This window comes from Bubalus bubalis, chromosome 20 (genome assembly GCF_019923935.1).
Source record: "Bubalus bubalis isolate 160015118507 breed Murrah chromosome 20, NDDB_SH_1, whole genome shotgun sequence".
Taxonomy (NCBI): Eukaryota; Metazoa; Chordata; class Mammalia; order Artiodactyla; family Bovidae; genus Bubalus; species Bubalus bubalis.
Window position 1 is genome coordinate 45,187,972 of NC_059176.1, and position 144,179 is coordinate 45,332,150.

The following is a 144,179-nucleotide window of genomic DNA, read 5'->3' on the forward strand; positions in this document are numbered from 1 at the left end:
ACACTTCATTCCATACGTTGTAGATAACTTCTTTCTGAAATGCCCTCTCTGGGTTAGTCCTTCAGGGGTTACTTCCTCTGAGAAGTGCTGGCTGAATTAATCATTCTCTCCCCTGGGACCCTGGTGGTGCAGTGGCTAAGATTTCACTCTTTGAATGTAAGGGGGCACACGTTCTATCTCTGGTTGGGGAACTAGCTCCCACATGCTGCAACTAAGAATTCAAAAGCCACAACTAAAGATCCTGCATACTTCAGCTAAGACTCAGTGCAGCCAAATAAATAAATATTTAAAAAAACCATTCCCTCCCTGGGTACCTTTAATCTGTATGATTATTGTCCTTCTCAAGTACACCTGTCATCTTTGTTTTTATAGATCTGAGTCCTCTGCAGATTGTGAAGGGGTTGGTCACTTTTTCACACTTTCCTTTTTTATAACCACAGTGCCTAGTTGAGCATGTGGCATATTGTGGCACACTCAATAAATAAACGTGTCGTGAATGAATGTTTTAAATGTGATTGTTTAGACAGTAATTCAGTGAGCACTCCAGCACCCAGAGGCTGGTTATAAAGTATATTGTGTACTGAGTCCTCATTCTGCATCTCCTTCCCACTTCTCCTTTCTGCTTCCTGCCTTTATGCCATTTCCCTTCTGCACCAGACATCTAGCAGGTGAGGAACCATTGAGTGAGAAGTGAATGTAGCGGTTGGGACAGACAGTTAGTTTTACCATAAACAAAATTCTTACTGTCTGAATATTTATTAGTCAAGACCCCACAGTTTGGGACTTCCCTGGTGGTCCAGGGGTTAAGATACCATGCTGCCACCACGCCAATTTGGTTGGGGAACTAAGATCCTGCATGCCTCACGACAGGGCCAAAAGATCTCTCTTGGTAAATGTCACACTGCACTTCAAAATATGTGGGTTATTTTCAAATATCTTGTGATATTGATTTCTAACACCATTCCACCATGATAAGAGAACAGACTATGTATGATTTCAGTATCTTTAGACCATGAAATTTTTGCACCTTGTTTTATTGGCTCATTGGGCTTTTCAGGTCTACTATATATCCTTCTATCTTTCTATTCATTCTATTAATTTTGGGGAGTTTGATATTGAAACTCCAGCTAAAACCCTTAATTTTTCTACTTAAAAAAATTGTAATATATAGTGGAACTATGTGTGAGCTTCCCAGGTGTCGCTTGTGGTAAAGAACCCACCTGCCAATGCAGGAGATGTTAAGAGAAGCAGGCTCTCTCTCTGGGTCAGGAAGATCCCCTGGAGGAGGGCATGTCAACCCACTCCAGTATTCTTGTCTGGAGAATCCCATGGACAAAGGAGCCTGGCAGGCTATAGTCCATGGGGTCGCAAAGAGTCAGACACAACTGAGGCAACTTAGCACGGTAGAACAATATGTATCTTTGTTCTGCATTATCCAAGTTTCCTATAAATGTTATCATACTTTCATATTTAAAAAAGAAAACAATGAAAAAAAGTTCAAAAAAAAATCCCATAATTGGAGTTTATGTAAAGTAGCAGAAGTCAACAACCCTCCAACGTGTTCAGTAACAAACCAGTCCGTTACAAAATCAGTCCCCACTGGATCAGCCACAGTTCACCTCTGCAATTGAGTAAATGACATTTTTGGATTAGTCAGTCGGTCTCTTCAGGATTGTGGAATCACAGAATTTCAACTTGAGGTTAGTTAACTTGATGTTGGAGAATGGCTTATTCAGAAATGAAAATTGATTATGAAACCAGTTCATAAATGAAGAAGATAAGCAATAGGGATTAAAATGTGATAAGTGCTTCAAAGACAGTGGTTTGTACATCAAAGGATTAAGAACTGCCTTTAAAAAACTGACTAATTGCTTGAATACTTATGCAAAGACACCTGTCTTGGATCTTGCTGCGAAACTAAAAAATGATACGAATGTTGTGTATTATGCCATCATCCTTATTTTATTAACTTATTTATTTTTATTCAAGTTATACATCTATTGGAGAAGGCAATGGCACCCCACTGCAGTACTCTTGCTTGGTAAATCCCATGGACGGAGGAGCCTGGTAGGCTACAGTCCGTGGGGTCGCGAAGAGTCAGACACGACTGAGCGACTTCACTTTCACTTTTCACTTTCATGCATTGGAGAAGGAAATGGCAACCCACTCCAGTGTTCTTGCCTGGAGAATCCCAGGGACGGGGAAGCCTGGTGGGCTGCCGTCTATAGGGTCACACAGAGTCGGACATGACTGAAGTGACTTAGCAGCAGCAGCAGCATACATCTATTTAATAAAAGAAGATTTCTATGGCTGAAATAAAAACTAGAATCCTTTGTTCTACTTTTCCCCATCCCTGAATTCTCCCCGGGAAAGAAGTGTCTCCTATTGCCTGCTTTGGCGCTGTATTTCTAAATAACATGTTTATATTGGATTTCTTGACTTTTTTCAGGATGTTATCTATTAATTTTCTACTATAGAAGAGGAGGCCATTTGCTTAGTTTCCTATTTCCTCTCACTATTTAGCCTCAGGGTCTCTGGAATTTTTCATATCTTGATACCTTCAAACATACTAGGTAACCTAGCAATTACATCTTTTTCTAGAGACAGTTCTCCTGGGGTTGCCTCTCTCTTGCCCTAAGCTGGATTTCTTGTTCTCCAGACTGGCTCCTGAAAAGCTGTCCCCTTATTCTCCTGGGGGACCTCTCAGTTGTGTTCACGGACTGGAGGTCATGTTTCCCAAATCCCACATCACCTTTGACATTGTATACTGCCTTGTTTTGGTGGAGCATGTCCTCCAGTAGCTTCCTGAGAAAAGGCTCAAGGGAGGTAGATTTTTTGAGACCGTGCATTTCTGAAAATGCCCTTTTACTTTCACCTCTCACATAGAGCTTCATTTTTTTGCGTTAAAGTCCTGAAAACCTGGACTAGATAATCTGAAAACTCTACCGCTTCAAATAACTAAATGCTGAGTACAAGATAACAGGATCACTTAAATACATAGCCTAGACTGCAATAAAGTTAAGTGAAATTCCCAGAGGCTAAAACTAAAGACTGGCGCCTGGAGTTTGTGAGCAATGCAGTGCCCACAGCTCCAGGGAGGCTGTTGTTTCAGTAAGTTGGAAACTTGGTTTTTATGTCTACATTAGGCTAGGAGAGCTGGCTTTGAGTTCGCTGGATGCAGAACATTGAAACTGACATTCTGCAGACGGTTGGGGCCTTGCAAGGAGACACACACCGGTGATAAAAGGGCAAACTAGCAAAGAAAAAAAAAATTTCCCACTGCACAAGGAGCTAAAAACAAAGATCATATGTCATGTTCTGAGCTCAGAGTAGGGGAGGAACTCTCCCTTGTAAAACTGTAGCCTGAAATCTGAATAAGGCTGAATCTGAATCTGAAAACTGTAGCCTGAAATCATTGTCTGAAATGTGAATTTCTGCTACCAGCATAACCTTCCCCATCTGATTCTTCTTAGGATCAACTGCATCTTTTCCTGATGTGTGATATAGGCTTGAAGATTATATCTGTCTCCAGCCATGGATTAGGACCGTGGTTCTCAGAAGGTAGACTGGAGACACCTTTGAGAACTTCTTGATTAAGCCGAGCTAACTGACTCTTAGGAAGGACTCTGCTTTTAAAGCTCATCAGGTGAGTGAAGAAACTTGCAGGAAGCTGGCCTGGCCTGAACAAATGTAAAGCACCAAACAACGTGCACAACTTGCCTGCTATTCTGTGTTCAGACACTGTCACCTGGAGAAACTTGTCGTGTGCACAGGAGAGAATTATAGGATGTTCACTACAACGCTGTTTATAGAAGTGAAAAGTTAAAACCAACTCTGAGATCTATTAGTAGAGGAATGAAAAATAAATCGTAGTATGGTCATATGGTAGAATGCTCTAGCAGTGAAAATGAATGAATAAGTGTATAGAAATCAGTGGATTTAAAAAAGTCCAGGTTAAGTGAAAAAATATATGAGGATATTATAATTTATGTAAATTTTATGAAATAACTACATATTGTTTCTTGTTGTTGTTGTCCAGTTGCTAAGTCGTGTCCAACTCTTTTTGCAACCCTGTGGACTATAGTCTTCCAGGCTCCTCCATCCATGGGGATTTCCAGGCAAGAATATTAGAGTGGTTGCCATTCCCAGACCAGGGGCTTGTCTCCTGCATTGGCAGGCAAATTCTTTACTGCTGAGTGACTAGGGAAGTCCCATATTTTGTTTATATGTATATAAATGTATATAAATGTGGACCGGGTATGCCCCCAATTTCAAGGTAGTGATTGCTTCTAGAGACAAAGGGAGAGGAATGGGATTGAGGAGGGGATTTCAATTTCAATTTTCTTTGAAAAAAAGAATTTGAAACACTTTCTTCTCTGTTAATACCCCTTAATTTTTGCAGTTATGATCCTTACAGGGTATGTGTTTATAATATTTACATTTTGTTTTGTAACTCTGTTTTCCACATTTTGCCTACAGTTGTCTTGAAAATAGAAAAAAAAGGTTTTTTTTTTTCACTGTGCAATTTGGCATGAGGTATCTTAGGTCCCTGACCAGGGACTGAACCCATGCCTTCTGCAATGGAAGAACAGAGTTGTAGTCACTGAACCACCAGAAAAGTCCCTATGTTAATTATTTTTATGTTAATTCTTTAGTCAGAGGATGGCAAGGTATCTTGAGAGGAAAAGTAAATGTCAAGGAAGTCCCTTAATCTTCTTTCCAATTAGCTCTTTCTGACCTACACCTGACATGTGAGGTCTTCTGTTATACCTGGGAGGCAGTCTGAACAAGGCAGCAATCTTGGGTTTGATTGTCCCATGCTCATCCTTCTCATGAAAAAATGTCAAACTACCCTCCATGTGCTTGCCTGTCAAACCATAATGCTCTGTCCTTACTAATCCACTTAGAATGCTTCCTCTCTCGCCAGTCACTATAATTTCAAACTCTCCATTAACTCATTTGTATGAAAATGTTGTTACATGGAATTAATACTCACAGAACATTGCCTGAAGGATAATCATGAATACCGTTTGATCAGAGCTGGCAGATTGATTTCAACTGGCAGGAGAGAAGAAGCCTATTGGTGATATCCAGTCTCCACAGGAGAGAGTTTCAGTGATCACTGATGATACCGGCTCTGGGCTTAAACTGGAAGGGACAGTGTGCTTGCCAGGAAGGTATTTCCACTCCTGCCCCCACATACTGTAAAATGTATCACTGAACCAAGCCAAGCCTTCTGAGAGTTGCTTATCTGCAAGGAACGATTTTTGGCTCCTTCGCAGTGAGTGGCTCTTGGCAGTATGCCAGCCACCTGCACTGAAGATGTACTGAGAGACAACTGCGTGGAATTAGATTCTATATTTATTGCAGGAATGCTGCTGAGGGCATACTATTTAACATGCTGTTTCCTTTAAGAGGAGCCATGCGAGAGTTCTTTGGAACAAGTGATCTGTTTTTACCTTATGGGCACTGTGAATGTTATAAGGTTTCTTTCTTTGCTTTGGTTGCTAGGAAACTCAGGGCAATGGTGCAGATCTCATCTAGCAGGAGACTTTTGGACAAACATTTTACATACCAACTTTACCTCTCCCTTCAGTTAGTATTTATTCAGCACCTGCTTTACGCCTGTTAGGGCCCCAAAATATCCACATAGGGACTTCTCTGGTGGTACAGTGGCTTAAGACTATGCACTCCCCATGCAGAGGTCAGGAGGTTTAACCCCTGGTTGGGGAACTAGATCCCACATGCAACTAAGAGTTTCCATGCTGCAGCTAAGACCCATGGAGTCAAATAAATAATAAATAAAAAATTTTTTAAATATATCAATGTTAATCACTGTAGCATGTTAAAGAAATCATGAGAGCACTTAAGGCTGAAGACAAACACAAGGTTTAAGGTGACTTAAGGGCTTGTTGTTGCTGTTGTTGTTTAGTCACTAAGCCATGTCCAACTCTTTGTGACCCCATGGACTGTAGCCTGCCAGGCTCCTCTGTTCATGGAATCTCCGAGGCAAGAATACTGGAGTGGGTTGCCATTTCCTCTTCCAGGGGATCTTCCTGATCCAGGGATTGAACCCATGTCTCCTGCATTGGCAGGTGGATTCTTTACCAGTGAACCACCTGGGAAGCCCATCCCAACTCAGTGTTGAGGATCATTTTAATGTTTGTTTGAGTGGACTCTCAGGTCATTTTATTCTGTCTCTATATAACCCACAGAGCAATCTGTTTGATTGCCCCTTGCACATTCATCTAGAGTGTTCAGGCTTTCCAAAGATCACAGTCATAACTTTTATCAGAAGGATAAAAAATGAAAAAAAGAAGGATAAAAAATGAAAGAAAAGGGAATAGGAAGAATGGGAGGAACAAATTAGAGGTATGGCATTAATAGATAAAACTGCCATATAAAATAGATAAGCAACAAGGGTACACTGTATAGCACAGGAAATTATACCCAGCACCTTATAATAACCTATAATGGCATATAATCTGCAGAAAGTATTGAATCCCTATGCTGTACACCTGAAAGTAACACGATGTTGTATTTAAATCAAATATACATCAATAAGAAAAAAAAAGAAAAGGAAGAAAGGAAGAAAAAAGTGGAACACTGAACAAGGGGAAGAGGCGCTGGGACTGGGAGCTAAAGCATGGACACAGGGCTGACTCTTTGCTCCCTCGGTCCCCGGCCAGCAGCTTTCTCCCTCGTTTCTCCTTATGTGACCAAGTCCTCTAATGTGCTGCTCTCACTTTCCTCCACGGCAGAAGCAGGCATGGTCAGGGGCTCTTCAGTGTCATTCCTGATTAGTCAATTATTTTGAATCAACACACAAAAAACTGTCTTTCTCATCAGGGAATGGGCAGAGGACAGACCTTAGTGTGTCTATTTTTGCTTGCAGAAAGCTTGGAGTCCAATTTCACGGCTACAATATCAGCCTTCATGGCTTGCAAGATGGATGGTCCTAAAAAAAAACCAAACAAACTGAATATCAAAAACTAAACAACTTTAATGTTTGAATGTCTTTTAAGTCATATCCAACCGTTTTTCAAGAGAAGGGCTACTTCGTGGTGGTCCAGTGGTTAAGATTCCACCTTGCTATGCAGAGAGTGTGGGCCCCATACTTGGTCTGGGAACCAAGATCCCACATGCCACAGGGCGCAGCCAACAATTTAAAAATGAATAAATAAACAAGTTGTTAAAAAAGACATCTGCATGAAAACAATATTGTATTTATTTGTATGATATTTGCTTAATTTTTAAATATTTGCTTTATTTTTAAATTTTTATTTATTTACTTTTGACTGCACTGGGTCTTTTTGCTGCTCTCTGGCTTTCTCTAGCTACAGCGAGCAGGTGCTACTCTTCGTTCTTCCCTCTCGTTGCCAACACTTTGGTTCAGATCTTCAGCATCTCTTGCTAGAATAAGCCTCTTAGGTGGACTTCCTGCCTCCTACGTCTCCTCTTTCTAAACCCTGTTCCACATCAGCTGCCAGGCAGAGCTTTAAAGATGTTACTCTGGGAGATTTCCAGGATGTCCAGTGGTTAGGACTCTGTACTTTCACTGTCTTGGCCCCAGGTGGAAAAAAAAGTAAGTTACTCTGATGAAGTCAGCCTCTCCTCCTACTCAAATCTTTTTTTTTTTTTTTTAATATTTATTTATTTGGTGGTGTTGGGTCTTTAAATTTTTTTTTTAACTTTATTTTTAATTGGAGGATAATTGCTTTACAATATTGCATTGGTTTCTGCCATATCTCTGTGCTGGGTCTGAGCTGCACATTTTTGGGATGTTTAGTTGCAGCATTCAGGACCCAGTCATAAATCTTACATGCTCCCTGTCCTTAAGGTTTTCTAAGACTGAGCCTCTGATCAGCTCTCCATCTTCACTTCCTACCAGCCCCATCTCATGCATGAGTACCTCCCACCAGAGCAAACAGCCTGAAGCTCATTGAGTGACATGGTCTCTCATACATTTCTGCCTTTAACGTGTGTTATTTTCCTTTCCTGGAAAACCCCATTATTCCTCGTCAGATTGGCCAGCTTCTACTTGTTTAGCAAGGCTGGTCTAAAGGAGGTGAGGCTTTAGAGCTTTAGAGGCTTTAGGAGCTCTGCTTAACTCCTCTAGAGAGACTGGTGATGCCTACAGCAATTTGTATATGAATCTTTTGTGTGCTACTTGTTTACATGTGCTTTTTTCACACTAGACTAAGGTCTTCTTGGGCAAGATGTATTTATAATTCATCTTTGTGTGACCATTTCTTACAATAATGCTGGAAACATGGTAGACTCTCTGAAGATGCTTGAATAAGTTTATTAGGGATTTAATTTTCATATCTATTCTTTTTTAATATAAATTTATTTATTTTAATTGGAGGCTAATTACTTTAAATATTGTATTGGTTTTGCCATACATCAACATGAATCCACCATGGGTATATACATGTTCCCCATCCTGAACCCCTCCTCCCACCTCCTTTTCATATCTATTCTTAAAGAAATAGAGAGCATAATTGAAGTCAGCTTGATCTGATAGGAGGAACAAGTCTAGAGCTATGAAGTTCAATACAGAAACACTGGCCACATGTGGCTATTGAACACTTGAAATGTGACTAGCCTGAAATGAGATATATTCTAAGTACAAAATACATACACAATTTCAAAGACTTAGTATTAAAAAAAGAATGTAGTGGTGCCCCATTGGCTAAGAATCTCCCTGCCAATGCAGGGGGCACAAGTTTGGTTCAGTCTCTGGTCTGAGAAGATCCCACATGTGGCAGGGCAACTAAACCTATGCACCACAACTACAGATCCCAAGCTCTAGAGCCTGTGCTCTGCAACAAGAGAAGCCATTGCAATGAGAAGCCTGTGTACTGTAACTAGAGAAAGCCCACAGGCAGCCAAAGATCCAACGCAGCCAAAAATAAATAAATACATAATTTTTAAGTTCTTGTTAAAAAAAAGGAATGTAAAATTTCCCATTGATATTTTTTACATTGATGACCATTTAAACAATAATCTTTTGGATGTATCATGTTAGATAAAATATGTTATTAGAACTAATTTCACCTCTGTCTTTTACTTTTCTAATGTGGCTACTAGAAAATTTAAAACTACACATAAGGTTCACATTTGTGGCTTGTGTTATAGTTCTGTCAGAAAATGATGTTCCAGAATGTTCATTCTGTGAACAAATATCTCTTGAGCACCAGCTCCAGACAGCTGTTAGTCCAAGTGATGGGAACAGAATAGTAAAGAAAGTAGATAACGTTCCTAACCACAGGGCGCTTACATCATCATGGAGAGAGGGACACAGAACAGGAGGCAGATGTGTAAACAAGATGGTTTTGGATGGCATAAATAAAGCACTATGAAGAAAGCAAAGAGGGTGGGAGGGCGGTCTTTCAGAGCAGGTAAGGACAGAGGAGGGAGATGAGGCAGGAGGCTGGAACCTGGATGATGGTAGAGACCTGCAATGCGACAGAAATGGCATGTATGCTAAGTCACTTCAGTCGTGTCCGACTCTGTGCGACCCCATAGACGGCAGCCCACCAGGCTCCCCCGTCCCTGGGATTCTCCAGGCAGGAACACTGGAGTACAGGGAGGTGCAAACAGACTTGAGAGATATTTGGAAAGTAACATTAGGAGGACTGCGGTAAGCATGGATATTTTGGATTGGTACTCTTGCCTGGAAACTCCCATGGATGGAGGAGCCTGGCGGGCTGCAGTCCATGGGGTAGCGAAGAGTCGGACACGACTGAGCGACTTCACTTTCACTTTTCCCTTTCATGCATTGGAGAAGGAAATGGCAACCCACTCCAGTGTTCTTGCCTGGAGAATCCCAGGGATGGTGGAGCCTGGTGGGCTGCCGTCCATGAGGTCGCACAGAGTCGGACACGACTGAAGTGACTTAGCAGCAGCAGCAGCAGCAGCAGCAGCAGAGCAGATGTGGATTCCCAGGATTCTGGATGGCCAGGTGAATGGTGGCACCACCGGATGAGATAAGGCTGGAGTGGACTTGAGGCAGATGGGGAATTCCAGTTTGGCCATGTTGAGCATGAGGTGCCTGTGGAAGGCCAGAGGGCAGTGCTGAGGGGAGATGTCAGTACTAGGAATGATCATTTAGGATCTACTACCACACAGTCGTTAAAACCCAGCACGGATGGGAAAGGAAAGAGAGAAGATGGCGAATGAAGACGACATACAGGTCCAGGTTTTACCGACCAGGGTTCTTCGCCTTGCCTATTCAATAGAAATTGACTAGAGGCCAGACATTCCAGTATTCTTGCCTGGAGAATTCCTTGGACAGAGGAGCCTGACACGCTATAGTCCACTGGGTTGCAAAGAGTCAGACACGACTGAGCGACTAACAACACACCAACAAGAGGCCAAACATTCACTGGGATCTCTCTGCAGCTAGGAGGAGTGGAAACAAACACGGGTTCCCCTTCTTGATCCCTGAGGTGGGGGGCTGAGCTTGTTTCTTCTATGGGTAAGGGTAGCAGTGTGTCCATGGCTTGGGCCAGAGCTGCGGCTTGGGTGTTTTGCCCACCCCTTAGGTGGTGTATGTGAAAGGGGCATGCACAGTATCCTATTTTGCTCCTGACACCCTGTTTTTGTTCCAGGCTCTTCAAAAGTGGCAGATGGGCTTTTCAGACTTTGTATCTTTTGGGTCCAGAATTTGCTCCAACTGCTCATGGTCACAGTTATTTTTAGTCCCATACGGTTTCCCTATATTTTGTTGCTGGAAGAGAGGTGTGTCCAGGTGCAAGCACTGTAGTAGCAGAGGGTCCCAGGTCGTAGCCTGTCACCGAGGGAGCACTTTCTAAACTGACTCATACATGAATGCAGGGGGAGGACCCAGGGTAGCTAGAGGGGTTCACGGTATAAGAGAGAAGGCAAGACTGATTCGGCAAGGTTTGGGTGGTGATGGAGGGGCTGGGCTGGCCTGGGAGACTGGCTGGAGGAAAGAAGGGGTCTCAGAGGAGATATTTGGTGTCGGGGAGGAGGAAGGAGGCTAAACAGCTGGTAAAGGAGTTATTGTGGAAGATGGTGATGTCCAGGTCACAGGTAAGGACATCGCTTGGGGAAGCTCTGGATATGTTACAGTTTGGGCCAAGGCTTTATCACGATGACCTCAGAGTTTGAGGAGGCCTCCAAGAAGCAGTGGACGAGGGGATAGGGAGAGGTGGCTTTTGGAAAGTTGAGTGGCCCTGGCTCTGAGCCTCTTTGCCACTCTCTTCTCTCCTCTTTAAAGTGAGCCTCTTCCACACACTGCGGTTGTTATAAGGTCACTAAGTACAGGTGCCTCCCTTGGCTGCCTGAGCTGTTCTCTGAACCACACTTACCTTCCATTTCCGGTAGCAGAGGAATCCAGGCTCCGTCCCAGGGGGTGCTTTCTGAGGCCGTCCCCTAACACAGTCAAGCAGCCAGGGCAGACTAGGCACAAGGTATTCTCTATGGTGGGCGTCTGTGCGGAAGCCAGTTGTGCACGCTGGCTGGTGGTAAGCTGGCTTCCAGGAACGCGACCTGGAATAGAAATAAATAGGCCTTCTAGTCTCTTCAATCATCGTATTCCTCTGAGTCTCAGTTCCAATTTAAAAATGGGCATTGCAGGTGATAGCAGTGGACTGAGGGGTACTGGGCAAGCACTTTGTGTCCATTAACTCCGTGAATCCCACAATCACATTGACGCGGGTGACCTCCGTTTGGTAGAGAAGGGGAAAGACAGAGGTTAAGTTACTTGATCAAGGTCAACAGCCAGGGAGTGCGTAGCCGGGGTTTAAACCTGGATTCAGACTGGGGGTTCAAATGGGACTCGCTGCCGGGTGCCGGTGGAGAGGTTCCAAGGTTTCGGGATCATTTATCCCTTCCTATCCCGGCCCGAGGGTTCTCCACGTGGACGATCTCGCGGGCTCTTCCAGCTCCGACACCCCCGGGTGTGGCTCCACCCTACGCTGGCCCACAGCTCGGCCCAGAACCGCTCCGGGTCGTCGATGACAAGCTCCCGGCGGCGCCCCGAGCCCGCCTCCCGGGCCGCCACCTTCCCGCGGAGCGCGCGCCTCGGGGGACACCTGTCCCCGGGCAGGGGGCTTTGGCCACTGCTCGGCGCCGCCCCGCGCTCGCGGTGGAGCCCCAGCGCCGCTGGGCGGGAGGACGGCAGGGCGCCTCCCGGGATTGCGCCTCGGCCCTGAGCACCGGGCGGCTGCGGGCGGGCGCGCAGAGGGGGCGCTGCTGAGGGCGCGGCACGGGGGGGGCGCGCGGGCGGGGCGGGCGCGGCGCGGCGCGGCGCGGGGCGCCTGGAAGGGCACCCGCGAGGGGCGCGGGCGCAGCCGGAAGCTGGGGCGGGGCGCCCGCGCGGGATGCGGTGAAGGGCGAGCGGCGCTGCAGCGGCGATGAGTGCCTCGGCGGCCACGGGGGTCTTCGTGCTGTCCCTCTCGGCCATCCCAGTTACCTACGTCTTCAACCACCTGGCTGCCCAACACGAGTGAGTGGGCGCGCGCAAGCGGCGGGGGTCGGCGCGGCGGGCGCCCTAGCAACTTTTCGGAGGGGGCTGAACCGCCGGGCAGGGCAGAGGCTCGCCGGCCGCCAGGGCTCCCCGCGGCCGGCCGGAGGAGGGGAGGCTCCCGGAGTCCCGCGGGCTGGGGTCCTCGCTCGGGCTGGCATCTTTGACACTCGGGCGCAGTTCTGGGGTCGAGTGCTGGGTGTCATTCCAGGTATCGCGCTGCTGGTATCCCAGCCAGGTGTCCAGGGTTACAGGGGTCATTAAGGCAATGCCCCTGCCCTTGAAGAGCCCAGGGACAGGGGTGGGGCTGTCCACACACCAACAGCTAGGAGCCAGGCCGCGCCTCGTTCCTTTCGCATTTCACAGGAACGTTTCCATGTATGGACACACACACACTTTTCATATTAATTTTAGAAACTGTTGTGAATGACTAGCAGAAATAGCGCGGAATGAACAGGCAAAGGCCTGGGTTCTAGGCCTGGTTTTGGCACTAGGCCTGGCCTCAGTTTTCCGGTCTGTCAAATGGCCTGTATTTGCATCCTATTGTCAGGATGCAATAAGGGCGCCCGTGGAGTATAGGATGGGGAGCCGGGCGAGCAGCAGGGCAGTTCCATGCTAGAGAAATGGGTGGGGCTGAAGGAGGCCACAGATGGACTTGGTTCAAAGCCCTGTCTCTCCTGTGAGGGCTCTCTGGCCAAGTAGCCGGCAGCCGCCGGCCTGCTCCAGCGGCGGGAAAGGCGCCAGGCCTCTGAGCCTGCCGATGTTCCTGTTGTCAGCCGAGAGGAGGAAGTAACCTGCGCTGTTTCCCACAGTAGCTGGTGCTAAGGAAATTGCATCAGTGTGTATGCTGCACCCCCTCTCCAGACCTTCAAGCTGCGGAGAAGTGTCTGCCCACGGGGCGGTGACTTCCTCCTCACTCGTTCCGGGGGCTGAGGGCCTTATCCAGACTGCACCCATCTACGGGGGTGCTCTCTGGGCATGGGGAGTGACTGCCTTTGGTCTGACCCAGTCTTGGGGCACGACTCCTGGAAGAAGCATCTCTGGGCAGGGGATGTCACAGATCTGTCAATACAGTGCATGGGGGACTCTGCCCTCCTGAAATGGCATTATGGGCAGCTCAACAAAAATTTATTGAGGACACACTGTATGCTTGGCACAGTTCCAGGTGCTGGGGAACTAGCTATCAAGAAACCACAAGACATCTGGGAGGTTGTTGTTGAGACAGGAATCAACACATAAAATGGGGCGATTTGAGAGAGTGACTGGGGAGACTGGGGATCAGGGAAGCCTTCTTGGAGGAGGTGACATGAGCTGCAGGAGATGGCTCCAGGAAGATCTAGGGACAGAGCCTTCCAGGTAGGGGACCAGGGAGCAGTATAGGGAGAGGGACGTGGCTTGGGGAGGGGATCTTTGGGAGGGAGGGTCATGCAGTTTATGGAAGGATCATGTGGCATGGAGAGGATCTGAGGGTGACTCTGAGATTTTGATCTAAGCTCCTGGGAAGGGGGTGATTGCGTTTACTGGGCACATCCTGAACTATGTGCTGCTGTGTGTTGTTGAGCACATTGCTGAGCCCTGTGGGGGTTCTGAAAAACTGGTTCCAGCAGATTAAAATTCTTCCTGTCCTGCAGATTAAAATCCCAGTAGCCTTTGACTCCTCCCTCTTCTTCCTCCACTCCTTCCGTCCCACCCTCCCACCCTCCTTCCCCATCAGTCCTGAGGCTGGGCTACCATCTGTTTCCTCTTTCCTGTTCCCCCCACCCCACCAGCGGTACTGGCCCTCTCTCGCAAAGCCTCCCAGGGAGTTTCCTTCTCCACTGCCCTGTGCGTGTCCGCCTCAGCCCTCCAGCCCAGCCCAGCCCAGTCAGCCGTGCTGGTTCTTCAGCCGCACTGGACTGTTCTGTGCCCCTGCGCTAAGTCCCTTCAGTCGTGTCTGACTCTTTGAGACCCCATGGACTGTAGCCAGCCAGGGTCCTCTGTCCATGGGATATTCCAGGCAAGAATACTGCAGTGGGTTGCTGTGCCCTCCTCCAGGTGATCTTCCTGACCCAGAGATCAAACGGAGTCTCACTGCATTGGCAGGTGGGTTCTTTACCACTAGCGCCACCTGGTTCTGTGCCCCGGATACTCCTTAATCCCCCACCTCCTTGCTGCTGCTCACACTGTTCACTGGGACTGGGACGCCTTCCTTCCTGTCGCTGATGGTTGAAGCCACTCCTGGACTTTATAACCTGGAGTAAAATGCCACCTCCACCTCTTCCAGACTCCCCCGCAAGCAAGGGAGTCTCTGTTCCGTCTTTCCCTCCTCTGAACCCCTGTTGGGTTGGTTGTGCTTTTTCCACAAGAGGTACTTCTCTGTGGTCAGAATTTACCTTCTCAGGCCATGGCTCCCCTTAGCATTGTCCTGCCCAGTGCAGGGCAGAGAGGGGTGGGGGTGGGGGGCTTGTGCCTAGCAGGCATCCCATTCAGTTTGCATTAGTTGAATTAGCTGAAGCTTCTTTCCCACCAGACCTTTTACAAAAGCCTGAAGAATAGAAAAAGCCACTTAAGTCGAGGCATCAGAAAAAGAGTTGAGTTTTCTCTCTGTATCTCATAGACACATACATACATACACAACTCATACTCACCCACACATGATCCCTTTCAGTAGCCATCTATTCATGTAAGGGCATCAGAAACTCCCCTTGCTCCCTAGCCTCATCCCCAAACACACACATTACAATACTAACAGCTTTTCCACCCTCATATTAGTGGCAGCCCTTACCCCTCCCCCCACCTCCAGGTCCCTGCTGGACCCATTTCTCCCTGTTCTGAGCAGGTCCTGCACTTGGCTGTCACTGGGAGATGCAGATGCTCTGTTGCCCCAGTTACTTTTCATCCTTTGCTCCTCCCCTAGAGGTGGAGAGTGGGAGCAGACACCATGAAGCAGTTTATACTGTTCTCTAGTCCAGAAGAGCACTAGCTGTGTGATGGTGCTGGTTGTGAGCCGGGTCCTTGATGGGAACAGGGATGGGAGTTGTCTCCTGGCCCCTGCCACAGTCAGGCTGTGATGAAAACTTCTGTTAGCCTACACGTGCGGGTGTGCGTGTGTGCTAAGTTGCTTCACTAGTGTTCGACTCTTTGTGACCCCATGGATTGTAGCCTGTCAGGGCCTCTGTCCAAGGAATTCTCAGGCAAGAATACTGCAATGAGTAGCCATTCCCTTTTCCAGGGGATCTTCCTGACCCTTCAGCCTACACAGCACCTTAACCTCTTCTCTGTTCACAGGATGCTTCTGCCCAGCAGTGTGTTCCTGACTCATATTAGTTCCCTCTTTCATCGTCTCCTCCTTTGGCTTATCCTACAGGAGGAGCCTGCAGCATCCACTGATGTGTGGCACTAGAAACCTCCTATTTCAGTCTCTGAAATAGGAGGACACCGACATGGTCATCTTCATTTTTATCATAGAACTATGTCCTCCTCCATTCACCATGCATCCTTCTATTCATCTACCCACAATCCATGTATTCACTATCCACTATCCATTATCTAACCATCCATCTGTCATCCATTCATCTGTCATTCTTCATCCATCCGTTAATTCACCATCCACCACCAATCATCTGTCATGCATGCATCTATCCATCCAAACATCCATTCATTCCTCCACCCATCCATCCATCATTCACCATCCATCCATCCATAATCCATTCATTCATCTTCCACTATCCATTACCTAACCATCCATCTGTCATCCATCCATTCATCCACCATCAATCATCTGTCATCCATCCATCTATCCATCCATCATTCATCATCCATCATCTATCCATTCATCTGTCCATTCATCCACTATCCATCATGTCATCCATCCATCTGTCCATCCATCTATCCATCCAAACATCCGTTCATCCATCATCCATGCATTTCTCCTTCCTTTCTTTCTCTCCCTTTCCTTCCCTCCCTCACTCATCCATCAGTTCCTGAAAATCTTAAAAGAGGTCTCCAGGCAGACTTTCTGTGCATACTCACCCAGGCATCTTGAAAAAATTAACCTATTCCCATACCCCACACCTGAAGTATTCTGAATCTGTAGGTCTGAGGTGGCATTTGAAAGTCTGGGTGCTGCTGATTCCCAGAAACCACTCCTCAACTCTTAAGTGGGGCCTGGGGCCAGGTGCACAGGATACAGCCTGGGGCCACTCTCCTTGGGGTTCGTCTACCTGCACACAGATGGGTCACTCCCTCTCTGATATTAGGAGCAGATTTCTGACTGCTGCCTGCACCCATTCCAACTGTAGAGTGTGGAGTGAACTTCAGCATGAGTTTTTCCTTCAGCTATTAGTAGGTGTTGTTGGGCTGTGAAGGGTACATTCCAGAAGTCCCGGGGACATACAGCAAAGGTTATCCAGACATCCTCTGTGATGGTGTGGAAGGGTCTTGGCTAAGGGGTGGTTCTAGAGCAGCTCTTGAGGATTACGGAGGAGGCCCTAGTGTAAGCAGGCCCTGGGAATGGGCTGGGCAGTGCTTCGTCTAGAACTGGATGCCCTGTCGGTGTGGAGGTATGAGAGAGAAAATACCTCTTAGGACTGGATGTGACCTCTGGGTTAGAGAGCTTAGCCCACTGAGATAGGTCCTCCTGTGTAGACAGGGGTCTCTCTATTTCATCCACAGTGACTGGCTTATAGGGATATGCAATGCATTTTTCCTTAATATGTTTTCTTTTAAAGATTTTTTGATGTGGACCATTTTAAAAGACTTTATTGAATTTGTTACAATATTGCTTCTGTTTTATGTTTTGATTGTTTGGCCTCTAGGCATGTGGGAATCTTAGCTCCCCAATCAGGGATTGAACCAACACCCCTTGCATTGGAAAGCAAAGTCCCAACCACTGAACCACCAGGGAAGTCCCTCAATGTGTCTTAATTAACTAAAAAACAGATGATGCAATGACATGACTTTCCTAAGGCCCACAGGCAGGGGCAGAGTAGGTACCAGCTTCCCGGTCCCTCGACTGCTCACTGCAGCAAGCCTTGTGCCCTTGTTCTGTCCTGTCGAGGAGCGGCTTTGTTCATTCCTTGTCCCCCTGGGCCATGCCTTTTCCCAGGAGGAAGTCCAGGGCTATGCCCAGCCTAGCTCACCTTGGCTTCCTGGGTGTGGGGGTGCTGGCTTCATTCAGGCCTTGGGCCCAGCCCCAGCTCTTCTCCCCTTGGGTTGGCCTGGTCCTCTGGTCCCTTTGATTATACACACAGCCCGGGGCCCTTCTTCCTTAGAAGGTGATGTAGTTGTGACTCCTGCATGCTCCCTGGAATTCAGTGTGAAGGTTTCCAGCCAGCCCTGTGGAAGGAGGCAGATTCAGTGGTTAGGCTTGTCAGACATCAGGCACGGGGCTTGGAGGAGCAGGTGGACAATGGCAGACGAACAGTGGTAGAGGGCACTCAGACACGCCATTCGCCCAGGTGGGTGGGATGACCAGAGAGTGAGGGCCTGGTAGCTCTGGTCCTGGTCCCTGAAAGTCACAGGTGGCCCAAAGGGGCCCAAGCTCCATAGACAGACTTCATGAACACCACAGTGCCTGGGCAGTAGGCAGAAGCTGCATTGGGAGAGAATGCATTCAATAGCCAGGAAATTCCATGCACCCGTGTGTTTATATTGATAAGTGACCACCTCCCTGTTCTGGTCATTGCAGTTCCTGGACGATTGTAGGGGCTGCTGCTGTTGTCCTGCTCCTGGTGGCCCTGCTGGCTCGTGTCCTGGTCAAAAGAAAACCCCCTCGGGACCCACTGTTCTATGGTATGTCTCCGTGGGAGGGGGCCCTTTGTGTCCACCTCAGAGCACAACATGTGAGCCTCTGTCTGTTTTCCATTGTGGCTGTGAATACTCTGAGCCAACTGGTAAGGTGATGCAAAGTGCAAGAGTATTTCCATAAGACACAGCCCTGCCTCCCTCTAAGCGAAGGACTCTGACTAGCAGTGAACCCCACCCTGTCCCAGCTGGGACCCAGGCAGGACACCCCTCTGTTCCTCGCCTCTGCCTGGAGCCATGCTCTGACCTCTGACCCCGGCTCTTGTACCAGCTCCTTCGTGGCTTTCGGCCTTCAGCCAGCTATTTGCAGCCCCTTCCATTTGGCTTTGAGCTTAGCTGTCCGGTGCCTCAGTATGCACATTTGTACAATGAGGAAAATAATAGTACTTGCTGTGGAGGGTTGGTACAAACATTACATAAGATACTGTTTGTAAAGTACTTGAACCACTGGCTGGCAAATACACATGTATCTTCAATGAAAACGCCACTGATTGAGCACCTGTGGTGTGCCTAGTATGACTCTGAGCACATTAGCAGTATCATTTTAGTTAATCCTCACAACAAACAGGGCTTTCCTAGTGGCTCATATGGTAAAGAATCTGCCTGCAATGCAGGAGACCTGGGTTTGATCCCTGGATCAGGAAGATCCCCTGGAGAAAGGAATGGCTACCTACTCCAGTATGCTGGCCTGGAGAATTCCATGGACAGAGGAGCCTGGCAGATACAGTCCATGAGATCACAAAGAGTCAGACACTGAGCGACTAACACTTTCACTTTCTCTCTTTCACAACAATATCCTCCCTGCACACATGAAGAATCTGGCTCAGAGGTGCTTAGAAATGGGGTCAAGGTTACAGCCAATGAGACAGCATTGATGACCCAGATTTCTCCCAGTTTGCATATAAAAAATTCTGAAGCTTAGAGAAGTGAAACTTACCTAAGCCCTGACAGCCAGTCAGCCGATGAGCTGGGCCTGTCTGAATCCATGTCCTCTTTCTGCCTCCAGTCCCCTGCCGCTGGTCTGGCCTCTGCCCACGTTTGCAGACTGGCCTCCTGCTGCCGGCTTCCTTCCCCTTCCTCTGTGCTCCATGGAGCCCTCGCTCAGCTGCACTCGTGCTTCTCCAGGCTCCTCAGGGCTGAGTACCCTCCTTTCCCTCAGCCCTCTGTCCTCATGTCAGTCAGTGCAGCCCCGACTGGAGGGCAGGGACTATCCTTGTCATCAGTGACCCAGAGCCTGACCCTGCTGTTGGCATCAGCGATTGTTGATAGAACAGCTGAATGATCAGTCGCTGAAGGCTTCCTCTTCTGGGAGACACGCAATGGCTGATCACCTAATGGCTCATCACTGTCAGCGAGATCTGGACCAAAGGCCTACACAGAGGCATGGGGAGGCAGGGCACGTGTGGGCCTCCCGCTCTTCCAGGGAAAGTGTAGACACTGCACTCCTGGTTGCCGACTTGGGGCAAGGCCGACTTCCCTGCTCTGTGAGTTAACCTTGCCCACCTTCCTGGGCATTTTCTTGTTTCACACCTGTTTTTATATTCACCATTAAAGTTTTTTAAAAAAATTTCTTTCTTTTGGGGTGTGCCATGCAGCATGCGGGATCTTAGTTCCTCCACCAGAAATGGAACCCATGGCTCCTGCATTGGGAGCACAGAGTCTTAACCACTGGACCACCAGGGAAGTCCCACCAGCAGATTTTTTTACCATCCATGCCCATCACACAGTTTGATGCTGACTTGTTATGATTTGAACAGAGAGCTTTATTGACAAACCGCCACATGGTAAATTTGATCGCTCACTGTTTAAAAAGTATTATTCCTTAGCTGGTAGTTTTCAGCTGGTAGTTGTTGCTGGTAGTTTTCAGCCCACTGAGGAACTTCTCACAGCCTTAGTGAGATTCTCTAAGATGCTGTGGCTTTCCCTCTTTAATATTCAATGGTTCCACCTCATATCCAGTTTTCTAAAAATCACTAGCACTCCTTCCTAAAACAACCGTTACTTTCACATCAGTCACTGTTTGTCTGTAGGATCTCCAGTGTGGGGTTAGGCAAGCACGTTGGATACACTATGAGTCGGGCCACCTGGTAACCATTGATGTGAATGATCTCTTTTGAGTCAATGGTCACCTCTGTGCTCCCTGGGCCACAGGGGAATGGTTTCGTTCCTGCTGCCCAGCTGGAATGCAGATGTGGCCTTGGCAGCCACGTGTAGGAAGTGGAGGAGGGGAGTCGGGCAGCCTAGTAGAATCCCCTGGGACCTTGTTATGCGCTCTTCCCAGTGGGTGTCCTGTTGCAGGTTCATGACACTGGCGGGCGGCTCCAGCTGTGTGCACGGGAGGTACGTTCTGTGAGTCCGTGTTGACAGCATCTATAGAGTCTTCTGGAAGACATGACAAGAAATCATTACTGGGGACTTCCCCAGTGGTCCAGTGGCTAACGCTCCGAGCTCCCACTTCAGGGGTCCCGGGGTTCAATCCCTGGCTGGGGAACTAGAATCCCACATGCCTCAGCTAAGACCTAGCACAGCCGAATAAATAAAATTAAAAGTAAAAAAGAAATCATTACAGGTGGACGCCAAGCTCTTAGGCATTGTCCCCTGAGCTGCGGCTTTCTGAACTGTTGCTTTCTCTGCTCTAGTGTACGCTGTGTTCGGATTTACCAGCGTCGTAAACCTCATCATAGGACTGGAACAAGATGGGATCATCGACGGGTTCATGACGCACTACCTGAGAGAGGTAGGGGGCGCTTGGCCACCACGCGCACCGAAGGGTCGGCGACGCAACAGCATTGCTGTAGCTGGAAATCCTTTCGTGTCATGTAAGAAGGCACGACGCGTGATATTTCATTGACTGCCGTGGACGCAGGACACTCAGTTATGTGGAAAGTGAAGCGGAAAGTTAGGACTAGATTGTGGGAGGCAGCTGTCCTCAGTGTTGGGTCTTACAACTCTCTCTTCACACCTGACTCACCACCTTCCTCCTCTACTTGTGTTTAAAATAAATGGGGTACTTTGAGGCTTCTCAGGTGGCACTAGTGGTAAAAAACCCAGCTGCCAATGCAGAAGATGTAAAAGACGAGGGTTCAATGCCTGAGTGGGGAAGATCCCCTGGCAGAGTAAATGGCAACCCACTCCAGTATTCTTACCTGGAGAATCCCATGGACAGAGGAGCCTGGTGAGCTACAGTCCATGAGGTTGCAAAGAGTCGGACACGACTGAAGTGACTTAGTACCAGCAGCAGCAGAGGTCTTTAAATGAATTCAGTATCTGTGTATCTGTTGTTATCAATGCATTACTCCTTAAGAAAGCCCAAGTCAGTCAGTCTTAAATGTGTAAACTGCCAAGCACGGAGTCAGTTAATAAAGCCATTTGATTGTGATGATGAATATGTGCTCTGCCCCTCATCACAGCATTATCAATCTACCTGGCACTTGGCAGAGCTGGTCCTCTTTCCTGATTTGATGCTGTGATAAATGTAGCCCCAGAGAGGTTAAGTCACACACTCCAGGTCACACAGGAAATAAGGAGCAGTGTAGTCATCATTCATGTTTCAGGTAATGGGGAGCTCTGAGTGCAAGCCAAGGGAGTTTGGGTTTTGTCCCTTGTATGAGGGAAGATGTTAAGTAAGGGGACAATGCAATCAGCTCAGAGAAGGATGGGCCTGAAGGGAAGGGTCAGTGCTGTGAGCTAGGACACCAGCCACGAGGTGTCCTGCAGGGCCAGTGAGGGCATGAAGGTGACCCAGATAGAGGCCAAGCATGAACTACAGTAGAGAGGAGGGATGAACTTCAGAAAATTTGAGCAGCTGGAATGAGTAGGTCTCAGGGATGAGCTGGGGGCAATGGGGAAAATAAGGGCTAAGATGCCATCCTGACTCTGGGAGCACTTAAGGGGGCCCTCCGTGATGCTTCCCTAGCTTAAAAAATTTTTTTTTTAATTTAATTTTGGTTGTGCTGGGTCTTCTTTGCTGCACAGGCTTTTCTCTAGTTGCAGAGAGCCAGGGCTATTCTCTAGTTGTGGCAGTGCCTGGGCATCTCATTGTGGGGTCTTCTCTTGTTGTGGAGCATGGGCTCTAGGGCTTCAGTTGTTGCAGCTCCCGGGCTCTAGAGCACAGGCTCAGTAGTTGTGGTGCACAGGCTTAGCTGTCCCTTGGCATGTGGGATCTTCCCGGACCAGGGATGGAACCTGTGTCTCCTGCATTGGCAGGTGGCTTATTATTATTATTATTATTTTTTACTACTAAGCCACGAGGGAAGCCCTGCCCTAGTCTTTTTTAAAAATGGCAATGGCAGTGGATGACACACGTTTCCCAGATAGACTTGGGGGTGGAGGGACTCCAAGGAGAAGAGACAGTGTGGGCAGAGGCTTTGAGATGAGAAACAGTACGGGGCTCTGCATTGCCAGGCAGGGATGATGCTGAGTTCATCTGGGGATGTGAGGAGTTTCAGGCGGGTGAGGGACATCCTGGCAGGTGGCCCAGCAGGCAAGGCTTTGCAGGTGTTGGGCTCGGGGAAGAGATACAGGGACCATCTCAGGACAGTTGGCACCTGAAGGTCTGAGAAGAGAGGAGAAGGTAGAGAGGAGGGCCGAGGGTGGAACTTTGGAGACCTTGGCCAGAAGATCAGGAGCCTCTGAAGTGGCCTGGGAGGGGGCAGGCACAAACACAAGAGGGCTTCCCAGGTAGTCCAGTGGTCAAGAATCTGACTACCAATGCAGGGGATGCAGGTTTGATCCCTGGTCTGGGAAGATTCCACATGCCATGGGGCAACAAAGCCCACGCGCCACTACTGAGCCCATGCTCTAGAACCTGCAGGGTATAACTACTGACTCCTTGTGCTCGAACTACTGAGCCTGCACACCCTAGAACCTGTGCTCCACAGCAAGAGAAGCCACCACAAAGAGAAGGGGTGTGGTGAATCGCAGGAGAGGAGAAAGGTGGGACGACCACGTAGGAAAGGTCCAGTGAGGGATGCCGAGGGCGCGAATGAGGCTGTGATGAGAAGGAGTACTGCTTGGGGTTGACATCATAGAGACAGATCAATGGGACCTGCCAGCAGACTGCGTAAGAGAAGGAGGAGTGAACAACGACCCTGTGGTTCTGACCTGGGCGAGCTGAGTGGCGTCTCCATGAACATAAGCCAAGTGGGGCTTGGTTGAGGGGAGAAGGTGATGAGTTAAAGGAGGTGAGGTGGGCTTGAACAGTCCCTGGACCCATCCAGTGGAAGATGCTCAGCAAGCCAACAGGTGAGGCCAGCATGGCTCAGAGAACCAGATGTGTAGGCATGCATGATGAAAACCATGAACTTGGATGGACTTCCCTGGCGGTCCTGTGGCTAAGACTCCATGCTTTCACTGCCAGGGGCCCAGGTTCCATCCCTGGCAGGGGAACTAAGATCCCACTTGCCACGTGGGATGGCCAACACCCCCCCCCCCCCCAAAAAAACAACAACAACAACATGGCCTTGGATGGTATTATTCAATCAAAGCACGTCAGAGAGAAAAGATGTGGGCTGGGCTGAGTATTAAAGTCTGACTTGTATGTTGTTTCCTCCCTCCCCCTGCCCCACCCCCTGCCCCGTGATGATCACATGATTTGCGTGAGGCAAGATGACAGGCAGTCCTTGCCCCAGGGAAGCACAGAAACCCCCCTGCTTGGTTGGCTGATTGACGGGCTGGTTGATCTGCACTCTTCCTTGTTGTGGAAAGGTCTTAAGGCATCTTAGGAAGACATCTGAAACAAGGCAGGAGAGCACAGATGTGGGAGAAGGGAAGACAGGAGAGTGGGGAGGAGCCAGAATGACACGAAACACCCAGGCAGGTTCGACAGTGACTTTCTAGTAGTGGCCTGCAAACGTAAAGCACCTGGGACAAGGAAATGTATTAATGGCTAATTGTATAACCTGTGTTTATAAAACGAAAAATTTCTTGGAAGTATATTTCTTCTTCTTTCTGTTGTTTAGTTGCCCAGTCATATCCAACACTTTTGTGACTCCCATGGACTGTAGCCCACCAGGTTCCTCTGTCCATGAAATTCTCTAGGCAAGACTACTAAAGTGGATTTCTATTCCCTTCTCAGGGAATCTTCCTGACCCAGGGATCTAACCTGTATCTCCTGCATTGGCAGGTGGATTCTTTACCCATGAGGCACCTGGGAAGCCCACAGCTCTTTTTGGTAGTACAGTTTCTTCTAGGAATTAGCCATGTGACCTTAGGCTGGTCAGGTAACCTCTTGGAACCTCTGTTTGCTCATCTAAAAATGGGGTCACTTGTATCTATCCCGTGGTGCTGCTCAGAAGGTTGAATGAGGGGCAGGGTGTGAAGCCCGTCCATGCCTGCATAGGGGATAGTGGCGGGGGAAAGCCCTGCCTTCCTTACACACAGTCCAGCATGCCTCTGGGTCAGCATGAATTTTGAAGGTCAGCCAAGTGACTGGTCAGCAGGGTCTCCCCTGGCCACCTTTAGTCACAGACTGGACTTGGCCTCGGTGAGCTCGCCACAAGGGCAGGATTGCTTGTGATACCATTTGTTTTGCATCACTGTATGCACCTGTGTGGGCTTCCTAGCTGGCAGTAGAGAATCCACCTGTCAGTGCAGGAGATGTGGGTTCGATCGCTGGGTCAGGAACATCTAGAGAGGGGGATGGCTACCCACTCCAATATCCTTGCCTGGAGAACCCCATGGACAGAGGAGCCTGGTAGGCTACAGTCCATGGGGTCACAAAGAGTCAGACATGACTTAGTGACTGAACAACAACAATACACCTATGTAGACAGGCACAGACTCATTCCACCTGCTGTGGCAGGCCCTAGTTTCGGCGGCTCCAGGGTACTTGTATATTTTCATGGTTGTGTTCAGTCACTAAGTCATGTCCAACTCTTTGTGATCCGGTGGACTATAGCCTGCCAGGCTTCCCTGTCCTGTATATTTGTATACATATATATGTATATAAAACATGTATATTTTCATGTTCCTACCAATTTTGTAATTGTCTCGGATTCTGAATAGTTTCACTTCAGCAGACGAACATGTATGTTCTGCTGTTTTAGTTTACATGCAATACTGGTCTGGTATTTTGCTTTGAAATGTTTGAATTTTATTTACAGTGGACTTCTTATGCTTTCCTCAGGGTGAACCGTATCTGAACACGGCCTATGGACATATGATCTGCTACTGGGATGGCTCTGCTCATTATCTGATGTATCTGGTGATGGTGGCAGCCATAGCCTGGGAGTAAGTCAGCTAACCTGGTGGGTGTGCCTGGGTCACCTTAGCAACTGACAGGCGAGTGAGTAAGGAACAGGGATGTACAGAGGCAGATACATAGAGAGGGGCACATGGACATGAGTACAGGCTCTGTGGACCCAAGTGAGACACGGCTGTTTTTCTTTGTATCACTTACTCCCTTTTGAACATACGCCTTTGGACTGCCCCTCTGGCTTCCCTGGTCGCTCAAATGGTAAAGGATTTACCTGCAATGCAGGAGACCCATGTTCGATCCCTGGGTCAGGAAGATCCCCTGGAGGAGGGAATAGCTTCCCACTCCAGTATTCTTGCCTGGGAAATTCCATGGACAGAGGAGCCTGGTAGGCTACAGTCCGTGGGGTTGCAAGGAGTCGGATATGACTGAGTAACTAACACTTTTTTTGCCATGGTGGACAGCTCCACAGACCCCTTAATGTTTTCGTTTCCAGAAACAAAAGCCCATTGTAATTCAAAACTTCAGACCCCTTTCCGTTCAGATCTCTCTCTTTCCCTCCAGCTCAGGTTTAACCCTGAGACTGAGCGGTCTGCACTGAGGCTGCGGTACACGGTCAGTCCTTTTATTACTTCTCAGCTCACTCCTCTGGGAGCGTGTGTGTGTACGTGGAATTAAGGAAGAGGAGCACAGTCTTACATGACCGGTGCTATTTTCTGGGTATTGGGAGCCAGGTGGTATGCTGGCTCTGCCTTGTGCGGTGCATGTGTGGGGTCTTGGGAGACCCCTGCCATAGGAACCGGGCTTCCCAGGTGGCACTAGTGGTAAAGAACCCACCTGCCAATGCAGGAGACATAAGAGACATGGGTTCGATCCCTGGGTTAGGAAGATCCCCTAGAGGAGGGCATGGCAACCCACTCCAGTATTCTTGCCTGGGAAATCTCACGGACAGAGGAGCCTGGTGGGGTACAGTCCATAGGGTTGCAAAGAGTTGGACACGACTGAAGTGACTTAACACACACACACACACCATAGGTGCCTCTGCACTACCCTGATCCCTGACGTGAGCGATGCTCTTGTGGACTGAAATTGTGCGACTCTTCTGCCCATGGGGTACACCCACAGCTTCTTTCTGCCGGAACCCCTATAACCCAGAAGGTATACCCTTGGGGTGGAGTCCTTTAAAGATGTCTCAAGTCCACCTACCTTCCCAGGCCTCCCTCTGGCTCCAGGTTAAAGTCTCACATCCTTGCTCCTCACAAGGTTGAAATTCAGCTTGAACAACTGTCCTGTGCTCCTCCCCAGCACCCAGTTGTCCACTCCAAGACAGTTCCAGCTAATTTCTGGACTTTTCTAGGCTCTCGCCCATCTCTTCATGAATGTTCCCAAGCTCCAGGGAACACAGCAGGTGTTTCCGAGAATGCTCAGGCTCTGCCTCCTGCCAGGAGTGGGCCAGCATTTCTGTGGTCCTGTTGGGGAAGAAGATTCTGATTTTACCCCTGTTGACAGTCCCAGTCACCGTGAATGGGCCTCCTGGGATCTGATACATTGGGCTTGGGGGGTAGGGCAGGGCAGAAAGCACACAGTGTTCTTCACTTCTCTTTCCCAATACAGAATCCCTTTTTTAATTTCTCTGAGTCCCTTATGGAGGTGGGCTGTCACTTGTTATTCGGTCGCTAAGTCATGTCCGACTCTGTGACGCCACAGACTGCAGCACTCCAGGCTTCCTTGGCCTTCACCATCTCCCGGAGTTTGCTCAAACTCATGTCTATTGAGTCCGCGATGCGATTTAACCATCTTGGGTTGTCAGTTATCGGTTGCAGAAACTTTTTGCCAACATCACCTGCTAAGATTAGAGGTATGTGTCTAGCAGCTCCTTCCGAACATGGGTTATGTGTCACTTATTGTATTTATCTTTGGGACTTTGACTGAAATTCTGTGATACCTGGGAAAGTCCATTTATTAGCATCCTACTACTCATACTTAAAATGATTTTAAAAATGGATCCAATTTTCTTCTTTGAACCTTCTTTTCCCTTTCATGCTGTGAGTTTCATAAATAATAGTGAAATGCAGGCCTCCTTCAAAAGTGATGACCATAGTGTGGTTGAACAGAAGATTGGTGTAGCAATCATAATTTCCTATGCAAAAGGACATAAAGAGGATTCTATAGCTCATCACATAGGGAAATGAAATTTGATCAATCACCAGGGTTCCTTGTACTGGATTTATTACTCTTGATTCAGTATATTTTTGATTCACGTACTTTACTGGTTACAACAGAGATCAATTGTGGAGCATCTTATACTAATAGTATTCTAAAACAAGTGTGCTAAGTCAGGCTTTTTTTCATTACAGGGAAAGTTATAGAACCATTGGCCTATATTGGGTCGGATCTATTATTATGAGCATTGTTGTTTTTGTGCCGGGAAACATTGTAGGTAAGAAACTTTATCTTAAAATTCACTTTCCTTTTCTGAAACAATGGGAATAATTTTTAAATAGGGAAGCTATTTTGGTTGTGATAGAACCAAGAAATTCCAAGTTTACCAGAGAGCTGTTTTGCAGTTACTTCTTTTCCCTTCCAACTTTCCTTTTAAGAAATGCTGTTGAGCAATTTTCAAAAGTGTATACTCAACAACTAGACTAATATCAGTGGTTCATGACTTCTAGAAAGATCTAGTAGGGTAAATATTGGGTTTGTCACTACATTCAGTATGAAAATATTTCTTACATCTCTTTGTATTATATATAACTCAACACACAGTGGGCACATGATAAATATACTTGAAAATTAAGATTCTTGAAAGCTGATATATAGAAGTTATTTATGTGTGCCAGAAATCAGGATATTGTATTAAGTCTACTTTTAAAGTACTATAAATAAGGCATACCTATTAATAAATACCTAATAGTTTTAAATTAACCTATGCTTCTGGTCTCATTTAAAATACTGTCTGGTCCATATCAGGATTTTCGATGACTTGAGATGGGGAGGGAGCCTACATGTTACTTGTATGTGGATATACTTTTGGTAAACTTTTGACTTTTTCTTTTTCTTTCTTTTAAATAGGGAAGTATGGAACACGTATTTGCCCTGCCTTTTTCTTAAGCATACCATATACTTGTCTTCCTGTCTGGGCTGGTTTCAGAATCTATAATCAGCCATCAGAAAATTATACTTATCCCTCAAAGGTGATTTTATTAATTTAAATGTAAACCTGTTCTCAAACTCAGAGGTCACTTGTATCCACCAGCTATTGGACTGGACCAGGCCTCCAGGGACTGTAGCCTTTGGTGCAGTCGGTCCGCGAGACTGTGTTGATTCTGCAGCAGTGGTTCACACCTTACTATGGCAGCCAGAATGGTCTGCTTCTGTGTGACTAGATCTGCTTTGATTGGCTGGGCCATGCTTTTTGGAACTTCGGGTGTCACAGGTTACACTGGCTCTTCCCATTAGATTTCGCATTATTGCCCAGCGTGTGAGGTTTATCTGGGGGGTGCTAATGGCCTGGAGTTTGAGCACCTGGGCACCTCTTTCAGAGCAATCTATGCACTACTGCCCCAGAGGGAGGCTGGAGAGACACTGCTGTTCCAGGTAGCACACAGTCAGAGAGTCTGATTACCAGGAGATCCAGGCACATGGAGACTGGCTGCAGGACATCTTCTGAGATACCTCCCTTCCAGTCACAGCCAAGGTGGTCAAGGTGAAACAATACTGGCCCGGCAGGTACTCTGTTAAGGTCTTCAGTTCTAAGCTAGTGACATCTTTCTAAGTTCCTCTTCCTTTCATAGGTATTAGATCCTTAAGCAAAAATTGATACATGAAAATATGAGTTACTAGAGATAATCAAAACATGATTCTTCATTTTATAAAAAGACTTAACAATAGAATTCACTAAAATACATTTTAATTTACAAACACTTCATTTGTGAATGTTTGGACACATGCTATGTAAACTCAGCTTGGCACATTGGTAACTGGTGCCCCCTGTACCCTTTTGAGGAATGAGGTGGTTGTTAAAATCAAGCAGACAGTAACCATATCCTTAAGGGCTTCCCCAGTGGCTCAGTGGCAAAGACTCTGCCTACAATGCAGGAGATGTAGGTTTGATTCTTGGGCCAGGAAAATTCCCTGGAGGAGGAAATGGCAACCCACTCCAGTATTCTTGCCTGGAGAATCCCGTGGACAGAGGAGCCTGGTGGGCTACAAGTCCACGGGGTCACAAAGAGTCAGGCACGACTTAGTGACTAAACAACAACAAACCATAGCCTTCCTCCTTGCTTCACTGACTCTGATGGCTCCAGGCTAGCATATCTGTACTGTTCATGTTGTAAGACACACAGACTAGACTATTAATTTTTTTTTTTAAATATTAAAACACAGTGATGGCCAGGGAGAAATAGGCAGTCATACAGTGCTGATACGAATACAAATTCAGAGTCACTCTGCAAAGCCACTTGGCAATGTTATCAATATTAGCAAATTTAACTTTTTAACCTTAGTAATTTTACTTTGAGGCTTTGAGGGCTGTATCCTAAGAAAATCATCAGAGATTCTGTCAAAGATTTATGTACAAAGTTGCTCATCATTGCATTAAGTATAAACAGTGAAAATGCCTAAACATCCAACAATGGCACTACCATATGTTAGTAAGTTTTAGAAGAACTTTTAACAATGTGGTTAAGCACTGATAGGTTGTGAGGGGCAAAAAAACAAATGCAAAGTTGTTTATACATTAAGTCCTAACTTTGTGAAAAAATAAATGTAGATTATGTATTATACTTACACATGTAGTATTATATATACACACACACACATAAAACTATGTATTTGTGACTGGAAGTGTTAATAGTAGTATGTCAGGTTACTGGTTTAAAGATGAGTATATTTTACACTTAAGATCATAAAAATGCTATTTAAAAAAATATGGCCTCATAGAGCCAGAAGGGCCCTTCAAGATCACTAGGCCCAATCTCCTCATTTCACTGATGAGGAACTGAGGAATTATTGGGGAGAGGAATTATTTTCCTAAATTACCTTTTTAGTGGTTTTGAGTCTTGGAAATTCTCTTATCACGGTATCTTTGTTTCAGTAGATCTCAGATTATTCTTTGGCACCTCATCAGTTACCAACTCTATTTTAGGTCATTCAAGAGGTCCAAGCAAAAGACCTGCTGAGAAGACCTTTTGATTTAATGTTGGTTTTATGTCTCCTTCTGGCGACTGGATTTTGCGTGTTTAGAGGCTTGGTAAGCATAAGGGACCACAATAACATAAAAAAACTTTTTAATCAGATTTTCCACGGCACTAACAAAACATACTTCCTATTAGAGCCTAGTGGAGAAGAAAATGACAACCTAGTCCAGTATTCTTGCCTGGGAAATCCCATGGACAGAGGAGCCTGAAGGGCTACAGTCCATGGGGTTGCAAAACTGTCAGACACGACTGAGCAACTAATCAACAAATTAGCGCCTAGAGGCCTGGACCTGCTTCCTGCTACCCTTCTACCCTCACCCCAAACCTCTCTTCCCAAACGGTGGTCCCTTCTGGGCTGTTTCATGCCATCTTCTTGAGGTCCTCAGATCAAGCTCTCCACCAATTAATCTTTAAGGCTCCTGAAAAATTAGCCATTCCTCTCATTCTTTTCATTTGTTTGATGTTTCTGATTGAAATCTCTTTGTTAAGGTGGTGACTTAAGACTCTAATCAAGCTGGCACAGAGCATCCATGTGTTCTCAGGAGCAGGGAGATGGGATTGAAGACAGGGTATCAGAGTAAACTGTCAGACTCCTGGCTGTTTCCTACCTGTGTGGTCTTGGAAACATCACTTAACCTCTCTGATCCTCAGTTTCTTCCTCTATAAAATAAGAGTACCTACCTAAGAGTATTGTTTGAAGATTAAATGATAAGACACATCAGACACTTGCAGAGGGCCTTATACCTAAAAAGTACTCAGTAAGTGACTGCTCTAATTTTATTAATCAAGGGTCCTTCAGAGTATCCCAGTTTCATGGTTTATCCTCAGTAGCAATAAATTGGAGCAGCCAGAATTATATGGTTAATTATACTCAGCTGCAATGACAATTACTGTTTAAGCCTGATGGCATTGCACAGCAGTTGGGGGGCAGAATGGTAAATGTAAGCTGATGCAGCTGATTCATTGTTTTGGGGTCCTTGGGCTGTAAGGGGCCTGTATGACTGGTAGGTCAGGGTGAGTAGTCCTCAGCGCTGTCTCCCTCTGTGGATCGTCAAAAACTTCCTGGAACAGAGTCAGCTGGTAGGAGTGGCCTGGGGAAAGGATGTAAAGGAGAAAGCAGGGCAGAGGCTTTGCTCAGACCAGAGCACTGATACCATATCTGGTTGGTTGCTGTAATTCCTCAAGTCAAAAGAAGAAAAAACAGCAACAATAAAAATGAGCTGCAACTGTTTTCTTGCACAGCCATCTCCATGCCCCTGTGCACACGAGAAAAACATGGGTAAAGTGTGTACCCTTGGAAGATGGGGCTTTAAGGTTGGGATCCATTTTAATCAACTCCGCCACTGACGTGTTCACATGTGTTACTTAGGTGGGACAACACTTATGGCTAAGGACACCAGGAGTGGTGCCTCAGGGAGGTGAGTTAGAGAGGACTCAGCATAGTTAAGATGAATCTGGTATAGAAATGTACTATTCTTCCTGCAGGGACTACTTGGCTATTTATTCCCGGGAAAAGGGAAGCTGATCATTTAAAGCAAGTTGTGCTTTGGTTAGCCAAACCTAGATGTTTAAACTGAACACGAGAAAGATCCCCAGGTACAGAGAATTAGTTTCCATTTCCTTCTCCACTGTTATCCTCTACTTGATCTCTTTAATCTGTATTTATTTTCTCTCCCTTTTACTGATGAGCTTCTGAAGTAGCTTTTGTTACGTAGAAAGCAGCTTGTGACTAAACTTGGCACATTTAGCCTTATCAGCAAACCTAAGGACCAGATGTGACTGTCTCTTATAATGAACTCATTTTTGTTCTTAGATTGCCTTGGATTGCCCAGCTGAGCTCTGCCGATTATATACGCAATTTCAGGAGCCGTACCTAAAGGATCCTGCTGCTTATCCTAAAATCCAGGTCAGGTGGTTGTGAAGCCTAAGGTTTTTCTAAAACTAATTTTAAGAATAGGAAAATGTGATACCATGTAGGAAACAGGAGTTAACATTTTCTCAGCTGAAAGTGTTAATTTTGTGTGTGTGTGTGTGTGCTTTTCATTAGGCTAACTGCCATTTACTGATGGCATTATTTCTCTGTTCTGTGCAGATGCTGGCGTATCTGTTCTATTCCGTCCCTTACTTTGTGATTGCACTTTATGGCTTGGTGGTTCCTGGATGCTTCTGGATGCCTGATATAACCCTGATACATGCTGGAGGTCTAGCTCAGGTACTGAGAATATGCTGTTTACTGGAGAGTTGGCTGTCATTGTTGGGCATCTAAAAAAAAAATACCTCTGCCCTGTGTGTTAGAGAAGGAAATAGTTATTAGATATGTCGACCTCTTTGCTTGACAGTTCTTTAGAAGATGTTTCTGCATTATTTAAATCTCAAAATTAACTATCTGGTAGGTGCGCCATCCAGTCATACAGATGAGGAAACTGAGCGAGCAGGATTAAATGATTTGTTCAAGGTCACGTACCCAGCAAGTGGCACTGCCATTTTCTACTGCTGTTTCACAGTCTCTGAGCACCACAGTTACTAAAAGAGAATTGAGAGCTGTTATCTTTAAGATGTCTGTCTTAATTTAAGGTTTCGGAAGTCCACTATCTTATCCTACACAGACCCAGGGAAACTGGTTTTTAACAAAGTTCAGCTCCTGGAAAACAGGGCCTGTCATTCCACTCCTCCCTTCTGCTACTCAGCCAGGCCTCTGGCCTAGAGTAGGTGTTCAGTGAACACTCACTTCATGGAGCTGGAAGTGAAATTATTGACGGAAGCATCATACAAAGCATAGTTTTATAAGGTAACCTATTAAACCAACTGATGTTAGAAACAAGGAAGAAAATTACTTTTTTTTCCTACTATAAATAAAAAAACCGGGCTTCCCAGGTGGTGCTAGTGGTAAGGAACCTGCTTGCCAGTGCAGGAGGTATAGGAGATGCTGGTTTGATCTCTGGATTGGGAATATCCCCTGGAGGAGGGCATGGCAAACCACTCCAGTATTCTTTGCTTGGAGAATCCCATGGACAGAGGAGCCTGGAGGGCTATAGTCCATTGGGTTGCAGAGTTGGACATTACTGAAGGAACTTGGCATGAATGCATAAATAAAAAAACCCCAGATGAACTCATCTTTTAGATTCATTATCTTTGTCTTGCTCTGGTCAAGCAGGCCTAATAATGAGGTTTATCTGGAAGCTCTCAGCATATACGGTTAATGATATCCATGGTATAATAATTCTGCTGGCAAAAAGACACACTGGAATTTACAGAGTTTAAAAATGGTAATGGCATTTATAGGTTAATACATTGGGCTCAATCTTTCCAATCTGATGTGCTCCTTAATTAGAATTACAGCTTAAATAGGTTGATGCAGTATCCAGTCATGCTCCTGTCCTTTCCTTGGAGGACACAAGGAAAGAGAACTAGTATTTGCCCTCCTTGCAGACCTCTGAATTACTCTATTTCTCAGGCCTTGGTTTTTGGGTCTTTATTTCCATATCTTTTAATACGCACTATAAGGTGATGGCTTTCAAATTTCTATCTTTAGCTCAGACTGTTTTGATTCCTGTATTTAATTCTTGAGTCTCTGACATCTCAGATTTATGTCTAAGACAGGACTCCTGATCCTGCCCACCACTTTTCTTCCACTTCCCCCATCTCTGTAAATAGTCCTTCGTGGCATCTAGCAGCTCAGGTTAAACACTTGAAGTAATTCTTCACATTTCCCACTCCTTCATCCTCAATCTGTAGCCCATTACTAGGTCTAGTTAGTTCCTCGGAGAAGGCAATGGCACCCCACTCCAGTACTCTTGCCTGGAAAATCCCAGGGACAGAGGAGCCTGGTGGGCTGCAGTCCATGGGGTCGCTAAGAGTTGGGCACGACTGAGCAACTTCACTTTCACTTCTCACTTTCATGCATTGGAGAAGGCAATGGCAACCCACTCCAGCGTTCTTGCCTGGAGAATCCCAGGGACGGGGGAGCCTGGTGGGCTGCCGTCTATGGGGTCGCACAGAGTCGGACACGACTGAAGCGACTTAGCAGCAGCAGCAGCAGCAGCAGCAGCAGCAGCAGCAGCAGCAGTTAGTTCCCACTCCAGAGTAATTCTCAAACCCACCACTTTTTTTCTTTTGGCCATGCAGCATGTGGGGTCTTAGTTCCCCGATCAGGGATCAAACCTGTGCTCCCTGCATTGGAAGCATAGAGTCTTAACCATAGACTTTGACTTCTACGGAAGTCCAAAAATCTGCCACTTTTTTTTTTTTTTAACAGCTCCCTTGTAGTCTGGGCTCTCATTACCTTGCTTCATGCAAGGCAAGCCACACTAAGTGGTCTACTCACCTACTTGTGCAAAGGCAAGTTGTGTGCTCTGCTGGAGGAGAAACTACTCAAGTTTTATTTATGCTTGTGCAAAGATCATGTGGGATGTTTTCAAAAGTCAGGCCTGGCACGGACCCAGCTGCAAAAGAAGCTGATAAATGTGGTCTCCCTGTGTGCTTCAGAGGAAGAAACTGTGTACTGAACACAAAGCATTGTCTCGGCAAGTTTTTTTTTTTAAAAGCCTCACTTAAAGATAAGCAAGTGGAACTCAGGCTAGTTGTTACTTGCCTAAGGTCACAACATTACTAAGTGGCAGAGGAGGAATTCAGAATCCCATGTGGCCCCAGAGCCCATATTCTTCCCCACTGTGCTGTCCCTCTCCTCTTGCAAACAGTGAATTAAGCTCCAGTGTCCTACAGCATAGAGTAGGGCTTTGTACATGGCATGGACGAGGCAGACAACCTGCTGGGGGTAGAAGGCAGTGACACCTGAGCCCTGGGTTTTGTGGGCTGAATAGATTTGAAAAGACTGACGAAGCCTTTAAATGCTGGAGCGTGCAGCAGTTAGAGGGCACCTAGGGCCTCCCCCAGCGCTTACTGGTCCCTTGATTAGATTGTTCAGGGTGTAGCATCTACTCACTGCCTGTGTGCTTTGCCTGCTCAGGCTGGCTTCCTCTGCATGCTGTGTCCCCTGGTCTGCCCCACACCAGGCCCTGATGCAGGAACACTGAGTGTCACCAGCCAGGAGGCTGGTAGGAGTGAGGCCAAGTCCTGGACATGGTGAGGTCTCAGGAGACAACCAGAGAACTAGGCAGGAAGCCTCGGCCAAGGCCTAGTCATGCACGGGGTCAGCAGTCAGGAGGCTTAGGATGGACAGAGCTTGGGGTGAACAGGTGCTTCAATCTGTAACAGTTAAGACCAGCCCCACACTGTACCTGCTAGCTAGGCTGAACTGGCAGACATGCACCTGGGACCCTAGCACGTGGTGGTGGTGGTCTAGTCACCAAGTCATGTCGGAGTCATTGTGAACCCATGGACTGTAGCCCACCAGGTTCCTCTGTCCATGGATTTCCCAGGCAAGAATACTGGAGTGAGTTGCCATTCCCTTCTCTAGGGGATCTTCCTGACCCAGGATTAAACCCAGGTCTCCTGCACTGCAGGTGTATTCTTTACTGACTGAGCCACCAGGGAAGCCCAACTCTAGCAGAAGTCCTGGGAAAGGCAGTGTGGAGTGCAGAGCAAATGGCAGCGGCAGTGGTGGTTTCAGCCATACACCAGGCCTTGCAGAAATCTTTGGGCTCATCCCTCACCAACGGATTTGTAAAGGTAGCCTGAGGCTGTGGACTGGATCCTGTAGGTGTCAGAAGGATGTTTCTCCCAACCAGCAGAACAGGGGTAGCCTGAGAATCATGTGTCTGACATACTCGTAGCTCCTAGCTGGGCTGTAAGATCTACCTATTCAGAGCATTTGGCCTCAGGAAGAAAGACCTAGAAATCACACTGCAACAAGACAGTGCAGACAATGAGAATGCTGAATTACCATTGTGTGATTTGTTTTCTGCTTGGCAAATAATTGTTTATGAAATGAATTCTCATTGTGAGAGGACATTTGACACACTCTTCATAGAAGCACTCTCCATAGGCTTGACTGGCACCCCTAGCTTGCAAAAACTACCACTCCTGATTTAGAAGCTTTATGGATTCATGATCCCACTGAGTTTATAAAAATCTGCTTTTACTGGAAGATCTAGTGAACTCCCAAGAACCTGCAACTTAAGAAAAAAATCTTTGAAAAGCTTCTAGGTCAGTACAAGTCAACAGAAGACATGGCTAGTAGTTATGAGGGCCCTCGTTTCAGACCATTTAGGAATCTGCCAAGCCTGCTGCCTTCAGAAATCAGATAAATCAAGAGCTGAAGTAAAATACAGTAAAACCAGGACACATTTGGCACCAAAGAATCCCACTGGGGACTTATTCATAACCCAAGTCCCTTTCCATGTAAAATTAAAGTTTCAAGTCTAATTTGAAAAGTATTGAGTTGGCCAAAAAGTTCGCTTGGGTTTTCCTTTAAGATATTTTGGAAACCCATATGAACTTTATTACAGGCTGCTTAGATCTACTCATTAGCAATTTCTATCAGTGGAAGAATTTTTTTCTTCTAAAATATCACTGAAAAGATGTAGTTAATATGGTTAAGAACGTGAGCTCTGGAAGCAGACTGGTTCAGCTCTCGGTCTGTCACTGATTAGTTCAGTGACCTTGGTTACTTAACCTTTGTTTCCTCTTCTGTTAAGTAATAGTACCTTCCTCATGGAGTTGCTGCAAGGATTACTTACATGAAGTAATCTCTGCAGAGGGTGTAGAGCAGTGCCTAGCACATCAAAAGCTGTGGGCCTCTTTGTTGCAGTCATTAATGCTGCTGTTAGAAGATCCCCAGTGAAAGTTTCGAGAAATGCCTTGTGTTTCTCAGAAGATACGTGATCTGTAGCTCTGTATGTTGTGTATAGTTACCTAAACATCAGAGAAACTGGAAGCAGCTGTGGGACATATTCACAGTGGGTGTGGCTGGGAGCCTGCCGTGCCATTCAGCAAGCAGGCCGCAGCCAGAGGCAACCCATGACCCTTCCCACTGGGTTGACTCCCTCGCCCCCCAACTATTCAGGTGCCATGTACTGTCTCACAAAAGGGTCTGGAGGCTTATCTGTGGGTAACTTGGTTGTCCAGAGTCAACTCGACTGGGAGGCAAATTCTTGAAGTTTTTTTCTTTATGGAAACCTTTAAGAAACATCTGAGACTAAAGGTTTAGAAAGAACACGAGTAATTGGCATACTAATTACAAATCTCATTTTAATCATTAGCTTCTGATGTTAATTCATCTCTAAACATCTTCATTTAGTTTTAAAACTAGAGTTTGGGTTTATTGTCTTTACAAGCTTCTTATCCTTTGGTGGAGACACAGTCTTGGCATTGTCAAAAGATCAGCAAGGGAATCGAAAAACAATGTGCCTGGGTTTTCAACCAAGTAGGGTGCCAGCTCATGAACAAGCGTTTCAGCTGGGTTTTGTGTCTGTCTGTGGAAGAACTCCATGTGCTTGGCACTGTCCTAAGCACCTGACAAGAGATCAAGCCATTGAACCTGTATAACAATCCTATGAGGCGGGCTCCATTATTACCTTGCTTTTCAGGCAAGGAGCCAGAGGTAGTTACATACCTAACACAAGGTCACACTGCTGGTTTTGGGTGGAATTGGGATTTGAAGCTTTCAGTCTGTTTCCAGGTTCAGTGTTCTTAACCCAAGACTATGGTGTTCAGAAAACCCTAAGAAACAGTAACACAGTTCTCAATTAGCTACCGTATCAGCCAAATAGCCTGGCTGTTGTCCCCACGTTCACATTGGTTTTTGCCTACATTTACACGGACACACAAAACTCAGTTCTCTTTTCTGGAACTAAGATTGGGATTTTTATTCAAATTCTTTCCAGGCTGTCTCTGTAAGAAAACAAGAGCTATTAAAATTAAGCCCCCCCCCCTTTTTTTGCCTTTATTGCCTCATTTTCCATCCCAACCATTCATTCTTTAAAAATCATAATCTCTTAAGGTAAAAAATGATTAGAATGAAGTTTAGGAAAAATGATGAGGTGCTCAAACTCACATCACTGAATTCTGGAGGAATTTCTGGGACCCGTAACTTGTACCTGTGATCCTGGCCATGAGTCAGTTCAGGAGCAATAAGGTCACTGGGTCACCAGATGCTAGCAGGATGCTCGGTTGAGCTCTCCAGGCCGTTCTAAGGAGGTCTTGTGTGCTGGTGGGAACATCACCAGGAAGCTCAGTGCAGCCCCTTCTCAACTGTGTACTTCGAAGGGAACCCTTCTCAAGTGCGACTGAGGGTCTTTTGAAACTTCAGCATTCCGGAAACCAGACACCATATGCTTTGGGAGGAAGCTGTGGTTGGATTGCTCACTCAGGTATAGGTGAGGCCACTCTAAATACCCCGTCAGAACTAGGAGCAGTACCAGAAACTGCAGAAGACCGGCCTCAGGCCTTCTTTCTCAATTATATACCTCTTTTAACTTGAAATGCAATCATCTTGGGCTTTCCTGGTGGCTTAGACGGTAAAGGATCTGCCTACAGGAGACCTGGGTTCCATCACCTCTGCCCCTTATTAAATGATTCTGAAGCAAAAGGCTTACTAAAATAGGTATAAAAATAGAGTAATGCCTTGTAGAAGCTTTTTGTATTTTGACAGTCACAAGACCATTACTATTGAACGTTTATTGAGCTCTAACAATGTGAGAGGTGCCACACAAAAATTCAGACACAGTACCTGCCCGATGGGCTTACAGTCTAAAGGACATGATCATTTTTTAATGTTCCCATGAGTTTGCTGTTTGTGAAAATGAGGTATTAACTGCACTGCTCAGTGCAGGAAAAGAGCCTATGATATTAGACTTTTTAAGCAGGTTCCCTATTCAAGTAGGCGTGACTATTCATATTATTCTCTTAAACTGTGGTTTGCATTTCCCCAAATTTTATTTCTGAGATATATGTAAGTCTGAAAAGATAGATACCAAATGCACATTTCTGAAAATCAGGGGTCAAATCTGGAACCTAGTCCAGAAGAAAAGTCTGGTTATATATTCAGAAAAATATTTTTATTCAAAATTGGCCCTGGGGAAAAAAAATAGTGACCGGGCGGGGAGGGTAAGATCCTGTTGGGGGTTCTTAGAATGTACACAAGAGCAGGTCCTCAGGGCAGCCTCTCAAAGGCCCTTAACTCTTTCATAAGCATTCGGTGGGTTGTGTTTGGGCATTGGCCCTGGGGGTGGTGTGTTTGAGGATAAAGCCCTCTCAGTGGCTCCCATATCACCAGGCAGATGATTCCTGCCTTGGCACTGGCCTTTGTCCTTGGCAACACACCACTCATGCTAATTTAATGCCTATCTCCAGAGAAGAACAAGACTACCAGACACCCCCAGGATGTATCAGGAATTTTGTAAAAATGTAACCTGTTAAAATGCCCGTTGCTGATACCATCCGTATACATACTGCTTTATAAAAACTTGTCCTTTTCTTGTCATAAAGTCAAGTGTGAAGTGACACTTTTGTTCTGTTAACCACTTAGCAGGATAAACTGATTTTATATGGAAGGAAATGTAAGATAACTTATACGTATTTAAAGCAAGTTATTTCATTTTCATTCTCATGATTTCTGTCCTTTTATCTTTTGTCTCTTTGCTCTGATCCTGATAAACTAATAAATCACCACTCACTACATTTAAATTCCCAATCCTTTATTCATGTATATCTTGAGTTTCAGTTATGATATGAAATAGACTCCAGGGCTGCATTTTGTAATGATACAAGGATCCTGAGGAAATACTTTCACAGAAGCCTTTTTCTAATACAATTTTCACCTGTGCTTATGAAAAGTATTAAAAAAGGCCAACTGGCACATTCTGGAATGTATGTTCTGAGCAGGTATCTAAATACAAGTGGGAAGTGCTTGCCTTTCTGTTTTGTAAATTCAGCTTATGCCAACAAGCTGGACGTCTCAATAATTTGATGTGAAAAAGTTGCCTGTGTGTACATTTGCCATTTTATAAAAGAGCGAATAAATCCATACCCCCACTTTATCTTACAAAACAACCCTTAGTATTTTTTAAGTTGCATGAAAAACAAATATACAAGTAAAAAAAACAAGCAAAATGCATAATGAAGGGCTTTGAGCTCTTGCTCCAAGGAGAAGGTGAAAGAATTGATATAAATGAAGCTGAGGTTTTCAGAGCTTCTCTTTAAATAGCTATGCTAAAAATATTTCAGCTGTCTAATCTCTGTACTTGCTTCATTTTTACTAGAACACATTGTGTGAGCCGCAGCTGAGTTCCTATATAGGATATCTCCAGAATGCAAATCAGGACAAGGCAGATTTTATTCAGATTTTTCTTTTGTAAATTGAGCCACTACTGTTTGGTATGGAGTTGGGCCGGGTGGGCACTAGATGAGTTAAAAATCAGTTAGCCTGATAAAGACATGCTAAAGGTGGCTTACTTTATTTGAATGGTTATATCAAGACTGACCCCAAGTTCAATGAGATATTGAGGATTCTGGATTGTTTGAAAATCTGGTTTTGAGGGCACAGGTGCGTGGTCTGAATGGACCATTAGGAATGCATTTGAACACAGAATTTATGCTTACCTCACCCCTCCCCCCCCCCCTTTTTTTAACATGACAGGCTCAGTTTTCTCACATCGGTGCTTCTCTTCATGCTAGAACTGCTTATGTCTACAGAGTCCCTGAAGAAGCGAAAATCATTTTTTTAGCCTTAAACATAGCATATGGAGTTCTTCCCCAGCTCCTGGCCTATCGCTGTATCTACAGACCTGAATTCTTCATAAAAACAAAGGCAGATGAAAAAGTTGAATGAAAACATTGTTTTATGTTCTTTCTCTCCAGATGACTGACTTTTGCTATCTTGGTACCCATATCTGGCCCCATTCCACTCTCTTCTTGCACAGGAACATTTGCGAATACATCAGTTCTTGCTCTATACTCTGTATCGTAGGAATTATGTGGGTAAATCCTTTTTTGAAGGAAAGTTGAAGTTATACAGAAAGTCTGTTTAAAGAAATACATTTCAGGGTATTTGTGAATAAACAACCACCTATCTCAATATTCTGTTTGTATATATTAAGTATAAGTGTGAAAAATTACAATTTAGCTTCTATAATAATGAACATGAAAAGGAAACTATTCGAAAGTGAAAATGGCCTATGCATATTAAAAATTTCAAACTAGCAAATACAGATTGGAGGAACATTTTTGCATATAAGATGTATATGCTTTATGATCAACCTCAATATAAAAGACAAATTATCAGAACATTTAAAAATGTTGTTTGAAAAGTGTTTTCCCAAGGAAAGTAAACTATTCACTGGGGTTTCAAAAACTGCTTTCACTGAAATTTTTTATTGCGTCTAAACAGTTAAGAAGGGATCTATAACTTTATTATTACCTTTATTTTACTGGTGACTGGAAATATTTCTATTGTTTCTGTGTATATTTTTAATAAATTATTTTTGGCCTTTTATGAAGACAAATCTTATTAAATTTGAAACATTTTGTGTATTTTCTTTTTCAAAAAAGTTCTGTGGTCTTTAGCTTTTTTGTTTTAAAAATCTGTCAGTTATACGTTCCAATTCGAAGTGTCATCTACGTTCTCCTTATGTTTTAGTGTGAGCGATGAAGAGGACTTTTGATGAATTAATTAAATTTCCTTGATTTTAAATTATTCAAAATTAAAAAGTACCTTGTAAGGACAAAGAACTGGATTGGCATTCCTACTGTCTTTTAAATGAACTGTTCATCATGTGGAAGCGTGAGTCGAGTATAATAGAGGAAAATCAGTATTTGCTAAATTAGAGAAACAAACCCAAGACATAGCCGCCTCCTCAGTGCCCAGGAGTGGTAAGTGGATCTGTACTCTTATGCCCTCAGGTGCCATCATCACCACTCCCATCATCACCAGCATCATCACTAATGGCCCTACGCTTTCAGAGCTACTCACATTTTTTCCTTCATGCTATTTACTAGCTCGTCACCAAAATAAGAAAACCTAAAAGAAAATGGTGTCCAGATCAGTGCATGGATAATGTCCAGTGTGAATTTAGGGGTCCACTGAACTGGTAAGTAACACAGATATGCAAGCAGTCATGTAGCCAGTTCCTCTCCCTACCCCCCAGTGTTAAAAAAAAAAACAAAACACAAGTCCTAAAACCCAGAGTGTTTAAAAAAAGAAAAGAAAAAGCCTCACCTGCACTTGATTCTCTTATCAGCTTGCTGTTAACAATTTTTGCTTTAATATATGAATTACATTAATACCTCACATTACATATATGAAGCCAAATTACACTAACTTAGTTGTTTACAACCTCAACTCTTACTCCCAGTACACATTCCAATAAATTTATTCTGTAAAAACAATACATTTTTTTGTTTTTGATTTTTTTTTTTACAGTAAACTTTTCAACTACAAACCTCGAATACGCGAAAGATGTTCCAAGGACAAGCATAACAGGATTGATAAAACCCAAACTGACTAAATGTGTTCTCACAATATAAGTTGGCATAAAAATAAATAAAATTTTCTATTATCACAATTGCAACAATAATGTACACATAATAATGGTTTGTGGATGAGTATTAACTATTCTAATTCTAGTTCCAAAATAAAACAACAGATCGTTTAAAAGTCTATATTTAAAAGTCAATGCTTTGTCTTACTTCCCATAGGGCTACTGCTGAGTTCAGCTTTAAAATGTAAAGTATCCAGCTTGAGTGATTAGCTCAAATTGTATTGGCATTGGGAGAAAATAAATCATTGCCTTTATCTTGGAGTAACACAAAAGACTCACTTAACTTCACATATAGAAACTGAGTTTGTGTACGTAACAACATGAGTTTTGAGAAGTATAAGTTGTCAACTAGCTATTTCTAATACGGAAAAGGTATTTTACAATATGATTCAACTTTACACATGGCCTCAAAACTGAAGGACAATTTTAAGTTCACCTTCAATATGCCAACATTATGTATCTAGGAATTGGTTCCTGGGTTTTGTCACAGAGAAGAAATCCCTTAAGCATTATGTTGAGTGGTCCTTTTAAAAAAAATGCTAATTTATATTTAACTGAGTGTTTGGTGATGGTGGAGTAAAAGGCAGAAGAGTGATAAACATAACTGCCTTGATAAAGGATCCTAGACTTGTATGAGCTTGTGCAAAAATCTTGATAATCCTTAGTGGTTAAGGGCAACTTCATGCAACCAAATAACATGAAATTAAGTCAATAACCTTAAAAAAGGCTAAAATGTCTTTTTTTCCCCCAAACACATCAGAGAGGAATGTGAATAATGTACATACAAACTGGGGTTCTGTCAATGACAACAAGGACTATGTGTTGGTTCATATCAAATCCGAGAGTATTGGACAACCAAACGTATAACCTTCTTGTGGTTTTCTTAGTATGCAGCATTCATTATGGTAGTTAGGTCTGGAAAAAAAAACACAAAGAAAACAAGCCTTTAGATGATTTTGAATATTAACAATATAAGCTACCCACATCTTTATACTATATACCTGGATTTTTTGAGATTCCAATCTGCATTGCAGCATTAACAATACTCAGCAAGAACAGTCTCTGAGGGTTTGCTTTATACCAATCAGTGCAAAAAGCTAAAGGAAAAACTAGGGCATTTTTAGTGTAAACTTTGTCTATTGTCTGGCAGGACACAGTGAAGAAGCGTGCACTCTGTAAAACTCTAGGATAATGCATTGCTGGGATACATAAAGTTAAGGGGAAAACGGAGATAATCCATCTTTGTGAGGATTCTGGTATCACAAAGAAAGGTAAATTTCTTAAAATTTTAAAAGTATTTGCAGAATTGCAAATTATTCTGTATAATATTTATAATTTAATTAGTTGTGACAGTATGGCTCAATGAAATACAAGAGTTAATAATATTAAGTCAAGATACACAAAGAGAAAGGAAGCCTAGATTTTTGTAAAGTTTAGATTGCTTCCATTTGACAAAGATAAAATACTTCCATTTCCTAAAAGGATTGTGTTTTAGTTTGGGTCCCACTTTTAATTGTGTCAGGTTACATTTCCCCACCGGGATGCTATTTTTGTTTTCTTCATCATTAACCCAAATACATTAACCCCCTTAGTACTGCTCTTGTGGTATAAATTAAAGAGGGAACTCGGGCCCCCAATACTTTTTCTGAAAACAGCCTCCTTCAGCTCTTCACTTCACTAAGTGAATGAACTTGTTTGTAGGATGCATGTCATCATTCATGGGTATGGTTTTCACTTATGTAGCTAAACTCTACCCTGCACCATATATAATGTACAGCTAATTCCAGAACCTTCAAAGAGGAAAGTTTCTAAACCTACTAGCCCCTCAAGATAGCAGAAATACATTTCTTAGTCTTCTTTGTTCTTACCAAAATGAGAAAGCCAATCTTAAAAAAAAAACAAAAAACATTACATTTAAAATCGATGAACTTGCAAGATACAGTGCCTGGTGACTCCTCGTTATTTATTAACAAAGAAAAGCGCTACAAATAAGATCATACTCACAGGCTTTAGAGGATTTTCCTCCCTTGTGAAGGAGGAAAACACCCATTAAAACAACAAAAAATTGTTAATCAACCAAAGAAACTTCTTTAACAATGTCTTTTTATTAATATTAATGTGTTAGGCAATACATTCTATGCTTACATCGGTAGAAAACTCACAGTAACAACTACTCAATCCATGTTGAAGAATATTTTTAAAACACATGGTCTGATGGTAGCCTCAGAATATTATTAGTGCCCCCAGCAAAGTGAGAGTGGTAGCAGAATGTGACTATAACTTTAAGGACACGCTTTTTGGGTGGAAGTACTATTAAATGGGTGCTTATATTAATAAAGTCAAATTACAAATTAATTTTTAACTTCTCATATCATAATCACTCTATCTGCATCTGCATATGAAAAAAATACACTGCTCATTCACACTGGTGGATCTTCTGAACAGTGTTCTGTTTGCTAGACTGCAGATCTCCTCCACATAAGCAGCTAGAACTTGTGCCTTCATGCACTGGCTGCCATGCTCAGCGCCACACCAGTTTCATACTGCACAATGGCTGGCTAATCCACTGGGTTCTCTCTTGAGGCATTTCAATGTGAGGTACACTAACAGGCTGAAGGATACCCGAACATAGTAAGCAGAAGTTACAGGCTGGAGAAGTCATAGGGTCTTTTTATGGAGCACCAATTTTTCTTGGAAATATGGCAGATAAACTATGGTTATTCAGACTTGGGTATTTGGCATTTTGTCAAAAATAAATGAAACGAGCCTATTACTTCATGGAAAATGACTGACAGTATTCATTGCCAATGATAAAATTTGGGCTTTTGAGTGAAGATTAGGATTCTAGAAAACTTAAATCCTCTCTAAAAAAGCTTCCCAAAATGTAAAGCTTTTTTTTTAGGGGACAAGATAGTGATATTTAAAATGTGATTAAAAAGATCTCATAGTGAAATATTTGGAAAACTTAAGTAACTCAGGGAACAAATATTTTCCAAATGTGAAAAGAGATTCATAGTGCCAGATGGTCCAACGGATTTTAACCAGACAGAATATAAGAGGTTCAGATTCGACACTGCAACTAACCTCCAAGAAATGACCACTTACAGAATTGGTGTAATATCAAAGAATACACACAATGACCTGAATAGACTATTAAAATATTCCTATCTCCATTTTCAACTACATGTCTATGGAAGACTACATTTTCTTCTTATATTTCAACCAAAATAACATATCACAACAGTCTGAATACAGAAGCAGATTTGACAATATGGCCTGAGAGTTTCTATTAAAGCAGACATTAAAGATATGTATTTTTTTTAATGTAAAAAAGTGTATAATTTTTCTCAAGAACTTTTTTTTGGGAAAATATTTGTTTTTCACAAAAATGTGTTATTTTATGTTAAGTAATGGGTTTACTATTATTTTAAAGTAAATAAATATCCTTAAAATTTTATTTTTAATTCTAATTAAGTAAATATCAATAGCTATAACAAAAACTCTTCGGGGCCCTCAATAACTTCTAAGAGTAGTAAAGGGGTCCTGAGACTAAAAACCTTGATAAACCACTGGCTTGGAATAAATGAGAGTGAATGGTGAAAAGTGAGGCTAAAAAGATAAACTAAGGTGAGAGTGATAAGGCCATTTTATGCGGAAATCAGGAGACTGGGCCTGATGTGGAGGGCACCAGCAGCACCAGATGGTAGGAAGAACAGGTCCCGAGCCAGAAGAATAAAGGTATGAATACTGGTTAGTGGCGACAGTGAACCCTCCGGCTGTCTGCCCCACATTTATTCTGTCCTTTGCTCCTCCCCACAACTATGTGACATCCTTGTGATTTGGGGACTTGACTCCAGTGTCAGGGATGGGCAGAACCTGACTGGTCTAAGCCAGTTATCTCCTTGTTGTCAGTGTTTGGTTCAGGGTGGGGCAGCTTTCTGACATGGATCTCAGTGATACCTGCCTCCTTAAATTCATACCCTTGTGTAACACCCTACCTTTTAGAGTAGGCTAGATCTTGTGACATTCGTCTAATGAACTGAATGAGGCAAAAGTGATGGGATATCGTGTCTGAGATCGGAGAACAAAAGGTTGACTTCCATGTTGCTTCCACCCTCTCTCCTGCTAATGAAGCCAGCTGCCATGCTGAAGCCACCTTATGGAGAGACTCATGTGGCAGGGAACCAAGGGAGGCCTCTGGCCAACAGTCAGTGAAGTACTGAAGCCCTCGATCCAATAACTATGAGTGACCAAATCCTGCCAACAACTTCCTGAGTGAGCCTGGAAAAGGACCAAGCCCCAAGCCAAATCTCAACTCAAAAATGATTTGAGCTCCTGCTAATACATTAATTGCAGCTTTGGAGAGATGTGGAGATAGAGGTATCAACAAGTTACATCTATTTTGGTTCCTGACCCATAGAAAATGCTATTTTAAGCCACTGAGTCTTGGAGTTATTTGTTCACAGCAAGAGGTATTAACACAGCAGGTGTATTATCTGCATGGTGTCCTGGCCACAAAGTCACCTCCACTTCGGTGAGTTAAGAAGGGAGCTCTACGTGCTCTGCAGCCTGCCCCTTTCTGCTCGTCCTTCTGCTAGAGGAGTGAGGATGAAGGCAGAGAGCACCCAGACATAAAGGGAGTCTTGGAATTCTATGGGCTCCTTGTAAGAACCTCTTCTTCCTTCACCAATATATGTAACTTCCATCCCACCCTATGCCCTGAGACAATAATCCTTTTGGGGGCTCCCCTGGCTCAGACAGTAAAGAATCCGCTTGCAATGCAGGAGACCCAGGTTCAATCCCTGGGTCAGGAAGATCCCCCGGAGAAGGAAATGGCTCCCACTCCAATACCACCCTCTGCCCTGAGCGATCAATCCTTCTTCCTAACACAAGATGGGCTCCAGAGTATCTATCACATCCTGGACTCTCATCCCTGACACTTTGTTGTGTTCATTTACAACCTCATCTCTTAAATGCCAGCCTCCCCCCCGCCCCCCAATTCCTTAGTCTCTTCCATTGGGTCCCTTGGATATTACAGTCAGTTCAGTTCAGTCGCTCAGTTGTGTCTGATTCTTTATGCTGATGGACTGCAGCATGCCAGGCTTCCCTGTCATCACCCTCTCCCAGAGCTTGCTCAAACTCATGTCCATTGAGTTGGTGATGCCATCCAACCATCTTATCCTCTGTCATCTCCTTCTTCTCCTGCCTTCAATCTTTCCCAGAATCAGGGTCTTTCCACTCAGTTCTTTGCATCAGGTGGCCAAAGTATTGGAGTTTCAGCTTCAGCATCAGTGCTTCTAGTTAATATTCAGGACTGATTTCCTTTAGGATTGACTGGTTTGCTCTCCTTGCAGTCCAAGCAACTCTCAAGAGTCTTCTCCAACACCACAGTTCAAAAGCATCAATTCTTCAGCGCTCAGCTTTCTTTATAGTCCCAACTCACACATCCATACATGACTACCAGAAAAACCTTAGCTTTGACGAGATGGATCATTTTTGGCAAAGTAATGTCTCTGCTTTTTAATATGCTGTCTAGATTTGCCATAGCTTTTCTTCCAAGGAGTGTCTTTTATTTCATGGCTGCAGTCACCATCTGCAGTGATTCTGGAGCCTAGAAAAATAAAGTCTCTCACTGTTTCCCCATCTATTTGCCATGAAGTGATGGGACCAGATGCCATGATCTTAGTTTTCTGAATGTTGAGTTTTAAACCAGCTTTTTCACTCTCCTCTCACTTCATCAAGAGGATCTTTACTACTTCTTCGCTTTCTGCCATAAGGGTGCTGTCATCTGCATATCTGAGGTTATTGCTATTTCTCCCAGCAATCTTGATTCCAGCTTGTGGTTCATCCAGCCCAGCATTTTTCATGATGTACTCTGCATATAAATTAAATAAGCAGGGTGACAATATATAGCTTTTACGTACTCCTTTCCCTATTTGGAACCAGTCTGTTCTTCCATTTCCAGTTCCAACTGTTGCTTCTTGATCTGCATAATTTCTCAGGAGGCAAGTAAGGTCGTCTAGTATTCTCATCTCTTGAAGAATTTACCACACTTTGTTGTGATCCACACTGTCAAAGCCTTTGGCACAGTCAATAAAGCAGAAGTAGATGCTTTTCTGGAACTCTCTTGCTTTTTTGATGATCCAACGAATGTTGGCAATTTGATCTCTGGTTCCTCTGCCTCTTCTAAAACCAGCTTGAACATCTGGAATTTCACAGTTCATGTACTGTTGAAGCCTGGCTTGGAGACTTTTGAATACTTTGCTAGTGTGTGAGATGAGTGCAATTGTGCAGTAGTTTGAACATTCTTTGGCACTGCCTTCTTTTGGGATTGGAATGAAAATTGACTGTTTCCAGTCCTGTGGCTACTGCTGAGTTTTCCAGATTTGCTGACATATTGAGTGCAGCACTTTCACAGCATCATCTTTTTGGATTTGAAATAGCTCAACTGGAATTCCATCACCTCCACTAGCTTTGTTTGTAGTGATGCTTCCTAAGGCCCACTTGACTTCGCATTCCAGGATGTCTGGCTTAGGTAATGTTCACTGTTGTGGTTATCTGGGTCATGAAGATCTTTTTTGTATAGTTCTTTTGTGTATTCTTGCCATCTCTTCTTAATATGTTCTGCTTCTGTTAGTTCCATACCATTTCTGTCCTCTATTGAACCCATCTTTGCATGAAATGTTCCCTCGGTATCTCTAATTTTTTTGAAGAGATCTCTAGTCTTTTCCATTCTATTGTTTTCCTCTATTTCTTTGCATTGATTACTGAGGAAGGCTTTCTTTTCTCTCCTTGCTATTCTTTGGAACTCTGCATTCAGATGGGTATATCCTTCCTTTTCTCCTTTGCCTTTAGCTTCCCTTGGAAATTACAGTCAGCCATCAGCAAACCTTCTTCATTCCCGAGATACTTTATTCATCAATTTGTTCTAACTGCAATCTAGTTTCACCCTGGAGATCCTGCTGCTGCTTTCTCTGCAACCCCCAGGTGGTAACCTCCTCTGCCGCAGCTCTCATACTGCAAGCCCTGGAGGTGGGGAAGGTGACCTTGACCTTACTACTATTTCTAGCTATTCTTCCTCTCTCTGTACTTCCCCTCAGGAAAAAAATCCTTCTGGACTTTAGTCTCAATGCTGTAAGATGCCGGCCCTTCCCTACTGCAGTCTTCTCCAAGACTCCCCGTCACTCTCCCTGACTCCTTGAAGATGTCAGCTGTGGCTCACTGTCATTCAGCATCCTAACTGCTGGATGTCAACATGCACAGAGATTGTCTTTGCAACACTCTAACCTCTTATTTCCTGGACTTCCTCTTCCCTAAAAATATTGTCTGCTACCTTACCTTAGCTGCTCATTTCCATGGTTATTTCTTAAACAAGCAATTTTCAACCACTGACAGCATTTGCAAATACTAGGTCACTGTTTTTTTGGGGGAAATTATGCTTCTCTGATGGCTCAGAGAATAAAGCATCTGCCTGCAATGCAGGAGACCCGGGTTCGATCCCTGGGTTCGGAAGATCCCCTGGAGAAGGAAATGGCAACCCACTCCAGTATTTTTTTTTTTTTTAAACCCACTCCAGTATTCTTGCCTGGAGAATTCCATGGACAGAGGAGCCTGGCAGGCTACAGTCCACAGGGTTGCAAAGAGTTGGACATGCCCGAGTGACTTCACTTTCACTTTTCACGGGAACACTGTAGGTTGGAGTTTTCAATGGCATTTAATGAGCAGGGGCCAAGGGTACTGCGATGTTCTGTGATGTGAACAGGGCTCACACAATGAAAACCTGTCTTACTGAAGACACCAAGAGCACCTGCCCTGCCGCCTGCTTCCATAATTCCATCTAGACATCTGACTATTTCATTTCTACTTCTCTTCCTAGTCCCTTCCCTTTACCTAGTACTCCAACTCCAAGAACTCTTTGATACTCAAAATCTGTTGATCCTGTCCCTTCCTCACATCCATGTTTCCCTCTGAACATGTTTTGGATTCCATTTGTCCATCATTATAATTAATCTCTTCCTCACATACACCCTCAACTCCCTTGCCTCAAACTTCCTTTACTTTGCTCTCTGGGCAAACTCCAATTCTGGATAAACTCGGTTCTCTACTTTTCTGTGATCGCACAATTGAATATGCCTGGAGAAAAACACACAGCCATCTGAATGGTCTTAAATTAATGACCACTAACCTCGAGTGGGCCCTTCCTGCTGTTCCAAAGTCCAGTCACTTTTGTATTCTAACTATTTTATCCCTTTTCCTCCTCTTGAAATTTCAACACTTCTTCCTGCTCTTACTCTCAATTGTTGACCTTCCTTCCTAAGGAGACAGAAGCAATCAGATGAGAACTTTTACAAGCTCTCACTGTAGGTACCCACTTACCTGCCCCCGCACCCAACAGGAGGAAAACACAGAGTGTTGAGCGCAGAGGCAGGTAAGCTCCTCCTGTTTCAGTGCATGAACTAAGGCACCCCCTCCAGATGTACACTGGATTTTATGCCTGTTTGCCTTCTGAAGAGCCCTATTTTGGCAATTCTTTCCTACATTATTATTTTGTGATCATTCCACATTTGGATCATTCTTATCAGCCTGCTGCTGCTGCTGCTAAGTTGCTTCAGTCGTGTCCGACTCTGTGTGACCCCATAGATGGCAGCCCACCAGGCTCCCCCGTCCCTGGGATTCTCCAGGCAAGAACATTGGAGTGGGTTGCCATTTCCTTTTCCAGTGCATGAAAGTGAAAATGAAGTTGCTCAGTCATGTCCGACTCTTCACGACCCCATGGGCTGCAGCCTACCAGGCTCCTCCGTCCATGGGATTTTCCAGGCAAGAGTACTGGAGTGGGGTGCCATCGCCTTCTACGTCTTATCAGCCTATGTGCTGTACATTCTCCCATCAAGAAAAAAAGCCCCTCTTGACCTTCTATCCTAGACTGTGTCTAAAAAATATCTGAGGAAAAAAAATTAGGCTGCCTGTGTGTATGCTCAGTCATGTCCAACTCTTTGCAACATGGAGTGTAGCCCACCAGGCTCCTCTGTCCATGGGATTTCCCAGGCAAGGATACTGGAGTGGGTAGCCATTTCCTTCTCCAGGGGATCTTTCGACCCAGGAATTGAACCCATCTCTTGTGTCTTCTGCACTGACAGGCAGATTCTTTACTACTGTACCACCTAGAAAACCCCCCAAATCAGGCTACTTGCCCTATAAGATATCAGGACACATTATAAAGCTACTGTAATTAAGAAAGTGTAGTACTGACCAAAGGAACAGAATAGAGAACCCAGAGAGACCCAGGGCTACATAACAGATGACACTGCATATCAGAGAGGAATAGAGAGACTGTTTAATACACGGTGCTGGTTAAATGGTTATGCTGTGGGGAAAATGCAGTGGGATCCTATCTCGTACCCCACACAAAGATCAATTCTAGATGGATTAAACACTAAAATGTTAAAAACTAAAGTTTACAATTTTAAAATGAAATACAGGAGAATATCTTTCTGACTTTGGGATAGGAATGGATTTCTCAAGCAATACAGAAAAATGATAACCATAACAAGAAAATTTTGATGCATCTGACTACAATAAAATGAAGAATGTCTATTCACTAACAGGTATCATTAAGAAATTGAACAGAAAAGCCACAAACTTGGAGAAGATGTCTGTAATGCACATGACCACCCATGTTTGTTAGAATCCAGAATATGTAAAGGAGTCCTTTACATATCAGTAGGAAAATAAATTCAATAAGAAAATGGGCAAAATTCGCAAATCAAGCACTGCACAAAAGAGGAAGCACAGGTGGTCAAACAGGTAAAAAGAGGCTCAACTTTATTACTGATCAAAGAATCGCAAATTAAGACTAGAATTTTCACCCTCTATATTGGGAAGAATTTTAAAGTCTGACAATGACAAGTGAGTCACAGGGAACTCATACATGGATGGTGGAATATAAGTTGGTCCAACAACTTATAGGGATGTAATTTGGCAGTATCTTATAAACACCATAAAAATATTTGTGACTCAGCCAGTCTAGTCTGAGTTTACATACCCTTAAAGAAACCCTTGCATGCGTACACTAGGAGACAATATGGAAATATTCACAGCAACACAGTTCCTAACTGCAAAAAGCTGGAAATTACCAAAATGCCTGTCAACAGAAGGCTGGATAAAGAAGTTGTGATGTACTCATAGAATTGAGTATTATAAGGTAATGAGAAATGAGTAAACTACACATAACCCCATGAAGGAATCTTGGAAGCACAGTAGTGAGTAAATGTCATCATTTTTAAAAAAGCTCAAAAAGGAGCAAAATTTAATGATTGTTTAAGTATATACCTGTATGTTACGCATGGGCTAAGTTTTAAAAATGGAAGGAAATGGTAAATACAACACTAGTGCTTATCTCTGGGTAGGACGAAGATGGGCTGGGAAAGAACATGTACATGGATACAAGTTATTGTTATATTCTACTTTTGGGGTTGAGTGGTAGGGTCTCTGGTATTGCTTACTACTTGATATTATATATATCCTTTTGTATATAAAATTATATTATTAGACACAGGGTAGAAATAAAAAGATCTTAGGCCCTTGCTTCTATAGGCCCTGATGAGCTGTGTGACCGTGCCCATCCTTTCAGCTTCAGCTTACTCAGCTACAAAGTGCAGAGCACCTGGCACCTGCCTCCTGGGATCTACGTGAGGACTAAGTGCAGGGACAGCACTGAGCACAGTACGAGCACACAAAGTGTCAGCCGCTACCGCTGCTGCTCTTGCTACTTCCAGTGGCAACTATCTTCTGAGTGGCTTTCAAGATATTAAAGTAGAGATGGTTTCATTAACAGAAAAATGAATCTACAATGCAAGAGATACAGAATGGGAAGCCATCAGTCATATATGACAGTTGAAGCCATGAGAGTGCCTAAGATGGACAGAGGGGAAACTTTCAGACTAGAAGGGTGCCAAGACAGCCTGGAGGAAAGTGCTCTAGAAAGAGACTGAGAAGAAACTGGGAGAAGCAGAAGAGTGAACTGGAGGCACAGTCAGAAGGAGAAAGTGGTCAATGGTACTAAATGCTGCAGACTAAGACTAAAGCAGACACTGGGTTTGGCAATGGGAGGATCACTAGGGACCTTTACAAGAGCAGTTTCAATGAAATAGCAAAGGAGAAACAAGAGTGTTGGGGGTTAAGACATGAGTGGGTGAGACAATGGACACTGGGAGGAAAAAACAACTTAAGAAATTAGAGATGAAGAGAAAAGTGGAACGAGTAGGACATATAGTAGAAGGGAGGTATCTATAATGGTAAAGTGAAAGTCGCTCAGTCCTATTTGACCCTTTGCGATCTAGAATTCTCTAGGCCAGAATATTGGAGTGGGTAGCCTTTCCCTTCTCCAGGGGATCTTCCCAACCCAGTGATTGAACCCACGTCTCCTGCATTGCAGGCGGATTCTTCATCAGCTGACCCCCAAGCTGCTGCTAAGTCGCGTCAGTCATGTCCGAATCTGTGAGACCCCATAGACGGCAGCCCACCAGGCTCCCCCGTCCTTGGGATTCTCCAGGCAAGAACACTGGCGTGGGCTGCCATTTCCTTCTCCAATGCATGAAAGTGAAAAGTGAAAGTGAAGTTGCTCAGTCGTGTCCGACTCTTCGCGACCCCATGGACTGCAGCCTACCAGGCTCCTCCGTCCATGGGATTTTCCAGGCAAGAGTACTGGAGTGGGGTGCCATTGCCTTCTCCATGACCCACAAGGGAAGCTCCTATAAGGGTAAGGGAGACCTAATACCGTTTAGAGGCAGAGAGTAAGGAGCAGTGGGAAAGGAAGGAAAGGCACAGGAGAGGGGGGGACAAGTGATAGGGGTGAGGCGGTAACCTTGGAGAAGGTAGGAGGACATGATATTCTGGACTCTGATGATAGAAAGGTAGAGCTTAGTGCTTCTCAAGCTGTCATGTGTGGATGAATAACTTGGGAGTTTAGTTAACATGCAGATTCTGGTTTGGTAGGTCTAGATCTGAGCCTGGATTCTGCATTTCTAACAAGCCTCCAGATGATGTTGTTACTGGTCTGCAGGCTGCACATGGAGTAGTAAGGGTGTAGACTGCCTCCTTCTCTGTCACAGGAAGTGAAGCCAGACATGAAGTTGGTTGTAAAGGGGAGACATGTGGTGGGAGTTTTTGCTATATGCATATTAAAGACACCTAGGGTGAAGGTAGCAGGTGAGACAAAAAGAAAACCGAATCTAAGTCAGGTACTCAAGCCTTTGGTGAATGTTAGCAGTTCAGTGTCCCAGGGAGGGCTATGTGTGTAGGTAATGAGAGGGGTCTATTTACTGGAGAGGTTGAGAGAAGGCAGGCAGGCAGAGGACAGAGTGAAGCTGCGCTGTGTAAGAGGAACAATGGAGTAGTTAGAATTGTCATAACTTGGGAATAAACATGGGTTACTGGAAGCAGGAGACAGTTGAGAGGTAAACAGCTCTGACAAAAGCAGACCAGAAATGAAATCAGAACTAAAGAGTAATAACTTGTTTTATGGATACTGTTTTAAAATGATTTGCCGCTGTCCAGTTAGTCTTCATAAAGATCCATGGAAAATGACCAGGGGCAAATCTGCCTTCACTAAAACTTTTACAGATGTTGACTTGCCTGTGACCTTGAAGTTATTGACAGAGGTTAACACTAGTGAACAAGATTCAAAGTGGACAACTTTTCCCCTTGGTTACTTTAAACATTTACATTCACATATAGTTTGAATATTTAAATATTTAAAGTCCCCTCGGTATATTAAATTACATACTGCTTCTAGGAAAGAAGGAGCAGTATAAAATACCCTATTTTGAACATGCCATTCATTTTATAATAAAAGAAATACAACTGTCAAATTCTGAGGTGGCATTTCATCATTTCAGTACTTCATGCCTAACTTTTCAAAAACTCGCAAGCTGCTGAAGTTAGTTTAAAAGAGAATGAACCTGTTTAAGTTCCAAACTGATGGGCAGGTATAATTCCCACCTGGCTGTCTTTTGTTCTCAGACTGTGAGCAGCTCATCACTAATTCAGGAACAGAGAATGAATGTATAAGTCCAGCTGAGCACGTTCTCCATCACCAAGGCCACATTTACCAACACTGAGATATGAACCCTGTTCTGAGGCAGAGTGCCTTCCAGGTGAACAGGAAGGCAGGAGACGTTACAGGCATATTCTTACCCCTTCACTGGTTTTTTGCAAGTCTGAAGTTGTGTTTCTTGTGTCATTGCCGGCATCTCCACCCTCAGAGCTGCTTTTATTTTCTTCTTCTTTGCAGTCTTTGTCATCTTCGTCTCCTGGAGATTTCCGGGACTGTTTAGAGGATTTCTAAAGGTTTAGACAAGTTAAAAATTATAGTCAAAAGTAGAGCCCTGATTGCACAAATTTAAGTGAGAAATGTAGGAACAGCTGGCTTATATCCAGTTTGTGTGGCCTGATACAGGATACAGCATGATACCACATGCAGGTACTAAGACTGAGCTAGATAACCCTGGACAAGTCATCTCACCTCCCTGGGCCTCAGTTTAACCAGCTGGAAAGGAAGTAGAGGTGGACTAGATAACCTTTAAGCTCTTCCCGGCAGTGTGATATGAAGGGCAGAAAATGAAGAGTCACACACCTGGAACACTATCAATGAATAAATACAGTTGATGGAGACCACTCTAGGAAGGCTACAGAGCTAGGAGGCACCCTAAAGGTCACCTGTCCTTCCCCATCATTTCACAGCGGAGAGTAAGGTCCAGAGAAGCAAGATCAACCCTCTAGGATCATACATGGACACCCATGTCAGAACACGTATGGATGCTGTCAGGTCAATGGCATATATGGCATGATCTTGGCAAAACTTGTACATCACCATGTGATCTGAATTAACTTTAATTTTTTAAATTATGGAGAATTATTTAAGAACTGAAGGCCATACTGGTGAACTAGCTCCTTTTTTATCATCTTGCTTCTGAAACCAAGATGAACTCTGCAGTGAGGATGAAAATACAATTAGAGTTCACAGCCAGAGCTGCTTTGCAGAACAGCATTAAAATGATCAAAAGCTGGCTCCACTGTGCACTTTTAAGAAAATAAAATGTAGCATTTTACTTACACTTCCTTTCTGAAAAATTTTATGAATCTTTAAGCACATGGCAGATAACAGCTAAGAAAACTCATTAAGCCAAGTCACTTTTGGTCTTAACAAAAATGAAGTTAGGAAATTTGAGCTTCCTCAGACAATCCGTATTTTAAAATGCAACTTTTAAAGAGAAAATACCTTTTAGCTATGTGACAGAATCTATAATTACATTGCTTCTATTTTACCTAACTGAAACAACCAACCAAGCCTCAAATGTCCCTTTAAAATGACTTCATTTTCCTTCATAGAAGGAAAGCAGATTAAATAATCTGAATGTGGAGTGCCTAGAGTTTAAGTTTAAATCAAGTGTGATGATATAAAAGGTGAAATACTTTTGTTCTCCTAGTAAATACAGTATAATTATAAAAATGGAGTAACTGCTTTACATAGTAATCCTCAAGTAACAGTTCCTGACTTGCAATTCTTATGGAAAATAAGGCACAGCTCCCTAAAATTTATAGTGCCTACAAAGGATACAGACAAGTAACCCTGTAAGTGATTTTTTAAGTTTTATAGTTTTTCAAGTTTTTATAATTTTTTAAGACTAGAAATAGGGTGTTACTACAGTTTTGCTAATGAGTCATATTCAGTATTCAACTGAGAAATCTGGCTGCCAGGCTATATGTCATAACCTTAGGAAGCTCTCACTGGGTGTATGCAGATCCTCACAATCCCTGGAATTTTGGGGAAGGACCCACCCTTCACCAGTTTCATCAACGTGGCCTTAAACTGGTTGTGTATCCACCCATTGCTATCTTTGGTTTTTAACTAGGATTGCTAATGGTTTACTATCAGCATCAGTTCAGTCTGTTGTGAGGTTCTCTTGATTAGCCCTCCTTTTTACAGTAAATAACGTCTATGCAAAGTATGTTTTGCTAACAATTTTCCAGTATCTTGTTATGGCTTCAATATGAATCATACATACACTTACTGCTCAAGTGATTATATATATATATCCTCCCTCAAGTGTGCTTCTACTATGGCTTTTCGTTATGATTACTGAATTTTTTTCCCCACAAAAAACAGAATTGGGTGAGGTAGAGGGGATGTGGGACTCTTCCCTCAACCTAACTTGGATGCAGTCAGAGAAGTTTGTGAGCCACTTGTTTTCAGTGACAAAGGAAGATTATTCAACTTTAATAAAAAGATGTAGGGGGAAAAAAAAAAAGTCACCACACACAACCAAAAGGAAATATTTGGAAAGCCAAAGAGAGCACTGAGGTTACCCCAGGTATGTGGTTCCCAGACTGGCAACCTCAGCTCACGGATATTTAAGGTCCCACCCTAGACCAACTAAAATAGAAATTTTGGGGTGGGGTGGCGCTGGGCAATATATTTTAACAACCCCGTTTCCAGGTGATTCTGGTGCATGTGAAAGTTTGAGAACCATTGTGCTAGCTTATACAGCTGATACCGAAAATAAATCATGGTTCTCAAATGATTACAAACATTGTGTTCTTGAAGGAAGCAAAGGGAATGATTCTTTAATTTAAAAATAGATAAGCCTTAGTAAGTATAGTATGCCTTTCCCTCTTCATTGCTTTACACTATAAAGTCTACCCCAGGCAGAGTTCCATTACTTCTGGTTTTCACAAGAGAAATGAAATAAGGATGCTTAAAAGTCACATATACACACTATTAAATATCTCGGCTACCTTAGAAAGCTTAGGTAATTTAGGGTAGCACAACACATTTCATAGAAGCTCAGCAGACAATCATGAATTAAATAAAATAAATTCAGTTGGGTGTGTAAGTGAAGTCCAAAATGCTAAAAGAAATTCAGCTTAAAAAATAATCCCTGTGGGAGATCCAGTCTTCCACAGGGGTTATTTTTCTAACTATTTTGCTGTCATTTGCAAACTTTATCCTCATTTAAGGCAGATACCATGTTCTTCATGAGGTGTACAGGAAGTAATATGTATGCATACAATTGTACCTGTATGGCAGTTGGGTGGGTTTTATAGACTGTAAAATAAAACGCTGACAGTCTAATACACCCGTGATACTTGTTTTTAAGGAGTTTCCTAAGTATATCCAGTCACTAAATACCACAGTCTAAACGGAAGTAATTTCTCTAAGGATTCATTCACCTTTGTGACAGACCAATTACAGCAAAACTTGTACCAATCTTTATCTTCAAACATCCATTTATCCTGCTTAAAGTTTCTATAAGGTGAACAAACTTCCACAATATCAGTTTTTTCAACTGTATTTCTGAATTACTGTATGAAAAACCTAAACTTCTGATTTGTAAATCAAGGATCATGTCATGTCTCCAATAAATCATTGTTACATTTGGAATAAAATTCAAACTCCTTAACACATTATTGACCATAGGCAGAAACTATGCCTGTGGCCAGTGGTTTGTTATGTACGTGAATACTGAAACGTCTCTGGTCAATACCGTTCAGATAATCAAAGACATATTTAATACATCTCTGGTTAGTAAGCTGTCAGCATGGCATACCAGTCTCCATTGTTTAGCCTTTGCTGGTCTCTCCTTCCTGATCCTGATGCCTGCCTTGTTGCAATTCAGGAACATGTCAAACCCTCCCCACCTTCAGAGCTCGGCCACACATGGCTCTTCCTTCCAGACTCTTTCAGGTCTCAGCATAAACTTAGTCTTTTCAGGAAGGCCTGGCCACTCTATCTCAATGGATGTACTTTGTCATTCCCTGCTCCCATTCATTTCCTTCATAGCCCTTCCAGAATTTATATTCATTATTGGTTTTTACTCTGTGTTTCCACCCCCAACCCACTGGATGATAAGTTATAGGAGGGTAGGACTGGAGTTGGATTTGCTCACTAGTATCTACCTAGTACAGTGTCTGACATAGAACAGGTGATCAGGAAATAGGACTGAACAAATAAAGTGACAAAATACAGTCTTTAAAGAAAAGAGACAAGAGTCTGAGTCTATCTCTATGCTTCCATAAACAGTAACAGACATAGTCCTAAATCGTACTGAAGTCTCCTACATTCTTAAATTCTTCAGAGCTCATCTGGGGACAGTTATCAGAGGGATACCTACTCTTACACCCTTGATTGAAGAACAGTCCTCCTCCAACTGAGAAGGCGGTATTTCAGGGCCAAATAGCCCTTATGAGAGTCCACAGCAGCTACGCTCACGTCTAAGATTACCTGCCTATTCCCTTCAGATGTATTACTGTCTCTGAAGGAAGAGGCTCAAAAGAGTTGATATATTTATATATGTATTAACAAGGGGAAAGGTTTCTTAGTAACCTTTGAAGTGTATGACTTTTTCCTCTTTGAGCCTGCTTTTTCACTCTTTCTTTTGCCTTTTCCATCTTCCTCTACTCTGTCGCCTTCTTCCTCACTGCTTGCATCAGCAGTATTCCCGCCTTCTCCCTCGGTTTCTGAAGAGCTCTGCTGCTGAATTGCCTAGGAAAAAAAATAAAATATTAGCTAATTACATTTTGAAAAATAGCAAAGATTGTAGACTGCAAAAACAATCATTCTATTTTAATTAGAAAAAGTTCAGCTTACTCTAGATTTTCAAAATAAAGGGCTGTCAACTTCAATTTTCCAGTGACCACTTGACATGAACCCTCTTAGAGTAACAGAATTACAGGCATACCTGGGAGATATTTTAGGTTCAGTTCCAGACCACCACAATAAAGCAAATATCACAAAAAGGCAAGTCACATGAATTTTTTGGTTCCTCAATGCATATAAAAATTATGCTTATACCATACTGTAGTCTATTAAGTTTATAGTAGCATTATGTCTAAAAAAACTATGTATATACCTTAAAGATATTTTACTGCTAAAAAATGCTAATCATCATCTGAGCCTTCAGTGGGTCCTAACCTTTTCGCTGATGGAGGGTCAGTCACATAGATGGCTACTGACCGATCAGTGTGGTGGTTGAAGGTTGGAGTGGCTCTGGCAACTTAAAGTAAGACAACGACATCGCAGTATCAGGTGACTCTGCCTCTTACGAATGAGTTCTCTGTAGCAGGCAACGCTGTTTGACAGCATTTTAGCCACCACAGAATTTTTTTCAAAACTGGAGTCAGTCCTCTCAAACCTTGTCACTGCTCTATCAACTAAGTTTATGTAATATTCTGAATCCTTTGTTGTCACATCAACAGCCTTCACAACATCTTTACCAGGAATAGCTTTCATCTCAAGAAACGACACTCTTTGTTCATCCGTAAGAAGCAATTCCTTATCCATTCAAGTTTTAACAGCAGATTGCAACAGTGAAATTATATCTCCAGGCTCTGCTTCTAACTCTAATTCTCTTGCCATTGCCACCGCATCTGCAGTTACTTCCTCCAGTGAAGTCTTGAAGCCCTCTAAGTCATCCAGGAGGGTTGGAATCCACTTCTTTCAGATTCCTCTTAATGTTGATAGTCTGACCTCTTCCTTTGAATCATAAATGTTGTTAATGGCATTTAGAATGGTGAATCCTTTCTAGAAGGTTTTCAATCAACTTTTCCCCATGTCTGTAAGAGGAGACACCAACTATGGCCACTATAGCTTTATAAGATGTATTTCTTAGATAATAAGACTTTAAAGTCTAAATTCCTCCTTGATCCATGGACTGCAGATGGATATGGTGTTAGCAGGCAGGAAAACAACACTCATCTCATGGTACATCTCTATCAGAGCTTGTGGGTGGCCTGATGCACTGTCAATAAGCAGGAATATTTTCAAAGGAATCTTTTTTTCTGAGCAGTAGTTCTCAAGAGTGGCCTTAAAAATATTCAGTAAAGCATGTGGTTAGTACATGGTGCTGTCATCTAGGTTTTGGTGTTCCATTTATAAAACACAGGCAGAGTAGATTCAGCACGATCTTTAAAGACTCTAGGATTTCCAGAATGGTCAATGAGCCGTGGCTTCAACTTAAAGCCACCAGCTGAATTAGCCTCTAACAAGAGTTAGGCTATCTTTTGAAGCTAAGTCAGCAGAAGAAGTCTCTTCTCTAGCTATGGAAGTCCTAGGGGGCACCTTCCGATAGAAGGCTGTGTCATTTACACCAAAAAATCTGTTGTTTAGTGTAGCCACCTTCATGAAGCACCTTAGCCAGAGCTTCTGGATCACCTGCTGCAGCTTCTGTATCAGCTCTTGCTGCTTCACTTTGCACTTTTATGTTATAGAAACAGCTTTTTCCTTAAGCCTCTGGCACCAACCTCTACTAGCTTCACACTTTTCATCTACAGCCTCCTCACCCCTCTCAGCCTTCACAAAATTGAAGAGTTAGGCCTTGCTCTGGATTAGGCTCTGGCTGAAGGGAATCTTGTGACTGGTTTAATCTTCAATCCAGACCACTCAAACCTTCTCCATAGCAGCAATAAGGCTGTTTCACTTTCTTATTATTCATGCATTCACCAGAGTGGTACTCTTAATTTCTTTCAAGAACATTTTCTTTGCATTCACAACTTGGCTAACTGTTTGGCTCCAAGAGGCCTAGCTTTAGGCCCATGCCAGTTTCCCACATGACTTCCTTAGTTTCTAAGGTGAATCATTTCTAGCTTTTGATTAAAAGTGAAAGACTTGACTCTTCCTTTCACCTGAATACTTAGATGCCACTGCAGGGTCATTAACTGGCCTAACTTCAATACTGTGTCTCACAGGGTGGCTGAAGGAGAGGGAGGGAGACAGGGGAACGGCTGATCAGTGGAGCACTCAGAACACACACAACATGAACACATACACATCAATTAAGTTCATGTCTTATATGGGTGGGGTTTGTGGCATCCCAAAACAGTTATTATGGTAATATCAAAGATCATTGGATACTATTAACAAATAGAAGAATAATGAAAAAGTTTGAAATACTGAGAGAATTACCAAAACACGAAGCCAAGACACAAGGTGAGCAAGGGCTGGTGGAAAAACAAGGTCAACAGACTTGCTCAAAGCAGGGTTGCCACAAACCTTCGATTTGTAAAAAATGCACTGTCTGTGAAGTACAACATAGCAACATATGCCTGAACATTTAATCCAAAGTGCGACTGGAGCAAGACAGAATTCTGACTTCAGATTGGTGGTGGGTAATTGTTAATACAAAGTACACACAAGAAACATTGAAAAAAGAGTTAAAATTAAAAAATGAGATACAGCAAGTGATATAGCAAGTGTCACCTGGTATCCAGTAAACTTTACTCCTGGGTTATTTTCTATTTCCCACAATCCTTCATTAAATCCTTTCCGTTTGTTTGATTTTCCAAACTTGTCTTTGTATTCCTTGTAAGGGAAGAGGTCTTTGGGACCTAGAAAAGCACTGCAGAGACACATCAGAAAGAGATTTGACATCTGACCTTCAAATGTAAGGTATTTTTAATATCAACTCAGGTGTCAGAGCATATCTTAGTATATAAATTATAAGTATGTATAAACTCTCTGAGTTAGGCACATATCACAAGATGTTTTGCACACATAATTCAAGGTAGAAAAAAATGGACAGCTAGGTATACAGGCCAGCAACGCTGACTGTGTTGCTTTGATTTTAAATTACTAATTTTTTTTTTGTTTTGAAATTGATTTTTAGTTAAACAAGTAGTTTTAAGGATGTCTACTTTGACCACTTAAATCATCTTACACTAAGACTTATATATGCTAATCTTTCATAGGTAAGGGGTGTAAAAACATAAACACTGGAGTAAAAAATGATTCTAACTCTATATGCCACATTAGTATATTTATTATTTCTATAAATTAAAAAATCATTAGTGTTTAATGAGGCATTAGACAAGAAAAAAATTAGAAGTGGCAAACTAGATAGAATCGTCCAATTTAAACCTAATCTTAAATTAGTCATAATTATGAAAAGAAAATGAGAATAAATCCTGAGGCTGGCCTAGAGATCCGAGCATTTAAACTAAAGTCTTCAGCATTACTGTCTATGACATTAATCTGGCAGATGACACAGTGGGGCCCACCGCCTGGCTGAGATGCATTTCAAACCGAGACTCATTTATTCACAATTTACTGAACATCTCTAAAGTGTCAGCTGTTCTAGAGGTGCTCGGCGTTCTTCAGGGAACAAAAAGATGAACATCTCTGCCCTCATAGAGCATACATTCTAGTAGCAAGAGTAGGAATCTAGACAATAGAAAAGATAAATAAAATATAGTACCATGTGCTAAAAATAAATAAATCTATTGATGATGCAGAGAAAGGGGATAGTAAGGACTGGGGTGGATTTTAACAGTTTTAGAAATACAGATCAAGAGGGAAGGCCTCACTGAAAAGGGAACATCCAAGAACTGAAGAGGGTGAAGAAGGGACCCATGTGGTTATTTGGGGAAGAGGAGAGCAAGTTGAAGGAAGAGCAAGTATAAAAGGCCCTGAGGTGGAAGAATGCCTACTGTGTCTGGAGTGAAATGAGTGAAGAGAGAGTCGTGAGACGAGGTCAGAAAGGTACCAGTATGGGCGCACGATCGTGTTGGGGCTTTGAGGCCACTACAAAGGCTTTGAGTCAGATGGGAAGCCATTAACGGTTCTGAGTGTGACAATTTGTGTTTTAAAAGGGTCACTCTGGCTGTGCTGAAAACACACTGAAGGTCTGGGTACTAGGGCAGAAGTGGAGAGACTAATTAGAGGTTACTGAAGTAACAATGGTGACTAGGACCAGGGTGTTGGTGAGAGGTGGCTGGATTCTGAATTCACTCTCCAGGAAGAGCCAAGGTGATTTGTTGATGAGTCGCATATGGCATGTGAGAGGGTGGAACTGAGGCTATCTCCAATGATATGGGCTTCCCAGGTGGCTCAGTGGTAAGAATCCACCTGCCAATGCAGGTGATGCAGGAGATGCAGGGTCGATCTCTGGGTCGGGAAGATCTCCTGGCGAAGGAAATGGCAACCCAGTCCAGTATTCTTGCCTGGGAAATCTCAGGGACAGAGGAACATGGTGGGCTACAGTCCATGGGCTCAAAAAGAGTCGGACATGACTGAGCACGCACACACACCTGCCAAGGATACAGACTGAGAAATTAGAAGAATGGACTTAATATACTGAAACGCAAGATTTTTGAGAGAACAAGATTTGAAGGTGACACGTTCAGTTCTGGATGTTAAATCTGAAAACCTAGTTAGATATCCCAGTGAAGATGTCAAGTAGGCAACTGGGCAGGTGATCTGGAATTTAGGAAAAACGTCTGTGCTAGAGGTGTGTATTTGGAATTTATCAGCAGAAGTGATATTGAAAGCTTTGAGACAATGGGTTAACAGTTTACTGTTGATTTTATAAATTCCATTTTCTGACTGGATCTTAGTACTGGTCCCTTCCTTACACTGCCCAGCTGATCAAGAATTCAAGTTGATAAAATTACCCAAGCATGCTTTCTGACCCCAATCACCATATCTTCTTTGGTTGTTCAACTTTAACTGTTCAGCATGATTGCATTTCACTGCATCCAGAGATAGTTTATTAGGTTATTGGACATTTTAATCAAACTGAGCATGAGAAGGACATGTGACTTTGGGTCTGGTGATTTCACTTGCAGAGCAATTTGACATGAATTATTAGACTACAGCTTTTGACCTTTCTCCAGTTGTCCTTGACTCTAGGTATAGGAATTAACTGTGGGCTAAGCTGCCTGAGGTTCATGTCAGCTATTGATGCTAACCAGAGCTTGTCTGTACTTTATGCCACAGGAGCCAGGGTTAATGATTCAACTGGCCATGTGAGCTATTGCCAGAAAGAGGGACATTGATTGAACGAGCTATTCTAAAACAAATTCTTATTTTTGATAGATGATCTCGGGTTTTTCTGGTTTACAGATAATTCCGCAAATCAAATCTCCTTTCAATTGGTTAACTTTGCTGTATGTTTTATAAATTTTAAAGGGTAGACCAGAAAATAAAATTGTTCAAAGTAATATGCTCTAAGAATGTTATTTTTTTTTTCCTGGCAAAGGCTGCCTTAAGAATTATCCAGACTAAAACTACAGGGGTAGAGTTATATGTGGCAGAAGAAATTTGGGCTCCAATCTCCTGTCTGTCTGAGCAACAGATTCACAGCCATGTTCCAAGAATTCTGGCTCTGCCTGGGGGGTGCTCCTGCTGATAGTTTTCTTGTTAAATTCCTCGCTTTTCACATACTTTCCCCCCGCTGCATTTATTTCATTGAATCAATTTCAATTCATTCAATGGCTATTTTTGAAAACACCTGCCATAAGCCAGGCACTGTGCACAGCACTGTGTATACAGGGCTTAGCAACATTCACATAATCTCTGCCTTCATAGAGAGACTGAGTATTAGGCACTTGCCAGGCATATAATCTCAGGTTCAAGGACACCCAATACCTAGTAAATGATCAGCTGAAACAATCTTGTAACAATTTTTCTGAAGTTCACTGTCCTCTAGATGTTTTAAAATCTACTCCTGGATGATCAAACCAGCAGAAAATTCACAAATGGACTGTAACACACTGCTCCTTGGTAGAAATGCTTTTACTGAATTGAGACTTGGAATTATGCCACTGACTTATATTAAGGATGCTACAAGAAAGAGCTCCATAAAACCCTTCATACTGTTCCCTGGAATGATTCTGTTACATTTATTAGCAATATACCAGGTGGCAAGCTCTTAAAGGGCAATTTGTATTTCAAGTGCCTCAAAGAATACCCAGAAAATATTTACTAAGTCAATGAAAGTCATCACATAATATGAGTAAATGGGTGACTTTGGTGTATATAGTGGGAATATAACAATCTTGCTTATTAAATTGTCTTGTTCTAGATATAACAATCAGATCACTTAGAATTAAGTCCTAAAGGAAAAGCAAAATAATGTATGGACACAAAACAGAGTTAGGAATGAGGAAAATACAAAAATAGGTATCACAAAGCCCTGAGCACTTATTACTTTGGTAAAACATTTATTTCTAAGCCTCTAGCAACCTCTTCAAGGAGAAAAACGTGTTAAGTTGCATTGTCCACAAGTGTCTATTAGATAAAAACAAAACAAAGAAAAGAAAAGAAAAGAAAAGAAAACTAACCTCTTGAAAGAAAACATAAATGTTTCTCAGATGAAGACAAGCAAGAACTATGACTTAAAGGGCCCTCTCCTGGCTAACTCTCTCTCGTAGGAGAATAAGGAAGATGTAAGGGTGCTAGAGACAGCAAAGTAAGGAGAAGTTCATGCCTGGCTCTGCTAACATTCACATAAACATAGGGACGACCCTGACTTTGAAGACTTACAAGATTTCATCACAGTTTTTAGCTTTTGCTCCCATTTGCAACTCCTATTCCATCTGTGTCCTTGTTGTAAACAACCATACGTGTTCTCAGTGTGTCAAGGTTGCCTACTGTTCCCTAGTACCCATGGCCATCTTCTTCCTTTTAATGGATTACTCCTCCCAATTTGTTTCCCAACAGGGCTGCCTCGCTAGAGACCATGTTTCCAGCTTCCTTACAGCTTGATATGGCCTGATGACTGACCAAGTTCTTGCCACTGGAATAAACAAAAGTATAAGTGACATATTCAATTTCCCTGTCATTTCCTTACCTCTTCTCTCTCCGCCTTCCCTCTATCTGGAAGATGCATGGGCGCTGCTGAGCCAGTTTTTGCTTTTTTGTTCCTTTTTCAAAATAAGCAGACAAGACCAATACCCCCATGGAATGGCAGAACAACACAACAGAAGAAACCTGGGTCCCTGGAACAGAGCTGACTACCCACCTTGATGTATCTGCCTCTCTCTGGTTGTTTCAAAAAAAAAAAAATAGTAAACTCCTATATTATTTGAGACACTGTATTTTCAGTTTCCTTTATTCAACAGTTTAACCTGTACTAAGTGACCAACAGAATTATAAAAACTTACAAAGGTGGTATGTTTCCTTCAGAGACTGACAAACTGTGAAGAGGCCTGAGAAACTGTGAAATATGAATGGAAGACATATGTTTCTAGCAGGGAAACATACACGAGCTACAAGAGAAATGACTGGAAATGCTAAGGAAGCCACCCTAGGACTGAGAAGTATCCTAAAAGAAACTTCTGGGTCATGCCCAACATTTAAGCAGAAACAAATGACATTCAAAAGCAAAATAAATGAAAAATCTTGACATTAAGAAAAGATATATTAGCTTTGTAATTTTATATAAGTGGTTATAATGATTTTAAAAGCATATAAAATAATATACAGTGATTGTTTAACAACATATGTCATCTAGCAGAATCAAATCAGAACTGTTGAAAATTTATGTTGTTTTGTTGACTTACGTTTCATGGGTGCCAAAAAAGAAGATAGGGTATTTATTGGCTGGAGGCTTCACAGCTCCCTCTGGGAGTTCATCGATCTGTTAAAAATAAAATCAGGTTAAATAGCATAAACACGAACAAACACTGTCATGATAATTTATTGCTATTTTCAAAATAAAATTACTCTAATAAAAATCCCAGTCATTTTTCTTTTCCCTGAACCTTATTAAAATGATTCTAGAGGTCATATTGACACATCATATGGAGAGTAACTCTGTGAACTGATGGTAACCATTATGGCAACACATAATCAGGAGCCAAAACTACTCACTTCCTTCAGCTCAATAGAATTACACTTGGGAATCTGTCCTGGTGAAGTAATACAAGAGAATAACAAAGAAACAAAAAAGATGCACTTTGGGGGGATAGCAGCAAATTTTTACACATACACACACACTCCCTAGAAACATAAACATTACAAAATAGGAGAATTATGGAAAATTAACAAAATATTATATAGTGGCTAAAAGGTATCTCTTGCCTGGACTACTACAAGTAGTAGTAGTCTTGTAGTCTACTACAAGACTCTCCCCACAAGCTGAAGTTGGAACCATGTTTTTAAAAGCATATTCAATTGCGTCAAATCGTTTAACAGCTTCTCAGAGCTGTGCACCTGAAACCTCTGAGACTTTTTAAAAGTAAAGATCATCAGTCTTCCCCAGATCCATCAATTCTTACATAACAGCTGAGTTTGAGAACTTCCAAACTCTTTAGAATGCTACATATAGACCCATTATTTCCTAGAATGTTTCAAGAAGTGGTCCTTGACTTCTAAATCTCCATCTGCAACCCCCACCTTTCTTTTGAACTCCAGGCTTGAATTTATAAATACCTTCAAACCATTTTTATTTATAGGTCCTGCAAGCAGCTTAAAATTAAGACAAGGCTATGAATAGGAGAAGAGACATACTTGTAGTTTATAGAGCAAGGAAAAGTGTCTGGTATCCAGTGTCTTGAAGAAATCTAAGGCCTTCTTAACTAACATATGGCAACAGCCTGAAGATTACTAAATATCACAACTTCATCTCTGAACTGAATGAACCATGTGTCACAGAACAGATGTTCTGGCGTACTGAGAGAAGATGGACTTTGAGTCTGGAAATGTGTAATAAAGTCTGGCTTCTGACTTAAACTGATATAGAAAACATCACTTAATATTAGACTTTCACATCTGCAAAATGAGATGGTTGTACTAGGTAACCTCTAGGTTTCCTTCAAGTCCTGAAATCCCATGCCTTGTCTAGAACTGAACTAATTTTCTCTGAATTTGTTTTGTTTCCTGTCTCATGGATTGGCATACTCAGTTACCAAGAAAGAAACCTTTATCTTTTTATTATTTCCTCAAGCACTATGTTCAGTTTTTCATCAACTTCTCCAATTTGGCTCCTGAAATGTCTCCAAATTGCATACCATTCCCATTACTAAATTTAGTTCCCTAAAAAAGTTCTCATGATCTTTTGACAAGGCCACAGCAGCCTTTCAAATTATCTCCTTGTCTCTTAGGCTTGCCCGTTACCTACTATACAGTGTTGGTCACTAAACTGTGTCCGACTCTTTGTGACCCCATGGACTGTAGCCCGCCAGGCTCCTCTGTCTATAGAATTCTCCAGGGAAGAATACTGGAGTAGGTTGCCATTCCCTTCTCCAGGGGATTTTCCTGATCTAGGGATCGAATCTGGGTCTCCTGCATCACTGGCAGATTCTTTACCATCTGAGCCACTAAGGAAGCCGACTTACTATACAACTTCTGTGTAAACCTTGTATATGTTACATTTCAATACACTACCGTGTAAGGACAATTTAAAATGAATAATTTCATTCTGAATAAAACTCAATATATTTTCAGTTTTATATATATACACACACACATATATTATTGTGGTAAAAAAGACCTAGCATAAAATTTTCCATATTACCCATTTTTAAACTTATAGTTCAGTAACGTTAAGAATATTCACACTGCTATGATACAGATCTCCAGAAAGTGAACATATTTTAAAGAACAAAAACCAGAAATATGGAAATGCATATATTTATGTATGTGGGGGCACTGAATTGCTAGCTGACAAAACACTATCACATCAGGTTTTTTCCCACTCCTGTGAGAAAACTGAAAGTGAATCTTTTTAAAAAATCTTTTAAAACTTTTCTTTCACATAAGACATAACTTGTGATTGAACTCTTCCTCTGCTGTAATGTTATATAACTAACATCTACTGTAGAAGCTACAAACTCTTAAGCCCATGTCCAGCCTGAAGAAATGCTTTGTTTGGCTCATACAGTGTTTTAAAAATACTGAATTAGTTGTCAACACTTTAATACTGGAAGATTCATTATTAAAATCCAGACTAATAGCTTCTGTGGAAAAAATACTGAAGATAGGGCTGAATAACACTAAGCCTGATTCCCACAAGGCAACAATCAGCTGAAGATGATCGACAGCTGCCTGCAGACAAGGTCTGCTCTCTCAGGTGTAACCTGTCTACCTTTCTCCAGGTGATCCTTTAGATGCCTGCTTCCCTTACTTACATGACTTGCTTGGCCTCTGAATATCTGAGTTCATGCCTCCTGTGATAAACAGTGTCAAGACAGCGGCTTTATCATCACTCTGGTTCCCTCAAAAAGGTGTTAAAAGTTGACATGCACTCACTGTATTTTATTGAGAGTCTTTGTTCTGAAAATTACGCATTGACAGTTTTGGAATTATACTGAGCTGTTCAAGTGGATATACCTTCTTGATCTAATTAAAGAGTGCACCTCTGAGGCACTGGTTTTTGTGTTTGTTTTGGCTTCTAGAGTGAATACTCAGTGGCAACAGAACTTTATCTTCAGTTGTTCTTGTTCAGTCACTAAGTTGTGTCTGACTCTTTGCAACCCCATGGACATAGCACGCCAGGCTTCCTTGTCCTTCACCATCTCCTGGAGTTTACTCAAACTCATGTCCATTGAGTCAGTGATGCCATCCACCCATCTCGTCCTCTGTCACCCCCTTCTCCTCCTGCCCTCAGTCTTACCCAGCATCAGGGTTTTTCTCAATGAGTTGGCTCTTCACATTAGGTGGCCAAAGTACCAGAGCTTCTGTTTTTCTACTGTTTCTGCTTTCCTGAATTTTATTTTCACTTTTATTTCTGGTTCTTGGCTATGTTCAGTTCTGATTCTGGTTTGCACATAGCCAGTGTTATTCCCCCATAATAGGAGGCTGGGGATCTAGTTTCTTTTGGGTATGACAGGGCAAATAATCTGGTACAACAGTCTTCTGGTTTGTAGAAGAATAAGTCCTGCTTTGACTGGAAAGAAGAAAGCCCTTTGAGATCCAGATCAGTTAGTGTATGAATTTAGTGCATCCTTTAACCTGCAGCTGAAGCTGTAGACCTGAAGCTGAGGCCTCTGTGTGTGTCTATACTCGAAAGAGTCTTTACCCTTCCTTGCATGAGTTTGAAAGATTTTCCTTTTTCTAGGAAGGGTATTAACAAATTAGATATAAATTTCTTAAAACGAAAGAGTTTTGTTTTTATTGAGTTATAGATACTAATAAGATTACAAAAATCTAATATAAAGGAACATAACAATCCTCAAGAAATTAAAAAAGTGAACGTAGAGTACTTCTTGTTATTGTTCTTTGTTTGTCTGCTCTGCTCACTGCAGAGACACTTCGGGGAGGTCAGGCAGAAACTGAGACTGTCCCTTGGGCCCGAGGAGGTGGGGCCTGGAGGGAGGGGCCTCATGTTTCCTAGGAAACTTGTTCTCCAAGTCTCATCTCTGGGCCCTCGCCATCAATACCACCTGAGGACTCAGGAGAAATACGACTTCTCAGTCCACAACCCAGGCCAACTGACTCAGACACCTTGCGGGTTAGGCCCAAGAATCAGTGTTTTAAGAACTTCCAGCTACGCACACTTGGGTGCATGCGTTCTTTCAGACTACATTTTTCTCTGGAATATATGCCCGAGAGTGGGACTAGGGTCACATGGCAGCTCTATGTTTAGACCTTTAAGGAGCCTTCATACTGTTCTCCAGAGGGGCTGCACCAAATCATATTCCCACCAAAAGTGAAGAGGGGCTCCCTAGCTGTTTCAGATGTTAATGATAAGACATTCCACCCTCCTGCTGGGGGTCCTCAAGATGAGCCACCTTTGTTTCCTATGATTAACTAAGTCTGCTTAAATCTGCAGCAGTTTTGCACTGAGACTTCAAAATTGCATCAGTGCACATTTATTTGCCTAATACTTTAAAAAAATGTATAAAATGTACATAAAATTCTCAATCTTTTAAAGGAGTGCTGCTGCTGCTGCTGCTAAGTCACTTCAGTCATGTCCGACTCTATGCAACCCCAGAGACGACACCCCACCAGGCTCCCCCGTCCCTGGGATTCTCCAGGCAAGAACACTGGAGTGGGTTGCCATTTCCTTCTCCACTATATTAAATGTGGTGGCCTCTTAAGGGAAAACACCCTTCTCACAAGAATATTTTTATACATGAATCCAAATTTAAGTAATCAAAGTGAATCTTTGAACAAATCAGACTGGTTTACAATTCTGGTTTAAAAACAACTATTTGTCTTTATCTGGATTTAATCATTGCAGAGTGTAACATAAGTAAATAAAAAAATAATAAAATTGGGGTTTCTCATGAAGATACTAATTTACCTCTGAACTTAAAAGAGTCTACTGATAAGCTAGTATTACTTCCATATAATGTTTAGGAGTAAGGAAAATGTAAACTTAAATTACAATTCTGACAAACTTTCCTGTATCAACAGTAATTATATTCTGTGGGATGTTAAGATCAAACACAGTTTCCAATGGTAAACTTTAAGACCTTGGACTAATAACTAAATTAATTAAAGGATAATCTCTGCATCTTTGAATAATTCCTAAGATAGAATGCTGAAACGACTGGTCAGCAAGTATGACCAGCAACTGCATGCTCAGTTGCTCAGCCATGTCCAACTTTGTGACCCCATGGGCTGTGGCATACCAGGCTTCTCTGTCCATGGGGTTTTCCAATCAAGAATACTGGAGTGGGTTGCCATGCCCTCCTTCAGGGGATCTGCCCAACCCAGGGATCGAACCTATACCTCTTATGTCTCCTGAATTGGCAGGCAGGTTCTAGTGCCACGTGGGAAGCCTTCAGTAAGTGTAGTTTTAACAAATATATGACTTTTAACTTTTAAATGTACTGGAAAGGATATATGTATTATGTGTATCCATGAGCTTTTCTGGTTTGTTAAAACACGTGTATGTGACAAATTTCTCAGCTTCTCTGTGAAATAGGAGTTACTTTGGTTAAATTATAATATGGAGATTGAGACTATACTAAGAGCAACAGTGACAAGAAGTAGAACCATGTATGCAAAGGTAATGAATGGCATAAGCTCTTGTTTATTAATGGGAAAAGGTTAGTCCTGTACTTGAAGTTAAGTATCTAGGTTGTACCATACTGTGAAAGAGGACAAATCTGGATACTGAAAGCTGTAGATTTGTAAAAAGGGAAATTTACTTGCCCTGGACAACAATAACTGCAAATAATAGTATAAAAATATGCAATGAAATGTTAAAATTTTGCCAAAGCTGGCTCAGTTTTGATGGATTTACTTGTAATATTAAAAAGTAAAAGCTTATAAATCCATTAATGTCATGTACTTATTAATATAAAACCAGAATTTGGTTTTCTCTGTTAAAATAACAAATTGGTCTTGGAATACTCTATCTGTTTGTAATAACATATGGCAAAAGGTTATTCTCTACCTCCTGAATACTCTGCATAGACAGTCATATCTCACTAGAGTAACTTCCTGGACTTTGTGCTCTTTCCTACCCTTAAATTTTGCTTAAAAAAAAAAAACCAAAAAACACAATAGAAGTTCCTTGCAAAAGAGTTAAAGTTCTTAAAAAAAAAAAGGAGGGTCATAATCTTCAATGCTACTTTATTTAAAACATTATGTTGTTACTATGACTAAGTCATTATTCATTACCCTCAGATATCTAATCTCCAGTCTTAATCAAGCTATGCAGTTTGATAATTCTGTGATGCTACTGAGTTCATAGCACTCACTGGGAAACAAATAATTTAGTTCAGACTGTGGTATAAGACTGCAAATTCAATATTATGTGCTGCCTCAACATTCTGTAACACTGGGATGGTTCTGAATGGCCTACCCACAACTTCTCTTCCTCATTCTGCTCTGTGGACAAGGTCCCTTGGTCAAAAAATCCTCCTCATCTGAGGGACCAAGCACAGTTTCTTTCTATCCGTAAGTAGCAGGTTTTGGTTCCCTTCTAGCCTCCGAATTTTTCAAACAAGACAATCACACCCTCCTGTGGGAACCCCACTCTCTTGATACTACAAAACCTGCCTCCCATTGCCCCAGCTGCTTCTGAGAGCAACCTTTAGGTCGCCTTGCATGGCATGCAGTGTCTTCCTCCTCTGGGAGTGAGTTTACGGAATTAATAAATAGTTGGCTATCTTACCTGTCCAGTGTTTTGTGTGAGCCATTACCAAAAACATATGTGGGGAACTGTCTGTCATCAATAGATTGAATAGGAAGTGATCCAAATACAAATAGGCACCAACATCAGGGGAATCTCATCAGAATGCTGGAGTAAGAGGTTCCACACAGTGGTACCTTAGAGGTTTCAGGTACTATAGGAGTCCAGATGGTAGTTGGGGGTGGGGTTGAATGGAGGATGAGAAGTCTTGAAGTCCAGAGGGCTAGGCAAAGATACCAAGATCCCTCCCTTGGCAGTGTCTCTTCTCTCAGAAAAGCTCATGATGCATTCATGCATTTACTTTGTTCAAATGTCTACTCACATAGCACTGCATCAGAAGATTTCCCCCTTACAACCCAACTTAAAATAGTACCTCTTACCCTGTCATTCTCTATTCTTTTATTCTGCTTTATTTTTATTATAAGAATTCCCCTGACATCGAGTATCTGTTGTATCTTCACCTTAGAATATAATCTCTGTGAGAGGGAAACTTGGTTTTGTTCACCACAATAGCTCTACTGCCTAAAGCAGCGCCTGATGCTGGGTGGGAGCATAATAAATATTCCTCGAGGACCAAGATTTCCTTACTCACTCAGGATCTGAGGAAGCCCTACCTACACTTGCACACAGAGAGAATCAGTAACCCTGACTGTGAAGGAGAAGAGAACTGTACATCACAGAACACTTTCAATAACATTACTAAGAAAAACTATTTTAAGGTTATAGTATAAAGGAATCTCTATGCTTAAGAAAAGAAAACGAGTACAAACAACTTGTCTCCTTGAATATGTCAGTAAGAAGAACTGTGGGGGCCAGCTGACTAAGAATGTGGAGAAATAAAAAGACCATTTTACCTATCAAAGTTTATGAAGTGAGTTTAAATTACAGAGGGGAAAAAAAGCTTGTGATCTTATTATAAAATGGTTTCAGGTAAAGAGAAGTCTACAAACAAGTCAACAAATTCACTGTAGGGGAAGAAAGCACAGTATGGAAAAAGGAAATGTGTACAAGAGGACAGGAAGAGAATTTTAAAAATTTGAGTATATTAGAATTAACAAACAGGTAATTGATCATCTTAATATCTGAAAATAATACTTTCTTAGAAGGACCTCAAGCATGATAAGGAAATAACTTGCAATATAACAGTTCAAAAAATCTGTTGAAAACCAGTCCCTAATTATCTTCAAGAATATAAAACCATTACTTGTTAGTTGACAGAGTGATCTCACACTAAAAGACAATTTGCTTTTCACTCCATAAAACTTTGAAAAACCTTGCCATTTTCATCTTTTAAAAATTTCAAGTAATTTTGAGAGGTCACAATATACTTAGAACGCAGTGCTTTTACTGTAGGCTTTATGTAGGGGGCAGGCCAGATGACTTATTGAGGTGCCATGTTGGTATGTGACATTTGCGGATTCTGAAGGAGCATACATGGGGCATTAATACATTTCACAGTGCACCTGCAGAGAGCCACCTGGACAACTGGAAGAACTCAGGCTGAACAATAAAGAGCGAGGGATGTGGCTTATGATCTTCATATAAGATCTTTATCTGTAGCACCAGATCCTTTTTAAAAAAAATTATAGCAATCATATTTTAAATGAAATGTCTGGCTCATTTCCCCCAACCTACCCTCAGTTTTTTAAGCAACTGTCCACATAGGTTCAATTTTGAAGAGGTATAAAATACACTTTTAGGGTTTACTTTCACTTTTATTGAATAAAATTAATATATAGTGAAATATACTGATCCTAAATGTAAATCTAATGAGATTCTGATACATGCATATGCCCATATAAGCAGCCCCTAATCAAGTATGGAACATTTAAGTTGTCTCAGAACGTTTTCTCAGCTTCTCTACCGGTTACTTTCTGTCTACCAAGACAACTATTTTCCTGATTTCTGTCATCATAGACCAATTTCGCTTGTTTCTGAACTTATAAGTTTTAAAAAAACAATAGCAAGAAGTCTTTGGTCATTGGCTTCTTTTCTCAATGTCTTTTTGAGATAAATTCATATTATATTAGTAATATCATTCCTACATCATTCTTTTATATTGCCAAATAGTATTCTACAGCATCTGTTCTCCAATGTAATGATGGACATTTGTACTGTTTCCAGTTCTGACTACTGTGAATGAAACTGCTATAATTATTCTTGTGACTTTTTGAGGGTAATATATGCTTTTCATTTTTTTGGATCCTAGGAGAAGGATTATTGGGCAATAGTATAGGTGTATGTTTAACAACCTAAGAAACTTCCACACTGTTTCCCAAAATGGTTATATTATTTTATAACCCCTTGAACAATACATGAGTTCCAGCTGCTCTGCACCCTAACCCACATTTAGTGTGGCCAGTCCTTTTTAATTTTAGGCATTCTGATAGATATGAAGTGGTATTTATCTTTTAACACATCAAATGGTCACAGTGCTTTACACATTTACCCAAGAGAAATGAAAGTGAAATGAAAGAGAAAGAGCAATGCAAGTTCACACAAAGATTTGTATAAGGATCTATATGGCAGCTTTACTCAGAATGGTGAAAATCTGGAATAGCGCAGATATCCATCAACATGAGAATGGTTTAACAAACTGTAGTAATATTCTTACAAGCGAATATTATTCTGTAATAAAAAGTACTAATCACACAATAACATGGATGAATCTCAAAAACATTATGGTAAATGACAGAAACATACATAAAAGCATAATACTGGAATACAGCATAAATAGAATATTACATGATTCCATTTACATGAATTTTCAGAAAAGAAAAAGCTAGTTTATGATAAAAAAAACAAACCCTGAACAGTGATTACCTCTGGGGGAAGGTGGGAATGGTGTGACTGATGGAAACAGGCGTAAGATAATTTTCTGGGGGGGATGGTGTATTTCATATCTTGATAGGGGTTTGGGTTTTACAGGTGTATAAATTTGTCGTAATGCATCAAATGGAACACTTAAGATTTATGCATTTCACTGTAAGTGACTTTTTAACTCAAAAATGTAAATAAACATTAAATCCTACTTAATTACATGCATGCTAAAGTATTTAGGAATAAAACATAATAATGTACACAAATTAATTTAAAATATATAAAAGTAAGATAAACGGGTGATGGATGGATAGAAATGTTTTAGAATAAAATAAAATGTTATAAAATAAAATGTTAAATGTAGATTCCAGGTGGTGGGGGTATGATGCCCACTTTTTATATCAACTTTCTTTATATTTCAAAAATTTTGTAATATTTTGGTAAAAAGAGGCGGAGAGAGGAGAGAGGATAATGAAGGTATAACAAGTTGGTTAAAACCTTGTTTTTAAAATATGATCAACTAATATTGTTTGGACAATAAATCAGTATGAGACAGGAAACTGCTGTACTTTCTTATATGCCAAGGGTTTTAAAACTGTGTACGTACTTTAGCTAAAAACAATTGAATTTAAAGAAGAAGTTTTAATCGAATAATGCCATTTGCAGCTACAAGGATGGACCTAGAGATTATCATACTAAGTGAAATAAGTCAGGCAGAGAAAGATATCACATGGTATCTCATATATGTGGAATCTGTAAAACAAAGATAATTTGAGCTTTTTAAAAAAATTTACAAAACAGAAAAAGACTACAGACATTGAAAACAAATTTATGGTTACCTACCAAAGGGAGAAAGGTAGGGAAGAGATAAATTAGAATTAGCGATTAACAGATACGCACTACTATATAGAAAATGGATAAATAATAAGGATCTCTGGTATAGCACAGGGAATGATAGTATCCTGTAACCACCTATAATGGAAAAGAATTTGGGAAAGTATATATATCTGAATCATTTTGCTGTATACCTGAAATTAACACCATATCAACTATAATCAACTATATTCCAATTAAAATATTTTTTAAAAGTTTTAAAAACCACCAAATTGTCAATTAGAGATTGCACTTCCACCAATAATGTGTCTCTAAATCCCTGCATCTTTACTAATAATGGAGAAGATCTATTTATCTTATCTAATCTCCCGTGTGACAAATGGGGTTTTAATTTGCACTTTCTTAATTACAGATGATGCTCAGTATCTTTTCATATGCTAAAAGTTATTTGTATTATATTTCTATAAACTCCTTATTCATACCCATTTTTCTACTGGGTTGTTGTCTACTTTTGTTATTGATCATTAAAAGCTCATTTTGTCTATCTATCTGGTAGTCCTTTTCTTACCATTTGTTACATGTATTCTACCCATTTATCATATGTCTTGATTTCATCTGCAACATTTTTTTGCTAGCAGAAATTCTTAATTTTTATATAGTAAAAACTATTAATCATTTCCTTTGGCTTATGGGTTTGTATTACGCTTAAAAGGTCTTTGCTATTCCAAGATTACCCCAAAATTCTCCAATATTTCTTTTGTGACTTCACCCTTTGCAAAAGGATTCCATGAATTTTTTTTGTAAGCTAGAAATGTGCCTAACAATGAGTGTAGGGAAGTGAACACCCACCCCACATAAACAAGTACTAGGACTATAAACTGCTACAAACATTTAAGAAGCTGATATGATTGCATATGTTATAAAATGAAAACATACATACCACATGGCCTAACAATTTCACTTTTAGGAACCAATCTATCCTACAGAAATAAGAACACAAGTGAGTATACAAAGTTAAACAAACCAACATGTTCACTGAGGTTCTCCTGCCAAAGAAGAAACAATTAGCAGGACATCAATCAGTATGCTGCTGCTGCTGCTGCTAAGTCGCTTCAGTCGTGTCCGACTCTGTGCCACCCATAGACGGCAGCCCACCAGGCTTCCCCGTCCCTGGGATTCTCCTGGCAAGAACACTGGAGTGGGTTGCCATTTCCTTCTCCAATGCATGAAAGTGAAAAGTGAAAGTGAAGACGCTCAGTTGTGTCCAACTCCTAGTGACCCCATGGACTGCAGCCTACCAGGCTCCTCTGTCCATGGGATTTTCCAGGCAAGAGTACTGGAGTGGGGTGCCATTGCCTTCTCTGATCAATCAGTATAGGAATGGTTAAGTCAGTTACGGTACAGTCAGGCTCTGGCACATCCATAGCCAAGATCATATGTGTTGACTTGGAAAGCTAGCAGTATATCAAGGACAAGAGCAAGGAGCATGATGCAGAATAAAAATGGTAACTACATAAACCATGCATGCATGTGAATGCGTATACAAGTGGAGTAAAACATGAGGAAGGGTGCATACCAAACTATCAGTACTAGTTACCTCAATGGAATAGGCATGGTAGTGCTATAAAACTATATTTCTTCTGTAATTAGAAATAAACAAAAATATTATTTTTTAAGAGTAATTCAATAAAAATATTGATGCTCAGAGCATGCACGATCAAGTCTGATTTAAAAAAAATAATTGCAGAATGGAATTTCTATTAGGTAAAGAGCAAATGGATAATTAAACTTCCAGACTCTGCTGAGGACGACTTTTTCTTTAAACAGTCAGCCTCTCTGGACCAATGATAATCTTGTGTGTGTGTTCAGTTGTGTCAGACTGTTTGTGACCCCATGAACTGTAGCCCACCAGGTTCCTCTGTCCATAGGATTTCCCAGGCAAGAATACTGGGGTGGGTTGCCATTTCCTTCTCCAGGGGATCTTCCTGACCCAGGGATTAAACCTGAGTCTCTTTTGTCTCCTGCATTGGCAGGTGGGTTCTTTACCACTAGCACTGCCTGGGAAGCCCCAATGAGAACTTTCTCTCATTAGATACAGAGGCACCCTTTCCCACTGCAAAGGTGGTCTGGAGTGAGTCTCCAGTTTTAAACCTGGTCTGAATTTCAAAGGATACTATAATTGTAGAATTTCAGCCTTTCCTTTCCCATTCCCCTAGAACAGAATCTTAGCTGGTCTTCCTCTAGCTAAGTTCCCTTAATTATAAGCAAAATTTCCTACAGAACATTTTAATGGGGAGAGAATTCCCTGTTTTACTCATATCCTCCAAACCCTGTCTTCTCCATCAAAAAAATAAAAGAAAATAATTTTAAACTAAATACAGATACCTATGAATCCAATTCACAGTATCTGTACCAATTTGGGCACATCTTTTACTTTTGGTGTCAATTCACTAAGGTTTATGTTGTCAACAAAATGATATATAATATCTGCTTTTCTCCCTTAAATTTTATTTTATATGATACAAATCACTGCCACTTCTTGCTTTATTCAAATATGATTCTTCTCAATTTGGGGCTAATTATTGTCTTCTACTATTTTGTGTTAGATTGGTCTCTTATAAACATTGCATTACTTTATTGATACAAATGGAGACCATTTATGTTTGTAATATAATGTCTGGCTTTTTATGCTTCTGTTTTTTCTCTTCAAGTTTACTTTTATTACATGAATTATAACTCAAATACCTAATTTTTAATTTAAAAAGTACTTCTGATATTTCAAGAACACTATTAAAATAATATTTAACCAATAATATTAAGATGATATTTATCTATTTTAATTTGAAAAAAAAAAAAAAAAGGTATTTAGTGTTCTCTTGTCTCTTCTTCCCTTTCCCAATCTTTATTAATCTTTCCTCCGTCTTTTCTCTATTATGTTTTACTGTCTGGTCTACTAAATTAGCTGCTAATCACTTTTCTTGTTATAATGACTGTAACTGTCCAAGGCAGACACCTTCAATGAAGGAGTAGGAAGAAGGCAAATCACATATAAAACAGGATATACACTACCCGAGTGTCAGTTTCAGTTGAAGATGCAAGACATAGATAATACATTCAAAATGAGGTGAGTAATCACCATGCCAGACTCACAAAGAATGTGGGCAAAGAACCTTGTAAACTTTAGCTTCAGCACAGTAAGAAAACAAAACAAAACAAAACAAAGAAAGGCTGGAGAAGTCAAGAAAAGAGGTGGAGATTAGGAGAGGATTTTTGGAAAAAGCTTTTTTACCCCAAGTGCCTTGACCTAGGGAAAGAAGTTTCAACAAGACCCTTGGAGATCTTACGATAAATCTTCTAGAGCTTGGGTGTCACAGGAGACTGGTGTTTGACTCAAGTTTGAGAAAGACTGAGGGAGACTACAGAACTTCCTGGCGAGCCCCTCTGATGGCAGAATGAAATGGTTGATGACTGCACTGAGACTGGTGTGCACTCCAAGAGTTCCTTGTGGTAAGAATACAGGTCTTCCATGGACCATTAGGTAGAGACAGTATGAGAGATGTCTTAAATCCTATCCAAGAGGGCCATCTGGAGGTGAGGGGACCACAGCAAGAAGAAGGTGGAAATGTACCGTGACAAACCCAGGGTGGAGGAACTGGACTAAGTGACTGTTCACAGGAGATATTAATACATTTGCCTGTATCAAGAGATGTGAAGATGAGATAATCCCAGGATTACTGGTGGTAGGCTGCTTCTAAATCAGTTCCTAGTAATCCCCATTTCCTGGTATTCATGGCCCTGTATAATCCCCTTTTTGAGTGTGGACTAGATCTAGTTACTTAGTTCCAATGAATGGAACATGGCACAAGAGATGGGACGTCATTTCCAAGACCATGTTACAAAAGTCAATCACTTCCAGCTTGCTGACTCTTGCCCTCTTGGTTTCTTGCTCTGAGGAAGCTGGCTGCTGTATCTTGAGTTGCTCTCTGGAGAAGCCCATGTGGCAAGGAATCTAGGGATGGCTCTGGCCAACAGCTCATGAAGAAATAAGGCCAATAACTCACAAGGAACTGAAGCCTGCCAACAACTACTGGAATGAGCTTGGAAGCAAATCCACTCCCTAGACAAGCCTAATGACTGTGATAGATACAGAGGCAGAGGGTCCAGGTAAGTCACACCTAGATTCCTGATCCACAGAAACTTTAATGTTCACTGTTGTAAACCAGTAAGTTTTTGAGTAATTTGTTATGTAGCCAAAGGTAAAACAGAATAGCTCTGAAGAAAGCACAAAAGAATTCATGAACAAAAAGAATCAGCTCTAAAATGTTACCCAGGCCAGAAAGCACCAACACCAGCTCATAATAATAAGAACTGTCCTATCACCTTCTATCCCATTTCAATCCTAGAGGGCTGAAGAATGTTGGATAAGCAGTCAATATACTAGGTAAGGTCAACAAAATTAGTTGACCCCTCCTCTTACTAGAGTACACCAACCTTTAGGAGGCACAAGCTTCTTTGGAAGGAAGAAAATTTGGCTTTTTTTTTTTTTTTTTTATCTTTAAAAGCCCTGTTAATTTTTTTTAAATTTTATTTTATTTTTAAACTTTACAATATTGTATTGGTTTTGCCAAATTTGGCTTTAAATAACGTTTGAAGTTTCAAATAATTATATAGAATTGACCACATTAATTCTTGTATTTAGTCTGCTTCTGTACTAGGACTGCTTTGAGGACTTCTCGTTAGCAGAGAGTGATCATCTAAAGGGACAGGAGCAATGTGAGTATAACAGAATGGGTATGGACAGAGTAGAGGCAAAACAGTTTCAAAAAAGTGAAATGAGGACCAAAAGAAGAGTAGCTTAATCATAGGGAGAAATAACAAGTGGGGGCAGGTCAAGATGAGTAATAAATGTAGAAAAATGGTATAGATGATCTTATCTGCATAGCAAAAACAGACACAGACATAGAGAACAAACATGGACCAAGCAGGAAAGGGGGGAAGTGAGATGAATCGGGAGAGTGGGATTGACATATACACACTACTATGTATATAACAGATAACTAATGAGAACCTCCTGTATAGCACAGGGAACTCTACTAGTGCTCTGAGGTGACCTAAACGGGAAGGAAATGAAAAAAGCAGAGATATATGTACATATATAGCTGATTCATTTTGCTGTACAGCAGAAACTGACACTGCAGTGTCAAGCAATTATACTCCAATAAAAATAAAACAATACATTTTAAAAAGAGGAAAAAAAGATGAGAACTAAGTAATGCATGAAGACGAGACAAAAGAAAACCAGCTAGGCCAGAATCCAACATTTTGTAAATGTCAGTTTCCAAACCAACAGGTCTCCACAGTGCTCTGAGAAGTTTGCATTACTAATGAGAGTCATGATATCTGCTTCAATTTTAAAAATCAACAGATATAATAATTTAAATACTTTCTGTCTACAACTGAACAGTATGAGAGTCCCTCCATATCTACTGAGCGAGTATGTGTAGCAAAAGTAGACAAGAGTGTTCATGATTCAAACATTCAGTTAGGTTTACCCCTCAACTGAACACAGCTAGCTGCTTCTGGATTTGATCACTGACCTGTTCTAATTTTGAGTATCATATTATTTAGTTTATTCCCCAAAAATGGTTGGTTAAGACAGCAAAAGAAATATGGATGTTGAAGCAGAATTTAGTGAAGAGCACAAAGTGATAATAATCTTATGTTTATTTCAAAATTATCTTTATTCTATCTGAAAACTGAATTTATCTGATCAATATCAAGGTTCTCCATCTGAACCAGCATCGAAGAGGGAAAAAAAATGATGGCAAGTACATTCTAGTTCAGCATTTTATTTTTAAAAAATAATTACATTTTAGATGATCATTTTGGTGACTATCTTTTCATGTCTTTTATATTCATGCACATATATTTTGGGCTCCCCTGGTGGCTCAGATGGTAAAGAATCTGCCTGCAATGCAGGGCAGACCCAGGATTGATCCCTCGGTCGGGAAGATCCCCTGGAGAAGGGAATGGCTACCCATTCCAGTATTCTTGCCTGGAAAATCCCAGGAGGAGCCTGGCGGGCTACCGTCCATGTGTTCACAAATAGTTGGACATGACTGAGTGACTAACACTTTCACTTTTCACATATATTTTACATAAATGGGATATGTCACAAAAGCTGTTTTATCATGGAGATCCTTTTTTTCTTTTAAATAGAGATGTGTATGTGTATGTTAGTTTATTGAGTGGTAGGTAAGAAGAAGTTTACCTCTACAACTACCTCAGATCTATTTATCCCCAGGTCATAATTACAGTTGGAACCTCCATGTCCATGGTTCCTCATCTGCTGATTCAGTCAACCAAGGAATGAAAATTATTTGAGAAAAAAAAAAAATCCAGAAAATTCCAAAAAGTAAAACCTGAATTTGCAAAATGCTGGTAATTATACAACATTTACATTGTATCAGGTATTACTAGTAAGCTAGAGATGATTTAAAATGTATGGGAGGGTGTGTGTGGGTTTTATATAAAGGACTTGGGTGTCCACAGATTTTGGTATCTTTGGGTATACTGGAACCAATCCCCCTGAGACTCTTGAGGCATGGTTACTCATAGCAAAGTATGCCTTTCTCCATGTTCATATACAAATATTTTATACACAGAGAGAAGTTTTTTTTTGGGGGGGGGGGCCTGCTATGTTTCACATACACATGCTCACCAAATGAATATTTTATCAAATTCTCTGCATTATTAAAAGTCCTTGAAGTCAACTGGCATTGATTTAACTCATTTATTTTTAATGACTGCATAATAATCCAGTGATTGGATAACCTATAATTTATCCAACTTTTCCCTGAGGAATGGGTATTTACCTTATTTTTAGTGTTTCTACCCTTAAAAAAAGCTAGAGTAAACATACTTAAGATTTTTATGCACCGGTGCTTCTATTTCCACGAGACAGATTTCCAGAAAAGAGACTGCTGGATCATATAGTAGAGGTATTTTTCATTTTAATAGATATTGCCAGACTGTTTTCAAAGAGGGCTATAATAATTCACATTTCCACCAACATATAAAAACGACCTCCCTTCCAATCTTTGACAGCATTAGGTACTATTGCTCTTTTAAATTTGCATTTCCCTGATTAATGGTAAGGTTGAGCATCTTTTCATAGGTTTATCAGCTATCAGGATTTGCCCTTCAGTGATTTGCCTATTCATATCATTTTTGCATTTCTCTATAGGGTTCTGTCTTTTTACTATTCATCTGTAATATATTAACCTGATATCTATAATTTCTACTGCAAATATATTTCTTCATTATAGAACACATTTATTGAAATGCTTTCTTCTCTTCTCAGGACACTACACTCTCCTGGTATTTTTTTCCTCTCTTACCATCCACTTCTTTTCACAGCTCCTCTTCTCTACCTACACTTACTCCCTTGGTGATTTCATCCAACTCCATGAATGCCATTGATACACTGATGAGTCTCATATTTCTAACCCCAAACTCCAGACCTCCCTTTTGAGTGTCAGACTCACATACTCCAGTGTCTCACAGGCATTTCAAATTTAATAGGTCTAAAAACAAACTTTTAATCTTATGGCCCAATGCATTTATCTTTCAGTATGCTCAATGCAAGTAAATGACATCTCTGTTCAACCAGCTGCTCCTCTTAGGAAACTGGAAGTCATTATTGATTTACTTCTCTCCCATTCAGATATATCTCATTAAACACTAATTCCTTTCCATTATACCCCCTCAAATATATCACCAAACTTACCATTTCTTCCTGTATTCACTTCTGTCCCCTCTGGTCTACTCTACTATCATCTAATGCCTAAACTTCTACACAAGGCTCCTAACTGGGCCCTTTGCATCCACCTCCCTACCCCCTACCTCTGCTCCCACCAGTGGATCCTGAATATAAGTCAGATCATGTTATTCTGCTCAAAACACTCCAATGACTTTCACTATTTTTAAAAATTCTAAACTCATTGCTAAAGCTCTAAGAACCCTGGTATGAATTTTGTCAACCTCCTTGAACTCATCTCCTGCGTTTTTGCCCCTGGTCCTAGCTCATTCCTTATTAGCCACATTTGTCTTCTGGCTCTTCCCTGAACATGCCAAGTGTATTCCAACTTCTACCCCCAGAGAGCTGTATGACTTCCTCCTCTAGAAATTCTGACTCTGCTCAAATGTCACATTTTCAGAAAACCCTTCCTTGATTGTGCAGAAACACACACCCACACGGCAGCACATCATATGCTCTCCTCTTTCCTTGCTTCATCTTTTTCCGTATCTCTTACAGTTACATTAAACTACAGACTGCTGTGCTTGTTTGCTTATTCGTTGTCTGTTCAGCTCTAATCTAAAACGTAAGTTTTATGAGGACAGAAAACGCATCCATCCTCGTTCACTACTAAATCCCTGGCTCCCAAAACATTGCCTGGCACACAGCAGGAATTCAGTAAAATTTTTTTTCCACAAATGGGTAAATGTTGCTTACCCAAAAAATAAAATTGCTTTATTATTTTTGACACTGATAATTACAAAGCTAGCCTAATTACATTGAAAGGAACCAATATATAGCTATAGTTCATTTATTTTTAATGCTTAATATTTTTACATCAATATACTACAATTTAATTTTCCATTCTCTATCAAGGACATCAGGGTTACTTCCAAGTTTTTTTGCTATTATGAATCAGGCTGGTGTGAATATTCTTCTACACATCTTCTAGTATACATATGTGAGTTTCTGTAGGGTTACAGATAACTGAGTCAGAAAGTTGCAAGATTCAACTTCACAACATTAAGCTAATTTGTTTTCCAAAGTGATTGACGAATTTATACTCTAGTGGTGTATCAGAATTCCTATTGGGATAAACAAGGTCTTACTGCATAGCACAGGGAACTACATCCAATCTTCTGGGAATAAACCATATGGAAAAGAATTTTTAAAAAGAACATGTATATGTGTATAACAGAGTCACTTTGCTGCACAGCAGAGATTGGCACAACTTTGTAAACCAACTATACTTCAAAAAATATATTAAAAAAAAAAGTCATGGAGTCTAATAAAACACAGATAATGACCCAAAAAAAAAAAAAGAATTCCTGTTGATCCACACTCCCTCCAATATATGATGTTGGAAAATCTCTTTAATTTTTGGCATACATTATTATCTTGCCTAATTAGTAAAAAGGTTGAGCATCTTTTATGATATTTACAAGGCCTTATATATGTATTTCTTTTATGAAATGGCTATTCATGTCTTTTTGCCTATTTTTCTATCCAGCTATTTGTCTTTTTCTTATTGATTCATTCTGTACACTAAAGCTTTTTTGGTTCTCTGTGTAGCAAGCAACTTCCTCCAGGTTGCGGCTTCAAGTTGATTAAAGGATTTTTGAATTGAACAGAAGAAGTTGACTTTAATGTACTAAAATTTATCAATTTTTCCTTCCAAGGCTAGTTTTTTCTATGTTGTCACAGAAAATTCTTCCCTATCCCAGGGATATAAAAACTGTATATTCCTCTCATATACTCTAAAAGCATTTTCACACTTCTATCTATATGGAAATGATTTTTGTACACAGTGTGAAACAGGGACCCAACTTCACATGGATCCTGTATAATTACCTCATGTGGATAACTAATGCTAGCATTGTTTAAAAATACTCTCCATGTTCCCCCTTCCGCACCTGCAATGCCACCCTTGTCACAGCATGATTCCATATATCTGGACCAGTTTCTGGGTAACCATTCTGTTCTACTAGTCAATACAGCTCTCGCTGAGGCAAAAACACTGTCTTAACTTACTATTAATTACTATTTGAGCAAATCTACACTTTGATATTTGATAGGACAAGTTCCACCATCTTATTTTTACTGTTCAGAAATGTCTGTCTTGTCAGAAATATCTGCCCTTCCTCATACATTTTAAAGGACAACAACAAAATGAAAACATAATTTAAAAACAAACACTCATTTACAACAGCAACAAAAAGTGTAAGTTACCTCAGCGAATTATAAAATAATTTTAAAACACTTAAGAAAGCCCAAATAAATGAAGAAATAGACCACATTTATGTATTGCTGCTGCTGCTGCTGCTAAGTCGCTTCAGTCGTGTCCGACTCTGTGCGACTCCAGAGACGGCAGCCCACCAGGCTCTGCCGTCCCTGGCATTCTCCAGGCAAGAACACTGGAGTGGGTTGCCATTTCCTTCTCCAATACATTTATGTATTAGAAACCTTAATATTATAAGATGCAGATTTTTCCCATATTAGACCAGAAATACAATTCAAATTCAATAAAGATCCCATCATAGTTTATTGTGTATCATGACAAGCTAATATACTTTTTGCCCCTCACTCCTTGATAGGAAGCATACAGAATTATAAATTTAATAGAAGATATAAAACTTTTACCCAAAATATGTAGTATAATCTAAAATGCAATCAGCCTTATCTATTTTCAGTGTTAGGTCTTTCTTAATTAAAATCTAGAAATTTTCCTTTATTATACTTTGGATAATTAATTTTGAACTACCTGTCCTGTCTTCTAGGGTTCACGTTGTTGGCAAGCTGATGCTCTCTGAAACATACTTGTGCTTATCATAATCCCTTCCCTTCCATTTGTCTCTGAACACTTATTTTGCATTCTAGATGTGCTCTTCAAAGACTCTCTTCTATTTGACTAATTAATGGATGCTACTTGTTATCTGAGATGTTTATTCTCTACTGTGGTCATTCTTATTTAACACAGTCAATGTTTACATCCTTGTCTTGTCAGGATGTTCTTTACTGAAAAAAAAAGTTTAAAGAACACAGATGTGTTTTAGCGCCATAAAGAAAATCTTTGGATAATCATAAAGCATAGCATAAAAGGACTTTTAAAAAGCCAGGGAGAAAGGGAAGAAACAGCATAAAGGCTGGAAAAAGCAAATACTCTTTGCATACTTTCAAATTTAGGATAGCAGTAATTATCCCAAATGGCTCTGAAGACAAGGACCTATGCCCCAGACTGCTGATATCAGACAAAAGGTGAACATCACAGAAGCAAAATACAAGTATGATAATCCATGAAGTGCCCCAGAAATTTAACCTATAAGCAGTATTAATAATATTCTAAGGATTTAGAACCATCTGCTAAATGCATCCAATTATAATTCATCTCTTTTTAACAACAAAATGAAAAGGATAAAGATGTGAAATAATCAGTTCTGTCTTTCTGCCAAAAGCATCAATCTACCAAAAAGAAAAACTAAAAAATTTTAATGAGTATGTTCCTGACAGGGTTGCTAAACAAATATTTAATAATATAAAGTAGACACTAGGAAGAAAACACCAAAAATTCCACAGGATAATTTTCTCAGAGATTCCTTCCTTTAGTTTATGTCTCAGGGATGAAATTCATCACTTGAAAATTCGAGTAGTTCTATGCATCAAACAAAATTAAATCACATAATAGTCTTAAGTGCTGCCTGTTTTTGACAAATAAAGGTGGGAGCTTAGCTAAACCACCCTGACTGTGTCATCTATGCAAAATATTTAAACATTTAAATAATCAGTCACAGGCATCTTCCCAATACGACATCTCACTTCCTTGTTTTCAGTTACACCCAGCTCCTCATGTAAGGCTTGGCCTGGGCAAACTCATGCTCTGCCTTCATTCTCACCTTGCCATCTTTCTGATACGATCTCAGGGACCCCAGGACCTCGTATTTCACTGCTCCTGTCCTCCCCAATATGCTGCATACGGATGTCTATAAACATTCACTGTCCCAGGACGATCTGTTCAGAGTCCTTTTCTTTGCTTTATTTTTAAATAAATTACACCAAGTGCAATGATCAATAGAGTGAAAAGAGAGTCCACATTATGGGAAAAAATATTTGCAAATCATGTATCTGATAAGGAGTAAATAATATTTAGAATATATAAAGAACTCTTACAACTTGGTAACAAAAAACCCACAAATAACCCAATTTAAAAATGGGCAAATGACTGCAAGAAATATTTCTCCAAAGATACACAAATTGCCAATAAAGCACAAGAAAATATTCTCAATCTGACTAATCATTAAAAGAAATACAAATTGAAACCACAATGAGATATCACTTCATATCCATTAGGATGCCTACTTTCAAAAAACAAAAACAAAAAACCCCCAAAACCTAGAAAATAAAGTGTTGGCAAAGATACAGAGAAACTGGAACCCCTGTGCACTGTTGGTGGAAATGTAAAATGGTGCATTCCCTATGGAAAACAATATGGTGTTTCCTAAAAAAATTTTTAAAAAGGATTATCATATGATCCAACAATTCTACTTTTGAGTATATACCCAAAAGAATTAAAAGCAGGGTCTCCAACAGATACATGTACCCACATGTTTATAGCAGCATCATTCACGATAGCTAAAAGGTGAAAGTTTTCCAGGTTTTCATTAATGAATGAATGAAGAAACAAAATATACATACAATAAAATATTATTTAGCCTCAAAAAGGAAGAAATTCTAACACATGCTACAACGTGGATGAACTCTGAGGACATTATGCTAAGAGAAATAATCCAGTCACAAAAAAGACAAATATTATAGGATTCCACTTATACGAGGTACACAGAAGTCAAATTCAAAGACAGAAAGTAAAATGGTGGCTGATAAGAGGTTTGGGTGTAGAAGAGAATGGGGAGTTACTGTTTAATGGGTACAGTTTCAGTTTTCCAATATTTAAAAGTTCTGAAGATGGATGATGGTGATGGTTCCACAACAGTGTGAATGTACTTAATACCACTGAATTGTACACTTAAAATCAGTAAATTTTGTTATGTGTATTTTAACACAATTAAAAAAGAAGAAACTACAATTAGCACATAAATGGCAACCCACTCCAGTATTCTTGCCTGGAGAATCCCATGGATGGAGGAGCCTGGTAGGCTACAGTCCCAGGGTCACAAAGAGTTGGACACAACTAAGCAACTTCACTTTCACTTTCAGCTCATCCCAAGACTGGTTTAAACCCTTTTCTTACTGGTGTCTTAAATTTTCTAAATCACATAAGGATTTCTGAATAACTCTCAAAATGCTTAGAGTGAATTCTGTATTTTCTTTCACTTCTCTCTCTCATCCTATTTGGGTGAGTAAAGAGGGCAATGGACTGTACTGCAGTTCTTTCTATTAACCTGCTCTGTAACTCTGAGCAAGTCACTTGGTCCAAACTTGAAGGCATTTGAATTTTCTCATCCAATCCCTCAAAATAACAACACTGGAAATCATCTTAAATTGCACATCTCAGAAGGTACTATCACTTTTCATTAAAGATTTCAAAACTGACTGCAGAGAGGCAGGAAGCAATAACACCAAATGTAAAGTAAGGTCCATCCAACCTGGCCTAGGATTGGGGGTGAGGCAAGATATATTGGAGAGAAGTAAATAAAATAGAGATCTATTTTAGATAAGGAAGGTCCATTCAAGATGCAGTGTTCTCTCGCTCTGTAAGAGTTAGACTGTTCTATTCTAAGACTGTTCTAAGTTCTATTGCAAATAATAGGACAATAAATATTTAGAATAAAAACTATTTAGAATAAATAATTCTAAAAACATTTCAATGTCCTGTGACAGAAAAAGGGGGCTGAAACCCAGGAAATGTCAACACTAGTGTCTCCATCCATTCCCTTTTTCATGTTCCTTCTGGGTTGGCCAGTTTTATTACTTGTTCATTTAGTCTAGCTGCCTTGTTGACAGGAAAATCTTCTCATCCCTCTCTATACACATCTCATTCTTTTCCTTTATAAATCTATGGTTCTCTTCCTTAACCCATCTCAAGCTCTTTAAAGGTAAGGTTACATCTGACTCCTTTTCATAAAGCTAAGTCATCAAGTCTGTCAGGGAGACTAACCCAGAGTTAACACCCAGATAAAATCTTGAGGAAGACTGCCAACAAAGAGGAGGAATAAGGGGAAATTCCCCAGGGGTGGTCAAAAAACAGTAAAATACATATATACTGTTCACACAATTTACATCTTAAAACAGGAAAGCATGAATTGGATGAAGCCACAACAGCCAGGAACTTCCCTAATAGTCCAGTTGTTAAGACTGCATTTCCACTGCCCACTGCAGGGTGCATGGGTTGTATCTTTGGTTGGGGAACTAAGATCTGTGAAGCACACGACCTCCCAAAATAAAAAGATACAACAGCCAAATACATACCAAAAATAAAGCAGGTTACAGGTACTATAACTTTGAGGTTAAAAAAAAAAAGTATGAAATAGTAGAGTGGATCTTTATGTTTTGACAAAGGTACACTACCCTGGAGTTATGTCATAAACATTTTTGTGCCAAGTGAGGCTCTGAAGTTTATTAAATAGTCAAAAATGCTATGAGAGATATGTAGAAATATAGTAGATATGGTAGCTATACCTCTGTATCTCTAAATATTGGCTCCTACAGAACTCTTCTTTTTAGGAATATGAAGAACATTTTTGAAAAGTTGATCATAAATTAAAAGAAAACTCAAACCAAAAAATAGTTTAAAAGACTACATACTCTGATAACAGGGTAATTATATTAAACAATTTTAAACATTGTACAAAAACTTGTAACCAATGATAATTTCTAAAATTATCTCCTAAAACATCTCTTAGGTCAAAAAAGAAAGTCATAATTAAAATCTACTCTGAAAATGATTATAAATACCAATTATCCAAATCTAAATGTTGAAGCCAAAACTGACCTTAGAAAAACTCCTAGCTTTAAAATTTTCATTTTCAAAAAAAATTTCAAAAAAATATAAGAATTTATTTCATGAAATTTGAAAGGAAAATATACTTGGGAAAGGTAGTGAAGATGGAATCAGAAATTCCATCATGAAATTTTTCATGATATAGGGAAAAAATAGGAAAACTGATTAACCCAAATAAGGGGGGGATAAACACCAAGAGTTCAAGTTCTGGTTAAAAAAAATGACAATAAGGCTGACACATCTTTGACAAATCTAATTAAATACAAACTTTTAAAAATATAAAATTAGTAATGAGCTGTAACTATAGTGACTGACTTTAAAAATTATAACATATATATGGAATTTAGAAAGATGGTAACAATAACCCTGTGTACGAGACAGCAAAAGAGACACTGATGTATAGAACAGTCTTATGGACTCTGTGAGAGAGGGAGAGGGTGGGAAGATTTGGGAGAATGGCATTGAAACATGTAAAATATCATGTATGAAACGAGTTGCCAATCCAGGTTCGATGCACGATACTGGATGCTTGGGGCTGGTGCACTGGGACGACCCAGAGGGATGGAATGGGGAGGGAGGAGGGAGGAGGGTTCAGGATGGGGAACACATGTATACCTGTGGCGGATTCATTTTGTTATTTGGCAAAACTAATACAATTATGTAAAGTTTAAAAATAAAATAAAATTAAAAAAAAATTATAACAGGATGGTGTATGTGAGTATGTGTGTGTATATAGTATGAAAATAGACACTATTCTAGGGAAATAAAAACGGCTAGAATTTACTCAAGAAGAATGGAACATGTGACTAAAGCAACAACCATGAAATGATTTAAAAGATGCCCGAAAAAAATCCTCAAAAAGTCTCCAGCCCTGAAGTGGTTTTAAGATTTTTTAAATCATTGATAACTGCTTGCTAAATAGAAATTATTTTAGAGCATCTAAAAATTAAAGAGCTTACCACACATTTTACCAAATCAGCAAAGCTACAAAAGAAATCAGACAAAAGACTTATTATAACAGAACGGAAAGGAGAACAGACAATTCAACAATAATAGATGGAGACTTTAAAACTTTGTTTTAAATAATGGATAGAACAATTAAACTCGACAGAAGATTAAAAAGGAAACAGAAGACAGTATAAACCAACTAGACCTAACGGACATCTACAGAACACTCCACTCAATAGCAACAGAATACACATTCTTCTCAAGTGTACATGAATATTCTACAGAATAGAACACACATTAGGTCATAGAACATGCTTCAAAGAACTTAAGAGCACTTAAGTCATAGTGTAGTGAAATTGAACATCACTATTTGAATGAAATTTGGAAAATTCACAAATATGTAGAAATTAGACAACATGCTCCTAGATAACCAATTGGCAAAGGAGAGTAAAGTAAAATCAAATCACAAGTAAAATTAAAAATACTTGTAGATAAATGAAAACACAAGCAAAATATACAAAAATTTATGGGACGCACTGAAAGCAATGCTTAGAGAGAAATTAGTAACCGTGTTCAGTTCAGTTCAGTTCAGTCGCTCAGTCGTGTCCGACTCTTTGCGACCCCATGAATCACAGCACGCCAGGCCTCCCTGTCCATCACCAACTCCCGGAGTTCACCCAGACTCACGTCCATCGAGTCGGTGATGCCATCCAGCCATCTCATCCTCTGTTGTCCCCTTCTCCTCCTGCCCCCAATCCCTCCCAACATCAGAGTCTTTTCTAATGAGTCAACTCTTCGCATGAGGTGGCCAAAGTACTGGAGTTTCAGCTTTAGCATCATTCCTTCCAAAGAAATCCCAGGGCTGATCTAGATCACAAATCAACAGCCTAATCTTCTACCTTAAGAAACTGGAAAAAGAATAGCATACTAACTCAAAGTAAATAAAAGACCAGAGTGAAAATAAGCAAAATAGACAACAGAAAAATACAGGAAATCAATAAAACCAAAAGTTTATTCTTTGAAAAGATCAATAAAACTGATAAACCTTACGCAAGATTGACTAAAAAAAAAAAAAAAAAAGATTCAAATTACTAAAATCAGGAACAAAAAAAGAACATTACTACTGACCTTAAAGAAATAAGGCTTCCCTTGTGGCTCAGACCTGGAGAAGGAAATGGCACCCCACTCCAGTACTTTTGCCTGGAAAATCCCATGGACAGAGGAGCCTGGTGGGCTGCAGTCCATAGGGTTGCAAAGAGTTGGACACGACTGAGCAACTTCAGTTTCAGTTTTCAGTTAGAGAAATAAAAAAGACTATCAGGGAATAGTATGGATAACTGTATACCAACAAATCAGATAACCTACATAAAATGAACAAATCCTAGAAAGGCACAAAATACTGAAACTCACTGAAGAAGAAATAGGAAATTTGAGTAGAACTATAATAAGAGATTGAATTAGTAATAAAAACATTACCCGAAGTAATAATAAAAAAGAAAACTACCACAAAGAATCTAAAAAAACCCAACTCACAGACACAAGAGTAGAATGATGGCTGCCAGGGACTGGAGGGGGAGAAATTGGTAGATGTTGGTCAAAGGACACAAACTTCCAGCTATAAGATGAGCGAGTTCTGGGGATCTAATGTACAGCATGGTGAGTATAGTTAACAATACTGTATAGACTTGAAAGTAGCTGAGAGGAAATCTTAAATATTCTCACTACAAAAAGAAATGGTAATTATGTAGGTGACAGAAGGGCTAATCAACACTATTGGGGCAATCACTTAATAATATGTAAGTGAATCAACTCAATACTGTATGCCTTAAATTTACACAATGTTTTATGTCAGTAACACCTTAATAAAGCTGTTTTCAAAAAAACACTACCCACAAAGGAAAATTCAAGTCCAGAAAACTTAACTGGTTAAAAACCTACCAACATTGAAAGAATACTAATCCTTCTCAAACTCTTTCAAAGAACAAGAGGAGGGAACACTCCCCAGTTCATTTTTTAAGGACTGTTAATCGTGATACCAAGATCCCAGAAATAAACATTACAAGAAAATAGAAATATAGTCCAACAGCATGTATGACTATAGATGCAAACTTCTACAACAAAAATAGACCTTTCTAAACTTATGATGGGGTTACATCCCAATAAACCCATCATAAACTGAAATTAGTGTTAAGACAGAACTGCATTTAATACACCTAACGAACATTTCAAATATCATAGCTTAGCCTATCCTCTTTAAATGTGCACTAACATTAGCCTATCGTTGGGCAAAATAATTTAACACAAAGCCTACTTTATAATAAAATGCTGAGTATCATGTAATCTATGGAATACCATTCTGAAAGTGAAATACAGCATGGCTGTATGGGCACAGAAGGTTTCTAAGTGCACTGGTTGGTTGCTTCATGACAGTGCGGCTGCCTGGGAGCTACAGCTCACTGCCGGTGCCCAGCATCACGAGAAGCATCTTCCTGCCTGCCTACCGCTGGCCTTAGAAAAGACCAAAGTTGAAATCAAGTGTCATTTCTACTGAATATGTATCACTTTTGTACTGTCATGAAGTCAAAAATTGTTAAGTTCAATCATTGTGTGTCAGGGCTACTGTTTTGTGTTAGCAAACAGGATCCAGCAACATATAAAAGAGTTATGCACCATGACCAAGAAATTTTATCCCAAGAACGTGAAGTTTAACATAGAGAAATCAATCAATATAATACACTATATTAATAAAACAAAAGATAAAACACATGATTATATCAACAGATGTGGGGAAAGCATTTGTCAAAATCCAACATCCTTCCATGATAAAAACATTCAACAAACTAGGAGTAGAAGGAAATACCCTCAACCTGATAAAGGGCTCTATGAAAAACTCACAGCTAACATAATACTTAATGGTAAGAAACTGAAAGTTGCCTGTGTGAGATCAGGAACAAGACAATGGATGCCCATGTTGACTACTTCCATCAGCATTAGGCTGTATGGAATGTAAAATGGCACAATGGCTGTGAAAACTCTAGAAACTTCACAAAGGGTTAAACCAAGAGTTACCATTCAGTTCAGTTCAGTTCAGTCGCTCAGTTGTGTCCGACTCTTTGCGACCCCATGAATCACAGCACGCCAGGCCTCCCTGTCCATCACCAACTCCCGGAGTTCACTCAGACTCACGTCCATTGAGTCAGTGATGCCATCCAGCCATCTCATCCTCTGTCGTCCCCTTCTCCTCCTGCCCCCAATCCCTCCCAGCATCAGAGTCTTTTCCAATGAGTCAGCTCTTCGCATGAGGTGGCCAAAGTACTGGAGTTTCAGCTTCAGCATCATTCCCTCCAAAGAAATCCCAGGGCTGACCTCCTTCAGAATGGACTGGTTGGATCTCCTTGCAGTCCAAGGGACTCTCAAGAGTCTTCTCCAACACCACAGTTCAAAAGCATCACTTCTTCGGCACTCAGCCTTCTTCACAGTCCAACTCTCACATCCATACATGACCAAAGGAAAAACCATAGCCTTGACTAGAGGACCTTTGTTGGCAAAGTAATGTCTCTGCTTTTCAATATGCTATCTAGGTTGGTCATAACTTTCCTTCCAAGGAGTGTTTTTTAATTTCATGGCTGCAGTCACCATCTGCATTGATTTTGGAGCCCAGAAAAATAAAGTCTGACACTGTTTCCACTGTTTCCCCATCTATTTCCCATGAAGTGATGGGACCAGATGCCATGATCTTCATTTTCTGAATGTTGAGCTTTAAGCCAACTTTTGCACTCTCCTCTTTCACTTTCATCAAGAGGCTTTTTAGTTCCTCTTCACTTTCTGCTATAAGGGTGGTGTCATCTGCATATCCGAGGTTATTGATATTTCTCCCGGCAATCTTGATTCCAGCTTGTGTTTCTTCCAGTCCAGCGTTTCTCATGATGTAAGAGCTACCATATGACTTATCAATTCCATTCCTAAAGTATATACTCAAGAGACTGAAAACATTAAATCCACATAAAAAGCTGTACACATATGTTCATTGCAGCATTATTTATTTATAACAGCCCAAAGTGGAAGTGACCCAAATAACCATTAATTGATGAAGAAATAAACAAAATGTGGGATACCCAAGGAATGTTACTCAGCCATTGAAAGGAACAAAAGTACTGGTAAATGCTACAACACAGATGAACTTTGAAAACATGTTAAATTAAAGAAGTCAGATATAATTGGTCATATATTCTATGGTATTTTTCTAATGAAATATCCAGAATAGATAAACTCCTAGAGACAGAATAAATTATTGATTGACATGGATTGGGGTAACCATGAATAAGGACTGACTGCTTAGTGGATATGTGTTTTCTCTGAGGGTGATAAAAATATTCTAGAATTAGTAATGGTTGCATAACACTGTGAATATAATAAAAAACACTGAATTGTGTAATTTAAATAGGTGAATTTTATGTTACCTAAATTATTTCTCAACAAAAAAAGATGTATGTACAGTAGTTCCTCATTATCTGCAGTTTCACTTTCTGTGGTTTTGGTTACCCCGTGGTCAACCATGATCTAAAAATATTTAATGGAAAATTCCAGAAGTAAACAATTCATAAGTTTTAAACTGCATGCCATTTTGAGTAGCATGATGAAATCTCAAGCTGTCCTAGAATAGGACATAAATCATCCTTTTGTCCAGCATACTCTATCTGTTAACAATTTAGTAGCTGTCTCAGTTATCAGATCAATTGTTGCAGTACTGCAGTGTTTCTTTCAAGTAGTCTATATTTTACCTAATAATGGCCCAAAAACATAAGGGTATTGATGCTGGCAATTTACATGTGATAAAGGAAAGCAGTGATGCTTCCATTAACTAAGTGAAAAGGTGAAAGTTTTTGATTTAATAAGGAAAGAAAAAACATCATTTGCCGAGATCTGCTGTATGAATGAATTGTCTATCCATGAAATTGTGAAGGAAAAAGAAATGCATGCTAGTTTGCTATTGCACTCCAAACTGCAAAAGTTATGGCCACGGTGCATGATAAGTGCTCTGTTAAGACGAAAAGGCATTACATTTATACAAAGACATTTAAATTTATTACAGTGTATTGAGATAAACTTTTATTTTATTATTAGCTGTTGTTAATATTTTACTGTGCCTAATTTATAAATGAAACTCTATCATAGGTATGCAGGTATAGGAAAAAACATGGTATATATAGGGCTCAGTATTATTTGCAATTTCAGACATTCACTGGGGGTACTGTAATGTATTCCCCGTGGATAAGCGGAGACCACAGTACTGAGAAAAGGTAAGGAGTTTTTCAGGTATACAAGTATACTGAATAGTTAAAGTATATAACAAAAAGACCAAATGAGAAAACTTACAAGATTATAATCTGACAAAATTTAACTTCTCTTCCCAATAAAAATTCTTAGAAAAACAAGAATTAAAAGAATAGATCAATGGAAAATAGTACAGAATTTAGTTTCTCAAAAAACTAAACACAGAGTTGGCATATGACCCTGCAATCCCACTCCTGGGCACATATCTGGAGAACACTTTAATTTAAAAAGGCAGGTGCACACCAATGTTCATTGCAGCACTATTTACGACAGCCTCGACGTGGAAACAACCTAGCTCAGTTCAGTTCAGTCGCTCAGTCGTGTCTGACTCTGCGACCCCAGGAATCGCAGCACGCCAGGCCTCCCTGTCCATCACCAACTCCCAGAGTTCACCCAAACTCATGTCCATCGAGTCGGTGATGCCATTCAGCCATCTCATCCTCTTTCGTCCCCTTCTCCTTCTGCCTCCAATCCCTCCCAGCATCAGTCTTTTCCAAGGAGTCAACTCTTTCCATGAGGTGGCCAAAGTATTGGAGTTTCAGCTTCACCATCAGTCCTTCCAAAGAAATCCCAGGACTGATCTCCTTTAGAATGGACTGGTTGGATCTCCTTGCAGTCCAAGGACTCTCAAGACTCTTCTCCAACACCACAGTTCAAAAGCATAAATTCTTCGGCGCTCAGCTTTCTTCACAGTCCAACTCTCACATCCATACATGACCACTGGAAAAACCATAGCCTTAACTAGACGGACCTTTGTTGGCAAAGTAATGTCTCTGCTTTTGAATATGCTATCTAGGTTGGTCATAACTTTCCTTCCAAGGAGTAAGTGTCTTTTAATTTCATGGCTGCAGTCACCATCTGCAGTGATTTTGGAGCCCCCAAAAATTAAGTCTGACACTGTTTCCACTGTTTCCCCATCTATTTCCCAGGAAGTGGTGGGACTGGATGTCATGATCTTCGCTTTCTGAATGTTGAGCTTTAAGCCAACTTTTTCACTCTCCTCTTTCACTTTCATCAAGAGGCTTTTGAGTTCCTCTTCACTTTCTGCCATAAGGGTGGTGTCATCTGCATATCTGAGGTTATTGATATTTTGCCCGGCAATCTTGATTCCAGCTTGTGTTTCTTCCAGTCCAGCGTTTCTCATGATGTACTCTGCATATAAGTTAAATAAGCAGGGTGATAATATACAGCCTTGACATACTCCTTTTCCTCTTTGGAGCCAGTCTGTTGTTCCCTGTCCAGTTCTAACTGTTGCTTCCTGACCTGCGTATAGGTTTCTCAAGAGGCAGACAGATCAGGTGGTCTGGTATTTCCATCTCTTGAAGAATTTTCGACAGTTTCTTGTGATCCACACAGTCAAAGGCTTTGACATAGTCAATAAAGTAGAAATAGATGTTTTTCTGGAACTCTCTTGCTTTTTCCATGATCCAGTGGATGTTGGCAATTTGATCTCTGGTTCCTCTGCCTTTTCTAAAACCAGCTTGAACTTCTGGAAGTTCATGGTTCACATATTGCTGAAGCCTGGCTTGGAGAGTTTTGAGCATCACTTAACCAGTGTGTGAGATGAGTGCAATTGTGTGGTAGTTTGATCATTTTTTGGCATTGCCTTTCTTTGGGATTGGGATGAAAACTGACCTTTTCCAGTCCTGTGGCCACTGCTGAGTTTTCCAAATTTGCTGGCAAATTGAGTGCAGCACTTTCACAGCATCATTTTCCAGGATTTGAAATAGCTCAACTGGAATTTCATCACCTCCACTAGCTTTGTTCATAGTGATGCTTTCTAAGGCCCACTTGACTTCACATTCCTGGATGTCTGGCCCAAGGTGAGTGATCACACCATCGTGATTGTCTGGGTTGTGAAGATCTTTTTTGTACAGTTCTTCTGTGTATTCTTGACACCTCTTCTTAATATCTTCTGCTTCTGTTAGGTCCCTACCTTTTCTGTCCTTTATCGAGCCCATCTTTGCATGAAATGTTCCCTTGGTGTCTCTAATTTTCTTGAAGAGATCTCTAGTCAACCTAAATGCTCATCAAAAGATGAATTGATAAAGATGTGGTACATATAGAATGAAATACTACACACTCATAAAAAAGAATGAAATAATGCCATTTGCAACAACATGCTCCCAGGTAGCATTAGTGGTAAAGAACCTGCCTGCCAATGCTGGAGATATAAGAAACATGGGTTTGATTCCTGGGTCTGAAAGATCCCCTGGAGGAGGGCATGGCAACCCACTCCAGTGTTCTTGCCTGGAGAATCCCATGGACAGAGGAGCCTGCTGGGCTATAGTCCACAGGATAGCAAAGAATCAGACTCGACTGAAGCAACTTAGCATGCATGAACACAGCAACACGGATGGACCTACAGATTATCATACTAAGTCAGAAAGAGAAAGACAAATACCATATGGTATCACTTATATGTGTAATCTAAAATATAACACATATTAACTTATCTATGAAACAGAAACAGACTCCAGAGTCCTAGAACAGACTTGTGGTTGCCAAGAGGAGAGGCAATGGGGAGGGATGGACTGGGAGTTTGGGGTTAGTAGATGTAAACTATCATACATAGAATGGATTAATAACTGGGAACTATATCCAATATCCTGTGATAAACCATAATGGAAAAGCATGTGTGTATATATATGTATAAATGAATCACTGCTGTATAACACAACATTGTAAATCAATTATACTTCAATAAATTAAAAAACAGTATGCCAACATGATGTGGATCCCAAACTGTTATCAAATTTCATCATAATGTTCTGAAATGTATACAAATATAATAGCAGTACTATTGTAACGATACACTATAAAACCAAGACATTTATGTATTAACTAGAAATAAAATGACACCAAAAAACCCAATTTATAATTTAATGTCATACTGTTTTTCTGAAATTACATCCTGTCTACAACATGAATATGCCTTGGGTTCTTTTGTGTTTAACACTCTTACATTGCCCTGGGCTGTATAATGAATCAAATTTCACACCGTTTTTCTCTATTAGAACTACCACCAGACCTCCATTTGTATAGCCCATCTTGATATCATTAGGTGATCAATAAGATGGAGGCAAACAAAAAGAGAATAATTTGAGGTCTTTATTTTTTAGGATGACTCATTAGATAGTAATCTCTAACTAAAACAGGAATACTTGGGTTGGGAGGGGTGGCTAGATTAGTCTTGATGATGAACTTGTGGTATCTGTGTGTGTGTGTGTGTGAGTCGCTCAGCTCTGTCCGACTCTTTGTGACCCCATGGACTGTAGCCTGCCAGGCTTCTCCGCCCATGGGATTTTCCAGGCAAGAATACTGGAGTGGGTTGCCATCTCCTCTTCCATGTGGTACCTGAGGGACAGCTAGATGGAGCTGTCTAGTCAGTAAACGGATGTCTGGATTTGAAGCTCACAATAGTGAATATGGGCCTGAAATAAAGGTTTAGAAGATAGTGGTCTCAAGAATGGTGGCTTGAAGCCAAAGACAGATCTATAAAGGTATGGTTAGAGAAGCAGAAGAATCTTTCATGAAGAAAAACACATAAGGTAAGCCAAGGGAAGAGAGTCTTTTAAAGGCAGTGTTAATTTCCACAGAGGCAACAATCAAGATTAAAGGAGTTCTGTTATTTGGCAGGAGATGGTGACTTCTGGTTGAGGAGTGAGAGGAGACAGTAAGGTCAGTTATTTAAAGAAGCCTGGACCACCAACGAAGGCAGATAGAGAAAGACAGAAGAGATTATTGTTTCTAGTCTGAAAAGAGAGAGTTAGTGGAGGGGAAAAGACTAATGACTTCAAGTCTATGAGAGCAAAACTTTGTTTAGGTCACTTCTCTAATCCCTAGTATTTTTAGGGCACCTGGGACATAGCAGGCATTCAAAACTATTTGCTGAATGTTGAATGAAGAAAGGAAACAAGTAGGGTGAAGCAAAAGGGGAGGGTCTTAGTAAAGAGGATGGGGAAGAGGTGATGGGGAGACAGAGAAATATTTTTCGATCATTTGTTAAACTTCAGACTCCTTATGTTCAAAATTCCTGAAATAACCCTCAAAAGTAGGCATTACTGTCTCCATTTTACAGTCCATAGAAGCTAAGAGATTAGGTATCCAAGGTCATTCATCTGTTGATGGACAGAGACAGGAGGCAGACATGGCTTCACCTGTGCGAGAAGCTCCTACTCTTCCACGGCACCTTGAAAATGAACATATAAAATATGAAAAATATTATAATTTGCTGAAAAGAAGGGGGAAAGAAGTTGAGCTGGAAAAGGGCAGCAGAAGTATCTACTACCACCTGAGGAGGATGGACACGGAGCTGACCAGGTCAAGTAAAAGGAATGATGAGCAGAGTTGAGGTCCTAACTGAAATTAACCCTGGAGCAGTACCGTCTGCATGTCTTTGTGATTATGTCTAGCTGGTCTTAGTAGGAGTTTGGAGGTTGAGTGCATGAAAATGTGCACAGGGTGAGAAATAATCACGTAGGAACAATTTTGGTAAGAAAGGGGTGAAGCCAGGAGGTAGTTGTGATACCACAAGGAAATGGAGAGGACAAGGGCTGAGTTTTCAGAGTTTACAATAATACTGAATGAGAAGCAATTCTAGTGGTGCGGAGGCTTCAGTCACCATCATCTCCCCTTCAGCAACAAACTTCTCTAACCGTCCACTCTCGCTGAGCTACCCTACTGCTGTAATTTGCTTTTACAACTAAAAAACAAGGGACACATTTGTTCTGGGTTATCTGATCCCTTGTAGTTAAATAAATCTTTGCCCCAGACAAGGAGCTTAGTAAAAATGAACAGCAGAGATCGTCAAATTTCATAACTCTATCAAATGCTTTGTCCTGCCCCTGAGATCCCCCATGGCACAAGGCAGGGCCAGTAAACAACAGCAGTGACAAAAGGCTAAGCGGACAGCCACCAGAGTTCTCAAATACCTGGCTTAACACAAAGATTAATGCAATGTTATCCCTTTTGTTTCCAGATATTTCCACTTAGTATAGTTGGGCTATTTTCCAATAGAAAAGTACTTATTTTCTGAGTCATCAGCCAGATGTGAGATATAAAACTGCTTCCCATAACTTTTTGGAAATTATCATTTTTGGAAATTGAAGAGTGTCTTACTATCATCAGCATGAGATTTCTCTTCTGAGATTGCTGCATGTAATAGTAGCAAATCTCTTTTTGATTGGACAAAAATGATGTAAAGAAAGTACAGAATCATTAGAAATGTGTTAGACCCACGACTTTACATATACCTCAGAGGGTACCATAAACCTACCCCACCTATAAGTCTCCTGGAGTTAAGAAAAGCCCACCAACCCCAGTCACAGATAGCTTGATACCTCCACAGTCTAGTCTCACAAACCCAAGAAAACCCTAGATCCTCAATATTATCAGCCAGGGAACACTAGGTGTCAAACAATGTTTATAATTGACTAGTTAGCAAATGTATGAAGCTTATTACCCTCAAGAAGTCTACTTGAAGTAGACTTCAAGTACAAGAAACTACTACAATTAGTTTCAAGACAGTTATAGGTATATTTACATTTCAAAGATTAGAAGGAAAATGAAACTAGAAATTTTTGACCTGTATACTTTTGGAGATCAAGGAAAACACTGGCCAGGATGGTTAAATAACCTAACATAAAGTAACTTTCATTTCTTATGTTCATGTGACCTTCATGTCAGACTATGGCTACACCACAACAGAAAACTCAGGACTACTAACTCATCTCAAAAATTCAACTACTCAGTTCAGTTCAGTTCAGTTGCTCAGTTATGTCCAACTCGTGCAACCCCATGGACTGCAGCACGCCAGGCCTCCTTGTCCATCACCAACTCCCAGAATTCACCCAAACTCATGTCCATTGAGTTGGTGATGCCATCCAACCACCTCATCCTCTTGTCGTTCTCCTCCTGCCTTCAATCTTTCCCAACATCAGGGTCTTTTCAAGTGAGTCAGCTCTTCGCATCAGGTGGCCAAGTACTAGAGTTTCAGCTTCAACATCAGTCCTTCCAATGAATATTCAGAACTGATTTCCTTTAGGATGGACTGGTTTGATCTCCTTGCAGTCCAAGGACTCTCAAGACTCTTCTCCAACACCACAGTTCAAAAATATCAATTCTTCGGCACTCAGCTTTCTTCACAGTCCAACTCTCACATCCATACATGACCAATGGAAAAACCATAGCCTTGACTAGACGGACCTTTGTTGGCAAAGTAATGTCTCTGCTTTTTAATACGCTATCTAGGTTGGTCATAACTTTTCTTCCAAGGAGTAAGCATCTTTTAATTTCATGGCTGCAGTCACCCTCTGCAGTGATTTTGGAGCCCCAAAAAATAAAGTCAGCCACTGTTTCCACTCTTTTCCCATCTATTTGACATGAAATGATGGGACTGGATGCCATGATCTTAGTTTTATGAATGTTGAGCTTTAAGCCAACTTTTTCACTCTCCTCTTTCACTTTCATCAAGAGGCTTTTGAGTTCCTCTTCACTTTCTGCCATAAGGGTGGTGTCATCTGCATATCTGAGGTTATTGATATTTCTTCCAATCTTGACTCCAGCTTGTGCTTCTTCCAGCCCAGCATTTCTCATGATGTACTCTGCATAGAAGTTAAATAAGCAGGGTGACAATATTCAGCCTTGACGTATTCCTTTTCCTATTTGGAACCAGTCTGTTCTTCCATGTCCAGTTCCAACTGTTACTTCCTGACCTGCATATAGGTTTCTCAAGAGGCAGGTCAGATGGTCTGGTATGCCCATCTCTTGAAGAATTTTCCAGTTTCTTGTGATCCACACAGTCAAAGGCTTTGGCATAGTCAATAAAGCAGAAACAGATGTTTTTCTGGAACTCTCTTGTTTTTTCAATGATCCAGTGGATGTTGGCAATTTGATCTCTGGTTCCTCTGCCTTTTCTAAATCCACCTTGAACATCTGGAAGTTCACAGTTCATGTACTGTTGAAGCCTGGCTTGTAGAATTTTGAGCATTACTTTACTAGCATGTGAGACGAGTGCAATTGTCTGTGTGGTAGTTTGAGCATTCTTTGGCATTGCCTTTCTTTGGGATTGGAATGAAAACTGCTTTTCCAGTCCTGTGGCCACTGCTGAGTTTTCCAAATTTGGCATATTGAGTGCAGCACTTTCACAGCATCATTTTTCAGGATTTCAAAAAGCTCAACTGGAATTCCATCACCTCCACTAGCTTTGTTCGTGATGCTTCCTAAGGCCCACTTGACTTAACATTCCAGGATGTCTGGCCCAAGGTGAGTGATCACACCATCGTGATTATCTGGGTTGTGAAGATCTTTTTTTGTACAGTTCTTCTGTGTGTTCTTGCCACCTCTTCTTAATATCTTCTGCTTCTGTTAGGTCCATACCATTTCTGTCCTTTATTGAGCCCATCTTTGCATGAAATGTTCCCTTGGTATCTCTAATTTTCTTGAAGAGATCTCTAGTTTTTCCCATTCTACTGTTTTCCTCTATTTCTTTGCACTGATCACTGAGGAAGGCTTTCTTATCTCTCCTTGCTATTCTTTAGAACTCTACATTCAAATAGGTATATCTTTCATTTTCTCCTTTGCTTTTTGCTTTTCTTCTTTTCACAGCCATTTGTAAGCTATTCAACTACTACTGTTCTATATAAATATACCACCCACATAGATTAATTTCCCTTTGGCCTAAGAGACCAGACCAGTGCTTTTTAAGCTGTAGGTAGTGAAACTGATTTTGTGGGTTACAACCTGATTTTAAACAAGATGAAATATAAAAATATCAGGATGCATCCATTTAGTATGATTTGCTAAAAACTTTTTCTAGAGTGTGTGTATGAAATTAATAATTATTAATATTTATTATAAATTAATATTTACTGTCAGTTATAACCAAAAAGTTTGAAAGCCACTAGACTGCTACAGAATCAATCAGCAACAATGACTCATTTTCAAGGTCTAAATACTTTTTCAAAATTATTGACTCAATCCTCATGAAGCAGTCCAGCGAAGGAGATAAGAACAGTTATGCCTGTTTGAAAATAACTGGTCTCATTTTGAAAGTCAAACAGAAGTCTAAACGGAATTAATTTTCAATCCATTTAACATATGCTAACTTTGAAAAAACTGAACTGAGATTGTATAATACTGCTCCCTCTAAATATGCATTTCCTCCAAAATTAAAGATGTCATTAGAACAAAAGTTCTACTTCAGTTAACAAAAAGGAAAAAAGAGATCTAAAGCTTTGAGTTTATTTTTTGACATTTTTCCCTACATAAAAGTTTTTTGATCTTCTGTGAAACTCATTTATATATTTGCTAACAACTACTGAACCTAACTGAACCTATCACTTACAACAATTCTCATGTTAATAAACATAGAAGTTACTAGACGTTACTAGATAGAAACAAGGAAGTTACTACTGTGTTAGTAAGAATTACCTAGTCCGTTTTGAAATGGTACCTCCACTTTGGGGAAGACTTAGAGACTATAATCAAGCTTAGAGAATCCAGTCAGATCTTGAGTCCCAGTGATCAACTGGGAAGAGTGGCTGATTCATAGACCCTTTTTATCTGCCAATACAGTCCAGGTTAGTTTGTCCGCAACCTAAACCTGGTGGGCTGCACAGAGTCGGACACAACTGAAGCAACTTAGCAGCAGCAACCTAAAGCTATGTGGAATCTCTAGAGATGGCTCATCACACTCAGAAATACTGAAGAAGGGGTAATAATGGGAAGTCCTCACAACTCCCAGAGCCTAGAGCCAACCCACCACGATAGTCACAAGGAAACGGCTGAAACACTTGCCAAACCACAAAAGCACTTACTAAGACTTTACTAGGCTCCTACTCTGGTGTTTCTAGGAGGTAATTATTAGGTACTTAATTAGCAAACAGTTCCTTCAAGTATAGTTTCACATTTGATTACTAGGGAAAAGGATGAGAGTAAGAATTAGCACTCTCCCTGTTTTACAAAGAGGTTATAATGAAAAACCTAACAAACCAAGACAGTGGTAGAATGAAGTGCTTATCTTTGAATTCCTGGTCTAGTTGTCTTTCCATACATGGCAGGAAGTCTTGATCAGAAATCTGGAGGATGTCATTCTAAAGGTTTGAGCTCACCCATCTTTAGATTATTTCACTCTTTTTACCTCTATGTGGCTCTCTGCAACCAAACGGATGTTACTTACCTGACTACAGCAAATTTTGATCAAGAAAGATAAAAGAAAAACTCAATTCCTACCTCTATTTTAATCAGCTGAAAGGAGATTATGTATACAAACGGCAGGAAATGCGCATAGGAAAACGCTGGTATATGGTCTAGGAATGCAGTAAACTGGCAAGAAGCCGCACAAGCTAGTGGTAGTTCTTATGATGTAGTTTTTAGGCTCTACTTAACAGTAACTTTCCGGAGAAGGCAGTGGCACCCCACTCCAATACTCTTGCCTGGAAAATCCCATGGATGGAGGAGCCTGGTAGGCTGCAGTCCATGGGGTCGCTGAGGGTCGGACACGACTGAGCGACTTCACTTTCACTTTTCACTTTCATGCATTGGAGGAGATGGCAACCCACTCCAGTGTTCTTGCCTGGAGAATCCCTGCTGTCTATGGGGTCGCACAGAGTCAGACACGACTGAAGTGACTTAGGAGCAGCAACGGTAACTTTCATGACTACCCTACTTGATGGTCAAAGCAGATAGGTTCTCTCACACATAAAGGTTTTGGAAACTACACCAAGTCAACACCATGCTATTCATTCAGAATTGATTTTTAATGAGTCTCGGCTTTCTCTAAATGTACAACTAATACTTTTTATACTGCCTTGTGTCAAAGGGCTTTCAAAGAGATATGGACTAAAGATAATATAATAAATGTTATAATAGTAAATCTCTGAAGAGTTCTAGCTTCATAGCAACTCGTAAGCCCTACAAACACACGTGTGTCAGTATGTATGGCCATGTTGTTTAGCTGCCAAGTCGTGTCTGACTCTTTTGCCATTTTATGGACTGTAGCCCACCAGGCTCCTCTATCCATGGAGTTTCCCAGGCAAGAATACTAGAAGAGGTTGCCATTTCCTTCTCAAGGGGATCTTTCCAACCCAGGGATCAAACTCGCATCTTCTGCATTGGCAGGCAGATGCTTTACCACTGAGTCACTAGGGAAACTCCCAACATAATGCGAAATGCTTCTTCAGTCCTTAACCCAATCTGGTATCATTTTTCTTATGTTCTGTGGCATTCTTAATAGTCTAGAATTAAGACTTAAGTGTCTTTAGGTGAAAGTCCTTGTTCTCTAATGGGGATATCGATCTCATAGTAGTGTTATATATACTCATTCTAACTTGATAACAAGATGAGTTCAGTTCAGTCGTTCAGTCGTGTCTGACTTTTCGACCCCATGAATTGCAGCATGCCAGGCCTCCCTGTCCATCACCAACTCCCGAAGTCCACACAAACTCATGTCCATCGAGTCAGTGATGCCATCCAGCCATCTCATCCTCTGTTGTCCCCTTCTCCTCCTGCCCCCAATCCCTCCCAGCATCAGGGTCTTGTCCAATGAGTAAACTCCTCACATGAGGTGGCCAAAGTATTGGAGTTTCAGCTTCAGCATCAGTCCATCCAATGATATACATTATTGATATAAATACATATATTTTGCCTAATAATCAAAATTAATTCAATCAAATATTGGTTAAATTGGGAGACTGGGGGACTGACATATATACACTGCATGTGTAAAATAGCTAGCTAGTGGGAACCTGCTGTATAGCACAGGGAGCTCAGCTCAGTGCTCTGTGATGACCTAGAGGGGTGGGATGGGGCTGGGAGGGAGGTTCAAGAGCGAAAGGATGTATTTAAACACATAGTTGATTCACTTCATTGTATGGCAAAAACTAATGCAACATGGTAAAGCCATTATATTGCAATAAAAATAATTATGCTTATTAAATTAACAAAGGCTATCAAAAGTTTGAATCATCTAACTTTTAATGAATATGTGAGAAGACAAGTGTTCTCTTATTCTGGTTGTGGTTAAGATAGTGAAAAGTTTATAATACAAAGCTTTAAAATATGCATATGCCCCTCGACTCAGAGAGATAATTTCCAGAGACTTGTCCTAAGGAAATAACTAATGATTTAGCCAAAAGAATGTTTCTCACAGTATTCTTTTATAGTATAAAACTAGTAATAAACTAAAAGTCCTATAATAGGTAGTTAAAATTTATAAAAATAGTCCATGCCATAAATTATCAGATGGCTGTTACAAATAATGTTACAGAAACATATTCACTGCCACTGAAAGTCTTCTAAAGATATAGTGTTTAGTGGGGGAAAAGATGCAAAACTGTATATATTACAAAAATTATGTACCTACAGTTATAGGTACATATTCATGATGCTTACATGTATGTCTAGGGAAATTAATCTTTCTAGGATGAACATTCTAGTGTAATAAAATTTTGTTACACAGGTGGAATTAATATATAACATGAAGGTCAGTCCATTCTCTCTAAATAAAGATAGTTTAAGCAGTTTACAGTATGAGCAAAGTGTTTTTGGTGCAAGGAACACTGTTGACTTTTAATGGTAATCTACAGTCAGGACTTCTATTCTGTGGTGAAGGAGCAATTTTTTAAAAAAAATTCTAATTAGTTACAGACATTTTAGTAAAATACATTAAAGATGAATTATTAGAAAAATAAAATAAAAGACATACAAATACAAACCTCATTTTAAAATCAGATTCACAAACAAAAGGTTACTTTATCAAATAGCTAAAAAAGATTCTAAACTCTTGCTCTCAATTTCTGTACCTATCTTGTCACTGATAGATAGCAATCCACAGACCATGCTTTCAGTAGTACTGCTTGAAATGATTAAGAAGCCTATTCGCAGTGGACAAATAACTGTATTGAGTGGGCCATATTTTGATCAAACACCTGTAGACTCTTCTGCAATAGAAAATCTTTCTCCAACAAATAGGAAGATTTGGGCTCTTCCTTTGTTATGCCTACTATACTTATTAAGTCTATAATGTTTTTCTAAGGCTAAAAGGCATTTTCAACAAAGTCATATATCATTTTAAACCATCATTTTCCAAAAGAATCAAACACTATCTCATATAATGAAGCTAAGAGAATTAATATTTTTCTAATCATGGGGCAACAAGTAGTCATTCAATTCAGTCAGTCAGTCCAGTCACTCAGTCATGTCCGACACTTTGCAACCCCATGAATTGCAGCACGCCAGTATTCTTGTCTGAAAAATCTCATGGACGGAGGAGCCTGGTGTGCTGCAGTCCATGGGGTCGCTAAGAGTTGGACACGACTGAACGACTTCACTTTCACGTTTCACTTTCATGTACTGGAGAAGGAAACGGCAACCCACGAGAATCCTGGGGACCGGGGAGCCTGGTGGGCTGCATAGTCCAGTCTATGGGGTCACATTGAGTTGGACACGACTGAAGCGACTTAGCAGCAACAGCAGCAGCAGGCCTCCCTGTAGTCATTAGGGCATTCCAAAGGCGATATGACAGAAACAGATTCACCTGGTTGAAAAGGAAGCAATGGAAAATGTTGGTAGTGAGAATTTAAGTTATTGATCTGCTCCCAGGGTTGAACAGAAGAAAATGAGACAGTGTGCCAGTTCCTTGGCGATGCGAATACAGTCTCTCAGGGAAAGGCTGCATGAGCCTCTGGCCACTCTACATGAGGAATGAACCAATGATGGACCTCCATGAACTCAGGACAAAAGTAATAAAGATTATAAACACCTTACTTTATGTTGAGCTTAAGAAGAATTTAAGGCTCAACTGATTCTCTGAAAACATGTAGTCTGGTCTCTAGAAATAAACCTGCTAGGTTCATAACCTAGCAGTCTATTGTCGAAGGAAAAACAAACAAAGAAACCAGCAAAGTGCTGAGTTAGAAACTGAAAATTCCCAACCGGTATGCACATTAATAGAGGGTATGGTACCACTTCCCAGGTGGCACTAGTGGTAAAGAGCCCATCTGCCAGCGAAGGAGACCTAAGAGACCTGGGTTCGATCCCTGGGTAGGCAAGATCCCCTGGAGTAGGATATGGCAACCCACTCCAGTCTTCTTGCTTGGAGAATCCCATGGACAGAGGAGCCTGGTAGGCTACAGTCCATAGGGTCACAAAGAGTTGGACATCTGATGGAAGCAACTTAGCATGCATGGTATATCACTTTAATCATTCAATTATAGTATTTTTAAATTGCTGCAAGTTTAACCTGTTGGTATAAAAATGAAAAAATATACCTAGTACAGCACCTTACATAGAGTAGGTGCTCAAAAAAAGTACAGCTCTTTGAACTGTTGTAGATGGGTAAGTCAAATGCTTTATTCTTGTATTTGAGTTTTAACAAGTGAGAGGTTGATCACTAGATCAAAAATATGAAGAGTAATGAATGATTAACTATGAAAGGAACAGAAAGACTCTAGTGCAGTTAAACAAAAGACAGACGTAGAACACAGAACTAAAAAGAAGCCTCAAGAGAAAGTTATGAAGTAATAAATGAAGTTTCTCAAATAGTCAAAAGGGAATAGGAAGATGTAATATTGTAGGACTGAAGCCTTAAAGGAAAACATTTCTTATTGAAAGCTAAGAAGGGCGAAATTTAATCCATGAAAAAGCTTGGAGTATTACATTTTTCTTTTCCTCACCTCATACAAAGTGCATGTTTTCTCTTTTTTAATTGAGGCATTATATACTTGAAAGTTGCTGAGTCGTGTCCAATTCTTCTCGACCTCATGGACCATAGAGTCCATGGGATTCTCCAGGCCAGAATACTGGAGTGGGTAGCCATTCTCTTCTCCAAGGGATCTTCCCAACCCAGGGATCGAACCCACGTCTCCTGCATTGCAGGCAGATTCTTTACCAGCTGAGCTACCAGAGAAGCCCCATTATATATGCAATAGTGCAAAAACCCCAAATGTGCAAGTTTGATAAATTTTTACATATGTACAAACCCAGATCAAGGTATGGAACATTTCCAGTGCCTCCTCCCAGTCAACGGTGACAGAGGATGAGATGGTTGGATGGCATTACTGACTTAATGGACATTTAAGAGTTTGAGACCCAGGAGATAGTGAAGGACAGGAAAGCCTGGTGTGCTGCAATCCATGGGGTCACAGAGTCGGACACAACTTAGCAACCGAACAACAACAACCAGTCAGTAACCCTACCATCACCTCCACCTACCACAGACTGATGACCACTGATCAGTTTTGCCTGTTTTTGAATATCATGGGATCATTCAGAATGTACTCTCTTGTATCTATCTGGCTGTTTTCACTCAATCTTGTATTTTTGAGATTCATCCATATTTTTGTGGGCATTAGTAGTCTGTTCCTCTTTATGGCTGAGTAGTACTTCACTGTACAAATATACTACAAATTTGCTTAACTGTTCTTGTGTTGATGGGCATCTGGGTTGTTTTCAACCTTCTGCTTTTATGGATAAAGCTGCTATTATGAGTATTGCTGTAGAAGTCTTCTGGTGGACATAAACACTCATTTCTCTTGGATATATGCCTAGAACAGACTGTTAGGTCACGAGGTTGGCATATGTCACAAGGTTGCCATAGATCAGGGCAGTTTTCTAAAGTGATTGTATCAGTTTACTCTATTAACAATGTTTGAGAATTTTCACATAAAATTTAATTTTAAAAAGCTCTTTAGTTGAAACAAAGAGCTTTAAGACATTTTTTGGTATTGCTTCTTTTAGGGGAGTAACATAAGCAGATTTCTCACACCTCAGGAAACACACAAGATGATTTTAATAGGTATGAGAAGAAAATAGTACAATTCCTATTCTAGTTTCTTATTCTTTTGCCCAAAAAGTAAACTTTACTAACATTTAATATATAAATTAACATTAGTGTGTTTATTTAGATGGTTATGTTTACTTATTGTCATTTGTGTGTGCCTGGCTGAGCACAATTATGGGACATCTACTACAAACAGAATTCTCCCTAAATGAACAGGCTAGCTAAAGGAGTCCTGCAAAAGCTCTCAGTCACTCAGTGATATATGACTCTGCGACACCATGGACTGCAGCCCACCATGTTCCTCTGTCCATGGGATTCTCCAGGCAAGAATACTGTACGGTGTTGCCATTCTCTTTTCCAGGGGATCATCCCAACTCAGGAATCGAACCTGCGTCTCTTGCACTGTAGGCAGATTCTTTGCCATCTGAGCCACAAGGGAAACCCCTACACTGGTCCTACAAAGATGACATGAATAATATAAGCACAAGCAAGCAAGGAAATGGCCAACCTGACAATTCTTTATTTCTTTAGAAGATTAAAAACTCTGACATTCTAGTCAGATTTCATAAGAAGTAGGCAAAAAAATTCCAAAAATTCCAACTTTTAAAAATATAAACTTAATTTAGTACTATTAATGACATTTTGCCAATAAGAATTTTAAAACACAAAATATCCTCTAAATCATGTCATCCCTATTAGTTTCTTTTTGCATTTATTTTACAATGTAGATAATAGTGCAAAGAATATGTATATATAATTTTAAAATAAATGTACACATATTAGAGGTGACCGTGCTCAATTTTTTTTTAACCAATGTACATAATCAAAAAGATTCAGAAACTCATTTTAGCACAACTATTTTTTAGTATTAATTTAGTTTATCTTCGGGCATAAATGAACTTCTAATTTTTAAAGCTATATACGGTGGCTCAGACAGTAAAGAATCTGCCCCCAATGTGGGAGACCCAGATTTGATCCCTGGGTCAGGAAGATACCCTGAAGAAGGAAATGGCAATCCACTCCAATATTCTTGCCTGGAGAATTCCATGGACAGAGGAGCCTGGTGGGCTATAGTCCACAGGGTTGCCGAGTTGGACATGACTGAGCGGCTGAACTGACTGTACTGAGTTAACGATACACATGCTCAACTGTGTAGGAGTAAATTATAATGATGGCTGCAACTTACTGTGAGGTGCATTAAAATAAGATGGACTGCTATACACCTAGAGGGATGGATATATAAACAAATAGAGCAAGTATAGGAAAATGTTAAGTGTGGAAATCTAGGTGGTAAGATATATTATGGCTGTTCACTGTACAATTTTTTTAAACTTTTCCATAGATTTGAAAATTTTCATGATAAAATGTTGGACAAGAAACAAATTTACCTGGAGAATCCCAGGGACAGGGAGCTTGATGGGCTGCCGTCTATGGGGTCGCACAGAGTCAAACACAACTGAAGCGACTTAGCAGCAGCAGCAGCAGCAGCAGTGATATAGGGGAAAAGTTAGAAATTCAAAAAGGAAAAAAGGAAGGAACATTCAATACCACTGCTTAGTGTTTTTACATACACTATACCTTTGAGGTGAGAATTATCCCTATTTTACAGACTAGTAAACAGAAACTTGGAAAGACTACAAAACACGCGCCAGGATGCAGTGTGAAGCCCAGCCAAAAGTTGAAACCAACCCGATCAAATTTACCAGAGGTCTGAATTCTCTTGGCTCACATTCCTCATAAGGGGTTTCCTAGAACTAAAACAAATGTCTTCTCTACAGCAGAGAAGTCACTTCTTCATTCCACGTGGATCAGCTCTATTAGAAAGCTCCTCCCCATAGCCTGAAAAAAACTGTTTCCCCCATGTTCTTCCTGTGTTTGATTCCTTGTGGCCATACAGAATTCCAGCAGGGCTGGCCTTCATATCAAGCAATAGTATTGAAATCTGAATAATTAGGATTTTTTCCCTGTAAGTATTTTATAATAACATCATCTACAAAGCTATAGCTAGATGTAAAGTGGGGATACTATCTCCTAGAATTGGGAAGAAAATAAAATGAGAACACTGACACATTCAACTGTAACTAAAGAAGAGCAGAGACCCAAATAGCTCCTTCTTCTTTTTCTAACCTTTACCTTTATTTGGAAATTACAGCATGCCACTCACTATAAAATATTTTAGAAAATTAGGGAGACTTAGGTCCTTTCCTTGAGGAACTCATTGTTAAATGTGAACAGACACAGATTTTCCCCCTGTATTTACTGCATCTTATCTAACAATGTAATTGACTTTACTCCCTCATTTTACTTTCCATTTTCCCTTGGTATGGAGTTAAAACTCCTAGGAATTTTATGTACAATTAAATATACAACTAGGACCACTTCTGCAGCACTTGTTTCAAAATCACTACAGGTGGCCAACCTATGCAAGCAGCATGTTAATAAAATTTTAAGTCTATTTTCTTTCTGACTCTCAGGAAATCTTTTTCAAAGGTAAGATTAAAGAAAGCCATTGTGTTACAAGAAAATGACCAACTGGTGATGATAACTTTTAATTTACTTTGACTATGCCCAAACATATGTGCCCTTAACTGTTTATTTCTTACTTAAAGAGTATATTCAAGGGATTCTCCAAAGAACTCTTAAAGTAACAAATCTTGCCATATATATATATATATATATATATGAAAAAATAACCTATTATTCTACCATGAACTTTGCCTTATTTAAGGACAGCCTACAGTTCAGATATGGATAAAAGTTACTTGCACAGCCTCATAGAATCTGAATGAGACTGTTTTTTTCCCCTTGAAATCTGAGGTTGTTAGTGTTGGAAGAAATCCTAGAGATGATCATTTTATAGTTGCAGAAATGGATATTCAGACAGTTCAGATGACCAGCCCGTAACAGAGCCCAGACCAGATGCCAGGGTCCCCCAATTCCTGACCCAGTGTTCTTCCTATTTTACAATCATGAGAAACTAAAAAAAAAAAAAGGATTATGTCCGTCCATTACTTCAACTTCACTAAATTTCAGTCTGGCCACCCATGATATCACTTCTTTTTGTGAATGGGTGTATTGGGGGGGGGCGGGGGAGGAGTCTCGGGTATCTTCACTTGCATATAATACAACATTTTTAGAGTTTTCATTCATATTTATGCTACCACTATTTCCCATGTCTACTTCTATTCCTCAAGGATGCCAATTCAGACTTGAACATGCCTTGACCCTCCTTTCCACTACATTTCTTATGTCAAGAAATTAACTACCAACTATTATAAAAGTAAAAGGGATTGATTTTAAAACACAAAGCACACATGCTAGTAAAGGGCCTGGTAAAAAAATTTAATGTTATGTATTACATGTAGATGCTTTCTAGAGAAAGAGCACAGCGACAACCGTGCTTATGAGAAGAGAGAGCTATTGTGGACTGAGGTGGGGGGCCAAGGATGAGGTCTGGAATCTGACCTAAAACAAATATGGAGGTGAAAAGGCATGAGGAGCTTCCGGGACCCACTAGCCAGTGCCAAGCTGCCAGCTCCCAACTATTCGGTGTCGGTTTAAAAGAAGCAGGGGTACCAGGGATGCTCGTACCCCAGGACAATGATAGAGCAGGCGGGGCACCTAGAATCGCGCTCAGGGAAAACTCAACAAGTCTGGATGGCGAAGGATGCCCTGAGAGATGGATGAACGACTGCCAAGAGGCTGCCGCTGGCTCGGAATGACCACTGCCCCTTTCCAGGATCGACGCCGCGGGCGCCCGCCGGCTCGCGGACAGCCATTTGCACTACGCTCCCCTACGTGCCCCGACGTTCGCCCCGAGACCGCCGAGTCCGCCAACCACCCTGCCCCGGGCGATGCCTCTGCTCCAGGCCCGCTTCCCGGCGAAGGGCTCCCAGTCACTGCCGGCTTTCCGGGAGGAAGGCAGCAGCTGGCCTGCAGGGGCCGGAGCCGCCTTCGAAAGTGGGCGGAAGGATGGCCGCCCTCGCGGGGTGCGGGCGCGGCCCGCGGGAACCCTCGCCTCCGGCGCGGCCGAGTTCTCTCTGCGCAGCGCCGCCCGAGCCTTCAGCCCCGGCCGCAGTCGGCCGCTCGCGGCGGGCTCCGCGCTCCGGGCTGAGGCGATGGGGAAAGGGGGCGGGCGCGCCATCATGAAGGGGAAAATGGTGGGCGGGCGGGCCCGCGCGCCGCCGCCGTACTCACCCGGGCGGGCCAGTGCGGGTAGCCCTTCATCTTGGCGAAGACCAGGTCGCCCGCCTTGTACTCGCGGGGCCGCGGACGCGCCATCCCTGCCGCTCCCCTTCCTGGTCGTCCTTGGGCGCCGCGAAGATGCCGGGAGGCCGCCCCCCCGCGGGCCGACGGACTGCGCCGCGCTCCCCGCGGGCCTCGAGCCGGGCGGGCGGGCGGACTAGCGGCCGCTCCGACGAGGGGAAGCGTCGAGGCGGCGGCTGAGGCGAGGGAGTGGGCGGGGGGCTCAGCAGGCCCGGCAAATCACCGCCCGGCAGCGGGGGAGGGGAGCCCCCGGCCGCTCGGCTCTTGCCCGCGCCGAGGTCCCCGCCGCCGCCGCGCGCTGCTCACAGGCGCCGCGTCGCCTGCCTCATGCCGCCGCCGCCGCCGGCCTCCTTCCCGGGCTCCCGGGCGCGGCGCGAGCACCGGGCCTCGCGCCTCCTCCGAATTCCTCCTCGGGCAGCGACCGCAAACACGATCTTATTATTGTTCTCGCGCGCGCTCAGCATCCCCCCCCTCACCCCACTTCCCGCTCCCCACCCCTCCCCTCTAGCGCCGGCCGGTTAATTCCTAGGTACACGGCCGGCTTTCGCGCAGAAACCGAGCGCGCCAACCCGGCTGCTCGGCGGGCGGGCGGGCGGGCGGGTGGTAGGTACGTCCTCCCCCAGCACCGAAGCCCGCGCCGGGCGGGCAGCAGCGCCTACTCCGGAGGCCGCCCGCCGCCCGCTCTCTTTTGTTCTTGGCCGGGAACTGCCAGCCGCAGCCCAGCCAATCACCACCTGGCCGCCCCCCTCCCCACAGGTCCGCGCCACCTCGGGGGCGCTCCCACCAGCCCCCCAGTCCCACATCCACCTCCCGCTGACAGATCTCCCGCCCAGCTCCCCCGCCCCCCCGCGCGGGCCGCTTCTATGAGTGCGCTCGGGTGAGGGGGGCACAAAGGCGCCCCAGGCCGGGGGCCGGCCGCGCGAGGGGACCCGCCCCCCAGAGCATCAGGCTGATGGAAGAAGCACCGGTCTGGGGTCAGCGACCTTGTGGAGGGGGGTCTCACCCTAGGTCTGCCCTTCACAATGCGGTGTGACCCACCCAGGGCAAGCCATTTAACCGAAGTCACCGAAGGTTTTCTAATTCGCCGAGCCGGACAGTCGGGATTCGAACTCGGATCTCCGTAACTTCAGAGTCCGTCAGCGGTTATGACTTTCGGTGCGTCCGCCGTCCAGGCCTGGAGTTTTGTGAAAGGGACTTCTGGCAGGTCACTCGTTTCCAATCCTGGCAACATTTTGGACAGAGTTTTTGTTTTTTAATCTGCCTAAAGAACGAATGAATGATGCTGCTTCTTTCTTCATCCTGAAGCTCACCTTTAAGAAGTCGGCTGCCGCGGCTCCTGAATGTAACGGACTTTGGTCCTCAGCTTCTTGCCTTACTTGTGTCTGTCCCTCTCCCAGGCTTTCCTACAGTTTCTCCCAGCATCGGCTTTCCTCACTCGCCCTGTAGAACCGTGTGTGTGTGTGTGTGTGTGTGTGTGTGTGTGTGTGTGTGTGTGTGTTTTAACCCCTGTTCTTGTTCTTTTATCCAGGGCTTCGGATAATGGGGCGTTAAATTCTCTAGACTTCCTGTGGATTGTTTACTTTAGTAGTGCTTGACTTTATCTGCTAACGGCATTCCCTTACTCCTTGTATCTGGTGATTTTTCCTTTTGAAATATTTACCCTTCCTCAGTAGTCCTACATTTTCCTCTTTTCTAGCTGTAGACTAAGTCCTTTTGCCTCTGTTGCCTGTGTCAGTCCCTTAGAGCTGCTATAACAAAGTATCATAATTACTATAGGCTGGGTGACTTTCAAACAAACCTCAGAAATTTATTTCTCACAGTCCTGGAGGCTGGGAGGTCCAAGATCAAGGCATAGCAATTCAGTTGTCTCCCGAGGGCCTGCTTCCTGTTTCACAAAAAATAGTCTTTTCTTCGTGTTACTATATGGGTTGAGGGGTAAAGGGGAGGAGGGTGAAACTCTCTGGGGTCTCTTAATCTCATTGATGAGGCCTCCGTCTTCATGGGGATTCCCACTTGGCGGTAGTGGTAAAGAATCTGCCTGCCAATGCAGGTGATGCAAGAGATGCAGGTTTGATCCCTGGATTGGGAAGATCCCTGGAGTAGGAAATGGATCCCACTCCAGTATTCTTGCCTGGAAAATTCAACGGGCACAGGAGCCTGGTGGGCAGAGGAACCTGGCGGGCTACAATTCATGAAGTCACAAAAGAGTCAGCCACGACTGAGCACACACATACACACACACACACACACACACACACCATCCTCATGACCTAATCACCTCCCAAAGGTCCCACTTCCAAATACATTGAGCATTAGGTTTTAACATGAATTTTGGGAGGATACATTCAGTCTACAGCAGCCTGCTCATGTGTATCCCATTGTAGGACTGTCATGTGTACCTGTCATTGTGTCATTATGTCATCATGCCCTGCCTTTGAACCTGTGAATGGTTCCTATATCGTCTTATGCCAAACTCAAATCCCTCTGACCAGCTGCCAAAGCCCTGACTGTTGGCTGCTCTCCCCAAATGGTCCTCCCTCCTTGTGGGCACAGACTGGAACTAAGGCAGAGAAATGAGAGGGGGAAAGGTTGTCAGTTGGAAGCCATGGGAGGACTTTAAATAGGAGAGGGACACGATCATAGTTTGGGTTTAGACAGATTTCTAGACTGCTGGCCTGTGTGGAGGTAGATTTGAGGGTGAGAGCCTGGAGGCAGGAGCTCAGTTGAGGGGACCTCGCTCCAAGACAGAGAAGACAGGGGCTGAAACAGGGCTTGCTGACTCACTGGGCGGCCAGTAGCTAGGAAAAAGGAGGAGTCAAAAACTATTTTCTGGTTTCTGGCTTCAGCAATGGGATGATTAATTTTGACATTCACTGAGATGAGGAAATCCATGAAGAATGGGCAGTTTGGGGGATGAGATCATGAGTGGTTTTGTGTGTTGAGATTTCACGGGGCATCCAGAGAGAGATGTTTTAGTGGAGAGATGAATATATAGCTCAGGGGAAGTAGTCAAGGTAGAACACAGAGATGGGAGTCATTTCAATAGGTAGGTTGTGGTTGAAACCATGAGAGGGGTTCTAGAAGACCATGCAGAATGAGAAAGGCAGTGGCAAGGATGGAGCCTGGTAACACCAACATCTAAGGGTCAGGCAGAAAAAGAGGAGATCCTGTGTGGTCCTGTGGTGGAGATGGTAGTTTAGTTGCTGAGTCGTGCGACCCCATGGACTGTAGCCTGCCAGGCTCCTCTGTCTATGGCATTTCCCAGAGAAGAATACTGGAGTGGGTTGCCATATCCTTAGGAACCAAAGAATTAAAGAATTTTCAGAAGGAAGGAGATGTCCAGATATATGCCACAGGGAGGTCAAGATAAGGAGGGAGATGGTGCCGTTTAATCTGATGATTAAGTACTTGGTGTCCTTGTTGGGAACTGCCTCACTGAAATGGTGATAAGAAGAAACCAGAGAGCAGTGGCTTGAGATATGAGTGAAAGGTGAAAATGTGAAGGCAAGAAGTGTAGACAGCTCATTCCCAGCGGTGGAGAAGGAGTAGCTGAAAGTATGGAGGAGAGTTATTCTGTGCGATTGTTTGGCTGGTTTTAAAGATCGGAGAAATTTGAGTTTGTTATTAGAAGAAGCCAGTAGAGTGGTTAAGACAGAATCCAAGAAAAGGAAACTTAATGGAGGGAGTTGGTTAAATCAATAACGTGGAGACTTCTCCCAGTCTAGGCTTTGGTTTTATGTATTTTTTGTTTTATTTTTTTAACATTAAACAAATACTTTTTAATTGATTTTGAAGATTGACATATAGGCATATACTTATTGCTGTCTTTTTTTGAGACAACAATCAAAATGGCCACTGAATCCAAGGTAGAATTATTACTGCATTTACCTCAATTGATGGAACAGTGCGTTTTCTTATAGAATGTCTTAAATGTTAAATCACAAAGGATAACACATATATATATATATATATATTTTTAAGTTCAAAAAAGGCAAACAATTTATTTAAACGGATACATACATGTAGGGTAAGACTATTAAAGCACACACACCGGCAGACACATATACAAGTGAGTGTTTAACCCAAAACTCAGAAGAGTGGTTACCTTTGAAAGTGGGGGGAGGGGTATGAAGAGGGAGGGGCACATGAGGCTCTAATGTGTTTTAAGCTGGCTGATAATAGGTACATTGGTGGGTTTTCTTTTGGCAGGGGGTTCCTACTAATTTATTTATTTATTTATTTTTATTTAATTGAGCCTTGGCCTGGCTGCTCAGCACACACTTTTGCCTGCCTCTTGTGCCCTATGAAGTCAGATTAATGATGTACGCACATGGGATCCCCTATAGGCTCCCTCTGACTGGTCATTGGGAATCTCCTCATGTGCTTGGCTGGGAGCCCGGGGGGTTTTGCACCCAGGTTTGATGCAGACCACCTTGTCAACACAGTTTTGCCAGGAATGAAGCATTGCTGTATGGTTTTCACTGCAGACAGAGCTTTCAGACTGGTTCCTCCGCTTTTCTGCAAAGGATTGTTCCTGTGGCTATTCCAGAACAATGCTCTATTCAAATATTTAACAGATAATAAGTAACCCTTTAGAGAACCACTAAAACCATTAAAAGAGTCTGATATATTTTATTTTACTCAGTGTGGCCTCAAGAGCTGGTCTATTTGCTGTGTCAAAATAGACATATTAATTTTACTTGAAACTTGGAAAGATCTCCATTCACAGCTTCCTGTGATCTCTTGATTTCAGCATCCTCAAATCCCAATGGGCTCCTGCATCTCCCTGTCCTTGGCTACCTGATCTGTCTTTTGCCACTCCTCTTTTCACTCACCTGGCTTCCCAGGTGGCTCAGTGGTAAAAAATCTGCCTGCTAGTGCAGGAGAAGCAGGTTTGATCCCTGGATCAGGAAGATCCCCTGGAGAAGGAAATAGCAACTCTTTCCAGTATTCTTGCCTGCAAAATCCCACGGACAGAGGAGCCTGGCAGGCTACAGTCCATGGGGTTGCAAAGAGCTGGACACTACTGAGCGTCTGAGGGTATTATCTGAGCATATCTTCACACACACCTCCACACATTTTTGTCAACTCTGTCCTGTTTTTACCTTCTCCTTTCATATCTTGGCTCATCTTCCTGATAAAATTCTTTTAACAGTTCCTTCAAATCGTATCCACCAATCCATCCATTCCATGTTGCTTCAATTACCTGTAATCTATTCCTCCACCCAAAGTTTTATATGAGATGATATATCTAAAGCAGTTGAAACAGTGCCTGGCACATAGTGAGTACTCATTAAATTTTAGTTTCTATTGTTGTCTTTGTTGACATGGTGTGGTGAAAATAACTGTGGAAACCAAGTTGGGAAATTTTTGTGTTACACACACACTCAGTATGTCAGAACTGCGCTCCTTGGACTTTTCATCAGAGTTCGTTTCTACCACTTTTGCCACTAGAGGTATCTCTCCGATGTCCTCTGACCCAATCCCAGAAGAACTACTCTCACATTCTTTGAAAGAGAAAGGGTCAGGATCTCCCTGGTGGGCCAGTGGCTTAGACTCCACGCTCCCAATGCAGGGGGCCTGGGATCCAACCCTGATTGGGGACCTAGATTCTGCATGCCACAACTAAAGATCCTGTGTGCCCCAACTAAGATGCACCCACACAGACTAATTAATTAATTAAATATTTAAAAGAAAAAAGAAATAAAAAGGGTCATAAGGTAACAGTCGATCATGGAAAAAGCAAGAGAGTTCCAGAAAAACATCTATTTCTGCTTTATTGACTATGCCAAAGCCTTTGACTGTGTGGATCACAAGAAACTGTGGAAAATTCTTCAAGAGATGGGAATACCAGACCACCTGACCTGCCTCTTGAGAAATCTGTATGCAGGTCAGGAAGCAACAGTTAGAACTGGACATGGAAGAACAGACTGGTTTCAGATAGGAAAAGGAGTACGTCCAGGCTGTATATTGTCACCCTGCTTATTTAACTGATATGCAGAGTACATCATGAGAAACGCTGGACTGGAAGAAACACAAGCTGGAATCAAGATTGCCGGGAGAAATATCAATAACCTCAGATATGCAGATGACACCACCCTTATGGCAGAAAGTGAAGAGGAACTCAAAAGCCTCTTGATGAAAGTGAAAGTGGAGAGTGAAAAAGTTGGTTTAAAGCTCAACATTCAGAAAACGAAGATCATGGCATCTGGTCCCATCACTTCATGGGAAATAGATGGGGAAACAGTGGAAACAGTGTCAGACTTTATTTTTTTGGGCTCCAAAATCACTGCAGAGGGTGACTGCAGCCATGAAGTTAAAAGACGCTTACTCCTTGGAAGGAAAGTTATGACCAACCTAGATAGCATATTCAAAAACAGAGACATTACTTTGCCAACAAAGGTCCGTCTAGTCAAGGCTATGGTTTTTCCTTTGGTCATGTATGGATGTGAGAGTTGGACTGTGAAGAAGGCTGAGCGCCGAAGAAGTGATGCTTTTGAACTGTGGTGTTGGAGAAGACTCTTGAGAGTCCCTTGGACTGCAAGGAGATCCAACCAGTCCATTCTGAAGGAGATCAGCCCTGGGATTTCTTTGGAAGGAATGATGCTGAAGCTGAAACTCCAGTATTTTGGCCACCTCATGCGAAGAGTTGACTCATTGGAAAAGACCAGAGTCTTTTGCATATGCTGGGAGGGATGGGGGGCAGGAGGAGAAGGGGACGACAGAGGATGAGATGGCTGGATGGCATCACTGACTCGATGGACGTGAGTCTGAGTGAACTCCGGGAGTTGGTGATGGACTGGGAGGCCTGGCGTGCTGCGATTCATGGGGTCGCAAAGAGTCAGACACGACTGCGCAACTGAACTAAACTGAATATGCTATTTGTGGTGAGCACCAGGGAGTTCTAAGTCAGCAGAAGGCACCATAATCAGCATGAGCCACGATGGGAGAGGGTAAGGGTCAAAGGTTGGGGTCAGTATTGCTGAAGTGAGGGTGGGTAGCAGCAGCAACTGCATTCAGGTCACAAGTACAGAAACACAGAGCTCCCCAATAATGACCCAAGATACAGGTTAATGGTCTGTGTAGACACACTTGAGTTACCTGGGATCTTAGTTGGGGAAGGAAAGGGATAGTGTTTAGGTCCTGGGAATTTTTCTCTCTAATAATCAGAATTCAAAGGCTATTTCTATTAAGACTGTTTTGGAGACTTCCTGGCAGTCTAGTGGTTAAGACTGAGCTTCCAATGCAGGAAGTGGGTTTGATCCCTGGTCATGGAACTGGATCCCACATGTTTCAAGGTATGGTAAAAATGAATAAATTCTCCTTCCTTCACTGTCCTGTCTCAGGCTGAGAAACAAACTGGAGAATTTCAGTGAGTTACCAGCTATTTGGGAGAGGAGGTGATTCAATATGTAGAAAGTATTAAAAACAAAGAATTTGCAAATTTAGCTACCACTTTGGCTGCTATTGTTCCTATATTTGCATATGTGATGCTAAAGAGAGCCTTGGATCAACAGCATCCATTTCTTCATTGATTTATTGGACAAGTATCTATTGTGTACTGCTTCATGTCAGTCATTGTTCTAGGTCTAGGACTCATGGAGAACAAGGAGGATGGTGAGGGAATCAGAAACATGTTGGATGGAGTAGTGTTACAGGAGTTCTGAGAGTCCATTTGAAGGGCTGCTCTGTGGAGTGAAGGATGTAGGAGAAGTGATGCTTTGCTAGCTCTAGGCCTACCTAGCCATTGAGAGGAGTGGCAGCTTCCATTTTCACCCTCCTGGAGACCTGACCTCTGGGTCAGTAATTATAAATATCCTGCTGGTATGAAAGGGGAGGGGAAAATGGAGGCCGACAGGCCCTGGAGAATGAAAGACTACACACAGAGAGAGAAACCCAGCCAGCCCCCAACTCTTCTGACCCTTCTAGTTGAGGTGCCACACATGTGAACAAAGCCGTCTTGGGTCCTCCAACCCCAGGAAGCTACCCTCGCCAGACACAGAGACAGGCTGTCTGTAATGAGCCTGGCTCAAGTTGCAGAATCATGGACAAGTAAATGGTGGCAATTGTTTAAAACCACCCAGTATGGGATGGGTTGTTATGCAGCAACAGATATCTGAATCACGATTTCACAGCAGATTAGACACAGCTAAAGAGAGCTTGTGATCTGGACGATAGGTCAAAAGGAAAAATATTCAGACTTAGGCCCAGAGATATAAATGGAAGGAAAAAACAGAAAAGAATGTAGTCTAGCTACACAAGCTTTCTATTGGTTAGTATTTCTAAGATATTTTCTATCTGTGAGATAAGGTGAGAAAACCTAATATGAAGTCTCAGTGTTAAGAAAAGAGAGAAAATGGGATAGAAGCAGTATTTGAAGCCATGCTGGCCAAGAATTTTCTAAAGCTGATTAAAGCTATCGAGCTGTGGATTAAAACATACTTTGAATTACTTGGGTTATATGTATGGAGAAATAAAAATAAAATTCACAAAAAGTGAGATGAGGTAAATGGAATGAAAAGGCCCCAGATCCTAAGATAGTATAGAAAGTAGCTAAAGCACTAACATATTACATTTTAATAAGTTAAAGATTCATGTCATGATCTATCAGTTCCTGATAGAAGAAATGAACAAAAAAAGCATGTGATTTAAGTAATGTAAGTAATAAGCCAACAAAGGTCTGTATAGTCAAAGCTATGGTTTTTTCCAGTAGTCATGTACAGATGTGAGAGCTAGACAATAAAAAAGATTGAATGCCAAAGAATTGATGCCTTCGAACTGTGGTGTTGGAGAAGACTCTTGAGAGTCACTTGGACTACAAGGAGACCAAAGCAGTCAATCCTAAAGGAAATCAAACTTGTATATTCATGGGAAGGACTGATGCTAAAGCTGAAGCTTCAATACTTTGGCCACCTGATGTGAAGAGCTGACTCACTGGAAAAGACCCTGATTCTGGGAAAGATTGAAGGCAGGAAAAGAAGAGGATGAGATGGTTGGATGGCATCACCAATTCAATGGACATGAATTTGAACAAACGCCAGGAAATAGTGAAGGACAGGAAAGTCTGGCATTCTTCAGTCCATGGGGTCACAAAGAGTTGGACATGACTGAGCTACTGAACAACAACAATTAATAAATACAATCTTATTGGTAGGTTTAGAACACAGTACCAAATATCAATAGAATACACATTATTTTCAAATATATGGAACATTTACCAAAATTGACCATATGCTGACTTTCAGAGTTAATCTCAACAGCTTCCAAAGGATAAAATTAGGCATGGTGTATCTGTGGTGTTGGAGAAGACTCTTGAGAGTCACTTGGACTGCAAGGAGATCCAACCAGTCCATCCTAAAGGAGATCAGTCCTGGGTGTTCATTGGAAGGACTGATGCTTAAGCTGAAACTCCAATATTTTGGCCACCTGATGCGAAGAGCTGACTCATTTGAAAAGACTGTGATGCTGGGAAAGATTGAGGGCAGGAGGAGAAGGGGACGACAGAGGATGAGATGGTTGGATGGCATCACTGACTTGATGGACATGGGTTTGGGTAGACGCTGGGAGTTGGTGATGGACAGGGAGGCCTGGAGTGCTGCAGTTTATGGGGTCACAAAGAGTCGGACATGACTGAGCGACTGAACTGAACTGATTCTCTGACCATAGTGGAGTTAAGTTCTGAAGTCACTGACGAAAAGGAAACTAGGAAATTCCCAAATATTTGGAGATTAAATAATACTTTTATTGTCCAGTTTTTAATATCCATGTGTCAAGAAATTACAATGGAACTCAAAATACACTTAGAAGTGAATAATATTGGAAACATCATGTATTTAAACTTGTAAGAAGAAGTTAAAACTGTGTAGAGAGTCTTAAATGCATATATTAGGAATAAAAGGATGAAAAGCAGTGATCTCAAGCATTTATATCAAAAACTTAGGAAAAGGGGCTTCCCTATTGTTCAGTGGTAAAGAATCACCTGCCAATGCAGGAGACATGGATTCAATTCCTGATCTTGAAAGATATCACATGCCTCAGAGCAGCTAAGCCCACGAGCCACAACTGTTGAGCCTGGCTCTAGAATCTGGAAGCCACAACTACTGTGCCCATGTGCCACTGCTACCGAAGCCCACGCACCCTAGAGCCCATGCTCCACTACATGAGAAGCCACTGCAATGAGAAACCTGCACACTGCAACTAGAGAGTAGCCCGATCAGCAGCAAAGACCCAGCATAGCCAAAATGAAATAGATAAAATAAATAAAAATATTTTCAAAGAACTTAGGAAAAGAACATAAATTTACACCCAGAAAAGGAGAAGAAAGGAAATAACAAAAAGCAGAAATAAATAAAACCATACAAAATAGGATAAACAAAGCTGGTTTTCTAAAGGACTAATAAAATTGATAAGCCTCTGTCAAGACTAATCAAAAGAAATAGAGAAACAACAAATAATATATGAGAAATGAAAAGGGGAGACATCATTTCAAATTCTATAGACATTTAAAATAATAAAAAGGCATTGTGGACAACTTTATGCTGTTATATTTAGAAATTTAGATGAAACTGACAACATTCTAGGAAAACATATCTTACCAAAATTCACACAAGGAGAAACACAGATGTGAATAGTCCTAAATCTACTATAGAAAGAAATTCCATCTGTATGTGAAAAAATGAAAAAATGTTAGTCACTCAGTTCTGCATTCTTTGCGACCCCATGGACAGTCATCCCCCAGGTTTCTCTGTCCATGGAATTCTCCAGGCAAGCATACTGGAGTGGGTAGCTATTCCCTTCTCCAGGGGCTCTTCCCCACCCAGGGATCAAACCCAGGTCTCCTGCATTGCAGGAGGATTCTTTTTTTTTTTTTTTTTTTAGAAGTTACTTATGTTTAATGCTTAAAAGTCTGAATGCACAAACAATCTACCATTATAGAAGTACTGGTGGTCAATACAATGCATTAGAACTATGTACAATGCACAGTTTAGTATCAAAATCTTTCTACACTGTAGAGTTTTACGAAACTGTTAATGACATCAAACACTAAGCACTTAAGACACCATTTTGTTTTCTGCTGCCACACTAGGAACGTCAATTCTTTACTGTCTGAACCACCAGGCTGCTGCTGCTGCTAAGTCGCTTCAGTCGTGTCCGACTCTGTGCAACCCCATAGATGGCAGCCCACCAGGCTTCCCCGTCCCTGGGATTCTCCAGGCAAGAACAGTGGAGTGGGTTGCCATTTCCTTCTCCAATGCATGAAAGGGAAAAGGGAAAGTGAAGTCGCTCAGTCGCATCCGACCCTTCGCGACCCCCTGGACTGCAGCCTACCAGGCTCCTCCGTCCATGGGATTTTCCAGGCAAGAGTAGTGGAGTGGGGTGCCATTGCCTTCTCTGGAGCCACCAGGGAAGCCCCAGTAAAGGGAAATCTGCTCCTAAAGAAAATTCAAGGCCCAGATGGGTTCACTGGTATATCACAGCAAATATTTTAGGAAGAAATAGTGCCAACTCACACAAACTCTTTCAGAGAATACAAAAAGAAAGAAGACTGGGAAGTTGTTTTATAAGGCCAGCACAATCTTAATATCAAAACTTGACAAGTATAACACAGAAAAGCAAAACTATATACCAACGGCTTTCATAATAAAACTTAAAAAAAAAAAAACTGAACCAAAATATCAACAAACCAAATCCTGGTATACATAGAAAGAATAATACAACATGATAAATTTGAATCTAATCCAGACTGCAGGTTGCTTAACACTAAAAATTAATGTCACTCACAATGTTAATATATTAAAGGAGAAAAATCACATGATCATTTTAAGAAACTCAGGAAAAGTTATTTCAGCATATGTATTTTTTTCAGTGCAGTCGCTCAGTCGTGTCCAACTCTTTACGACCCCATGAACCGCAGCATGCCAGGCCTCCCTGTCCATCACCAGCTCCCGGAGTTTGCTCAAACTCATGTCCATCGAGTTGGTGATGCCATCCAGCCATCTCATCCTCTGTCGTCCGCTTCTTCTCCTGCCCCCAATCCTTCCCAGCATCAGGGTCTTTTCCAATGAGTCAACTCTTCGCATGAGGTGGCCAAAGTATTGGAGTTTCAGCTTTAGCATCTGTCCTTCCAATGAACACCCAGGACTAATCTCCTTTAGAATGGACTGGTTGGATCTCCTTGCAGTCCAAGGGACTCTCAAGAGTCTTCTCCAACACCACAGTTCAAAAGCATCAATTCTTCCATGCTCAGCTTTCTTTGCAGTCCAACTCTCACATCCATACATGACCACTGGAAAAACCATAGCCTTGACTAGACGGACCTTTGTTGGCAAAGTTATGTCTCTGCTTTTGAACATGCTATCTAGGTTGGTCATAACTTTCCTTCCAAAGAGTATATTTTTAAGCAATAGAAAACTAGGGATAGGTACTTTCTTAACATAATGAAGGGTATATACAAAAATCTATAACAAACATCATACATAATAGTGAAATACTGAAAATTTTCCCTGTGATTGTGAACAAGGTAAAGATTTCTGCTATAACCATTTATATTCAAGATTATACTAGATTTTTAGCTTATGAATTCAGGTAAAAAAAAAGTATGAGGACTGGAAAAGAATAAATGTACTGTTACTTGCAGATGACATAATTATGTGTGTACTGAGTCTAAAAATAATCTATTAGAATTAATAAGTGAATTCAACAATCAGTTCAGTTCAGTTCAGTCACTCAGTCGTGTCCAACTCTTTGCGACCCCATGAACTGCAGCACGCCAGGCCTCCCTGTCGGTCACAAACTCCCGGAGTTCACTCAGACTCACGTCCATCGAATCAGTGATGCCATCCAGCCATCTCATCCTCTGTCATCCCCTTCTCCTCCTGCCCCCAATCCCTCCCAGCATCAGAGTCTTTTCCAATGAGTCAACTCTTTGCATGAGGTGGCCAAAGTACTGGAGTTTCAGCTTCAGCATCATTCCCTCCAAAGAAATCCCAGGGCTGATCTCCTTCAGAATGGACTAGTTGGATCTCCTTGCAGTCCAAGGGACTCTCAAGAGTCTTATCCAATACCACAGTTCAAACAATATCACCAAACAAAAGGTCAATATAGAAAAACAGTTGCATTTCCATACACCAGCAATGAAGAATTAGAAAATGAAATTTTAGAAATGCTATCATTTGTAATAGCATCAAAAAAATCAACTACTTAGGAATAAATTTAATGAAAGAATCATTAGAACTTTGCACAGGAACTATAAAATATTATTTAGAGAATTTATAGAAGAATTAAATAAATGAAGAGATAGACCATTTTTACGGATTGAAAGACTCAATATAATAAATGTGTTATTCCTTCCCAAACTGATGTCTAGAAACAAATTAAATCAAATTAAAATCCAAACAATTTTTTGGGGGGCAGGATGTAGAAATTGACAGGCTGATTTTAAAATTTGTATAAAATGCAAGGAGGCAACAATAGCCAAGACAGCACTAAAGAAGTGAAGGACTTCCCTGGAGGTCCAGTGGTTAAGACTCTGTGCTTCCACTTCAGGGGGCTTGGGTTCAATCCCTGGTGGGGGAACTAAGATCCTTTATGCGTGTGGCAAGGCCAAAAAAAGAAAAAGGGGGAAAATAGGGTACAAAAATGGATAAAAAGACAAACCATAGACTGTAAGAAAATATTTGCAAGACAGGTAATCAACAAGGGGCTTGTATTCAGAATATATTAATACCAAAAGAAAAAACCTCCTATAAATCAATAAGTAAAAGCAACAATCCAAAAGCAAGATGGTTAGAAACTTGAACAAGAACTTCACAATAGATGTTAGGCATGTGAAAAAAAATTAATGAAAAGCTTCTCAAATCATTAGCTATCAGAGAAATGCAAATTAGACTAATAATGAAATACTACTACCTTCCTAAGAGAATGGCTAAAATTGAAAGTACTAACAATCCCATGTGTTGGCAAGAAATGTGGAGTAACTGAAACTCTCAAAGACAGCTGGAAGAAGTATAAGTTGGTATACCAATTTGGAAAATAATTTATCACTAAACATGTAATAAATACATATTCATCTAAAAATGTTGAGCAAAAGTAGCCAGGCACATGAAAGAATAATACTATAAGATTCCATCACAAAAAGTTCAGAAGTTATCTATATAGTATGAGAAGTCCTGGATAGGTGCTGGTGCTCAGTCATGGCTGACTCTTTGTGACCCCATGGACTGTAGCTTGCCAGGCTCCTCTGTCCATGGGATTTCCCAGGCAAGAATACTGGAATGGGTTGCCTTTTCCTTCTCCAGCAGTCAGGAGAGTGACTATCGTTAGGAAGCAAGATGGAGATAATAATTGTGAATGAGCACAGGGGACTTTTGGGTGCCTGGGGGATGTTTACACAGATGTGTTCACTTTATGATAATCATGTTGTACACATGCTTTTTTTCCCACATCTTTATAATTGTTATACTTGAATAAAGTTTATTTCAAAATAAAAATGAATGTTGGTGTACCATGGTTTAAAAATTCTGAAATCAACTCCATTTACATGCTTTTGTGTCTAAATGTTTGGTTTTCTTGACAAATCCCTAAAGGATGAAGGGGATTTCTTACTTTCCAAGTGACTTCAGGAATGGGAGATAATTCTTAGAAAGTACACAGAATCCTTTCTAGATAGTTAAGGACCTCTTACCAAGAAAATTTGAACTTCTCAAGGGGGAGGGATTATTTCATCTACATGTGTATGCCCATCACCTATTGCAAGATCTGACCTACCTCTAGGCCAGGGATGGCAAATAGATTTCACTAACTGTGCCAACTCCAAATTATCAATAATGGCTTTACCTGGAACACCATATAGGAAAATGCATTTTGAACCTGCATCCAGAACCAGTGGGAAAGATTCTGTGTTCAGTTTGCAATGTCTACCATGCGTACTAAATACAAAAGAGTGGCACAGGGATTTCCCTGGTGGGCCAGTGGTTAAGACATCAAGCTTCCACTGCAGGGGGCACGGGGTTCAATCCTTGGTCAGGGAACTAAGATCCTGCATGTTGCATAGGGCAGCCAAGAACTAGAAATGAAACAAAACAAAATGATGGCACATACAACACGTAACCTGTCCTTTGGGGCTTAAGGATGCCACAACCATGAGATCTTGGCTGGTGATGCAGAGCACTGAATTAAGAGCATTGTTTGCCCAGGAAAGTCAATGATTCAAATCTGTAGAACTAATTACTGTGAAGGAAGTTCTGATGGAAAGAAAAATAATAGTAAAGGATGATGGTGGTAAGTCAAAGGAACTGGAAGGGGAATCAGAAATAGTACTTATTGAAACAGAGCAGGACCCTATGCGCCTTCCCCCCAACACCCCCACCACCCCATGTCCTCTGCCTGCCTTCTGTCTGTGGAAAACTTTGGTCAAAGAATAAGTTTAATCAGAGAAATGAGACATGCAGAAACAAAGGAAAACAGTCAAAGGAGACCAAATAATAATAATGTAGTCATTAAGCATAGTCAAGGACCTTTCTTCTCAAGGGCTATAGATAATATTCTGAGCCATCTCCTGTGAACTGCCTTACATATACTACGCCAGGCAGAAAAAGTTAACTACATGATGACCAGACTATACTCATTACATAAACTGCTACAATTCTAAGAATTGGCCTCAAAGAAATGGAAACAAATGGACCCTGGAATTGGAGATTAACTATACCTAAAACAATCAAGATGATGCTGGTCAGACCACCAATGACGGATTTGAAAATGACTATCAGGGATAACTGTGCTGTTTCTGCGTGTAGCTCCCACAACCCCCAACGTCTGTCTATAAAAAAGTTCTTGCCCCGCTGGTTGTCAGGTGGCAGGAGTTGGCCTTTGGACAGACTTCCACCACCGCCCCCCTCACCAGCTGCCAGCATCTAAAATAAAGCAAACTTTCCTTTCCTCCAACCTGGACTATTTATTGGTTTTTTGAACCTTGAGCGGCCGGACTCCACACTCTTGTGGTAACATTATGATCTCTGATGTCTATACATCAACTTTTCCCAAACAAATACTGCTTTTTAGGATATTCATAAGCAGATTTCCTAATACTTGTGAGACTCAGGTCAATGGTATATATTGAAACCATGTATCATACAAGAATGGGCTTCCCTGATGGCTCAGTGGTAAAGAATCCGCCTGCCAATGCAGGAGATGCAGGTTCGATCCCTGGGTGAGGAAGATCCCCAGGAGAAGAAAACGGCAACCCCTCCAGTATTCTTTCCTGGAAAATTTCATGGACATTGGAGCCTGGCAGGCTACAGTTCACAGGATTGCAAAGAGTTGGACACGACTTAGTGACTAAACTACAACATCATACAAAAGTACTTAAAAGTTATAAGGCTAACATACTGTTAGACAAAATATGTTCTGCTCACTTACTTTGGCAAGTGTTCTTTCAAAATGATAAAACTGAAAAACGTGTAAGCAGCTAGAATCTTTATGTGATTATTATCGTGCATGTCTGCCTTGTTGTGTTGATGGTCCAGTGATGTTTGGGTGAGTAATAAATTAAAGGTACACATGGTTAATCAATTATTTTTATGTGCATCACATAACATTCATTTTCCTGCCCTCATTTCAGCAAAATCAATATTTCTATAACATGCATTTTATTGATAATGATGTCAATTAGACATTAATAATGTGTGTAATATACCACTGTAGTTCTTGGATGATTTAAAAAACTTTTTTAATTATTACAATTTGGAAAAATGATGCTCTCCTAGAGCAGTAACAACTGTAATTGCTAATATTCTCAAAGTAATACCTAGATTCAGAAAGAAACCAAGAATTTTACTTATTTTATTTATCATGGATATCATGATATGCAACAATGGGGTTGCATATATAAAATGATTATTAACACAGAATTATACAAATTTTAAAATTTCATCATAAATCTGTATGCAGGTCAGGAAGCAACAGTTAGAACTGGACATGGAACAACAGACTGGTTCCAAATAGGAAAAGGAGTTCGTCAAGGCTGTATATTATCACCCTGCTTATTTAACTTATATGCAGAGTACATCATGAGAAACCCTGGACTGGAAGAAACACAAGCTGGAATCAAGATTGCCCGGAGAAATATCAATAACCTCAGATATGCAGATGACACCACCCTTATGGCAGAAAGTGAAGAGGAACTCAAAAGCCTCTTAATGAAAGTGAAAGAGGAGAGTGAAAAAGTTGGCTTAAAGCTCAACATTCAGAAAACGAAGATCATGGCATCCAGTCCCATCACTTCATGGGAAATAGATGGGGAAACAGTGGAAACAGTGTCAGACTTTATTTTTCTGGGCTCCAAAATCACTGCAGATGGTGACTGCAGCCATGAAATTAAAAGACGCTTACTCCTTAGAAGGAAAGTTATGACCAACCTAGATAGCATATTCAAAAGCACAGACATTACTTTGCCAACAGAGGTCCGTCTAGTCAAGGATATGGTTTTTCCTGTGGTCGTGTATGGATGTGAGAGTTGGACTGTGAAGAAGGCTGAGCACCGAAGAATTGATGCTTTTGAACTGTGGTGTTGGAGAAGACTCTTGAGAGTCCCTTGGACTGCAAGGAGATCCAACCAGTCCATTCTAAAGGAGATCAGCCCTGGGATTTCTTTGGAAGGAATGATGCTGAAGCTGAAACTCCAGTACTTTGGCCACCTCATGCGAAGAGTTGACTCATTGGAGAAGACTCTGATGCTGGGAGGGATTGGAGGCAGGAGGAGAAGGGGACGACAGAGGATGAGATGGCTGGATGGCATCACTGACTCGATGGACGTGAGTCTGAGTGAACTCCGGGAATTGGTGATGGACAGGGAGGCCTGGCGTGCTGGGATTCATGGGGTCGCAAAGAGTCAGACACGACTGAGTGACTGAACTGAACTGAACTGATGAAATCACATTATTATAAACTATTATATTACAAAATATTTTAATTTCATCATTTAATGTTAATATTTATCATGATTTTTATCATCTTATAAAGGAATATCTGTATACATACAGTATTTATTCAGCTATTTTCAAATTATTTCAGTGTTGAAATATTCTGTAGAAAACCAAAATAGCAGTATCTTGCTTGATTGATGCAAATTTCTCTTTAAATGAGACTACCTCTTGATTTGGGCTTCCCAGGTGACTCAGTGGTAAAGAACTCAGCTGCAATGCAGGAAATGCAAGTTCGATCCTTGGATCAGGCAGATCCCCTGGAGAAGGAAATGGTAACTCACTCCAGTATTCTTGCCTGGGAAATCCTATGGACAGAGGAGACTGGCGGACTACAGTCCATGGGGTCACAAAGAATCAGACATAACTTACTGACTAAACAACAACCTCTTGATTTAATTTGACCAGGAAAGAGTCTTCATAGAATTAGTTTTAGGATCATTAGTAAATAAGTCTTCTCCTTCAGAATCAAACAAATTATTCTGTTTCCATGTTCTGGTATACTAATATTTTATTGGACTATCACCTTTGTTGCATATTTCATTTGTAGCTTCTTTAGATTTAGAAAAACACGTTCTCTAAAATTAAAAAAATGAATCCTTTTGAAAGAAGGATTTTTTGAAATTTTGAAAGAATTAAAAAAAATAAAATTCTGCTAATACTCTTAGTAGCAAGCAACAGTTTATATCAAATAATTGCAAATAATGAAAATTCAAGAGTATTTTAATTTTCCAGCAAATACCATGATTCATTTTTCATTTGAGGATTTTCTGTAGTTTCAGTGAACTCTTTCTGGGCATTTCACATCTGTCTAAAATAAATCAAATAGCCTCAACAACATTCAGGTGGACTATAATAAGTGTCTTAGTATGGTTGTTATTTTATATCAGATCAGATCAGATCAGATCAGTCGCTCAGTCTTTTAATTTCATGGCTGCAGTCACCATCTGCAGTGATTTTGGAGCCCCCAAAAATTAAGTCTGACACTGTTTCCACTGTTTCCCCATCTATTTCCCAGGAAGTGGTGGGACTGGATGCCATGATCTTTGCTTTCTGAATGTTGAGCTTTAAGCCAACTTTTTCACTCTCCTCTTTCACTTTCATTAAGAGGCTTTTGAGTTCCTCTTCACTTTCTGCCATAAGGGTGGTGTCATCTGCATATCTGAGGTTATTGATATTTCTCCCGGCAATCTTGATTCCAGTTTGTGTTTTTTCCAGTCCAGCGTTTCTCATGATGTACTCTGCATATAAGTTAAATAAGCAGGGTGACAATATACAGCCTTGACGAACTCCTTTTCCTATTTGGAACCAGTCTGTTGTTCCATGTCCAGTTCTAACTGTTGCTTCCTGACCTGCATACAAATTTCTCAAGAGGCAGATCAGGTGGTCTGGTATTCCCATCTCTTTCAGAATTTTCCACAGTTGATTGTGATCCACACAGTCAAAGGCTTTGACATAGTCAATAAAGCAGAAATAGATGTTTTTCTGGAACTCTCTTGCTTTTTCTATGATCCAGTGGATGTTGGCAATTTGATCTCTGGTTCCTCTGCCTTTTCTAAAACCAGCTTGAATTTCAGGAAGTTCACGGTTCACGTATTGCTGAAGCCTGGCTTGGAGAGTTTTGAGCATTACTTTACTAGCTTGTGAGATGAGTACAATTGTGAGGTAGTTTGAGCATTCTTTGGCATTGCCTTTCTTTGGGATTAGAATGAAAACTGACCTTTTCCAGTCCTGTGGCCACTGCTGAGTTTTCCAAATTTGCTGGTAAATTGAGTGCAGCACTTTCACCTCATCATCTTTCAGGATTTGGAATAGTTTAACTGGAATTCCATCACCTCCACTAGCTTTGTTCGTAGTGATGCTTTCTAAGGCATTATTTTATATATATTTTCATCAATATTGTTCTATCTTGGGGCAGAACTACAAAAATTGTAGGGGAGGAAAAAACTTTCTTTATCTTTTAAAATTCTATGACTGGGGCCTGAGAATTAAACTGACAAAGACAGATTAACAAGAGGAAAGGCACACAAATTTTATGTAATGTTAATACAAATTTAAATTTTTACATGCATGGAGGCCTTCATAGAAAAGCAATTAGGACCCCAAACAAACAGTTAGACCTGGGAGCTTGTATACATTTTAACAAAGGACGATCAATATGGAAAAATGACAAGACAAAAAGGAAAAGGGGTTTGGGCTTCTGTTGTTTTGTTGTTGTTCAGTTGCTAAGTCATATCTGACTCTTTGCCACCCCATGGACTGTAGCATGCCAGGCTTCCCTGTCCTTCACTGTCTCCCAGAGTTTGCTCAAATTCATGTCCATTGAGTCGGTGATGCTATCTAACCATCTTATCCTCTGTCGTCTCCTGCTCCTCCTGCCTTCAATCTTTCCTAGCATCAGGATTTTTTCTAATGCGTCAGTTCTTCGCATCAGGTAGCCAAAGTATTCGATCTTCAGTTTCAGCATCAGTCCTTCCCATGAATATTTGGGCTTGATTTCCTTTAGGATTGACTGGTTTGATCCTGCTGTCCAAGGGACTCTAGAGTTTTCTCCAGCACCACAATTTGAAAGCATAAATTCTTTGGCCCTCAGCCTCCTTTACAGTACAGCTCTCACATCTGTATATGACTACTGGAAAAATCATAGCTTTGACTGTCCGGATATTTGTCGGCAAAGTGATGTCTCTGCTTTTTAATACGTTACCTAGATTTGCCGTAACTTCCCTTCCAAAGGGCAAGCGTTTTTTAATGTCATGGCCTTAGTCACCCTCTGCAGTGATTTTTGGATTCTAGGGGTGGTAAATTGTGGGAAGGGAGGAAACTAATGGAAGATAATGGTTATTTTAGTAAGATTTGTTTGTGCAAATCCATCTTGGTGCTGACTTCCTGTCTCCAGTATTAAGAATTGTTTTCGTCCTGGTATAGGAGAGGGAGGGGGAACACTTTCACTAAGGAAAACTTATGACCTGCTTTTGGGGAAAGAGCTTTTCTTTTTTTCATTGGCAGCTTAATTGCCTTCAGCTCAAAATAATCCTTATGCCAAAGAGGCATACATTCAGGTGGCATATCTCATCTTCTGATCTCCTACAATATCATATATAACCTCTGAACTATTTCTCTTATCAGAACAGATAAGGCCATATCTTTTAATACTAAATTCAAACAATCTGCTATAGTTGGCACAAAGAATACTTCTACTTCTGGGCCAAGATTCTGGCTTATACACCTTTCTCTTTATTAACTGTTAGTACCCTTGACAGATTTTTTCCCCCAACTTTATTGAGATATAACATTGTGTATATTTAGGTTCATAATGTGATGATTTAGTATACATGTATATAGTGAAATGGTGTTTCCCTGGTGGCTCAGTGGTAAAGAATCCACCTGCCAGTGCAAAAGATCTGGGTTTGGTTCCTGGGTCTGGAAGATCTCCTGGAGAAAGAAATGGCAACCCACTTCAGTATGAATTCCAAGGACAGAGGATCCTGGGGGACTATAGTCCATGGGATAGCAAACAGTTGGAGACGACTGAGTGACTGAGCGCACACACACATACACACACACACAGTGAAATGATTACCATGATAAGGTTGGTTAACACACCCATCACTCATGGATTACCATTTTTCTGTGTGGTAAGAATTTTTAAGATTTACTCTCTGGATTTTCCTGGCGATCCAGTGGTTAAGACACCAGGCTCCCAGTGCAGGGAGCCACAGGTTCAATTCCTGTTCAAGGAACTAAGATCCTGTATGTTGCTTGGTTCAGCCAAAAAAGAAATAAATACAAGAAGTTACAAAATATTTAGTCTTGGCAATTTGCAAGTAGAAGATTCAGTATTGTTAATTTTAGTCATCACGCTGTGCATCAGGTTCCCTAGAATTTACCCATCTTATAACTGGAAATTTGTATCCTTTGATCACCATCATCCATTCCCTATGCTCTGGTGACCACCAATCTACTTTCTGATTTTATAAGTTCCGCTTTTCTAGTTTCCATGTATGAGATCAGACAGCACAATGGACCCTAGAACAATGCAGGAGTTAGGAATGCTGACCTTCCCCTGCATATAACTTATAGCTGGCCCTATGCATATGCAATTCCTCCATATCTACAGTTACAAATCGCAGATTCAACCAAACTCAGACTGTGGAGTACCACAGTATTTACTATTGGAAAAAGTCTGAGTATAAATGGACCCATGCTGTTCAAGCTCATGTTTTCACTTAGCATAAAACCTTCACGTTTCATCCATGTTACTGCAAATGCAGAACTTCTTTCTTTTTTATGGCTGAATTATATTCCATACATATATGTATGTAGCCTGCCAGGCTCCTGTGTCCATGGGATTCTCCAGGTGAGAATACTGGAGTGGGTTGCCATTTCCTTCTCCAGGGGATCTTCCTGACCCAGGGATTGAACCCACATCTCTTAAGTCTCTTGCATTGGAAGGCAGGTTCTTTACCACTAGTGCCACCTGGGAATCCCATGTATACATACATATATATATATGCAAAAGAAGAGCAGAGAATTCCTTGACAGTCCAGTGGTTAAGACTCTGCACTTCCACTGCAGGGGGCATCAATTCAATCCTGCAAGCCTCACAGTATGGCCAAAAAAAAAAAAAAAAGAAACAAGAGCAGAATGTTTTGCCCACCATCCGATTTGCAAAGATTAACCCACTGTAGTTGCTGACTGGCAGCGCACTCTGTGCTTCAGATGGAGAAATTAAGGTGATAACAGGATGAAGCACCCTGTGGTTCAGACAGAGGAAATTAAAGGTGATAAGAGGATGCTCTGTGCTTTGTGTTGTGGACAACAGGTCCCTTAGATAGTTAGATGTATGTCAGGAAGAATTTTAATGAACCCAGTTTCTTTCATCTTCCCATACCTAGAGAAGCACTAAAATCATTAACTTGTGATATTTGTTCTTTGGGGCTAGTGGCAATTTTCTACAAAGATGCATACTTGACTGAGTATATTCTCCAGCAAAAAAAAAGTCATATATATATAAAGTCATATATAAACTAGCCTTCTCCCACCTCTTCAGAACAGCTCCTCAGAATCCTCTTCAGATCTCCCAGGCTACCGTCCTCAGCAAGCTTAACTCACAGCTCTTGCATTGTGCATTTTTCTTTCAGTCAACTACACACCACACCCCCCCACATTTTCTTTGTCCATCCATCCATTGATAGATGGGCTTGGCCGCTGTGAATAATGCTGCAATGAATACATGAGTTCATCTATGAGAGTCACTTTATTTCCTTTAGATATAATACCCAGAAATGGGATTACTGATCATATGGTAGTTCTAGTTGGAATTCTTGGAGGGAACCTCATGCTGGTTTTCATAGTGGCGGCACAAGTTTACATTCCTACCAACAGGGCATAAGGTTTCCTTTTCCCCACACCCTTGCCAACACTTCTTATCTCTCGTCTTTTTGACAACAGCCATTCTCACAGGTATGAGGTGATATCTCACTGTGGTTTTAATTTGCATTTCCTTGATGACTAGTGATACGGAATATTTTTCATATACCTGTTGGCCATCTCTGTATATCTTCTTTGGAAAAATAGCCCTCAACAATTTTTGACACTACTTACATAATTTATATAAAACCAAAATGTTTTAATTTTAACTTTAAACTTTACAAAATATTTTCATGAAAATAAAAAAAAGCATTTGCCATTTGAGCATAAAATGGGTATTTTATGCCAAGGTAAAGAATCAGTATTGTACAATATATGATACATCTATATATATATTTATCTATATAAAATATAAAATATTTATATATATATATGGGCTTCCCTTGTGGCTCAGCTGGTAAAGAATCCATCTGCAATGCGGGAGACATGAGTTTGATTGCTGGGTTGGGAAGATCCCACGGAGAAGGGAAAGGCTACCCACTTCAGTATTCCTGGCTAGCGAATTCCACAGACTGTAGAGTCCATGGGGTCGCAAAGAGTTGGACACGACTGAGCAACTGTCACTTACTTTCATATATATATGTGTGTGGGCGTGCCAAGTCACTTCACTTATATCCAAGTCTTTGTGATCCTATGGACTGTAGCCTTCCAGGCTTCTCTGTCCATGGGATTCTCCAGGCAAGATTACTGGAATGGGTTGCCATTTCCTTCTTCAGGGGATTTTCTCGACCCAGGGATAGAACCTGTGTTTCTCACATATCTTGAATTGGCAGGCGGGTTCTTTATCACTAGCACCGAGTAGCCCATGTGTGTATATATATGTATACACATTTAAAATTAGTTCTAATTGTTTAGTATTGCAACATATTCTCCTCCTTGTGCAGTTGTCGGTTGAAACCAAAACAGTGAATTGAAATACAAAGAAAGGAAAAGAAGGAAACAGTCCTCCCTGGAGAAGATGTTTTGTTATGGAAAAATGTATTGCATTCATGCCGTCAGAGAAGGATTTGACACATTAACTTTTCTTTGCTCTCACCCAAGAGCTTCTCCCACTCAGAACTTCTCCAGAGTCCCATCTGGTGTTGATCATTCATGCTGGCAGCGGAGCCTCCCACAAGTCTTCGTTGTGTTTTGACCCAGTCACCTTTGGTTTTGAGAAGGAAGGCACAGTAATGCTGAGAAGCTTTTCTGTGGGTCCTGAACAGTGTTTGTAATATGCAGGGCCCAGGGCAAGAATGCCTCTTGCCTGGATCTGTGTCTGGTACAGTAATAAGTGTAGGGCAGAAAGAATTATGTAGTCCCATTAGTTAGGCAAATGCTAAGTTAAAGCACAATTAAGCCATCTTTACTATGGGGATTCTTAGAGACTTTAATATGTTGTTTTTTTGTTGCTAAGTCATGTTGGACTCTTTGTGACCCCATGAACTGTAGCCTGCCAGGCTCCTTTGTCCATGGGATTTCCCAAGCAAGAATACTGGTGACAGATACATGATACTTATTTGGCTTTGTTCTGCTCAGCAATTAAACATGATTTAGACATGTGAATGGATGATCTGATGACCTTTATTAGATTATGTAATTGGAAGGCATCATTAACACATTGGAACAAAATTAAAAAGAGATTTTAAAATTTAGTTAAAAATATAAAGTAATATCTGTTTGTTACTAATAACACAGAGAGAAATAAGTAAAGATTCCCCACCCCGACCCCATTCTACTAGTCTTCACCCAATTTCACTCTCTAGTGACAGCCACTATTATCATCTACTACTTACAAAAATCCTGAATAGTATTCTCCTAAACATACTCATTTATAACTTGCTTGTTTTATTTAGCAATCAACGGCAGATATCTTTCCACATCAGGAGATAAAGATGTCTTTAGGTTGTTTCCAATTTCTCTCTACTATTTGCAAGGCTGCAGTGAATATCCTTGCATGTATACTTTTCCATAATGGTTGAAGGTGAGAGCTTTTGAACAAAATTTCTAAAAACGAATTCTCTGGGTTGCAGGTATGTGCATTCATCAATGTTGCCTCCAAAAATTTACTAGTGGACATTTACAA

The 144,179-nt window shown here is 41.3% G+C and overlaps 2 protein-coding genes and 2 long non-coding RNA genes across 12 annotated transcripts; 1 reads left to right on the top strand and 3 right to left on the bottom strand.

Annotated features, from left to right (window-relative positions):
* Positions 1–6,162: 6,162 nt before the first annotated feature.
* On the bottom strand, positions 6,163–11,875 carry LOC102392942. Of its 2 annotated transcripts, XR_006547062.2 has the most exons (3): positions 11,735–11,875; positions 11,340–11,520; positions 9,828–10,057 (listed from the first exon to the last, which is right to left on the bottom strand). It is a non-coding gene; the product is annotated as an uncharacterized LOC102392942 (long non-coding RNA). The 2 variants fall into 2 exon arrangements; XR_006547063.2 differs by lacking the exons at positions 9,828–10,057; positions 11,735–11,875 and adding an exon at positions 6,163–6,958 and having other exon boundaries at positions 11,340–11,643.
* A 464-nt stretch (positions 11,876–12,339) lies between these two features.
* TM6SF1 (transmembrane 6 superfamily member 1) lies at positions 12,340–68,417 on the top strand. 7 transcript variants are annotated; one of them, XM_006076584.3, is made up of 10 exons: positions 12,340–12,478; positions 18,165–18,268; positions 20,920–21,017; positions 25,407–25,510; positions 27,833–27,915; positions 28,548–28,669; positions 30,622–30,726; positions 32,487–32,579; positions 32,766–32,885; positions 67,604–68,417. In XM_006076584.3, the coding sequence occupies exons 1-10, from the start codon at positions 12,387–12,389 to the stop codon at positions 67,646–67,648; spliced, it is 966 nt and encodes a 321-aa protein (XP_006076646.1). In that variant the 5' UTR covers positions 12,340–12,386; the 3' UTR covers positions 67,649–68,417. The 7 variants fall into 7 exon arrangements, with proteins under 7 accessions (XP_006076646.1, XP_006076647.1, XP_006076644.1 ...); XM_006076585.2 differs by lacking the exon at positions 67,604–68,417 and adding an exon at positions 42,210–42,301; XM_006076582.3 differs by lacking the exon at positions 67,604–68,417 and adding an exon at positions 41,211–42,065.
* On the bottom strand, positions 16,649–27,182 carry LOC123330846. Of its 2 annotated transcripts, none has more exons than XR_006547065.2 (3): positions 26,682–27,182; positions 19,218–20,659; positions 16,649–17,812 (listed from the first exon to the last, which is right to left on the bottom strand). It is a non-coding gene; the product is annotated as an uncharacterized LOC123330846 (long non-coding RNA). The 2 variants fall into 2 exon arrangements; XR_006547064.2 differs by having other exon boundaries at positions 19,218–20,662.
* Positions 42,927–119,120, bottom strand: HDGFL3 (HDGF like 3). Its single transcript, XM_006076586.3, has 6 exons — positions 118,638–119,120; positions 68,446–68,522; positions 63,365–63,503; positions 60,494–60,652; positions 56,305–56,451; positions 42,927–44,025 (listed from the first exon to the last, which is right to left on the bottom strand). Exons 1-6 carry the CDS (start codon positions 118,719–118,721, stop codon positions 44,020–44,022), a joined length of 612 nt encoding a protein of 203 aa, XP_006076648.1. The 5' UTR covers positions 118,722–119,120; the 3' UTR covers positions 42,927–44,019.
* Between the last annotated feature and the right edge of the window lie 25,059 nt (positions 119,121–144,179).

Bases quoted from the DNA above. Each gene is read 5' to 3' on its own strand.
- TM6SF1 (XM_006076582.3), top strand. From the start codon at position 12,387: ATGAGTGCCTCGGCGGCCACGGGGGTCTTCGTGCTGTCCCTCTCGGCC. The intron at 21,018-25,406 runs GTAGGGGGCGCT...TGCTTTCCTCAG, and splicing joins TGACGCACTACCTGAGAGAG to GGTGAACCGTATCTGAACAC. The intron at 27,916-28,547 runs GTAAGAAACTTT...TCTTTTAAATAG, and splicing joins TGTGCCGGGAAACATTGTAG to GGAAGTATGGAACACGTATT.
- HDGFL3 (XM_006076586.3), bottom strand. From the start codon at position 118,721: ATGGCGCGTCCGCGGCCCCGCGAGTACAAGGCGGGCGACCTGGTCTTC. The intron at 63,504-68,445 runs GTAAGTCAACAA...GTGTCTCTGCAG, and splicing joins TTTTTTGGCACCCATGAAAC to TGCTTTTCTAGGTCCCAAAG. The intron at 60,653-63,364 runs GTGACACTTGCT...TTTTTTTCCTAG, and splicing joins TAAAGTTTACTGGATACCAG to GCAATTCAGCAGCAGAGCTC.